Here is a 121,896-nt window from a genome sequence, read left to right on the forward strand (position 1 = left end):
CCCACAAGGAGCATCATCTCCATGAGCACAGGGACCTTGTCTGTCTTGTCACAGCTGCATCCCTTGTGTCTGGAACAATGTCGGGCACACGGATGTAGAGTTGGATGTATGTTGACTGGGGGTTTGCTTTGGGCAGTAGGAGAGAAATTGATTGATTAAGGATTTGATTAATGTGTTCAACACTATCTAAATATCTGGAGCAGCGGCTAGAGCACCTGGGATCCCTAAGTACCTGGAGCAGGTGTGTACAGGAGTACCTTGACTCCCCAGGGTCCCTAAGTACCTGGAACAGGTGGGTGCAGCAGTATCTGCACTCCCCAGGGTCCCTAAGTACCTGGAGCAGGTGTGTGCAGCAGTACCTGGACTCCCCGGGGTCCCTAAGTACCTGGAGCAGGTGTGTGCAGCAGTACCTGGACTCCCCGGGGTCCCTAAGTACCTGGAGCAGGTGTGTGCAGCAGTACCTGGACTCCCCGGGGTCCCTAAGTACCTGGAGCAGGTGTGTGCAGCAGTACCTGCACTCCCCGGGGTCCCTAAGTACCTGGAACAGGTGTGTGCAGCAGTACCTGGAGCCCCTAAGCACCTGGAGCAGGGGTTGTGTGAGAAATTTTGTGGCCCAAGACGCTTCCAGATTAGTAGGAGGAACGAGTAATTTGCAGTAGTCAAATAACAGCCACTAGCGTGTGGGGTGTCAAACAGCTGGGCACACACTAATGGGGACTGCAGCCATGCTCCTTGGAGTGGGGCACAGGTGGCACCTTGGTCAGCAGCCTCATCTGTCACCTCGGGAGCACAGCCCTGCTCTGGCTCCGTACCCTGGCCCTTTGCACGTGGCCTGCAGAGCCCACTCCTGGGCTTTCTCGGCGGCCCTCGGCAGCAGCTCCCTGTCACTCCCTGCTCTGGGACCCGGCTTTGGGCAGCTGCTGCTGCAGTGGACGTCCCAGCCCTGCCCACACTCAGGCCCAGGCTGTGTGTGGCCATGGCTGGCCAGAGCCCAGGCTGGCTACATCACCGGTCAAGCGCCCTGCAAGGCCTGTCCTGCCCGCGGAGCCATCCGATGGGTGGGAGGCGGCCGTGGAGAGGAGGGGGCACCTGCACTGCGCTTTCACTTTAGTTACAAACACTCTTGATGCTTCTTCGGCTTGTCTCTACCTCACTCTCACCAGTATGACCCTCATGAGAGGACACCAGGGAACGGGCTCCAAGGACGTCTGTCTGACTGTCGTGCTCAAAGGAAGCTTTGAACAACAAATGGAAACCCCCTGCCAGGCCAAGTCCAATGAGTAGCTTGTTAAAATCTATTTAGGTTAACGACTATTTTTTTTAAAGCTACTGCATAAGGAAAAAAATGGGACTTGTATCATGAGGAAGACTTGCTGCAGAGAGAGGGAGGTCAGCTGGCCTTCGCTCCCCAGTCCCATGGCTTCGCCGGCCACTCGCCCCGGCAGGACAGAGCCGTGCTCAGGGCTGAGGGGTCAAACAGGAAGTGGGCACCTCAACGGCAAAGTCAACTCTCCCTGCCACCGCCTGGGTCCCCCCCAGCCCGCAGGGCCATGTGGGAGGGACAGAAGTGCGAGACGAGGACTAGTGTCGCGGGTGTGAGAAACACTCCACTCCCGAGAGGGGCTTCCCTGGCTGCCGCTGTGCCCAGACTTTCCCTCTCTCTTGACCCCACTGTGAGGCCTTGGGGGCTCCACCAGCTGAACTGCCCTCCAGGAGAGCCTGTCTCTCGGCAGGAGGAGTCACGGCTCCGGGCTCAGGTGGCCCCTTCTCCCTGGCGGCGCCACGCTTACACAGCTGTGTGCGTGGCTCAGGGTCACCGCGCCTCTCTTCCCTGTTCCGTAGATACGGAATCATCAGCAAGGCTGCAAACGGACGACGAGGACTGAATGGCGAGTTGTGCCAGGCAGGGGCGGAGCCCAGCAACTGCTGGCTGCCCTGCGACTGCGGCCGGTCGCCGCTGCCCGGCCCTCTGAGCCCAGGCAGCGATGCCGCCCTCCGGCCCGCAGCGTTGCTGTGAGGACGGCCGAGAGGACAGGCCAGTGCAGGCTACCACGCAGGCGGTTCTGGGAGCCCACCACCTTGCTGAGGAGGGAGGACACTTGTAAAATTCCCTGACTCCAAGACAGACAGGATTTAGGTCTTCTGAGAGTCAACCTGCTAACGCACAGGTGCACCCAGACGGAGGAGCTTTGCCTGCAGATTGCAGATGTTCGGGGAATGGCTATTCTCGATCTAGAGAGATGGAGGGGTCATGGGTCACTCTCCTCCTTTAAGTCTCCGACCCGGAAGTGTAAACGATCATGTCATATCAAGACATTGTGGCACCATTCAAAGCCCAAGCCCTCCTGCAGGGGCTGGCAGGACCACGCCTCACCCTAGAAATCAGGCATGGGCAGCTCACTCTGTGGCCTGAGAGCTACAAGAGCTGAACTTGGGCTGGAAGAGGGGACCGAGTCCTGCTCACATGTGGTCTTACTGCTAACACATTTGGGTCAACTCTATGGATAACAAAAGACTTCATAGACACAACCTGGGACGGGCCTTAGAGACCCGTGAGTCACCTCCCTGCTTTTCCTGATGTAGAAATAGGCCCAAAGGAAATAATAATAATCACCACCATCACCACCACCATCATCACCACCTTCATCACCATCATTGTCACTATCATCGTCACCGTTGCTGATGCGCATTACTGTTTGCCAGGCACAGTTCTAAGCGCCTTTGGGTTAATTCAGTCAGTCCTCACGGAGGTGGCCCTCCCGGGGAGACGTGGTTATTATCCCAAGTTGACTCGTGGGGAAATGGAGGTCACATGTGTACCCAGGTCACACAGCCAGTAGGTGATGCAGCTGAGATGAGGACTCAGTTCGTCCGGCTTCAGGGTCTGTGAGCCACGACCTCACAATGACAGGGCACTGGAGGATGGGAGCAGACACTTCCTGACCCGTTTGGGGACGAGCCTTCTGCGGCCCACACTGGGCCGAGGACACCAGGCGCCTGCGCTGGCGGGGCAGGGGCGGGGTGGGCTGCATCTCCCGACTGCTTGTTTACCAGCGAGGGAAGGACTTCAGCAAGTCAGAGACGCGGGCTTTTCAGTTCAGTTCGGTTCAGTCCGGCTCTGCTGCCCGGTGCCCAGGGCTTCTGTCTTCCTGTCAGAGGGCAGCTTGCTTACGCCCCGAAACGGCGTGGAAAGCAGGGGGCCACGGCAGGTCGGCCGTGGATGTCACCCCTTGGTAGTCCTCCAGACTTGGACTGTTAAATCCAGTTTTCTCCAAATTTCTGCAGCCTGAACACCGAATGCCGTATTTCACCCTTTGTGGTTAAAACACACCACATAACACACGTGTGCACACACACACCCTTTTGTGCAAAAGGCCATAGAACAACATTAAATAACTTTTAAAAATTAAAAGCACCCGTAATCCCACCACCAAGTAACTCTTTTGGGATTTGAGTATTTATTGCCCTACATAGCCTAGGGTCTTATATCCAAAACTCTAATCCAGTGCCCTCCTTTTCCTAATGAAGAGACTGGCTGAAAGGGTCCCGCGGTGGGACTTCACAAGCAGGAGGAGAGCTGATGCCCTTGAGGGGCTTCCCTGGGCGCCTTCTACCTGCTCCTCAAGCTCACCAGGCATCGGCCAGTCTCGTGGGGAATTTTGTTCACAGGCAAATCATTATTTATTCAGTCTCCAACTGAGAATTTTGGTCACTTCTTAAAGGCTGTCTTTTGAGCAGAAGTTAAACTTTTATCAATGAATTAAGTTCATTAGGAAACTCATAAACAAGCTAATCATTAAAAATAGGCAGAAATCTCCTTAACCTATAGTTTTTACCAAAAACCAATGGCAAATAGCAAATTTAACAGTAAAGCATTCACCATATTCCCACTGAGCCAAGAACATGACAACAGCTACTGACGCTACCACTACCTTTCATTCAGGAGGTCCCAGCCCAGTCAAATATAACAAGAAAAAGTAAGCATTATAAAGATTAAAAAGCATAAAAAGATTAAAATTCCATCAAGTGTTGGTGATATGGTTGGCTATCTAGAAAATTCAAAAGAATCAGTTAAAAACTCGTTAGAAAATCAGATTTCAGCCAAAAAAGTTTTGAAACACTGGCAATAACCAATTTTAAAAGTGTACATAAAAAAAAGATAAAGTGATTAAGTGACCAACATAGACACTCGGACACTCTCTTGTTCTCCTTGGCTAACGTGTTTGTCTTGAGTGCTGAGCTGGATGCCTTCCTTGAGTGGCACCGGGCTTAGTGCCTGTGCCTTTTGAGACCAGGATGTCTGTTGTGTCACTTCCCTCTGTAGCTCCCTGGCTCTCTCTCTCCCTCCTGCACCAGCTCCCTCCACACAAGGAACCCAGCAGAGCCCCTCATTCATGGAAAGTGGACGGAGAGGAAATGCTGAAACCCAGCCAGACACACTTAGGAGCACAGCAGGGTGAATGCCAGTGACTCCTGGCAACTCCAGACACCCTGAGGTGAAATTCATGTTGTCAGCAACAGCAGGGACGCTCTCCCTGCCACAGCGAGGCTGAGGAACAAGACCCAGGATTTGTGCCCAGAAGCTGACTTTCATATGACTGTTCGTAAGCAAGAGGAGGGGGATGAGGCTCGATCTTCCATTACCTGCTGTTGCTGTTCTCAAAATTCCCCGTCAGGAAACCCTGTGCAGAATTAGGTGAGAACCACCTGGGGAAGAAATGATTTCCAAGACACCTGTTCCAGCTCTTATTGCTGGAAACAAACCACAGCAAAACTTAGTTGAGTGTAACAATCCTTTCATTGTGCTTGTGGAGTCTGTGGGTCAGGCATTGAAACACACATAAGGAAACAGCCTCTTCTGTCCCACCACGGCTGGGACGCCAGCTGGGAAGCCTCAGAGGCCAGGGGTGACTTGCTGATGTCTTGACTCACATGTTTGGTGGCTGGGACCCCAGCTGGGCAGTTGGCTGGAACCCACACCTGGGGTCTCTCCACTTGGTTTCTCTGCGAGTCCTAGTCTGGGCTTCCTCACAGCATGGCTACCAGGTTCCAAGAGTGTCCTTAGTGTTCTAAGAGAACCAGGTGACAGCTGAATCATTTTATCATGGTAAAAAAACAGCAACATAGATTTTACCTTCTTAACCATTTTTAAGTACAGTTCAGTAGTGTTAAGTATGTTCATATTGTTGTGAAACAGATCTGCAGAACTTTTTCATCTTCTGAATCTAAAACTCTTTACCTGTTAAACAACTTCCCATTTCTCCCTCTCCTTATCCCCTGATGAAAACCATCATTCTACTTTCTGTCTCTATGAATTTAAGTACTTTAGATACCTCATTGAGTAGAATCATACAGTATTTGTTTTTTTGTGACTGGTTTATTTCAATTAGCATAATACCCCCAAAGTGTGCCCATGTTGTAGCATACTTCCTTCTTAAGGCTGAATAATATTCTATTATATATAAACTTTTTTGTTTATCCATTCACCTGTCAATGGACATCTGGGTTGCTTCTACCTCTTGGCTATTGTGACTAGTGCTGCTATGAGCATGAATGTGTGAATATCTCTTTGAGACTCTGCTTTCAATTCTTTTGGATGTATAACCAGAAGTAGAATTGCTGCATCATATGGTAGTTTTATTTTTAATGTTTTGAAGAACCTCCCTACTATTTTCCATAGTGGTTGCACCCATTTACATTCGACCAGCAAAGCACAAGGGTTCCAATTTCTCCACATTCTCATCAACACTGGTTATTTTCTGAGGGGGAGGGGGCAGTTGGGCTATTTTTTTTTTGATCGTAGACATCCTAGTGGGTGTTTTGATTTGCATTTCTGTGATGATTAGTGATGTTGAACATCTTTTCATGTTTGTTGGCCATTTGTATATCATCTTTGGAGAAATGTCTATTCAAGCCCTTTGCCCATTTCTAAATCAGTTTATTTGACTTTTTTGTTGTTGAGTTGTAGAAACTTTTTATATATTCTTGATATTAACCCCTTTTCTGTATATGATTTGCAAATAATTTCTCGCATTCCATAGATTGCCATTGGGCACATATGCACCAAGAATTGGCTCAATGATGCCCCAGGTTCCAACATAATTGTCCTTTTCCTCATTTTTGTAGCAGTTACTTCAGCTCCTCACGGTAATCAACGTTGATTATTTCCACCAATTTGGTAACTCCCTTCTCTGTCTGTTGGTCTCTTGGCATGAAAAACTCAAAGTGAACAGGTGGCAGTCACAGATTAGAGTTCAGGGTGACCATTACTCTATCCCCCCATGGAAGCACCCCCTCCCGGCCCCTCCCCAGGAACCAGGACCTCTGCCTCAGTAGAGCCTGAGGTTGTGGGAGTGGGAAGCACAAATTAAACATGATACAGAGGGGCTGGTTTTATTTCCAACCACTTGTTTTTGGAACTGTGTATTCCAACATTGGGAGACAGAGTGCCATGTTCCACAGCACCTTATTATGACAGATGCTTCTAGACTATGTGATATAAGGTAAGGTCAACGGGTTCTGTGGTCATATGCCTATGCTATTGTTATACTTCTCTTGCCGTAACTGGGTTCAGTGGTCTGAGGGACTGTTGGATGGGATATCACACTGATAGGTAGGTAAGCATTCTAATGCCCTTCAAATATTAATAATAGTGCTGGCAGAAGTACCACAGTCAGAGAGGGGAAACATGTGTCCAGAGAATCCCTTCTCCCTCCAGGATGGAAAGAGTCTCATATCATCAGCCTGACATCATGTGGTTGGGGGAGGGGGCTTCTCAAAGAATGGTGCCACATTAAGAGCTCATCACTGGTCCCTGCTGCTGGCAGGTGCAGCATTCATCAGTGACTGTCATTGAACTGGGCTAGGTGAGAGGGATCCCTGCCAGTGAGCCCATGACAGCATCCACGCCTATCACCACAGTCGTTCCAATCACGGCCCACTGTCATCCCTGGAAAGGTGGAGTGGGCACCTGGCTGACATCCACAGGTCAAGCACCCTAGCCCCACCTGCTCAGGGCCACCCTGCAATGGACGGCTCTGCTGGACATTGCGTGAGACTCAAAGATCTGCACAGTCTGTGCCCACTCCATGGGTCAGAGCCATGACTGCTCCCCAGATTCCTTGTCTCCTATCTCCCAGCAGTAATTACTCCGTGAGGTAGATGCATAAAGTAGTTTGTCAGATAAAACACATTCTAATCAGTTGCTCCTTCGAGTCAGTTTGCTAGATAAAATATAGGACACCCAGTAAAATTTGAATTTCAGATAAACAACAAATAATTTTTTAGTATAAGTATATCCCATGCAATATTCAGGACATACTTATGCTATAAAATTATCCATTTGTTTAACTGAAAAATTGAACTGGGTGTCCTATAATTTTATTTGCTAAATCTGGCAACACTACTCTCAAGGTCCCCGATCCACCAGGTCATGGCTCTGCAGAACATGTGTCCATGTCTCAGGACACTCCTGCACACCAAGATGATCGCTCACTGCTTGCAATTCCACTAGAAGGTTGTCCCTTTACCACTGTTCTTCAAGGTCACTGCTGAATGGGGCTGTAGTGGGCAGCAGCCCATTTTTAGCCAGCACAACAGAGAGCACAGCTGTGAACTGGCCTGGGCTTTTTTTTTTCTTTTGTCAGTTGGTCATATAGAACCGCCTCTCCAACCGCGAGGCCACAAGTGTGTGCTGAGGGAGAGGTGTTGGTAACAGGTGGATGACATAGGATTCCAGGTCACCTATTCATGTAGTTTACTCAAGCTCTCTGCACTTGCTCAGCCCCAAATGTACCAAATGTCCCAAATATTTGATTAACTGTTTCTGTACTCATCTGAGCTTAATACCCAGCTCTTGAAGGTCATCTCTGGCCCCAGAGTCACTTAATGCCCCATGGCCAGGTGCTTAGTCTCTATGAGGACCGAGTTAAACACCAGAAGTAGTTATCTGGGCCAGCATACCAGTTCTTGGGACTCTGTTGCAACTCTCCTATTTGTACTTTCCACACACTCCAGGCAGCGTCCTTATCTGCCATCTCTAGAACTATCAGATCAGCGCTACATGGTCTGAGAGGTCAATGTTGCTTCTATCATAGCCTAGTTTTTCTATAGGGCGTGTTCTTGCTCTAGGCTCCACTTGAAACCGGTAATCTTCTAGTAAACCCAAAAATCGATTAGAGCAGTATTCCTAAGTACAGTATATGTTGCTGCTAAAAGTTAGAGTCCTACCAATTCTCTTTCCCAGTGGTTGGAGGTGCGACAAGTTCTCCCTTATAGTAGCCAGCATGTCCTAGAATGGCCCAGATTATTGGGCCCCTAAAACCCTCACTGATGTGGCAGGACCCTGATTATTCACAGGGATTGTCTCCCACCCTCTGCCATGTGCATGACTTTACTAAGGCATCCAAGGTACCTGCCATGCCCCTAGGCCCAAGTGACGTAAAGTCATCAGTATACAGATCAGCCTGACGTTCTGTGAAATATCAATGTGATCAAGATCCCCAGAGACTATAATATGCCAGAGAGAAGAATTGATACAGCAAGGCAGCGCGTGAACCTGTACTGCTGCCATTCTCATGTGACAGCTGGCTCCTTTGCAATGAGGGTTGGGAAGAATGCATTCACCGGATTATTGTATACCAAGCGCTAGAGGCTATGTTGATCTATTCCGAGACGCTATCTCTTGTATGATAGTTGCAATTGGGTTACTACTTGGTTAATTTTATTGACGTCCACCATAACCCAGCATGATCCATCTGGTTTTATAGGAACCGGATAGGTGAGTTGGATGGAGCTTACCAATCCTGCATCTTTGATGGTCATACCAATCTGTAGAATTCCTCCTGGGATGCAGTATGGCTCCTGATTTCCTGTCTTGGCAGGGGATCTTCCACCTGACCCTTCCTACCACAATGGGTCTTATTACATAGGGCAGAGAACCAATTTGTGAATTGGTTATAAGTTTAGATGCTTCTCAGCTTAGGATGGGGTTATATCCCAATAAACCCATTGTTAGTTGAAAATATCATAAGTTGAAATGTATTTAATACACCTAACCTACTGAGCATCATAGCTTAGCCTAGCCTACCTTAAGTGTGCTCAAAACATTTACATTAGCCTACAGTTGGGCAAAATCATCTGGAAGCATGGCACACTGTAGAGCAGCATCCCCAACATTTTTGGCATCAGGGACTGGTTTCATGGAAGACAATTTTTCCATGGACCAGGATGGGGGGGGGATGGTTTTGGGATGATTCAAGCACATTACATGTATTGTACAGTCAAAACCTCTCTGCTAATGATAATCTGTATCTGCAGCTGCTCCCAGCACTAGCATCACCACCTCAGCTCCACCTCAGATCATTGGGCATTAGATTCTCATGTGGAGCCACAACCTGGATCCCTCACATGCACAGTTCACAGTAGGCTTCACGTTCCTATGAGAATCTAACGTAGCTGCTGATCTGACAGGAGACGGAGCTCAGGCGATGATATGAGCGATGGGGAGCGGCTGTAAATACAGATGAAGCTTCACACACTTGCCCGCTGCTCACCTCCTGTTGTGCGGCCGAGTTCCTAACAGGCCATGGATTGGTACCGGTTGGTGGCCCAGGGGTTGGGGACCACAAGTACAAAGTATTGACTGTTTACCCTGGTGACTGCATGGCTGACTGGGAGCCGTGGGCTCACCCCTGCTGCCCAGCATCATGAGAGAGTATCACAGCACATATCACCAACCCAGGAAAAGATCAAAATGCAAAACTTGAAGCATGGTTTGCACTGAACACATATCACTTTAGCACCATTCTAAAGCTGAAAAATTGTAAGTTGAACTATTGGCAGTGGGGGACCATCAGTATATCTATTAGTTTCCAAGTATATCCATCCCAATAGTATAACCAGGACCAGGAAAACAAGCCTATGGCTGGTAACAGATCCAGTGAGATGGACTTGGGCCAGAACCCCAATCACTACATGGCTCCCACGGACCACCACTCTGGAGGATCTGCTTGTGTTTCCAATCCCTTGGTATCAGCGTTGGTGAGAACCTATGTCCAACAGTGAAAAACCTGGACATTCCCTTTTTCCAGTGCATAGTTACACTGGGAAATAGCCACTGGTCCAATGAAGGCAGGACTGTATGAAAGTTATCAGATAATCTTGCAGATCTTTGCTTGATCCTTCCTCAAGGGCACCCAGCCTTGCCTTCCTTCAACAGGCTCTGAGCCCGTAACTGATTCAGATCTGGAAACCAGGTAAGGGGTTGCCATTTCCTACTGCAGCGACTGACGTCAGCCTCCTGCTCACCAGTTCTGTGTTTTTATTCATCTATTTTTAAATTACATGTACAAGCTGAGCAACACCTGTGTGGCTTCCATCACTCTTGTCCCTCAGAAGACCCTGGGTTGCAGTGCCCTGCCTTGCTGCTTACTATATTGGTGACATCTTCCTCGCCTCTGACAGGGAAGGGCTGCCTGCTGGTCTCTGCCACATACTCCTCATCAGTGCTAGAAAGCCCACCTCCCCGGCAGCACCTCTCACTGTCAGCTTCGACTTGCAGAGGACAACCGCCACTGAGCTTCTCAAAGATGCCGAAGCCCCTCTCCCTTTTGCATCAGTGAAGGCGGTGTCCTCTGGGCCCTTCTGAGGAGCGTGGGCAGGGGACAGGGTCTCTGGTCACACACAGTAAGCCCATTTTCATATACCCACTACCCTGAGCTCTCAGACCTTTTCCTCAGTACTGCGCCAGTGTAGTTCTGGCATCTCTGTTTAGTTTACTGTAGGTCATCATCAGGGCCAGCTCCAAGGGACTTTCTCATAACATTGGCTCCTGGGTCACAGGCCTTTATGTCCTTAAAGTCTCTCCTACCCAGCCTTATATTCCCACCACACCTCCAGCTCAACGGCCTCGGGCCCCCTCCCCATGTCAATTCTCCAAGCGCCTGCTGGCACATGCAGTGCAGTTCTGCCGTCCCCTGTGTGTGCCAGCTATTTCCTGCAGAGCAGGGTCTCTAGTCTTTCAGACTATGCTGGCACCTGATCCTGGTAGTGAGTGCTGAGGATGACACGTGTCATCTGGTGGGATGCCTGCCGCGAATGGAGTCTTTGCAGCATCTCCTGAGTATAGAAGGCTGCGGCTTTCTAACTAGGTGGAAGGGGCTGCTTCTTCAGGGAGGATTCAGAGAAATATGTTCCAACTGCCTCAGGTTTGTCCATCTGAATTTTTCTATTCCAGGTTTCCACTTCAATCCCCTCAGGGCCCCGCCTTTCACGCAGGAGACCCAGGGAGGCTGTGCATGGAGTCTCTCCTGCAGCTCCGCCACCCCAGCCGTCACATCCTGGTCCTGATTTTCAGAACAATCTGCCCTGCAGTTGCAGGAGATAAGGGTCTCCTTAAGCACTTCCCTAGAGGTTCTCTGGCTCCCACAGCCTGCAGTGGCCAACCTGAGTCTCCCACTCATTTTTTTCAAGGCTTCCCAAGCAGATAACAAAAACTGTCTGATTCCACAATCCCTGTAATTCTCATTGCCCCCATGCATTCCGGTGCCAAGGCTACCACTTAATCAACACTTTACCTGAACCTTGTGACAACCAGCCACAGATGGGAGGCCTAGTAATTGTTTTATTGCTGCAAACCAGAACTATCTCCTCCCCATTTACAACCAGTAATGGAAGTCTTATTGCCATTAGTTCTAAAATCCCATCCTGAGACTCTCTTTTCTAGGGCCATGCTTGGTGCCATCTGTCTTAGCCTTAGGATTTGTTTGGGAAGGTGATCCAAGGAAGGAGTGGTGAGTGATGGGGAGGGTAAAGACAGGGAAGGGAGAGAGCCAATACGAGGACACATTATCATGTTGGCCACTCTACAGGAGACTGGTTTCTCCACCCACTAGATGGTCTGAGAAACCTTATCATGCATCCCAAGAATACCCATCTAAGGGAAGACTCTAGCCTGGGGCTTCCCCCACTGATGTGAACTTGCTTGCACGTGTGTGAGTGTTCGGCATCCTTGTGCTGAAAATGTTGGGAAGGTCCTAGTGTGTGGTGTGGCACAGTGCAAGTGCAAGCTGAGCTGCTGGCTGGAATGGGAGTGGCGAGCCAAGAGGACTTGCAGGCATACCCAAGGGGAGCTGATATGGACGCTGTCCTTGTTCCCAAGCTTCTTTCGGTCTAGTTACCAGGATAATTGTGTACACATACATTGCTCTACTGTGCCCAGAAAACAGCCCAACCCGCACCAGGATAGTCAGGGGTCATGAACTCACATGTCCTCAGGGTACACGAATGGAGCAGTGTGCAGAGTGAATGCAGTGTACGGGCTGGGGGCCTGGGGGGCTCTGGGCAGCTCAAGCCTCATCTAAATGAGGCAGCTGCTTCTCAGTTCCAGGCTACTGTTGCCACATGGAATACGGGGCTAGTACTGATGACTTGGGATTTTTAAAGAGAAGCTGGAAATGGAAGTTTTTCTGTAAAATCTGTTGATTTTTAAAAAATTGTCTGAGCCAATAGAATGTGTCTCTGCGCTAGCATATAAACACCATGGGAGCAGGGGCTTTGTCCTGTTTAGTGCTGCATCCCAGAAGCTTCTAGGGATACTCCGGAACCATTTGTCAAATTGAAATTGAGCAGATACGCCCTTTGCTACAGTTGGAGCTACTTTTCTCTAAAACTTACCTTTGCCCTTAGTAAATATCTCTCTGTCTCTGTCTGTGTTACTCTCTCTCCCTGTCTCTGAACCTCATTTTCACATTTCAAAACCTAGAGTTTAATCTGGTAACCCTGGTAAGCAACCCCTTGGAAAACTCTCTGGGAATTCCACTGGCTTGCTTTTCAATTCCAGGAAAAAAATAAAACAAACAAACCTGCCCCTGAATGTAATTTCTACTCTTCCCTTTCTCACATGTGGTCTTGTATTTCAACAGTAAACTCACCCGGTAGGAGGTGTGCTTAAATTTCTGTTTTGCACAACACATGAGGGTGTGAAAAGACGCCCTTCAGAGTCCTTGTCAGGTCTTCAGGGACTCTAGAACCTGTGATGAGTGGCTTGTGTTCTGCTGCTTGCAGATTGGGCTTCACAGAGGTGCCCGTCCAGGGAAACAGCACACCTGTACGTGAGCAGAGGCCAGCAAGAGGGTCTGCTTCCCTTTCCAGCGCCTTCTTAAGGTACCATTGTACATTGCCTATTGGTTGGTTAGACTTTGATGAAACAATGCTAGAGGAAAGAAAGTGAGAGCAAGGACTGGTCTGTTCAATACTCAAACAAAACATGTCCTCAGACTAGGAGGCAAAGGCAAGGTTGTCAGAGGGTGGTACCTTCCTCCCTGCCAAACAGCAGCACGGAGCCCGCTCCCAGGTTGGCTGCCCTCAATGTCCCCACCCCACAGTGGTCCTGGTAGAGCACTGTGTGCAGCACATTTGTGTGCACGACTGTATATACAGGTGCATTTAATTTTTAAGATCTAATACCATTTCCTTCGGCAGAGAGAGATGATAAGGGACCAGTAATAAATACTTTTTCCTTTTTAAAAAGTCCAGGAGACCTAAATGAGATTCCAGGACAGCTCAAAAAGTAGGAATCCCAGAGGAAGGGAAAATTGCTTCATTTCAATAAAAATGATCCCCAAAGGCTAATTGCCATCACTATGATTTTGGAAATTCTGCAAAATCCTGACCTATTATTGCCCTTCTATAGGAATTTGCTGTTTTTCTCTTTGGCTTAGGTTTGTTTTTTTTAAGTACATCCTTTTATGGAAAACCATGTTGTAAATAAATATTAGCTTACTTAGGAAGCCATGCACAGCATATGATAAGAGAAAAAAAACATATCACAGAACAATATTATCCCAAATTCATTTTAAAAAGGTGTACATTTTAAAAGTAGGAGAAGATAGACATTAAATGTTAAGCATGGATATCTCTAGGTGTGATTAAGGAGAGTTTTTATTATCTTTGGCATTTTTTTTGTACTTTCCAAAAATTCCTCCATTTATCTTTTTTTGGTTAATAGATTTTATTTTATTTTATTTTATTTTATTTTATTTTTTGAGACAGAGTCTCGCTTTGTTACCCAGGCTAGAGTGAGTGCCGTGGCGTCAGCCTAGCTCACAGCAACCTCAAACTCCTGGGCTTAAGCGATCCTACTGCCTCAGCCTCCCGAGTAGCTGGGACTACAGGCATGTGCCACCATGCCCGGCTAATTTTTTCTATATATATTTTTAGGTGTCCAGATAATTTATTTCTATTTTTAGTAGAGACGGGGTCTCGCTCAGGCTGGTCTCGAACTCCTGACCTCGAGCGATCCACCCGCCTCGGCCTCCCAGAGGGCTAGGATTACAGGCGTGAGCCACCGCGCCCGGCCGGTTAATAGATTTTAAAATACTATTTTTATAAGTTAAAAGAATTATTGAAGACACCTCTCAGTCCCTTCAGGAATCCTTATGGAAATTGTCATTAAGGATGTATTTGAGGGCTAGTGACAGAATGGCTCTTTTTCCCACCTAGGAAGAAGCCAGCCATTGAATTGTGGCTCTTTCTCTGTGTTCTGCCATTTGTGCATGTTGCAGCCTCAGGGTCTCAAGAAGGCTGCATGTCTCCAGGCATCACATCCACATTCCATCAAGAAAGAAGGGAGGAAGTAACAGCCTCAGCCATGACTATTTGCCCTTTTTTCTTAGAAGAATAAAAGCTTTTATGGAAGCTGCACACTCAACAGATTTCTGCTGAAATATCGATGGCCAGAACTGGGTCCCACGGCCACTCCTAGGCCAGTCACTGGCCAAGGGGCATGCAATGATCATGACCAGCTCTGCACAGTAACCTGTCATCTGCCAGAGCTGAAGTCGAAGCTGGGGAGGGCATGAGTAGGCAATGGATGATATTTGACCAAAAAAAAGATTGCCAGAAATGTCCCCTTTGCATTATAGATTATTTAACCCCCCATCTCCCATCTGCCCCCTTCCCGACCACAAGCTCCAGGAGCAGCAGCCGGGTCTTATTAGCAGGTGGGCAGCTGATGCTTTGGGAAGGAGGGTGAGGATGGACATGGCGCTGCTGGCAGGCTGAAAGGCCAGGCGTCGTTTCAGACAAGAGGTGGGTTTTCAGGAGGGAGAGCCCTTGAGTGTCCTGCAAAAACACTTAGGAGGGAGGGAGTGGGGCCGAGAGGATTCGCCTCTCTCTGGTTTTATTAGTTCTTCTTATAGATTTCTTTGTCACTGTGACGTAACGTCCTTCACTTACATGTATTCTCTTTGCGGCTGATCTACGTTTTAGAGGTTTTGCCATGGGGGCGTTGAACCAGTTTGGATCTAAACTTTAGCTTTTGGGGGATTTGATTTTGTCATCCTTGTGCTCTCAGCTTCCTCAGTCGAGCTGTGCCAATGTCGGATCTGCTCCTGCTGCATCCTGCCATCTGTAGACTCTCTCGCTCAGACGGTGCTTCTGCAGTTATCTTCCTTCCCAGCTTCTCACGAAGGCCATTTGAAGGCTGCTTTCCTAGCACGTTTGTTCTTTCCCACCTCTTCTGCAGGGGGCTGGGCTGGCTGGCCCCCTTGGCACGGCCCACAGCATCCAGACCAGACTCAGGGACATCTGCCCGCGAGGCGCACGGATGGAGGCTGGGCACACGTCTCAGTGGGGAGATGAAGTCTTGGCTAACGCACAAGCCTCGTCATTCATGTGATATTTTGTTTTTCCCACAAGATTAAAAGCTTCCTGAGTCAAACACCCTTCCTTATGTGCCGTGTATCCTCCCAGCACCTGATAATGTGGCCTTGCATGGAGCAGCGGTTCCATAAACATTTATTAGTGTCCTCGTCATTCATCACTAGAGCAGTGTTAATGCTGATGACGATCCGAGTCTGATTGCCTATGACACCAAAACAACAGCAGAAACGTGAAAAGTGTGGGGGAAAAGATGCACCATGATCTCTGTTTGCCCTCACGGATCTCTGATTTTCTTTTCCTGCACTGCTGAATACTTTGGCACCATGTATGTGGACAACACACAAGGTGTATGACAGCAGACAGAAGAAGAAAGAACAGGAAACAGCCTGAAGGAATGAGCAGGAATCACTCCTTTAACTCTGTTTACCAGGTGCCCCCAGAGTGCCAGGCTTGTGCCTGACACTGCACAGATATGGCCGCTCCTCCCAGGACACCCCTGAAATGGGAGTAGAATTACCCCCATTTTATTGCTGAGACACTCAAGTACAAAGTGGTTGGATGACTGATCTGAGGTCACAGAGCTGGTACTTGGCAGGTGTGGGCCTTGTGCCTCTTCTAATCTGTCTCTTAGGGCAGCAGTCCCCAACCTTTTTGATACCAGGGACTGATTTCATAGAAGACAATTTTTCCATGGACTAGGGGTGGTGGGTCGGGATGATTCAAGAGCGTTACGTTTATTGTGCAGTCAAACCTCTGTGCTAACGATAATCTGTATTTGCAGCTGCTCCCCAGCGCTAGCATCACTGCCTCAGCTCCACCTCAGGTCATCAGGCACCAGATTCTCCTAAGGAGCGCAGCCTAGATCCCTCGCACGCGCAGTTTACAGCAGGGTTCACGCTCCTGTGAGAATCTAATGTCACCAAGGCCCTTGATCTGACGGGAGGTGGCGCTCAGGTGGTGATGCCAGCCATGGGGGGTAGCTGAAGCTTTGCTGGCTCGCCCACCACTCACCTCCTGCTGTGTGGCCTGGTTCCTAACAGGTCATGGACTGGCACCAGTCCAAGGCCCAGGGGTTGGGGAAGTAGCCTTAGGGGACACAACGTAGGCCCGTGCTCTCTGTAGCCTGAAAGCGAATGACTGGGGGCTGCCTGTGGCCTGTTACCACTGTTTGCGTTTCTGCCTGCTGTCACTGCTTTGTAGGTTGACTCCAAACCCTTCAGTCCTCCCCCACTGATTCATGCTGTGAGAAAAACCAACTTTCACCTAGGAGACTAGTGTCTTAGTCCATTCTAGCTGCTATAACAAAATATCAAAAACTGGGTGGCTTGCTCACAGTGCTGGGTGCCGGGAAGTCCAAGACCGAGGTGCCAGCACATTTGGTGGTATCTGGAGGGCCTGTTTCCTGATTCCTACTTTGTGCCTCCCCCTGGTGTCCTCTCATGGCAGCAGGGGCAAATGGGCTCCCTGGGGCCTCTTTTATAAGGACACTAATCCTGTTCATGGGAGCTCCACCCTCACGGCCTAATCACCTCCTGAAAGCCTAACCTCCTAATATCGTCACCTTGGGGGTTAGGATTTCAACACATGGATTTTGAGAGGACACAAACATTCAGTCCATGGCAACTAACTTGGCTCCAACATGTGGTCTTGGGGCCAACTTGGAGCATACTACTGTCTCCTGGGAGCACTCAGCCCATGGCTGGCTTTGCCCTCTGGCTTCTGAGGTGACAGCTAGTTAGAGCTCTACAATCACTGTGGGACTCTAAGCTTGGCTGCCAAGGAGTTTTCAAAAGTTGCAGTGAATTTGCCATGCAGGAAGCTCCTCCGTTCCCAAGCCTGGGCATGGCTCTTCCCACACTTGCTCTCTCCCTGCTGTTGCAGCAATCCCTGGCCAGGCAGTTACATAAGTAGTCCCCCTTGCCGACTGTCACCAAGGCCATCTGAAAAATCAAGACATACGCAAACCAGCAGGGGCCTGCCAGGAGTGCAGCACCCCTGGGGCTCATTGCCCCTGCTCTGGAGCCTGGTTTGAGCCCTCTCGTTACCACCAGATTGGATTTTTCCAAAGCAGGAAATACAATAATAATGTGCATTTGCTGCTAATTTAAAACCAGTTAAGATGCAGGGGAGGTAGCATGAACAGGCTGGAGATGACATTACCCCTGAAAACTGTCTGCCCCTCTGGTTCCTGATGTCCCCTGAGTTCAGTACCACCCACTTGCTCCTGTATCCACGTTCCACCTCTTCCACCAACTGGCCACACACCGCAAGCGAGTCTTTGGCCTCTCTGGGCCTCTGCATCCTCATCTGCAAAATGAAGGGAGACCATCTGCAGGGGCCCCTCCCTTCTGAAACAATCAGTCTGTTCTCCTGTGGGCGGCCCGAAGCGCTTCCTCCCTCCCCTGTGTCTATCGGATCCTGGCCAGACCCCGGCACGAAGTGGGTTCCCACACCTGATGGGTGGATGGGCTGGGGATATTTCCTCACAGCTCTTAGGATCACACTGTTTCTTGGAGCCAGAAGTGAGTATGTGACCCCTGGATTCATCCTGCCAGGTATAGGGTGGCTACAAGGGTTCCCATACCAGGTCCCAGAATTCTAACTCGGTCCTTTACAGGGTCCTTTGCCCACATCATCCCATGTGCAGCATCCCCATGAAAGGAGCAAAAGCAGCCTGAGTATTCCCAATCTGCAGGTGAGGGAAGCTGGGCTGAGAGAAGTGACATGACTTAGATCGTGGCGGCTGTGTCCTCTACCCAACCCACTGTAAAGGAGGGGAACGAGGCCTGCAGAGGGGTCCTCGCTCTGCGCTGCCCTGCCCACAGATGCCAGGACTCACCATGCCAGGCTAGCATGCAAACTCTGCTCCAGTGAACTCTGCTGGGAGGTGGCAGAGCTGCTTTCCAACCCTTGCGCCTGACTGCAAGTCCCGTCCCCTTTCCGCTCTCCAGCTGGTCCGTGTGTTCTGTCTCACACGCTCCACGCTGACCGGGCAGGCTAGAGAGAGCCACAGTGGGGAGGACCGCTGGGTCCCTTCCTGACCGACAGCTGGTAAGGCCAGTGAGCTGTATTGAAGAGCAAGCTCGGGGTTTGGAAGGAACCGATCTGCGAGACTTCAAGAGAGGGGGTGGGCCTGGGTCTTGGCTTCTCCCTCTGGCAGGTAGGGTAATAGATACTTCAGACTTTTAAAAGAAGGGAACGAGTTTATGTAAAATGCCCAGCACAAGGTTGGTCAAAAAACAGTCATCATCCTCTCTGTGCTCCGTGTGACCTTCAGGATAGAGGCCAGTGCCTGTCCCACTGGCATCCTTCTGCCAGCCCGCCAAGAAAAGATATGGTAGTAGCATGTGGGGAGAACAGCGAGACAGCCCCTCTCAGTCCACTGGTAAACAGACAGTCACCCTGTGCTTGGGGCTGGGGGTGGAGCTGGCGGGGAGAGGTCTGAGAGGTGGGAGGAAATGTTCATAGCTTATAGAACCACATTTTCAAAGACACGTTATAGAGAAGGTGGGGGGCTAGGGGACAGTCTAGGTGCTACTGCCATTTTTCAGCTTGGAACTTGTTGCCTTCCACAGCTTTGGATATTTGAAGGTCTGTGATTATAGGTTCTCTCCTCCTGTCCCAAGAGGGCAGAAAGCCCAGCCACGGGGCTGGGTTCTCTTAGCCACACGATGCTCCTCGGCATTCCAGTTTCATAATCATTTTTAACTATGATTTTGAAACTGAAGTTAATAGTCAAGACTCAAAAGATATACAATTAATCCAATATGGTGAAACAAAGTAACTTCTAGAAAAGGAAGAAGTGAAGAGTGAGAAACAGAAAGATGACCAGGAGAAGAAGAGTATTTTTAAACAGCTTAACAGGAGGGGTTAAAGTTGAGGTTTTTGGGGAGCAGCCGGTAGACAGAAAAAAACTTGGCTAACAAATAATTTGAATGAAAATTACTTAGTAAAGAGATCGGAAAGAATATGGTGTCAAAATAATAATGAACCATTTTAGACAAAAACTATTTCCTGGAGTGGATTGCCTCTCATTGGTATTCTATCAAACGCTGTTTGGTAATTCCAGGGCAGCTGGTGGAGGTCTGGTGGAAAATCACAAAAAGAAGGGATGGAGACTAAAGGAGAAAATTCTCTGATTCTGAAAGAAATATAGTCGGATTTGTATGCTTGAAATGCCCCAAAACGAGTGCTTCTGAGAAGTGAAAGCACTGACAGAAATGAGTTGAGCAATTGGACATAATGGAGTATCTTAGAGTAAGAAGAGGATGGTTGGAAGGAATAAAAAGAAAAAATCAAACGGAGTTCTGAGAGAGAAGAAAGGCAATCCGCAGGGTGGAACTGAGCAGGCAGCTTTTGTCTGCAGTGTAAGCAATGAATCGTGGCTTGAGTGAGCTGATTCCTGGTCTACATTGCACTACGTTTGGCCTGAACAATAATTGCTGTCTGGTTTTTTAAACTCACAAAAATCAAAGTATTGTGTTGCTTTTCCGCCTCTCTGAGGCTCCAGGTTATGAAAAGGATGAATCATATGTAAGAATATAGCTTTGATGAAAAAGCCCCTAATCACAGAATGACATGATCATTTTAACAAGACCCATGATGTTTGTCTGACGGAGAAGGGACTATTTTTGGACTTCACATAGCAGAAATATATCACAAGAACATTTACAGGTATTTGGGGTGCAGGTCCACTTTGAGCATCTGAAAGTTCAATTCTGGATGCAGTCTGGTTTTGTTCTTGTATTAACAGTTGGTTTCATAAGGAATAATTTTTGTGTTCTTTTTTTAATTTTTAAAAAGTAGCAGTAACAGCTAAAGCTTAAATAGTGCTTCCTATGGGCCAGGCACTGTTTGAAGCCCTTGATGTACATTGACTTCTAGAAACTTTACAGCAGCCCTGTGAGGTAGGTACCATATGATTCCATTTTGCAGATGGGGAGACAGGTTCGGGAAGGTTAAGTGACTTGCCCAAGGTCAGATAGCCAGAGAGGAGCAGAGCCTGGACTCTATATACCAAGCTCCCACATACCCACCCCCATTTTGCCAATTGTTTATATTTTTCCTATTTGCTTCTAGTTCTCTTATAACATATGAAGGAAAGAAAACACTACACAGAAAGTTGCCATGCCTGTTACATTCCCGTTCCCTGTTCCAGCCCCCGTCTCCTGCATGTGAGGTGTACCTTCTAGTTCCTTCTTCAAATACTCTTACATATATGTCTTGTATCTGTGGACAATATAAAGTGTTATTTTTCATGTTTCAACATTTACATAAGTGGTATTATACTCTCAATCCTTTGTGCAACTTGCTCTTTCTCCGTTTCCACCGGGATGACTGCAGGCTCCATCTGTGTTGACACGTATCCCTCTCTCTGCACCGTCCAGGGCTGTAGCTGTCGGCCACAGCTGGCTCCTGGGCACTTGAAATGTGGCTAATTCGAATTGAGATGCGCTGTAGGTGTCTAACACACACTGGATTTCAAAGCCAGTATGAAAAACAGGAAAATACCTAACAGTTAATAATTTTTAATATTGATTACATGTTGAAATTATGATATTTTGGATACAGTGGGCTAAATAAAACACATTATTAAAATTAACTTCACCTGTTTCTAATTTCTTTAATGTAGCTACTAGAAAACTGAAAGGCCATGTGTGGGTCCGATGTGTGGCTCACATTATATTCCCACTGGAGGGCCCTGAGGTAGCTCATTCCTCTTAACTGCTGTCAGTCTGGGTTTTGTTAATTGGTGAAGGAGGGAGCCCTAAATCTGAAAAATAAGAAGAATTAATATTTACTAAGCACAGATACTTACTAAGTGCTTTACATGTAATAACCATTCAGTCCTCCTGTGAGGTTGCATGGCCACACAGAATGCGTTTAAGCACTTGGCTGAAGTCATGCTACTTCGGAGAGCCTGAGCTGGGTTTGAAGTCAGGCAAGCTGGCTCCTAAGCCTGACTTTGGAACCACTAAGTGGACTAGACAGGGCCCTATGGGAAATAGTGTAAATCTACCTAAGAAAGCAATGACCATGTAGCTTAACTTGGTGAAGTCTCTAACAATACATTCTCCTTACATATCAGTGGAGTGTCTGCATTTTTTTACTTTTAACACTGTGGTTATAAACAGACACACATTTGTTGTGGGAATTTCAGCTTTAATGAAACCAGCACAAGCAGTATTTTTCTGACATCCGCTTGCAACGTTGAAGTTGGTGAAGTCAGCTTTACTCTTTACCGCTAATTATATTAGCTATTTTTAGGGCACACTGTCAATGCCCCACACTCGTTAATGCTTCCTGCATTTCAATTTGTTTTCTTTAGCCATATCTATTTATACCTAAAGTGGTTTTTCTAAGAGATGTCCTCATTATTCCGCCAATGATAAAGTTGGGGATTGCAATTAAGTTATAAAACACACTGGGAGGGAAAAGATTACGTGTGATTGCCATGGGGATATTATTGATAAATACTGGATTGCTTTTCAAATTCTGAATAAAAACCCACTTTAACATCTTGAATCATAAAGTTACAGAACTGGTAGGGACCTGAGGTCTCCTTAGTGTTGGTTAAAACCATCGGCTTGGTGTCAGGCAAAATGTGTGACCCTGGGGCCAGTATCTTAACTGTTGTAGGCCTCAGTGTCCTCATCTATAAGATGGGAATCCTAACACCCACTTTCTAGAGTTCTTTGTGGATTAAATGAGGTAGCGACTGTAACTCTGTTCTTTGTCTCTACTTTTATTCCATGGTAGTGTGGTAATCACTACAATTATTACTATAATAGCATCATTCTTTCCCCAGATGACTCTCTTCAAGCATCTCTGGCCCTGTTCCAACGGCTCTTGTCCTCCATTCTACCAGGACTCTTGAACTCTTCCTTTAGGTGGAGAGGTCCATGGTTCGAAGGAAGACAAGGCTGCAGTCCCCTCCCTCCCTTTGCTCTCCATCTGGGGACTCTGGGCAGTTCTTGCTGAAGAGAGCTGTGCTGAGGCCCATCACTACAGCACACCTCCAACATTCACCTCCCTCTAACACCCTACTCCCCAAGGATCTGCCTCTCCCAATGTGCCTGAAAATATCAGCATTGAGGCTTTCCTTTGGATCACCTTGCCCTAAGTGCTCCTGTTCATCTTGCTACCTGAACGTGGACTTTCTTCTCTGTACTGCCCTTAGTGGTGGACTAAGGAAGAATAGGCTCTGCCAATTGGCAGTTTTCCTAGCTCGTGTCTTCTACCCACTAGGGAGGCTTAGGACAGGTGTCCCCACTGCCAGAAATTTATTACACACCCCCACATCATACTTGTTTTGAGAAGCATAAGCACAAACCCATAAGAAGTCTCCCTCTTTTGGCCTAGGATCCTAGGGAGTCACCATGAAATGTGACTTTTCAGGGTCAGCCATGTATGTGAAGTTAGAAGACAGTTTAGGCTCTGCCATGACCCTGAATTAAATCAGATTTTAGAGGTGAGGAAACTGGGACCTAGCGGCTTAAGGAACTAGCCCAAAGGTATGGTGAGTACCTGATGTCGGCCTTCTTCTAGGATATGATATTCGTACTCCTGGCACGAATCCCCTCTGCATTGTATTGAAAGTGAGAACAGCTTCCCCACCAACCATGGACACACACATTAAGCCCAGCACCTGCCATCCAGCAGGTGCATACTAAATGTTCGTTGAGCGGAATTATTAACTCCTCCCTCTGCAGCCACCTGGAACTTGGAGGGACAGCAATTTCTTTGCCTCGGCGTCCTTAGGGCTTAGCACGGTCTCACACTATGGGCTCGCTGCCTCTCCTCCTGGAAGCTGTGCGGCGTAGGCGCCTTCGTCGCCGGGTCCTCAGCCCCCAGAGAGCCCGGGCCCACGCACACAGGTGCGCGGAAACGCTGTCTACTCTCCCCGCAGTTCCACTTGGTTGTTGGCGAGACTTCGGCGGTCTGAGCCAACACTCCTGTTAGTTGCTTTGGAGCCCTCTGCGTCATGTGAATAGGAATAACAAGACATTTTTGAAATAAATCCTTATTTCTTACTATTTAATAATTTAGCTATCTTGACTCACAACCAAATCCAGGCCACCCCAAACCTACCCACAGCCCGTTACCTAGCAACAGTCTTCCCCGCCCCCGCGTCTTTGCCCCGCCCCATGACCCGTGCGCTCGCTCAGAGCCTTCATCCAGGCCCCACCCCTCGCGGGACGCGCGATGGTGACGTATGGAGTCCGCGACGCTTTCGGCCGGCCAACCCCTGGGGTCCGCTTGACCTGACTCGCTGACGGAGCCCGGGCGCCATGGCCTCCGCCGGGGTTGCTGCCGGGCGACAGGCCGAAGATGCTTTACCGCCGTCGTCCGAGCCGCCGCTGCCTGACACCAAGCCGCTGCCGCCTCCTCAGCCGCCGCCGCCGGTCGCTGCGCCTCAACCGCAGCAGTCGCCGGCGCCGCGGCCTCAGTCACCAGCCCGCGTGAGGGAGGAAGAGAATTACTCCTTTTTACCTTTGGTTCACAACATCATCAAATGGTAAGAGCCTAGGAGAGGACCAGTCAGTCACCACACTCCCTCTCGCTTCTCGTCTTACCAGTTTCAGAGCTGCCAGAGGCCCGGGCGCTCTGAGGCACGCCCCCATTTCACAGATGGGGAAACTGAGACCCCAGAGCGGGAAGAGGCCTCTCAAACCCGCAGAGACAATCAGTGAGTTCAGCGAGCTCTTTGAGCCCCGAGTGTTGCGATATTCGTTAAAATGAAGCCATCCTAGAGACTAAATACACAAGACTCTGTTGTCCAACTGCTGAAGTGTGCATCCCAGCGCTCCTGAGCAAATTAAATTTCTCTGAGCCTCAGTTTCTCACCAAAAAGACATGATCTGGAATAACCCATGATTAAAAAGATTTAGAGATAGGGTGATAATGGGAAACATTAGAGGAAACGAAGACACAGAAGTTGCCCCAGATGACTAGATACCCATGTGCTAACTTTGTTCTAAAATAGTATTAAAGGAAGTGGTTGTCATCCATTTGGCCAGCATTCAGGTTAGCCTGAGTTTTCAAACAGACCCTGTAAAGGGAAAAAAACAAAACCAAAACCCAAGCAGGAGTCTCCCTGATCCCTGAGTTTGCCTTAATTATTTTCATTGTTATGTTACTTCAATATATATTCACATGATACTAGGTGTAAACTCCTAGATTGTAATTCTTATTCAACTATTGAAAACCAAAACAAAGTAAATTAAAAGAAAATTACCATTCCAGTATGACTCTTTGATGTTTTGTTGAAATGAAATTGTTACAACTGAAAGTCTTGGCTATTGGTGGCCCAGCTTTTGAGTTTAGGCAAACTAGATTCACTGGCTGTGGGATGACCTGATTCTCTTCTGCCACTTTTCTCTTCAAATGACGGCAAAGCCTTCGTTCTTACGTTACACCCTGACTTCATTTGTCTGGCTTCACTTGTAGTGAAAATACTGTTTGTAGGGTACTAAGGCAGACTGTTCTGGGTTCGTTAGCCTGTGATAATGATCACAAACAGAAATGCAAATGCAGACCCTGCAATCCCAGGTCAGTGCTGGATTATGAAGGTGTTATCCAGATTAACACCAGTGTACTGGTTTTAAGAAAAATATGGAAAAATGAAAACACAAAACATATACATTCACAAAGACAACTCTTGGACCTCTGAGAGTATATTCTTGAGCCCCAGTAGAGCAGTTGGGTTGGGCCGGCCTTAAAGATGGGGCAGTAAGTTATACTAGTGAGAACAGGCTTTGAAGTCAGTCCTGGGTTCAAATTTGTGTTCTGAAACTTGCTTGCTTTATAATCTTGATAAATACTTAACCTTTCCAGGCCATAATCTTCTTATCTCTAATATGTCAATAATGGATCTCAAAAGGTAGTTCAAGTTATAATTCCATAATGTACTGTCTGGGTGACCTTAGCAAGTAACTTAGCTTCTCTGAGCCCCTTTTTCTCTTATGAAATACAAATAATAACACTCAAGTCATAGGATTGTTGGGAGGTGTACTCAAGAGCATACCTATGAAAGATGGCGAGTTGATCACATGTGCTTGTCTGTTCCCTCTGAAAGGACTCTAAAGGGTTTTTTTTAAAAAAAATCAAGACCAAAAAGAATAGGACAGAAGGTGATTGCCACAAAGTGGATGGCCAAGGGCTAACTCACCTGCCAGCTCCAAAGTAGCTGGCATTGACCATGGCCTCTCCTCAAATCTCAGGAGCTGGCAGTTCTAGGACCCTCTGAAAACAGGGGTGAAGGGGGACTAAGAACAAGAGGATTACTTAGAAGTCTCGTTGAGAAGCAATCCTATCCCACCTTCCATTCCTCCACTCCCCAAGCAGCCAGGTGACCAGACTTCCATCTTGGCAGACGATTAAAGGGTTACTCTTTCCCAAGATTTATTCTTAGGAAGGAATCAGCCAGAGAGTTTCTGGACCAGGAGATACCAGGCACATTACAGAGGTAGATAAGGGCAGCCATTGCTGAAAACAGGGATTAAGAGAAAGTTCACAAACTGAATAGTGAGACCGCACCCTACCTAGCCTTCTTCCCCCACCTGGCTTCTAGACTGGGCAACCAAAGAGAATGGAGGCACCTTGTCTGCAGTGTCTGACCAGTCAAGAGAAAAGACTTTGGAAAGAAAAGACTTTTTTTCCTCAGGAAAGAGCCTAGTAAATTCATTCTAAGAAAGTGAAAAAGCTCATACACAGAGCTTCCACTAAGCCTTTTAGTGTTTTACTCTTAAAATGGTAAAACTTAGCCAAGGCTACTAAACATGTGAAGAAAACCCCTAATAAGAAAGACAGGACAAGACAGAAAAGCAGAAAAAGCCACTTGAAGGAAATAGTATGTGCAGAGGGATGGAGTGATGTTGTAACCATGAAAAAAAGCTAGGATCCCATCTGAAAACCTTGAGTATAGGTATGTCTTTGAGTTTATAGGCTATTGAGGGAAGGAGCCATAGATTGTGATAAGGGCAGAGGAGCAAGGGAGAGAGACCTCATGAAGCCTGGAGGAGTCAGAAGCCTTGTTAAGTATGGAGCCGACAATGAGCTTTAATTAGGAAAGAGAGGAGGAAGGGTGGTATCGGAAGAACGTAGGTAAGGACGTGGAGCCAAGAAATAGTGTCAGCTCATGAGGGTCAGCTCTCAGCTTGGTGGTGCTGAGCATAAATCCAAGGTATGAAGGGGGAGACAGGAAGGGAGAGCTGGCGAGGAGGGAAGAGCCTGGGTACAGAGGGTAGCGCGTCCCCTTGGGGAGCAGGACTTTGTCTTCTGAGGGATGGGGAGCTAGTTAAACTTACAGGCTGGGGAGCCCAGTAGGACACCATCCTGGCAGGCCTGGCAGGAGGAGGAGATGGGCTGGGACCATGTGCAGTTGCCCAGAGTGGCTCTCCCATGCCCTAGATCTCTTCCTCTCCTGTAACTTCCCCTCCGTGGTCCTTGTGCTGTTTATTTACTCTTTGCCCAAGGGATGAATAAGGAAGTAAAACCTGAAGTAGTGAATTTAGCCTTTCTTGTTTTCATAAAGAATTCAGAGTGTTACCTCATTAGGATTTTTAAAAAATTATTTAATAAAAGTAGCCACTGCAAATTCAGATGTACAGAAAAGTATAAAATGAAAAAAGGGTTCTTTCTCCCGAGTCCGCTCACCAGTGGTAACCGCTGTTGATACTTTCTTCAGTTTCTTTCCAGGAATGATATACGCATGTCTTTTCAAAAATTTATACAAATTGAGATCATGCTCTACTTTGCATTTTTCACTGATTAGTCTATTTGGGGCACTTTCTATACTGCACATAAAGATCTATCTCATTAAGGCAGCTGCAGAGAATTGCATCTTGTGGATGTACCATAATTTATGTAACCAGTTTTCTGTTACTGGGCTTTTGGGTATTTTTCTAATTTTTGCTATTACCAGCAGTGCAGGGGTAAGCATCCTTGTATTTGAGTAAGTTTATTATGAGGTAAACTCGTAGCAGTGTAATTGCTGGAGCAGAGGGTCCATATATCTTTTATTTTGGTAGCTATTGCTAAATTTAGACCTCTAGATCTTTTTAGCTAACTCCTCCAAAATTAAGTCCTATAGACTGGACTGTTTAAATTAACCTAAAAAATCTATTAACTAAAATGGCCCATAAATCTACCACCTAGAGAGTATTAAAAAAAAGTTAAAGTTGTAGGTGGATTCCAAGAGTACCCATAGATATGAAGTGGAAAGTGAGCCTCCCCCACCACTCCTCTCAGCTCCCTCCCTTGTCCCAAAACTGCATAGTATTCTACCTTATGAATGTGCATCATTTATCTAAACAGTTCCCTGCTCAAGGACACTCACTGTTTCTGGCATTTCGCTGTTGTAATCACTGCTGCAAGGAGCATCTTTGTCAGTGCTATCTTGGTGAACTCTTGGGAGTCTCTGACAGATACATTTCTAGCAGTGGGATATGCGAATTTAAAATTTTGATCACTATTAGCAAATTCAGAAAGAATGCACCAGTTTATAATTCCACCAACAGTGTGTGTGTGTGTGTCTTTTCCCCATATCCCTACAATCACCATTAAACTTTTAACTTTGACTAGTCTGATAGGTCAGAAACGATATATTGATCTGTGTCTTTTATTACATTAGGTAAAGCATCTTTTCATATGCAACTTTATATATCATTTGTATTTTTTCCCTATAAAATGTCCATTTTTCTGTTGGGTCATTCTTTTTATGAGCTCTTTATTCAATGAGGAAATAATATCTTTGTATGTCAAATGTATTATAAATATTTCCCCCAAATTGTTGCTTTTCTTTTGTCATTGTTCATGGTCATGATGTTTTTTTTCATTCAGAATCATACAATTTCATATAGTCAGATTTTGTTAAGTTTTTCCTTTATGGCTTCTGAGTTTTGGTCCTACTTAGAAAGGCCTTCCCACTCAAAAATTATAGATATTGTTCCCTTTTTCCTAGGATTTTCATGGTTCCATTTTTTTACTTTTAATTATTTGATGCTTCTGGAATTTACTTTGGTGAAAGGATAAGGGGGCCCAGCTTTTACCCCCAGTTAGCCACGTCTTCCCACTGCCATGTATTGAATGTTCATTATATGCCCTGCTTGAGTTGCTGCCTTTTTCACAGTGAATTCCTGTATGTTTGCTGATCTACTTCTGGATTTTTCTATTCTCCAGTGCTAAACTGTTTTAGTTCTTAAATCTTCATAGTAAATTTCATTATCTTTTAAGGTTAGTCTTCTTACTTTTTCTTGTCAGTATTTCTCTGTAGTGCCTTTACCTTTCCCCTCCAGTTTTCCGGTAGCCTGCGGGAGATCATGATGGTTTTAATGGAACATTTTCTGTTTCTTTGCTTCCAAGCCTGGTGATAGCACTCATCAGCCAGGTCTTCTAGCCTTGCTTTTGAATCTTACAGTCACGTCTTAATTAGCCTCTTTGCCTTTATACTTTCCTCTCTCTGATTCATCCTGTGCATGTTACCAGGTTAATTTTTCTCTGCCCCCTCTTCTTCCCAAATTGAGCCCAAACATTTAGCCATCCATTCAAGGATCTCTGCAGACCGTCTTCAAATTCCCGGCCTGGCCCACCTAACACAAAGCCCAGAGAGGGACCTTCTGTTGCAAGTGCCTTTGGATGGGTGGAGTCCTCCAGGCTGGCAGGCCTTCCAGTTCTCTGCCAGGAGTGCCCACGGAAATGCCGCACAGAGAGCTCTGTGAGCCAGAACCTCCCCCTGTAGCCCTAGGGCCCTGCCTGCTTCTGGAGTGCTCCACCTAGGACAGCCCTGCTTAGAGTGGGAGCCCATAGCGCTTTCTTCTCTCCTAGTGCCTTTCCCGTAGTTGAATGAACAATTACCACTACATATTATGTTATTTTTAAAGGATGAGGAAAGGGAAAAGAAAAGTCTCATTTTTATGCCTATAAGAAATATAAACCCCAACTCTTTGAGACCTTTTGGTATATGTAGAAGCTACATTATAAAAGTACATACATAGTAACGGAGGAATGAAATGAGGTCTGCTAGACCAGGAAAAGCTATAATTTTTTTTCCTTCAAATTAAGCAAATCTAATCTGAGTCTGTAACTAAGTGTCCCAGCGTAGGCATTCCGAATTGCAGTGGTTACTGCCCTGCCTGATGGTTTTGGCTCACCTAGTAAGAGTATTCTGTCAATATGGGTACTTTAAAACTTTTTAAATTAAATGTTTCAATGCTTTAGATGCCCTGAGTCGCTAGGTAGGTAGAGGGGAGCCATCCTTGCCACCGCAGAGGGAGCTGAGTGATGAGCACACTATGCTGTCCTGTGCCCTTTGAGCTTGGCCAGGCTGCTTCAAAAAGTCAGCTTGTTGAGGCAGGTCAACAAGACCTCTTTCATGGGAACAGGGTGTTATAGGCCGGCTACTTCCCACACGAGTGTCTATTTTAATCTGCCCAGTCCTCCACGCCAGCTGAGGCCTGTTCCTTGGTTATGCAGGACACAGCCCACAAAGAGCCCACGCTGGCTCTCCGGGGCTGGTCTGCAGGCGTTACTGCAGCCCTCTGCCCTCCACTTTCTTCCCCCCAAGCCACATCCCAGGGAAAAGGATGGTGCCCACAGATGGGGTATATTGTAGACTACATGGAGGAGGCGTTCCAGGCCTGCTCAACAGCCCCTTTGCTCCTCTGCCTCTTTCTTTCCTTTTGTTCAGTATAACTTACCAAGCACCTGCTGAGCCCCGAGAAGGCAAGCCCTGAAGGCAGGCCTCTTCTTGGGTCAACAGCTCCTCAGCGAGCCTGAGAAATTTACACAGGGAGCGTTTATACATATGTACCTGGGAAGGCCAGAGGTGCTTTGGTGGCACTGACAGGGGCCTGGCAGGTGTTGTCTGGGGGTTGGGGCCATCTGGGATACTTAAGCAGCATAGTGACCTGCCCGGACTTGGGTTTCTAAAGGCAGGTGGGGCAGCGGGTTTAGGAGAGGAGGACAGGACAGGAAGACAGCGCAGTGGGAGCTGGTGGTGGGTGGCCTGGAGGGGTCTAGAGGAGGTGGAGTTGGCAGGATCGGTGGCTGGGAGGACGTGAGGCATACAGGAGTGAGTCTTAGAGGGTGGCCGTCTAGCACGCCAGAGGCAGGCAGTGAGTCCACTCTGGACGTTTTCCTTCTCCCCACATTCCAGGGAGAAACTGCTTGGTAACTGTTGGAAGGAGGGAGCTAAAATTGAGGTAGGAGGACTGGCTGGGGAAATGTTCTCAGCATCCAGAGGTGGGAGTGGATGAACGTGTTCTGGGGCATTTTGTAGAGCCATGTCTTTTCAAACTCCCGTTAGCAGCAGAACCTTTTGTCATTCCTCCCTAAAAAGAATGTTTTTCATATGTAACCCCGTGAGCAGATGGAAGCAAGGGTGTGAGGTTCAAAGCCTCCCTTCCAAAAGCCCTTCAGGTCATGGCAGAACTGGAACAGAGAAGTGCATATAGCTGATAGATAAGCAATAGCCAGTGTTGTCCATGGTCACGTAGAATGTACGTCAGTACAGGTTTTTTGGAGGGCATTTTGGTAATATCTGTCAAAAATGTAAATATACATAACCTTTGACCCAGAATTTCTACTTCTAGGGAATTATCTTACCAGAATACTTGCACAAGTACATAAAGATGTAGGTACAAAATGTTCATTGTCATTTTAATAAATTGTAAACATTCCAAATACCCATGAACAGCCAAAAAATGTAGCTGTACAATTATATATGTATTAACATGGAAAGAGATCCAAGGTGCATTGTTGAGTGAAAAAAGCAAAAATCAGAACCATGTGTGGTCACATTTCTGTTAAGGAACAAAAGTGTGTTTGTATGTTCTTGTATATTTCGAAGCAGTCTGAAACAGTATACACCACATATTAACAGAGGTTATCTCTGGGACACAGGATTAAAGGGACTTTCCTTTTGTAAGCCTTGGGTGTCCTGTCATTTTTGAATATTTTCCCTCGAACACCTATTACTGTCATTTAAAAAAAAATACGGTGAGATGAAAGCCACTGGAGTTAGCGCAGCGAGAGGAGAGACCTCGGGCAGAGGAGAGGGCTGGGAAGTGCTGGTCCCAGGGTGAGTCAGCTAGAACCGAGTGGGGTGTGCGGCAAGCGGGGGTAGAAGTTTTGAGGAGGAAGAAATGGGAAACCAAGTCAGATGCCACGGAGAGGTCAAAAGAAGTGACTGTCAGGGTTGGGAGCAGGTCGGTGTCAGTGCATCCAGGGGATTCCTTTGCTTCCTAGTCACCAGGGCTCATGCTGCGCAGTTGCTGGCCAGTTTGCATCTATACTAGAGTACCCACACTTAAAAAACAAAGACAACTGGGGCATGATTCTCAGACCCACCCACCTAAACCCTGTGCAGTTTGCCTGTGAGTCTGATGACACAGATACAGATGTCTGTTGTCCAAGGGAAGGGTGCTCTGAGGATCATCCCTCCAGTAGTGTTTTTGTCCAAAAGCAGAGTAGGTGGGCCCAAAGTGCCCTGATCTTGCCTTGTTTGTATGATTTTCACCCTTCTTAACCTAGTTGCCTTTTTTCCTTCCTTCTAAAATTGGCTGATGACTAACATTGAACACAAAGCCAGGCCCATTTAGAGCTTTCTGCCTTTATGCACTCAACATTTGGGCCTGTCGCTTTTCTTTTGCCTTGAATATTTCACAGTCATCCTGGCTTCGCAGGTGCCCATTTGGTTCAAATAGTGTGTTCTGAATAGCGTCTTTTCCTCACGCCAGGAGTTCAGCGCTATTTACCTCCACCAACTAGGACAGTTGAGGAGCTTCCAGGGGGCCTCCCCGTGGGCTGCGTGGCCCCCTTTCAGCTCAGCTCCCCTCCAGGCAGTTTTTCATAGGACTCCTTTTTCACTATCTGAAGACCATCTCCTTTCCAGAAAGTTCACCAGGCAACCCTTGAGATTTGGGGGTTTTTAGAAATAAACATTTTAAACATGGCCCACTTTTTACTGTCAGAATTAAATTTTCTTTGGGGCCAGGTTATATTTGCTTCAAGAACTAGATTATCTTAACATCCTTCCAAATTTCTATTATATGTATTTTTTGCTTTTACCATGTCCTTTCAGACTCACGTGATATGAATCAGTTTTCTTAAAACTATGTTTTAATTTCAAAACTTCCTTGGGACTTGAGTTCTTAACAGTGTGTTGACATGCATGCCATCCAAGTATGATTTCAGAAGTCCAGATGGTATCTGTCCACATTTGTGGATCAGAGCTGAGACTGAAAAGAATTAAAATAAGAGATGTTCCCTGTTTGCTTCCCTCCAGAAGATTGTCAGTTCTCATGAATACCAATTACTCCTCCCTGGAAACTGAGAAAAGGTATGCCATTAATTGTCTCTCTGAGTGGAGAGCATCAAATGACAACAAGTGTTTGCCTGGCTGTTGGTTCCCTGGAATAAACAGCTCTCCGATCCTGCCTCTGAGTTTAGAGTTGTTGATAAATAGTGAGCAGGCCCTGCTGGCCGTCTGACTAGGTGTGAGACGTAACCACCCGATGGATCACCAGGAAAGATGGGTATTCTGTCTGCGTAAGCAGAGAAGTGATGAATAATAAACATGAATTAGCACCATCTGGGTTGAAATTTCCCACCAGGGATGAACATTTATTAAAAAAATAAATGATCATTGACGGTTTTTTCCTCTTACGCCTCAGTGGCTTATTCCTAGAACAGCTTGCCAAATTGGCTTTTAGTGTTTAGTCTCAACTGCTTGTTTTCAAAAGCTCATCGACTTACTAAATTTTTAAAAATGTGTAGGAGCAACTGGCGAGCTGTTTCTTTGATCTTAGGTGAGAGTTTTTGTTCTTGTTTTGTTTTTAATTTGGTCGTGACAAGGGACCATGGATCTCTGCACAGCTAATAATAGCTGTGAATTGAAGTGAATGATCTGCCTTGAAAATGAGCTTGACTCGAAGGCAAGGAGTTTACACGAGTATGGTAGGAGAGAGCCTATACCTGTTGAAAAATTTCCAATAGTTTGTAACTAATTTAAAATTTGTGAATAGCTCTGTGGAAATTAGTATTTATGTTAACAGGTTCAAGTAAGCATTAAAACACCAGCTAAAATTATCTCTTGCTAATTTTAAAAGTCTCCTGTTTGGCCTGGAAATGGCTCAAATTAGACAAAATGTAGTGTTTCAATAAGTTTTGTTTGGTATTTGGCACCTGATGTTGGTGTTCGTTCATTCATTTATCCAGCACACATTTATGAACGTAGTTGCCAAGCACTCATTCTTTCAACAAATATTTCTTGAGTGCCTGCAGTGTCCCATGCACTGGGCCAGGGATGGGGGACATCTAGAGTGACAGTTGACTAGACTGAAGAGCAGAGAGTTGAAGTGTCTGATCCTGTGAGTGTGCCAGGCACTCGAGTGCTTTGCCTGGTTTACCGATGCCTAAGAAAGAACCCGTCCCTGCCCTCTAGAGATGCACAGCCTAGTCAGGGGACAGACATATAAAACAAAGCATTCTAAAAGATACTATGGGAGTGACAGCTGGCTCTGAGGGGTACAAAGCAGGAAAGCAAGGTGTGGATCCCAGCCGTGAATGCTAACAACTGCCTTGTGCCCCTTGCAGCATGGACAAGGACAGCCCGGACGTCCACCAGGACCTGAATGCCCTCAAAACCAAGTTCCAGGAGATGCGAAAGCTCATCAGCACCATGCCTGGCATCCACCTGAGCCCTGAGCAGCAGCAGCAGCAGCTGCACAGCCTGCGGGAGCAAGTCAGGACCAAGAACGAACTTCTGCAAAAGTACAAGAGTCTCTGCATGTTTGAAATCCCAAAAGAGTAGAGTGAGGCCGACTTCCAGGAATACCTGAGAAAGAAGGGGGAAGGCAAAGGTCTCCCCACACCAGCACTTCCTTGGGATGTGGTTCCTTGGGACCCCAGCTCTGAACCTCAGACCCAACGGGCTGCTGCTGCCGCTGCTGCTGCCGTGTCAGCATTGACTGCAGGGAGCCAGCGCAGCGCAGCAGGCTCCACGGGGGCTTCCTTGTATATATACAGATGTCTAGATGCATGATAACTTAAGTGCCTGCTGGTGGAAGTCAGAATGTTCCTGGAGGCTGGGAGGGGGTGGAAGACTCTGCCCTGCCTCTGGGGAGGGGCCATGTGCTGTGTGTGCCCCCCCACCAGCAGATCTGAAGAGCACAGTGGGAAAGGAGGCAGCTGGCTTTTGCTTCCTTCCCTCCCTCTTCTCCACCCCCCATACGATCAGAGTGTACCAGGTACATATTGTTCCTGTTAACTGCAGTTTCATGAAACATTTGCATAGAATTCACTGGATCAATTAGGCTTGCACGCATATGGCGTGGATTTAACGTGATAAAAGAAGGCTGTGAGAGAATGAACATTGTTTTGAAAGGTTAGAGGGTGGCTTTTTTTCCTGAAACAGTTTGGTTCCTGTTATGTTTGAGCTAGTGAATCGAACTATACCAATGGGGGTGTCAGCCCGGAGCCCTGCCAGGCAGCGCCTGCCTCCAGATTTCCTGCCTCCTGCAGGTTCTCCTTACTTCAGCTCCTGCTCCTTTCAGCTCCTGTCACCTTTGATTAGTGCCTGAGAATGGCCAAACCACTTCACATCTGCAGTGCTTCCTGGGGTTGGTGAGGTGCTGTCCTTTCTATGCAGGCTTAGATAGGTTTTCCGGTGAACGGATCTTCCTTCTTCTGGCATTTCAGATTCACATTGCCCTGGTTGAAAAAAGTATTTCCCCCTCTGGCCTTCTCACTCAAGAGTCAGCAACATTTACTGCACTGCAAAGGGTTCATGATGCACTTTTTGTTCAGAGAAAGGCAGCTCTAAGTGATAGCTCAGATGGTCCCTCAGCCAGGGTAAAGTAGGCTTGGAAGTTATACAGCTAAGTTCTAGCTCTTAAATGTTTACAAACCTTCCTCGTTCCTCCCCAGCTCCCCTGATTTCTTCCAGATGGGACATTTTATTTGTGTGCTCTCCCTTTGTCAGATTGAGGTAAGAGCAGTTCTTTCCCTTGCCTCTTAAGGATGGGGTGAGAAGTAACTGAATATTGTTTGGCTCTAGAAACAAGCACATAACCTGTGCTGACCAGTTCAGAGGCTTAGCAGCTGCCTGCCGGCTGACCTCGTCGGCAGGAATATTGGTCGGAGATGTTTTTAGCAGAGTTCCAGTGGTGGCGACCTGAAAGCGGCTGGCATATTAGGACTGGGGGATGTGTGAGAAGATCAAATTTCAGTGGCTTTGGACAGAAAGGCAGACTCTGAATTTAAGTGGTCGGTCACCTTTTAGACCAGTTCTACCTTGGGCTTATTACTTAACTGAATCAGTTATTTTGAAATTTCAGAGTAGTGTGTGGGCCAGTTTTAAGGCTCTGACCAAATACCATGAAATGCAAAGCACATGAAAACACCAGACCACCGGGGTCTTTCTGCGATGCGAGGCTGAAATGGAGAAAGGCTCTTCACAGAGGCAGAGGGAGACAGGACCTTCCCTGTATTCCAGTGTTTTGAATTGTGACATTTTTCAAATGTATAATTAAAAGAACTTATGCTTTGCTCTCTGGACCTCATGGTTTTCGTACTAAGAAATTCATAGTAGGTTGGCTTTTGGATAGTCGAGAGGAAAATGTTCTCACTCTGCTCACAGAACTAAACCTCTGCTCCTTACCTTCCTCCACCCCAGCACACACACCAGCTACACCAGCATCAAAGCAGAATGACTCCTCTCCCGGGAACGGCATCTGTCCCCAAGGGTAGTTTCTCTGGTGGTGATCCTGTGCCTGCCTGTGGTCAGCCCTCTGGGCTGTCTGCTGTCGTGGGGGTGTGTCCCCTTTGGTGAGTTGAGGAGGTTCAGCCCTGTAGGGAGCGGCACTCACTGAGTGGGGTTGAATTCCCTCCCCAGGACAATGTTGAATGTCCCTCACAGGGCTGAGCACCCTTTTAAAGCTTCCAATTGTTTGGATTATTGGGTGGCAGGCACTTGTGCTGAGTACTTTTCAAACATCACACTTAATCCCCACAGCAACCCCATGCAGAGAGCGTTCTCTGTATTCCTCCATGAAGAATTTGGGGCTTGGCAGGTATTACCTGCCGAAGTTTGCAATTACTAGTGGCGGATAAAGGTAGGTCCCACTGAGAGGGAGACAGCAAGGTGGAGAGGGTGCTGGAGCCCACTTGGAGCACCGCCTGAAGTGGGGGTGGGAGGCTGTGGGGTTTTTAACTGTCTCCAGACAGTGGATGTGGCAACTCTGGAGGGGGTGGCACCAGCCAGCTCCCACAGGGGCCTTTCAGCCTTGGTTTCCTTAATTGTGAAAGCAGGCCCTGAGAGACAACCTTTTGTCGCCTGGGCCCACACTGAGTCTAGTGACAAAATGGCCAGGGACGGTTCCAGTGGCCCTTATGCTGATGGAGAAGTAAGAATGTTCTTTCAGAAAATGAGGCCCTTTGTGACTTGGCCTAAAGAAAACTAAGCAGGTAGATGGCTAGAAAGATTTCAGCTCTAGGGAAGACCCTGAGACCCTTTATATTTGTCCTGGTTTTCCAGGGAACCATTCCCCGAATAGACAGACTTGGTCTGCGTCTGTAGCTGCAGATTGCCAGGGTTGTTTTCCAGTTCTGGGGAAGGTGAGTTCTAATTCCACAGAAGCAGAAACCCAGTCTCCTCCCTTGTCCCTGCCCTTCCCCCTCCAGCCATTTCTAAACGCAAAGAAAAACCAGTTTTCCATTTTAAATTATTTTATTTTACATTAAAAAACCAACAATAATAACTATAAAGACCTCTCTCACACACAGTATAAACACCTGGATAAGATTTTGTTCATGTCCATGTTGACACCGGAACTACTATTAAAGTGCAAGTTTTATGTTTTGTTTCCCTTTGTGCAATTTCACTCACACGCATGTAAACAAGTCACTTGGCTATGATTTGACCCGCACCCCCCTTAGTTTCCGGAGGGCAAGGGCTGTGCCAGCTATCATGGCAACCGGAATCACAGATGAGATAGATAATGCCCCGTCGTCCTGACCCTCAAGCCAGGCAGGACGGTTTCTTGATGCCCAGCAGTGGCTGAGCAACTTCACACCTCCCCCTCCCCTCTCTCCTTCTTAGGTCTTTGTGCCAAACAAGCCCACCCTTTGCTGGGCCCTTGCCCCCAAGGCGTGGGGGTGGCGGGCGCCAACGGGAGGATGGGGAGGAGTCCCAGTCTTAGCCAGTTCTCTTTCCTTCCAGAGCAGATGACTGTCCCTTCTCCGTTGTGTGGCGCCTCCCCGGGTCGCTGAGAGGGAAGACACCAGTCCGTGCGCGCTCACGGCCCAGGGCGCACGGGGCTGGCCGGGCCGTCGGATTTGACTTTTAAACAAAAAAGGCCTTCCTTAGGTTGTGTGGCCGGCGCGGCGGGGGCTCCTAGCTGATGACGCAGCGCTCCTTGTCCTTGGCCTGGCTGCCGCCGTTGGCCTTCTCGCGGATGTACATGAGGTCGCTGTGCACGCTGGGCCTGCGCGCGAAGGGCGCCACTATGCCAAAGGCGTCGCCCAGGTCGCCGCCGCCCCAGCCGCTGCCAGCCCGCAGCAGCTTCTTGTTCCGCAGCGCCTTCTTGTGCAGCACGTCGCAGTACTGCACCGAGACCTTGCGGTGCAGGTCCGGGCTCATCTCGCTCGGCAGCTTGGCCATGGCGAAGAGCGCGCGGAACATCTGGTCCAGGCTGCTGTTCTTCTTGGCCGAGATCTCGAAGTAGGCGCAGCGCTGGGGGTCGTCGCCCACCAGCTGCTCGATCTCGCGCTGCTCCACCTCGCGGTAGAAGTCCCGGTCACCCTTGTTGCCGCAGATGACCAGGGGCACGTCCACGTTCTCCTTGGTTTTGTTCTTGAGGCAAGACTTGGTGTCGAGGATCTGCTGCTTGAGCCTCTGCACCTCCTCGAAGGAGTCGCGGTTGTCCAGGCTGAACACCAGGATGAAGACGTCTCCTGCAGGGACACAGAGCAAACACAGGGAGGCGGTGAGGGCGGCCGCCGGGCGGGCACGTCGGGCTGACCGACTCTGGGGACGCGGCACCCGGGCTGCAGCCGCCGCGGGGCGCGCGGGCCTGTCCCAGCGCGAAGCGCAAACCTCAGCCCGCGGCGGCGGCACCGGCGCGGGACTGGGGGTTCCCGCCGCCCTCCCCGCGGCCCCGGCCCGGCCCCCAGCTCACCCGTGAGGATGGAGAGGCGCCGCATGGCGGGGAACGGGTGGTTGCCGGACGTGTCGAGGATGTCCAGCTGGTAGACCTCGCCGCGGATGGAGTAGAACTTGCGGTGGAAGTCCTCGATGGTGGGCGTGTAGGCGTCCTCGAAGCGGCCCGTGAGGAAGCGCGACACGATGGCCGTCTTGCCCACCTTGGACGAACCGAGGATGACCATGCGGTAGCAGTTCTTGGCCGGGATACTCAGCTCCGAGTCGCTCGGGCACATCTTCTTGATCATCGCAGCCAGTTTCATTGGGCAGAGGGGCCGCGGGGCGGACGCGGGACCGAGAGAAGCGCGGAGGCGGCCGGGGGGCGCGGGAGTGGCGCGCGGGTGAGCGGCGCGAGGGCTGAGCTCGGCCTCTGCTGCGCTGCGCTGGGACCGGGATCCGGCTCGGGACGCGCTGGCTCTGCCCGCCCCGCCGCCGCCCTTATATGCGGCCTGCGCGGCCGCCCCGCCCCGCGCCCTCCCTGCCCGGCCGCGTCACGCCCCGCGGCGCCCGCCCCTCGCCCCGCCCTCCGGCCGCTCTCGCCCTCGGCGCCGAGAGGAAACTGAGGCCAGGGCCAGGGGAAGACTGGGATGGCGCGGACCCTGCCTTTCCCTGCACCCGGCCCAGCGGCCTTAGGGTTCTGGTCTGGGCTGTGCGTCTGGCCTTCTGTGACTTCGGGCACGGACCCCCCCCATTCCCGCAACACACGCGCACGTACCCTTCACTCACTTTCTTTGGTTCTCCGTTTGCCCGAGAGTAACACTGGTAATCCGTAACCGCAGCAGCGTTTGCCGGTGCTTGCGCGGACCGTGTCTCTGTCAGCGCTCAGAACAGGCCCCGGCCCGGCCCCTACCCGCTCACGCCCCGGGCCGGCGCTGGTCCCCGGGGTGGGGGGGCGGCCGCCCGGCTGCCCGGGTTCCGGGCCCAGCGCGGAGGCGGGCGCCGCCCGCTCCGGCCGCCAGAGGGCAGCAGAGGGCCCCGCCGGCGCGGCGCGCAGAGATGGAGGCGAGAGGCTGGAGGTGGGTCCGGCGGGGTCGGAGGGACAGAGCGCGGGCCTGGGGCGCCCAGCAGGAGCGATCCCCACCCCCGCGCTCTGAAGCTCCTTTCTCCCACCCAGCCGTGTCTCTCTGTGGCCTGGTGGGCTCTGCAGTCAGGGGCCGCCCCATCCTTTTTCCTGTCCCCGGCCCCTAAAGGCCCAGAGACTGGCCCCCTTCCGTCGGGCCCAGGCCAGGGTCCCCTCCTCCCTGCCCCACAGCAGCCTGGGCCTTTACAGTCCCGGGTCCAGCATTCTCACTGTGTAGTCGAGGGACCGGCGCTCGAAGCCGGAGTGAGCCCACCAAGGCCCCGGGCGCATAGACAGCTTCTTCCTTTCCGGCCTGTTTCCTCTCTGGAGGGCGGTGGTTCTGGTTTTGTGCCTGTGCATGAGAATGTGCAAACCCTTTAGGAGCCCGATAATAACAACAGCGACAGCAAATGACCCGTGAGGCCTGGCGGGTGCTCGGCAGTGACCAGGCCGGTCAGTAACCAGGCGTGGGCTGATGCTGCCCAACGCAGTGGGCCGTCTGGTGCCAACTCGCCGCAGCCCGGAGCCCAGGATGCAGCGTTGCTCCTGGCTGCGGCAGGAGAGGTTGTGCTCGGGCTCTCACTTTGGCATGTCTGGTTTTAGGAGGAACCCGGAGAGCCGGTAGCTGGTGCCACCGCCCAGGTTGCGGTGCTGTGGGTAGTGCCGTGGGTGCCAGCGCCCGCCTGTCCAGCTGTTTGCGGAGGGCTTGTGGGATCTCGTTCGCCTGAGAGGGGCTCTCAAAGGGCATCCCCCCCACCCCTTCCCTGGTGCCCCCGCGTTCCAGCCCAATCTCGGGCTGCAGAGCAGTGCCAGGGCCCCCTGCAAGCACAGAATGCTCCCTGCATGCCAGATTCTGTTCCAAGTGACGCTGCCCTTCCTCCAGGCAACGCTGAGGGGTGGGAACTATTACTCTCTCCATTTTACAGAAGAAGAAACTGAGGCAGAGGGAAGTGACTTGCCTGGGGTCTCGGAGCTTGTTTCTCCTGGGCGGGGGCTTGAACCCCACCCCCTGGCTCTTACCCACCTACTCTCCTCCCTCCTCTGCCTGTGGTCCCCACCCCCAAAGGCGCTTGCTAGAGTCCCTGCTTCTCTCCCAGGCCTCATGTTTAGTGTCAGATATTTCAAGCACACATGTCACATACTGAACACCCAAGGGCTCACTAGCCAGATCTAAGCCACGTCAGTGCCCCCAGGCCTGGCTCTGATCCCTGGTGTAATGTATGCCGGAGCCATCGGACAGGCCAGCTGGGGCTGGGGCCCCACTGTTCTTGGTTCCTGCCCCACTGATGTTCCCTCCCCTCCCTCTCCCCCTCCCTCCCCACCTGAGGCAAGCTGTGAGAAGCAACTGAGCCCTTGCCCCTACACGGGGCTGCTGTGTACGGTGGTGCAGGACGGTGGCTGCAGAAAGGGGCCAGTGGAGGATACAAGGGGGCGCAGGTCAAGGCAGGGGCCTGCAACACCCACAGACTGGGTGCCGCCTTCCTCCGCCCCCACAAAGGCCCAGTGTGGGCAGCCGGGCTCTGACTCAGGATGGCTCATGGCCGGGGCTAGAGTGAAGGTGGACCCCACGGAGCCGTTCCCTCCAGGCCTCTGGTCCCGGGAGGGTCAGCCTGGTACCAAGTAGAGGGCCAGAGGGTGCCAGGGTCAAGGCCCGAGCCCAGCTCTCCCCATGTGCAGCCCTGCTTCCCGCCACTCCCGCCTCCCGGGCCCGGCAGCCAGCACGGCGTGTCCGTGTTGTCCAGGTTTATGATGGTGACGTGCTGTTGTGCAGCAGGTGATTCTGTTTCCTGTGTGTTTCAGGTTGAGGCAACAAACAGCATCTATGGAGCTACGAGCCTGACGACAAATACTACTTACCCGCAGTGCAGCAATTTTCCTGCGCAGAATGGAACGGGATGTTTAAAATTTTTGACCAAATGTTGGGGGTGGCGCGGGGGGTGGACAGCTGGCCCCCAGGCAGGAAATGCTGGCCACACAGGCAGGTCTGGAAGCAAAGAGCATGTAGAAGGCTCTTGAAAGTCGAGTCTGAGGAGAGTGCTGGGCAGCCCCCTCAGGGCTCTGCCTTGGTGGAGTCCTGAGTCGGAGCCACACGGGGCGGGAGCAGACAATTCCTGGGACAGGTGCTCGGAGTACCCGCGGGCCCAGGTGCCACCGTGGCAGCCCGAGCCCATCCCTGCCAGCTCCTTGCACAGAAGAGGACCTTGAGGCTCGTTTCTGTCCTGTGTGACCTTGGTCCGTGGTCTCCTCCTGAAGAGGAAAGGGGCTAGACCAGAGCTGGCTTTTCCTTCCCCCTGACAGCTCCTTTGTCACGCTGAGATCCTAACTGTCCGGTAACTGCCTCATCAGTGATGAACTCTGTCTCGGTCACAGCAGACCCTTCCAGAAGCCTGCTCAGCCCAAAGCTCCCATGCATGGGTCAGGATGCACGGTCAGGCTGAGCCAGCAGCATGTCCTAAAAGGCTGTGTGTGCAGAGGGGCTGGTGGAGGAAGTGAGCTCCCCATCCCCAGGGGTATGCAAGCAGAGAGGAGAGATTGAAGCATTGGATAAGGTCAGATTAGATGCCTCACATGGCCCTTCAAGGCCTGAGACAGATTCTGAATCCCAGAAACCAAAGAGAAAGCCTTGAGGCGCTCCATGGGCAACGAGGAGGGCACCGTTGCTGCATACACGAGGCACACCTGGCTGTGATGGCTGTTTTACACACGAGGGGCTGAGGCTCCAAAAGCTGTGTGCACCACAGTCTACTGACTAGAACCCAGGGAAAGGCTGCCCCGTGTCCTTGGAGGGCTTGGCCCTGCAGGGGAAGGCTGGCACCAGGAGGGGAGGCTGGCCCTGTCTGCAGGGCTCTGTGCTCAGTTTGGCAGCAGGCCCGGGGGGAGGAGGAGTTGGGTGCTGGGCCTGGGTCCTCTCACCCTGTCTAGGAAGCCCTCCTGGGTGGGTCACCCAGCCTCTCTGCTACCAAACAAGAGATGACACCAACCTACATGGTAGTGACGAGACAGCAGTCCATCTGGCCCAGCCCCACCCCATCCCTTTCCCCTCAAGTACTGCCAGTCAAGTTGCGGGAGGCAAGTGAGCCCCTCACTGCCCCTCCGTCTAACCCCAGCCACAGCACTTTCCCGCAGCCGGGCACATGTCAGCTTTCAGGTGTCCCTAAGAGGCTGGAAAGAGGTGGAACATCAGGCACAGGCCAGGCAGCAGGGAGGCACATGGGGGCTTTCCTGACAACCCTCAGGTCACTCCACAAAAGTGACTCCATCTCCAAAGCCAGCTCATCTGGGCTGGACCTGGTGGCGGGTAGTTCAGAGCAACACGAGTCGTGGCCCAGCATCCTGCAAACACATTAGTGCCCGGGGGCCCAACCCCTTCACCTGCCCCCTAAGGGTGCCCATGGCTGACACCCCTTGGTCCTTCAGAGCTGCTGCTTTGGGGCACCCCGAGCTTGTGCTCACCCCAGGCCGTTTGCACGCACCATCCCCCATGCCTGTGGACTCTTCCTTCAGTTTGCTCCCTCTTGCATTTGGGTCTTGGCTCAAATATCACCTCCTCAGAGGGCCCCCCCCCCCCCGCCCCGACCACGGTGGCTAAAGCAGATGGCACTTCCACTATCATGTCTCTTTCAAAACTTTTGGTGTGATGTTTTTCACTGATCATTTTCTGGTTAATACTATTCAAACTGCTGAGTTTCTTCTTAATGTTGAGGGGGGGATATTAGTTTGAATCAGATAATAATACTGGTTTTTTAAGTTAGAAATGGTCAAATACAGTATTGGCAGTTTTATATGGTTCAACCTGATACAGCTTAGCGATCAATAGCAGAGTGCAAAATGGCAAGTTTACAGCTCTAGGGAGGTTCACACGTGCACACCTGCTGGGCAGCGCCACAGCCAAGTGCGGGCATTGCCAGCTCCCAGGGCTCCGTCGGGCCCCCAGCCGGCCACCCCCCAACTAGGCTGCCCCCCCAGCACAGAGGAGCGCTGCCTTTGCGTCGGGTTCTGCTCCCGACAGTCCGTGAAGTCCGTCCGCGTGCTGCACACAGCACATGCGTGGACAAGCCACAATTTACACGTCCACTGTCCTGTGGGCGGACGCCGGGGCTGTGTGCCCTGCGCTCCTGAGCTCTCGCAGCTGGGGAGACCCAGGGTGGGAACGCACCACTTAGCCCCAGTGAAATGAGATCCTGGGCCCGGGGTCTTCGTAAATGTCCAGTCAGGCCCATGGCCTCGGAGCACTGGGTGTCAGCGGAGGGCCAGCCCTCGGACGCTGTCCTGTGCAGCCCCTGAGCTTGACCGAGCAGCCCAGGAGCCAGACGAGGGCAGTGACTGGCCTGAGGTCACAGACGGATGGTGGGGGGGCTGGAACAGGCACAGGCCCCTCCCTATGGAACCCCAAACCCACAGCACCTTTAGGGGGCCCCTTGCTGGCCTTCAGGGCCAACGGAGAGACCCTGAGGGGGGTGCTGGCCAAGAATGAAGGGCTGAGGGCCTCTGGTACCACTAGGACGGTCATCCCAAGGCCCACAAGCTTAGGAGTCCCCGACCTGCCCCAGGCAGGGTCCAGGAGTCCTGGGGGGGAGCTGGGGCCCAGCCGCCAGCAGCAGAGCTGGGGTCAGCACGGGACATGGCAGCACGGTGCCACGAGGAGCAGAGGGGCTCTGCTCTGCCCACCTCTGGAGCCCCAGCGGCAACCCCTGACCCCGCACTCCTGGTCACCGCCTGGCACCTGCTCCACCTCCTCCAGATGGACCCATGGCCCACCTGTCACCCCCTCCGACGGCAGCTCCTATGGACACGTTGGGTGCCCACTGCATGTCCAGACACTGGGGGTAGCATGAGACCGTTTGTCCAGCAACTCTTAGGGAACGACAGTGTCACTGCCCAACGTAGCCTGGGCTGGCCAAGGACAACATGACAACACATCTCCACCCTCATGTTGGCCAACACTGGGCTGGATCTCCCACGGGAAGAGGCGGCAGAGGGGTGTCCTGGGAGTGAGAGGGTCAGGGCAGACGACACAGGACACCAAGCCCCCTGCAGGGGAAGCGGTGGCCCCAGCCAGGGGAGTCACTGATGCCTTCTGAGTAAGTCCCTGTGGACAGTGGAGCCCACCCCTCAGCACTGTGAGGTTTCAGCACGAGTCAGGGCCGGGCCTGCCTGACACAGCCCTTGGGGACAGCCCCTCCCCTGCCCTGCTTTTCCCCAGGGACAGAAAGATGCCTGGAGGGGATGCTGGGGTCAGGGTGCCTTTATTGGGGAGTGGGGACATAGTGGGACAGCAGGACAGGGGGTGGGGCTCAGTGGCCACAGAGGGGCATGTCCAGGGCCCCCAAGGCAGCAGATTTCAAGGCACTGGAGCAGCCCGTCCCGGGCAGGAACCCCAAGCAGCAGCCGGACCTTGTTCTGCCCCACGCAGGGCCTGGTCCCCGGTCAGCTTCTCCTGCAGGGCCTGTAGGCTTTCCGCCGGTAGATCTCGGTGGTGAAGGGCCTGCAGGGCGGGCAGAGGCTTTGGTCAGCCGGGCCTGGCGCAGGCGCCTCCCCTGCCGGAGCACAGAGCCCCCAGGGTGAGGGTGTCCGGGTGGGGCAGGTCCCTTCATCCCCAGAGCCGCTGAGGTGGGACCGACTTGGAGCCCTCGGAGAGCGGGAGGGGGGCGGGGAGGGGCCAGGCGGGGGCTGGGTCTCACAGGCCCCACGTGTGTCCACTCCAGGCTTCTGCCGCCTCTGACTGTGACCCTGGCATGGCCTGGCCGACAGTGGCCCGGCTGAGCCCCCCTGGCCACAGGGAGAGGTTCTAAGGGGAGAGGCAGCCACACCCCCGCCCGTGACAGCCCCTACTTACTCCTCGTACAGGACAGCGACCACATAGGTGAGGGCCACTACCGCAGTCAGCAGCAGGCCCGTGGGGCTGGCGTGCCTGGGGAGACAGGTGCGGGTCAGGGGCCCCCATGGGGTCAGGGGCCTTTCGGGGCCACTGCCCACCCACCCGGCCCCTCCAGCCAATGCGGGGGCCACATGAGCCAATGGAGCCGAGCTGGGCAGTGCTCCTTCCTGATCCCAGCGTCCTAGCGAGGACTGGGTCCCCATGTCCAGGTCCTGATCCATTTACCATCTCATCTTCTGCCTGTCCTGCCTGGCTGGGTCCCCCAGGGTGGGGCCTGCTCGCTTTTTCCTGGTCTCCAGCCCCAGCCCAGAGCTCAGGACACAGCCGGAGTGAAAGAGGGAAGGAAGGAATAACTGGCCTCTTGGAATAGGCCCAGTGGCTGAGCCTGTTCTTTTCTGCACAGAAGGATGTTTGGGGGCAGAAGTTCTTTCCCTGCCCCCAGGGACGATGTTCCTAGGAGGGAAGACTGTTTCCACACCTCAGCCTGCGTTCCTGGCTTGCGAAGCCTGGGCACAGGGCATAGGGCGCAGGGCCTCCTGGAGCCCTTGGCAGCCCTGGCAGCGTGCGGCAGGCCCGAGGCTGGACAGAGCATCTGCCGTGGGCTGTCCGCCGGTGACCAGCTTCTGACCCTGCTGTGCCAATGAGCACCAGCAGCTTGTTAGTGACGGCACTAAGGAGCCCGGGTGCGTCTGCCCCAGGTTTCCAGAAATAGCTGCTGTCAAGCTGTCCGCGATCTATTTCTATAGTTACCTCTGATCCACAGGGGCTGGACTGCTACGTCTACATCAGCGGGGGAGGGGGGCAGGGGCAGGGGGGGAGCCGGCGTGCGGGCACTGAGGGTGCACAGGCAGGCCCGGGGCATGTGGGCCCCCTCAGCTGCCCCTTCCCCAGCCAGACCCACGCAGGAGCCCCAGGCAGTGGGGGGACCAAGGGAGGGGGTCTCAAGGACACCTGGGAACCCTGCGGGGCCCCTCGGCCCTGCCTACTCCCCTCCACCCCCAGGGCCTCACACTGGCCACTCTGGGAGCCCCAGGAGGAGGCAGGACAGACAGGGGGACAGCAAAGGCCCAAGCTCCAGCCCCTGGCCTGCTGTCCAGCAGCAACTTTGCTGTGGGTGCCAAGGGGGGCAGGACCCCCACACAATGCAAAGCAGGAGGCCCACCTGCCTCTCACAGCCCGGCTGTCACCTCTGCCGCGCAGGCCTGCCTGGGTGCTTGGGCTCTGGGAAGGCCCATCCCTGGGGCCCTGGCAGGTGGGAGCCGGATGGGCTGTGGGACGCCCGGGAGGGGCCCTGCTGGGTCAGCGTCTAGCCAGCTAACGGCCGCCTCTAATGAGCGCTCAGACCAGGGTGCCATCCCCCGCACACCACATGGCTGAGGCCTCCAGAGGGGGCTTGATGGTGTCACATGTTCCCAGCAGCCGCGGCCTGGTAGCCCTGAGCCCAGGGCAACTCTCACTCTTGGGCGCCAGGCACTGCTGGGGACACAGAGGGGACCCATTTGTGGTCTCTGCCCTGGGCGAGATGGGAACCACTGAGGATGGGAGACCAGAGGGGCTTCCTGGAGGAAGGGACATCTCAAGTTGGGTTTGGAAGGGCAAGGGTTGGACGTGGGAGGGCTCCAGGCAGAGGGAGGGCCCCGTGTGCTGGCCGCAGGAGGACCTGGCTGGAGGGATTTCAGTTTGGTTTGGTCCCGGGTGGGGCTGCTCCGTGGGCGGGTGAGTCTGGGACCCACGGTCTGCCCCACACGCACCAGGCTGGGGGGCCAGGCTGGAAGGCAGCAGGAGGCACGGGTCGCAGGCTGGGCTCGCAGGGCTGGGGGCTGCCTGGCCGGGATGTGGGGTGGGGCAGGGAGGGTCCCAGCCAGACCCCTAAGTCCCTTCTAGCTTGTCCCTCAAACCCAGCTGCTCTGGTCCCAGGGCTGCTGTGAGTGATCCCAGCAGCCAGGGGCGGGCGGGGAGGGGCGTGTATCTTGCTCCCGACATTCCACCACCTGAGCGTCACTCCTCTTTGGGGTCCTGCAAGCCTTCTGGTCTGGGGGGCACCTGCAACGTTCTAGGCAAGTGGTTTCCAAGCGTTAAGTAAAAGTGGCAGAACACTTTCTACCAAAAACCTACGGAAGGAGGTGGCTAAACTAGAACTGCCATCGTGGGGGACACGGTGTGACGCCCAGGGCAGCTCCCCTGCGCTGTTGTTCTCCTTCACCCTGGGGGCACATCCCCCACAGCCAGCCGAAGCCGACTGGAGTCCCAGGCCCACTCCCTCACAGCACTGGGGGCCCCTGGGGTGGGGGTGCAGCATCGGCAACACGGGCCTGCTGCTCATAACAGCTCCCCAACGGGCCGGAGGCCACCAGGGCCGGGGGGGTTCCCTCAGCTGGGGCTCACTCTGGGCCCCCCCACCCCCCAGAGCAGCCAGCAGATTGCTGGGGGCTCTCCCAGCCTTGATGCTCCAGCACAGGGGTCGGCCAAGAGTGCTTTTTTTTTTTTTTTTTTTTCCTGGGCTTAAGCGATCCTCCTGCCTCAGCCTCCCAAGCAGCTGGGACTACAGGCATGCGCCACCATGCCCAGCTAATTTTTTCTATATATATTTTTAGCTGTCCATATAATTTCTTTCTATTTTTAGTAGAGATGGGGTCTCGCTCTTGCTCAGGCTGGTCTCGAACTCCTGAGCTCAAACAATCCGCCCGCCTCGGCCTCCCAGAGTGCTAGGATTACAGGCGTGAGCCACCTCGCCCGGCCCCAAGAGTGCTTTTTACATTTTTAAATGGTTAAAAGAAGAAAATTCAAAAGAATATTATTCAACACGTGGAAATGATCTGAACCTCAGATTTCAGTGCTCATAAGTGGAGCTGCCCTGGTGCACGGGCGGGCGCATCTGCCGTCCTGTGGCTGTGGCTGCTTTCCAGCTACACGGGCAGCGCGGGCGGCTGTGACCTGCCCACGGGCCGGGCCTAGACTCCCTGGCCCTTTAAGAGCACGCCTGCCAGCCCCTGTTCTGGGATGCCGTTTCTGTCAACACGGATAAACCCCTGAGCAGTGGAAGCCCGATGCCCTTGGCCTCCATGAACGCCATGTTCCTCCTGTCCCCCTGCCCCGGGGCCCAGCCCTGGTCCCCCGGGCGGCAGCCAGCAGGGTGACGGCGCGGCCGGTGCTCACACGATGGCCCAGCCCAGGTAGTTGGCTGTGCTTCCCCAGTACATGGGGTTGTCCAGGATGTTGAAGGGGAACGTGGTCACTCTTGCCTCCTTGAGGATCCCGAAGTAATCACCTGTGGACAAGGCAGGGCAGGACAGGAGAGTCACTCAGCCACTGGTCCTCCCTGGCCACACCACTGCTGAGGGAGCCCCCAGGATGGGCCCTGCGCCCCGTGAGGCTCCGGGACGGCGGGGCAGGCTCACCAGCCTCCAGTCAGAGGGCACCCAACAGGCACGCAGATGCCTTGGGGAGTGTGGGTCCCACCCCCTGCTACCACCTGCTCCTGTCCCCTCGTGCTCTCTGGGCTCCAGCCACACTGGCCTTCCTCCACTTCCTGCCTCTGCACCTTTGCACACACCGTTCCCTCCCTTGCAGTGCCTTTCCCTGCTCTCTGTACAGAGAGCTCCTCTCCTCCTTGGGCGTTTCTCCGTCTGCTCATGCTGTGTCCTTAGGAGACCCTTCCCGACCCCCAGCAAATGCAGCCTGCCTGCCTGTCACTCTCCCTGCCCCCTCCCCCTGCTCCTTGCCCCAGTGAGCTCCTCTCCCTCTGGGGCACTGGGCCTCCCCCTGGGGACAGCTGGTGGCTTGGGGCTGCCCGCCACGTGCCTCCCGTCACTCTGGGAGGTCACTCCTGGTATCACTGATTTCCCACCCGGCAGCCCGGAGGAGTTGGACACGGTGGAGAGAGTCTGGCCATCGGACAACTGATTCCAGACAGGCCACTGTCCCTCCACCTGCCCCACGGTCACAAGCCCCTGAAGGGTTGCTCTGAATAGCAAAGGGGTCAGGGATACACAGTGTCTGGCACAGGCCCACACGCGGAGGCTGTCACCACGGGCATGGTGTGACTGTTCAATAAAGGATGCTACCGCACCCTTCCCGGGTGTCCTCTCCCCAGAAACCCCTCATCCGTCCCTCTCTGGGAGGACAATGGAGCTTCATCAGAGGCGGAAAGTAGGGCAGCCACCCGGCAACAGGAAGAACACGCAGGGGGGCTGCGTCACTGTCTGGGACAAAGGGGGCAGGGGCCTACAAGCCACCCAGGGCCCCAGGAGACTCTTTCTTCCCCGGAAGCAGGAAATGGGGCGCAGGGCCTGGGGCGGGTGGCACAGAAACCTGATTTGGGCTGACTCACAGCGAGATGTGGCCCCATTGCCCTATATCTAACATGCTTCCAGGCCAGGTGTGCGGGGGGCCCTGAGGCTGCAGTCCCTGGCCCTGGTGGGCTCTCCCCACTCTGCCTGCAGCCCTGAGTCAGCCCCACAGAGCCCTGCCCGCTGGGGGCCTCCTCCCCATGGCACCCTTCCCTGCCCTGCCGCCCTCTCCGCTCAGGTGCAGCTCCCTGAGCCACACCTCTGGTTCCAGCCCCATCAGGCCAGCCTCGTCACGGCTGGGACTCTCCATGGCTCCCACCTCCTCCCCGGGAACAAAGCCTCAGGCCCGTGCATGGCTTCCGGCCCTGCTGCAGCCTCTGTCCAGCCTCGGCCTCATGGCTCCTGTGCTCCAGGCCTTTGCCTCCTTCCCACCTGCCCACCCCCGTCCCAACTGGCAGATCCAGCCACTCCTGACGGCCCCCTTCCCGGACCAGCTCCCGCACACGCACAAAGCACTGAACCACCTGCAGGTACCCCTGTGGCTGTGGGCACAGCATGGCCCCAGCAAGGCCTGGCCACAGGGTGCTCCAAGAATGCTCAATCCATAAGTGCCCCTTTCTCCCTCAGGGGACCGCCACTCACCACCTCGCCTGTCCGTGCAAACAGGGCCCAAGGGCCTTCTGCGAGGGGGACCCAGGCACGGGAGGCCCTGTGACAGCCTTCAGCCCCTCGGGGCCAGGGCCAGGGGGCAGAAGCTCAGTGCCCTGGAGTTAGAGGAGCTGCCAGGGCCCAGCCTCCTGTTCCAACGTTGGACAAGCGAGGCCTGAAGGAGGGAAGAAGCCCCGACAGAGCCCAGGGCTGGGGGTGGAGCCAGGAGACAGCCCCCAGCGCTCCCCACTGGACGGCGCGGATGGCAGAGCAGCAGCCCCGGCCCTGCTCCTCCCCTGGAGCCCAGGGTCCTGCTCAGGTCACCCCAGCCCTTGGTGTCTTACCTAGGAAGGTTCCAGTGAACCCCAGAGCGAAGAAGCTGGACAGCACAAACATGCTGCCCAACCCCAGGAGTGCGAGGCCCAGGCCGTAGGCCGCGGGGTGATCCAGGCCCTCCGCTAGGGGCTGGTGCAGCATGGCCTGCGTGAAGCTGCGGGCAGAGGAAGGGAGAGACAGACTGTCACTGCGCGGGAGGCCACCAGGGCACCAGACGGTGGCCCTGGGCTGCAGCTCAGTGCCTCGGGGCCAGGCAGGTACAGGAGTGAGTGAAGCAGCTGCAGGTGGGGCCCAGGGCCACCTGGGCAGCACTGTCCTGCCCTTGCTGCCACCAGGGAGGTGACAGGAATGGGGAGAGGCCCAAACCTGCCAGATTTTGTGATTTTTTTCAAGAGAAGCCAGATGTCCCGACTTGCATGCCAGGCCCCGGTGAGCTCTGAGCTGCACCTCGGCTTCCACGGCCCCTGCAGGCCTGGCCACATGCTGGGCACTGACTTGAGTTTTAAGGCACTTCAGAGGCCCCTTTTTGTCCTCCTGCACGCCCCATTAGGCTCCCTTGGGGCCAAGCCATTGATCAAAAGAGGGGCAACTATGGTAGCACAATCGTGGGTTTGGGGGCTCAGGCTCTCTTGTTGGCTCCCAAAGCCTAGAAGGCCTGGTGCCGGTAGGACACAGGGACTGGCAAGTGGTAACGGGTCTGGGCGGCAGACGAGGGCACACCCAGACGAGAGGAAGTGTGTGGGGGGAGGGCACGCACGTACCAAACATGCATTTCCCACCCCCACAACCACAGCGCTCAGGAGACATGAGAGCTGCTCCCTCCTGCAGGGCAACTATTAATATTACACTCATTCTGTAGCAGGCACCTCCCAGCAAGGGCAGCTCACCACCCACCCACCCACCTGGCCACCTACCCATCCATCCTTCTACCCATCAATCTATCCTCTATCCCCACAGAACCACCCACCCAGCCAGCCTGCCGCTCATGTATCCATCACAAACTCTCTTTGTTTGCCAGGCTCTTTCAAACAGATCAAATTCACCATCTTCACTCGCTCACTCCACTGGTAAATTCAGATTGTTGTAAAACTACCCTCATGTTGAGCTAAAGACATGTAGACATATCCTCCTGCCTCCCTAGAACTCTTTTTCACAACGAGACCCTCAGCTCCTGGGGACAGAGCTGCTCTCCCTCCCCAGCACCTGGCCTGCCGGACGCAGGGCGGCTGTCTCGGGCATGTTCATCACCAGACAGAAAGCAGCAGCTGCTCCCGCCACCTCCTCCCGGCCCCAGAGTGGAGGAGGGGGTCGGAGAGGAAGGTGGGGGAAGGGCCTGTGGACAAACAGCCCCCAGGCCGTGGGCAGGGGCCTGCATGGTGACCTGTCAAACAGCAGCACATGTGTGTCAGGGCAAACCCAGCCTCCGGTCACGCTGCCCACACCCCCAGCGCTCCACCCCCCACTGCCCTCCCTTGCTTCTCGTGCCCAGGCTCAGGGTCACCTGCAGCTCCAGGCCAAGCCGCTTGGCCTGGCTCAGGGTCTCGGGCTGCCATGGAGCCAGGTGGCGTCATGCACACCCAGCGCTGTGCCTCTGGGCGGCCCTGTGACCCTCTACCCTGCAGACCCTACCGCGAGGCCAGTGAGCTCTGGCACGGAGCCTCAGCACCCCCACTTTGTCTGCAGGTCGAGGGGAGGGGACAGTGCAGCCCACCTACAGGTACCTGGCTCCTTGGCTACCACTGGGCTGGGGAGCAGGCAGCAGAAAGCGTGTGTCGGTGGACAGGAGGAGGAAGAGGCTCTGCAGGCCTTCAGGCCGGGCCACAGCACAGGGCGGGGAATGGCGGGAAGGAGCCCGCAGAGCAGAGGCCTGGGCAGCCCGGAGGAGTGTGGAACGGACTCTGTGTGCCGTGAGAAAGCGCAAAGGGGGACTGGTCAGGCCACTGGAATAGTCGTAACAGTGGGTGGGCACTGGGGCCAGGGCCGGCCTGAGCAGGCTGGAGGGTGGCGCTGCCACTATGGCCCCTCCTGCCCCAGGGGCAGAGATGGAGGCCAGGGCCCACTGCCGGGCCTCCGGTTGAGGTTCTGAACAGCCGTCTCGAAGGTGCCTCTGCCGGAGTCCGCCTGCATCGCTCAAGCAGGCAGCAGATGAAAGGAAACCGAACCCTCGCTCCCCCGTGGCCGAGCCTGAAGCCCAGCGCGCTGGGGCCCAGCTTCCCGGGGCACGGCTTAGTGGGAAAGCGATCCGGTTGGAAGCAGATTCCTGATGGGGGCAGATCTGGGGCCAGGGATGGGGCCGAAGAGGCCCCGGCTGGGGCTGTTTGGCTGCCCCAGACCTGCCGCAGCTCCAGACTGTCCCCCCACCCATGGCTCAGCCTGAGCTGGCCCATCTTTTCCAATCCTTTCTCTGCGACGTGGCCCGCCGGCCTCTCTGGGTCACCCGCTCCAAGCACAGAGACAGCGGGCTGGCTCCTCCCCGATGGGCCGCGTCCCTCAGCCCCGCAGTACACCCTGTGACCCCAGGTTTACTGGAATCGCTCAGAACAATTAGGCGGTCGGCGATGTCCTGGCCCCTCCATTAAGCCAGGAAGGCACGGTCCCTTGCACAGGGAACATGAGCGGAGGGACAAGCAGCTCTGGGCGAGCTCCCTGACAGAGCGAGCAGCGGAGGCCATCTCCCTGGACACGCTCTGCGCTGGCGGGGGAGGGGGGACTCGTTCATTTGCCTCCGGTTCTTTAAGGTTTGGATTGAGCTTCGGGCACCAGTGTGACTTGACTGTGTGCGCTCTGCCCTGAATCCTGGAAACCCCGGGTGGCGGTGGGGAGGGGCACCGCTGTCCACACTGTCCCTGCCCCGCCCCCAGCCGGGGGTCCTGGGCACACACAGCCATGGCCGCAGCCCCCCACAGGCCTGCCCAACCAGCAGCACTGCCTGACTCCGTCATCCCAGGGCATCTCCACGACCCTGTCCTCGCCTGGTGCAGCCTGAAATGTCACTTACGCACACTCTCCTTGCCTCGAGCCTCCACTCACTGCTCTTTACGTTTCAACTCAGACTAAGCAGTTCTCTCAGGAAATTAGTCGTCTGATGGGCTTATATTTTTCTAATACATATTAAAATAAACCAGTAACTACTAAAACAACAAAAATAGTTCGTCTGTGTAACTCCCCCCAGATCATCAAGGGACTTGAATTTAGGGCCACGATGCCTCACTAATTCTGTGCATTGGAATAACATGTCACCTTTTCACAGTGTTTCCAAAACCCATTGACAGCTGAGAGAGTCTGTCTCCTTTTATGAACAAGGAAACCGATGGGTGGGAGGCAGGACGGGGCAGGAGCCCGGGCCAGTGTCTTCTCCTGCTTCCCAGGACCTGGGGACAGCAGCAAAGGACGAGGTGCAGCACTCTCTGCTGTGGCCCTCAGGACCTGGATCTCTGGCTGACACCCTCCGTCCCTGACTTGGGGGGCCGGGGCAGGGAGGATGCCTCTCTCGCCTTGCCAGCTGCAGAGCCCTGGCCACCGGCCTGGCAGGGGAAAACGTGCTCCACCAGGCCCGGCCCCCTCTGGCTCACCCCTGCTGAAATGCAGCCCTCCCTGCCCCCTTCCCCAGACCCACGGCTGGGCCCCTTTTGCCCCCTGAAGCCCAGCCCTGATTCCCTTCCTGGTTCTCCAGCTGCGCCTGCACTGAGGACTCAGGCCTCTGCTCCCCAAGGTCCCAATGTGTCCCTGCCACGGCTCCCTGGGCCACACAGGGGAGGGCAGGACCCCAGGCATCAGAGTGAACCCTCACTCTTACCTCTGACCCATTGCCAAATCTTGGGTCCTAAGTGCACAGCCCCCTCCCTGCCTGCTGTGCAGCTGCTCCTTCCTCCTGCCCGCCTCTGCCCAAAGCACCCGCCACCCCGCATGCTTTGAATCCCACCTCTAACCCCTGCTTCCCTCCCTTCCCTCCAATATGGCCCGGCCCAGGGCGAGTGCAGGGTGCCCTCCCCCGAGGGCTGGCACAGATGGAATTCAGGTCCCAATCGGCTGACCCCGAGTCAATTAGATCGGGGATGGCCCTGAGTGGGCCTTTCAAAGAGGGTCTGCAGGCCAGAGAGACTGGAGCTGCAGAGGCCTCTCCTGCTACGGGGATGGCCACAGGGAGTGAGGGCAGCCCCAGGACGGGGGCCTGTGGGAACCGCATCTAGCCAGCAAGCTGCCAGCGAGCGTGGAGGAAGACCACACACCTCCCGACCCTGCAGACCCAGCAGCACCCTGACTTCAGCCTGGGGAAGCCCTGAGCAGAGACCCCACCCCATTGACCTAAAATTGCCACATAGTAAGTTAATGTGGTTTTAAGCTGCTAAATTAGTGGGAATTTGTTATGAAGCAGTAAAAAACTAACACGCTTTCCTTCCCAGGCCACAGAAATCTGATCTGCTCTGTAAAAATCCAGACCTGTTCTGCAAAACTAAAGGAGTCACTTTTTTCTGGCTACGCTGACCTGCAAGTGCCCAAACTCCCATAGCTCCGATTGTCCCCTCTGCCCTCTTCCTCTCCCTACTTTGTGCAGCCACTTGACCACCAGGCTGTCCCACCTGCATCCCTGAGCAGTTCCAGCTGAGCACTGGGATGTGGCAGTGACCAGGACACATAGCCCCAGGGACAGATGGCCACATGTGGGCTGACATCCTCCAGGGCTGGCTGTTTCAGAGCCCCTGGGCAGCTTTTGAACACACTGACTTGGGGCAGGGTGGGGGCAGCGCGGGGACAGGGTTCTCGGGTGAGGCCGGTGTGGCACAGGGTTGCCTGCCCACAGCAACCGGGGCACGGAACAGTGAGGAGGTGCACTCCCACTACCCGCCCCCAGCCCGCGGGGAGAACCTCCGTGTCCAGGACGGTGCCTGATTGGGGGTCAGCACACTGGAGCACACCAGAGCTTCTGAACCCCACAGTCACCTGAGGGTCGGGCTCAGTGTTCCCAGAGGGAGCCCTGGGACCACCTGTCCAACAAGACCCTAGCGATTCTGCTGTGCACTGGAATACAGCCCCAGCAAGTGACTGTGAGCAGCACTGGAGCCTCCCTGATGCCCTGACAACCTCAGCTACGTCCCCTCCCCCGGCTGCTGTCGGGAGGGACGAAAGGCTGCAGCCCCGTCCTGCGGAGCCCACCGGGCCCTCCCTGGGGGCCCACGCTGCACCCCTCCCCGCTCATTAGAGGGCAGCAGCTCCGGCTGAGCCTGGCCTCGCTGTGGGGAAGGGGTTTGGACAGATGCCCCCGAGCCCCTCAGCCTCCCTCCCCGTCCTCGCTGCACGGCCAGAGCAGACAGCTCCGTGCTAACTGCCCACTCGGGGCCGGACATAGCGCCATTCGCCTCTGTAAGGAGCCGGCTCATCTTGCCCGGGGCCTCTCGGGCCACCCCCGGGTGCACAGCTGGTACAGACCAGCTGACCGTGGCCTACTCTGGCGCCCCGTGGGAGATGCCAGCGGCTGCCGGGTCCTGGCCTCACACCTGCCAGGCCAGCTGCTAAATGCTCTCGTGGACACCCCTGGCCATCACCTGGACTTGGTTCAAACTTGTGCACGTGTTTTCTGCCCACCACCCCGACTTCTGCTGGGCACAGAGAGACTTGTGAACACAGTCCCCAGCCCCCCGGAGCTGTGGTCTTACAGGGAGGTAAGAACAACACAGGCAAATTCCCAGGGAAAGAAGGCAGACTAGTATCTAGCAGGGGCTGGGGGCAGGGACAGTGGTGGCTGCATCGTGGGTTCAGGGTAACAAAGAAGTGCTGGAACTAGACAGGAGTGGTGGCTGCACAACCCTGGGAATGTACTAAATGTCACTGAATTGTAAACCTTAAAATGGTTAAAATGGCTCATTTTTTGTTATGTGTAATTTTACCACACAACATTGGAGTGATGTCTGGGAAGGGTGGGGGCGGAGGCTGCAGCAGGAGCTGGTCCTGGGGGTCCTCTCACCGTCCCCTCCCCAAAGCCCATCTGCCCCCATTGTCCCCAGCCCAGGCTCACAGTGGCCGCGAGGACGGGATGGGACAGGGCTGAGGAGGGGAGGCGGGGGGGACACATGTGCACAGGGGCACAACGGCTGCCTTTTCATCCAAAGGGTAGGGAGAGAAAGCCAGTCCTGTGGCTGCCCAGGGGCATCCCTTCTCTCCTCCCCAAAGTCGCCTGGGGTGTCCAGACCCACAAGAGGGAAGTCACGGACCTGCCGGCCAGGCAGACGCCAGGTCAGGCCGACACAACGTGGAAAGGTCTGGGGAGCAGGCACAGTCAGGAGCCACCGTCTGTGAGAGGCTGGACACAAATCACTTCCTCCCAGGAGGCCTCCCAAGAGCCCAGCACCCGCTGGGGTGTGGGAGCCTGTCCCCCTGTCTCTGCCACATGCACAGCACCTGGCCAGGGCCTGGAGGAGGAAGGGGGCCCTGCTGGGGACCAGGCACCTGGGGCGGGCCCTCTACTCTCTGCCTCCCGCTGGCATCCGTGCAGGAGAGGGAGCAGAGCCAGGCCCGGCAGTCCCGTCCTCACCACTGCTGCTGCCCACCCCCGCCAACGGGCAGCCATGGGGCCCTGCTCACTCAGGGTCCACCCCTGGCCGCCTCCACGCCCGCTCTCCCTCAGGTCTGCTCCCCAGCCCTCTCACTGGCTCGACTCCCGCTCAGCCCTCCCCAGCAAGGCCCCCAGCCCCACCCCGGACTCCCTCTGGGCTCTGGTGCCCCTGTGAGGTCTGTCCCACTTCCCCAGCAGGGACAGGTCTGCTCGGCCCTGGGGCCTGCACGTGCCACACACCTGGAGAAGCAGTGAGTGAGGACGGGGCGCTCCACCCTCTCCTGATCCACAACGGCTCCTGCTTCCCTCCCACGTCCCTCCGGAGCGTGAGTGGGGCAGGGACTGCTGCTGTGGTGATTGTCCAGGCCCAGGCGAGACCCAGCCTGGCCGCCCGTGCTGGTGGCCGATGTGTGGCACTGACTGTCATCTCTGGGCAGTCGCCTGGTGGGCCTGGCCGGCAGGGTCCCAGCACTCTGGAGGGTGGGGGCGATGGAATGGCTGAGCTCAACCCCCAGCCCGTCCTCACCCTTGCCCTCCTGCGGGGGAGTGTGGGTGCCTGGGGTCTGGGGGGCACAGGCTCCCTGTCACCTGCTGGCCCAGCCTAGGGCCCATCCCAGGTAAGGAGGGACACTCTGCAGTGGCCCAACAGGAGGCAGGGGTGGGAATGAGGGCCACTTCCCTCCCCACAGAAGTCCCACCCACATGAGACCAGCCTGGGTGGCCCTGGGATCATAACTGCCACGTTCCTCTGGCCCAGATGGAGCGAGTCTCTTCTCCCCAAGCTGTGGCGCATACCCCCCCCCCCTTGCCAGGGCTCCGGGAGCTGTGGAGCTCAGGCAAAGCGTTGCTTCTTGCCAGGCCCCCCTCTCTGCATCTGCACTGGGGACTCTTCCCTGCCCGGCGGGCCGGGTAGCTGGGTGGCTCGCAGGCCACGCAGGCCCTGAGGCTCCAAGGTGGTGCCGAGTGCCAAGCCCCAGACTCCCTTGTGGGAAGTCTTCATAGCATTCATCCCAGGACCCTGAGACCCCCATCCAGGCCTGGAGACAACAGGCAGCCCCTTGAAAGGCCGAGAGGCAGAGGCCAGGAGCTGGGATGGGGCGGGGAAGGCCGACTGTCTCCTCACTGCCCGCTCTGAGCTCACTGGGACTCGTCTGCCAGCAGGGAGGCCGGGCTGGGTGGCCTCTGGGAGCAGAATTCCCTGTGCACCCCGCCCTGCGTCAGCTGGGGAGCGCGGCCCAGGCTTACCAGTGCGAGCGGAGGAGGTTCAGGAGCAGGATGGAGCCGCCCAGGGCGTAGCAGGCCAGGTGTGGGGAGTGGAAGGCCCTGCTCAGCTTGCGGGTTCTGTGTTCCCATCTCGCAACCTGCACGGCGGGCGGAGAACAGAGCGAGGCGTGAGCTGTGTGCGGGGGAGAGTCTGGGCAGGGGCGTGGGGGGCAAGCCTCCCTCTGTGTCCCCCAGCTCTGAGGCCCCCATTCCAAGGAAGGAGAGTGACACGGGAGCAGCTGCCGCGCGCAGCCCAGGCACGGTCACGCCTTGGAGCAGTTCCGAGGGATTTCCATGCTCCCTTAGTTCAGTCTGGTGAAGGCCCTTCTGGAAGCAACCCTTCAACCAAACACAGCCACGAGCCCACCAAGAGGCAGAAAGAGACATCTGGCCACCGAGACTCGTTCCTGAGCTGACATATGGGGTCTGACTTCAGCCCTGCCTCGGAGCTGCAGGGTCCCGGGAGGCCACAGCAGGCGGTGAGAGGCAGGGCTGCCAGCAGACGCTCCGGCACGGGAAAGGCGTGCAGAAGCGTACAGAGCATGCCACTGCACACGCGTGGGCCGCTCCTGCTCCCACTGGGGCTCGCAAGGTGTCCACCCAAGGCGCACCACGAAGAAAGGGAGACCCCTCACCCTCACACGGAACTCTGCCCGAGCATTCATTCTCCCGCAGCACAGACTCCCCCACGTGTAACTTTAGCCACAGAATCCTTTTAGTTTTTCAAACTAATGACATCAGGAATCTCAACATTCAACAGCTAATGGTGGAGAGAAGGACACTCGTCCCGGCTCTGCTGTCCGCACCATCCAAGCTGCTGCATGAATCATCCAAGGAAGGAGGGAGAGGGAGGGAGGGGCAGGGAGGGTGCAAAAAGGCAAACACACAGTCTGGGAGTCACCTGCGGGGCCCCGAGGGTGAACACCCACACGTGTGTGCATGCGTGCACACAGGGGCACTTCCAGGAGGCCACGGGGCGGTGGAGCCACAGGTCTCTGTCACAGCCCCAGCAATGACTGCCCTGCCCGCTTGCCTTCCCTAATGGACCTTCCTTTCCCGGCAGAGACATTAGCAATGATTTCCCCCAAGGACACCAACCCCTGCCAGCCCAGCCCTGTGCCCGGATCTCCTTGGCAGGGGCGGTTGGCAGGGGGAGCCTACAGGAAGGAGAGGCTGGGAGGTGGCTCCTTGCCCCCAGCTGTTGGCACCCCTGACCCCGTCTTGCAGAAGCTGTGCAGGCCCCTTGTCCCGGTCCAGACAGGGGGCCTCTGTGGACCCCGTGGGAAGCACAGAAGTCCTGTCTCAAGAGGAAGGAGGAATAAACCAGGAGGGGAGGGGAGGGGGAGGTGCTGGGAATGGGGGGTGCCCAATGCCCAGGGGCCTGCAGGGGCCACCTCGGGGCCCAGGGCCATGCACGTCACACTCCTCAGGGCCACTTTGTGGTTTATTTTTTTAACTTTTGAGATAAAACTCAAAGTGATTATTTTTGTGGTGCAACCATGGCCACGATCTAAGTCCAGAACGTTTCCATCACCCCAAAATAAAGCCCAGCCCCATTAGCAGTCACCCCCATTTCCACCTCTCCTCAGTCCTAGGAACATTAGTCCACTTTCTGTCTCCGTGGATTTGCTTATTCAGGACATTTCACAGAAACAGGGTCATACAACATACGGTGTTCCGTGTCTGGCTCCGTCAGGATTCCTCCACGCCACCGCACACACGTGTGCTTCATTCCCTGTTACGGCGGAACGTCACTCCGTATGTAAAGACACTGCATGTCCTCTATGCAGTCAGCGGTTGATGGACACGGGTTTTTCTACCTTTTGGCTAGTATGAACAGTGCCGCTATGAACAACCTTGCACGAGGTTTCTGCGGACACGTGTTTTCATTTCTCTTGGGTACATACCTAGGAGTGGAATTGCTGTGTCATATGGTAAATCTATTTTTGATTTATTGAAGAACTGCCAAAGTGTCTTCCAGAGCGTATGGGCCACTTCGCATCCCCAAGAGCAACGCACGAGGGTTCCGGCTTCTGCACATCCTCCCCAGCGCGCGTTCTTCTCCGTTGGGTAAAGTTACAGCCATTCCAGCGGGTGTGAAGTGGTATCTCGTCGAGGCCGTGGTTTGCATTTCCCTAATGACAGATGCTGTCGTGCCTCTCTCCACGCACTCACTGGCCCTGTGTGGGCCTCTCTGGACAAATATGATTACCTATGCAAGTCCTTTGGCCCTTTTTAAATTTGGGTCTATTGCCTTTATGTTGTTGAGTTGTGTACATTCTTTCTTCATATATTCTGACACTAGATGTTTGCCGGATATGACTTACACATATTTTCTCCTATTCTTTATTGTTTTTTTACTTTCTTGATAACGTCCTTTGATGCACAAAAACTTTATATTTTTCTGGGCCACTTCGTTTTGCCTTTTAACATTTAACCCAACTCAACCAACCTTCTTCCAGTGCCTACTGGTGTGTGAGGCATTGTGCCAAGGGCTAGAGGCCCCACAAGTGAGTGAGCCGCCAGGCCTGCCCCCAGGGAGCTCAGGGTCGGCCAGGATAACCTGTGGAGGTGACTCTGTGCGCCTGTCCCTGCAGTGCGCAGATAGCCGGCAGCCTTGCACTAAATCTGCAGGGTGTCCTGGGCAGTCTGCCGTCAGTACAGGTCGGGGGGCCCACAAAGGGCTCCTTCTGGAGGCCCCTGGGAGACACGGTCACCCTCCACAGCAGCCAGACCGCGGGGTCAAGCGAGGCCCCTCAGTGACTGCCTGCCCACCAGGAAAGACCAGCAAGTGGCCCGAGGTGCCCCAGGCCAGTGGAAACAGCCTGGCATCAAACTTGAACCCCAGACTTGGTTTGGGGGGTGGACGTGAACGTTCAGGCAGAGTCTGTGGAGGGAGCTCCGGGGCCAGAGCGGGGTCAGTGATTGTCCATGAACCCCAGGGACAACCTCTGGACACCAAGATACTAACAATGAAGATGAAAATAACCATCAATTCGGCATTTTGCAATTTCAAAGTGCTTTGACTCGAGCTCACTTAATCCTCAGAACAAGCCTAGAGAGTGGGCAACACTAACTGCACTTACAAATGAGGACCTGAGGCCCTCAGAAGTGACTTGCAGGTCACGTGGCAGAATGAGCCCCCCCGCCACCATGGGCCCCCAGCCTAGGGCTCTAGGAGGCCCTGCTCACCACCCACCTGCTCACCACCCACATAAATAGCCTCTTTGGTTTCCAAAGGAGCTACCCTTGGCAGGCCTCGGCCACTGCATGTGACTGTGAGACCCGGCTCTAGAGCCTGTTGACTTTTTTCTCCAAGTCGATGGGATGACACTTTCAGAAGGACATTGAAGTCTGTTAGAAATGATGTGAGGTGTCATGGCCCCATACTGTGATCCTCCCGGTAGGCCCATGTCACAGCGATGGCCCTGGACGCAGAGTCAGAGCCCAGGGCCCCGACCGCCTCTGCCCACTTTACCCTCCACACCCTGGGAAGCCAGTTTCTCTCCTGAGACCAGTTTCCCAGCGGTAGGATGAGGAGCTGAGGCTGGTAATGCCAGAGCTGCCGGCGTGGCAGCAGCGCCACTCGGCAACACCAAGGCCTGTTGTCACAGTGTGCTGGGCACGGGCAGCCGGCACAAAGCAGCATGCGCTGCGTGGTTCCATCCATCCCAGTTGTAGGAAGGCCTAGGACAGGAAAACCAACCTGTGACGACGGAAATTGGAGCAGAGGTTGCCTGGAGCTGGGGGCCGTGGGGTGGGGGAGTCACTAGGCAGGGCACGAGGGGACTCTCGGGGGATGGAGATGTTCTGTCTGGTCCGGGCAGCGGTTATACAGGTGTATGTCTAGACCAAACTGTGCACTTCAAATGTGTGCACTTTCCTGTACGGACAACTTGCCTCGATGAAGCTGAGTTTAAAAAATTAAATCTGGAAACAGATGGGAGCAGCTGCCAATGTCATGGACCCCGGCAGACCCGCTGGTCCCCTGAGCAGGTGTCGTTCCCCTACGTAATGAGGCCTCCCAGACGTGTCTGAGGACACACAACTGTGAAGGGCCAGGCCCCAGCCAGGCCCACACTCCTTCCACCGTCCCGTCTGCACGGTGGCAGCCAGGCCCCAGCCAGGCCCACACTCCTTCCACCGTCCCGGGTGCACGGTCGCAGCGCACTGCTGGGCACCAGGAGGGAAGCCCACTCCTAGCCACGAGCCCGTGGCACAGGGAAGCCCACACAAGCACTCCAGTCCTGGGCTCTGAGGCTGGGCCCCCTCTGCCGGCCCGAGGTGTTCTGGGGACAAAGGGACATCCTCCCTTGAGGGCCCTGTCAAGACCACTCTGACCCCCTCGGCCCCCACACGGCCCCCAGCAGAGCCGGCCACACCTGCCCCTTGGCCTGGGAAGGGTGGGTGACAGACGCACTTGCAGAGCAACGCAGTGAAAACAGCAGGCCGTGGAGCCTGAGAGCAGCCGCACAGGAAAGAAAGCGAGGAAACAGCAAACACCAGAATAACTACACTCGGCCTCCACTCTGGCTGCCTTTTTCCCACTCAGTTATTATTTCCAAGCAATCGGTGAATCAGCAGCCAGTGGGACGCCCAGTGACTTCCCTCCCTGCCTGACAGCGTGGGACGCCGCCGTGGCTGCAGGCCAGCCTTCCAGAGCTGCAGGTGAACTGCCCCTGGCTTTTGCTCGTCTTCTAGATTTCCAGAATCCCAAAGCGGGATTCACTGGCCCTTCACCCACCCCCATGCCCAAATCCCCTCTCCCTGGAGTTGCCAGACAAATACAGCGCCCCCCCCCCACCACTAATGTGAAATGTCAGATAAATAGCAAATCATTTTTTAACGTAAGTTGTCCCAAATGAGATTTTTTTCTTTTTTTAAGAGGCAAGGTCTCCCTGTGTTGCCCAGGCTGGTCTCAAACTCCTGGGCTCAAGTGATCCTCCCGTCTCAGCTTTCTGAGTAGCTGGGCCTACAGGTGTGAGCCACCAAGCCCAGCTGGGACCTCTCTGAATACTAAAAGAATCATTTGTTGATCACCTGAAGTTCAGCTGTAACTGGGGCCCCAGCCTGGCCTCTCTCACCTCGACCGGGGTCACCAGCTCAGCTCCGGCACAGGCAGGCCTCTCCCCACAAATGTTGGGTCATTTTCTTTTCTATTTTTTTTGCTGATCCCTCCCATGGGCTGTACCCTAGGGCAGAAGACACAGGACACAGGCCGGTGGAGCGAGAAGAATACAGGGATGGGTAGAGATCCAGGGACACCAATCCAGCCTGGCTGCCACCAGCTGGCCGCACGTCGTGGGTGCATCACTCAACTGCCCCCACCCCAACCAAGTCAGATGCAGAATACGAAACATAAGCTAACACCCCCCTCACCCACCCCCAGTGCAGAGTGAGGATCAGAGCAGGCGATGGCTCTACCTGCAAGGCAGGTATATGAGAAGGCCCGTCCGCCCTCGGCCCCACAGCTGTGAGCAGGGACTGCATCTGATTTACTTCCGGGTCCCAGGAGGACCGGACCCCGCATGCTAGCCAGGACCCATGCTTCTTCCTGGCACTCTCCAGGGCTCTGTTCTTGGTGTCCCTGGGGACTGTACCCTTGGACTCAGACAGAGGTCACAATTGGTAGCCCAAGATGTGTTTTGTCCAAACTCAAAGCATTTAAAAAATATTTGATCCAAAATTAAACACTCAACAGTTTTTCACATAGAAACCCAGGCCTCCAGTTTGTGTTGATCAGCCTCAACAACGAGTGGCCTGCGGCCCTGCAAGGCCACCACCAGCCGGCTGTGCAGTGAGGGCCGAGAAGCAGGACCCCGCCCCGGGACTATGCCCTTTCCTAGGGATGTCCTATTCGCCTCTCAAATTTCCTACGCATCCCTGAGGTGAGGGCCACTGATTGTTTAAACAGTGGCCACTTGAAGTGAGATCCAGGCTCCTCCTTATTCATTAAAGGACTAACTTGAGCACCCACCACGGTGCCCGCAGGACAGTGCTGCTCAGAGCTTCGGGTCTTGGGTACAGACACCAGCTCCTCTGCTTGCTACCTTGGACAGGTTATTTCCCTCTCTCTGCCTCAGTTTCCTGATCTGTCAAACAGAAGTAATAATATACTACCTAACAGAGCTGCAGTGGGGATTAAAGGAATCCCTGCAAGCGAGATGCCTGCAGCACGGGTCTGCAGGGGGGCGACATTCAGACAGCGGTGCTGTGGTTTGTTTTTCTTTGGTGTGGACAAATGGATGGGAGTTGAGAGGCACGAGGAAGGCCGCTGTTGGCCTGACAGGCCACTGCAAAGCTGATGAAGAAAGCCTGTTGCGAAGCAGTGTCCCTGGGGAGAGGACAGACAGACAGACCTGTGGCACACCGGGCTCGCTCGTGCCTCCGGAAGCTCCTCCTCTCTGCTCTGCGTCCGTCCGTGGCTCAGTCTGCCTAGAGCCCAGATGCAATCACAGGGTCGCAGGGTCCCATCTGAATTCCTCAGCCAGGAGTCATATCCCTGCCAGCCAGCCTGGGGCACTCACCCTGGGTACCTGGGCCGGGGGGCTCTGTGAACACCCCAAAACTGCAGCAAAGGGCTAAGTGCTTTGTGTTTGTAAATTTTGCTGGGCAGGAGCCAGTGTTGCCATGACCTTTTCAAAGGGCCCACAGGAGCCGCTGATGGAGCCCCGTCCCTTTTGTTCAGAGGACACAGGCCACTGGCCAGCAGATGGACTGGGGCGCTCCAGGTTTCCTTCCGCCTCCCTGCCTCTGCCCCGAGCTCCTGCAGCTGGCCCAGCCCCTCCGCCTGCCCGGCTCTCCCATCCCGCCCAGGGGAGGTCCTGTATGGCCCGGCCGCAGTCAGGGCCCTCTCACTCCTTTGACCCCGGCCACACACTCCCCCGGTGAGCTGTGACCGCGGCCTAGCAGTTCACAAGACACCGCCTCTGTCTGCACTCGTGGCTAATCCAGCACGGGGCCGCCGCTCCAAGAGGAGCTCAGCAAACGCTGGCCGCGCGCGTGGTGAGCGATGACCCAGCACCCAGAGCTCCAGGGCCTCCTCTGACCCCTCTCCCGCAGCGTCCACCCACCCTGCAGGGAGGCGAGGTGGGGCCTGCCCAAACGGTCTGTACCGGGGAACAGGGGCTCTGGTGGGGGGCTGGAGAGAGGGGAGCCATCGAGGGCTGGGGGGACATGGGGCTTCACCATGAGGGGAGGGGCCCTCAGGCCCCCGGGGTACAGCACAGCTACAAGGGCGCAGCCCTTCCCTCTCGTGCAGGATGACGTGCGAGTGATGCAGGGTTGGAGCCGGCGAGGTCCCCAGGGCAGCCTGCCAGTGCTTGGCTCCTGTCTTGCCCTCGTCCCAACCTGGTGCCCCCAGAACCACAGGCTCTTACAGGGGTGGGGACTCGAAGGCTGCCGAGCCCAGCCCGCCCCCAGCCCTTCCCGGCAGCAGGAGGCAGGATCTGGATCCCCTGGGCCTGTCGGAGCTGCGGGGACAGCTGAGGCTGCCAAGGCCACACGCTGCTGAAGCGCAGTGTTTGTCTGCTTCTCCAGATACCTCCAGGGGCCCCCCCAGACCTAGATGGCCCAGGCCCAGCAGCGTGAGGGCGGCTCATCTGGGGCGTGGTTCCTTCCCACTGTGAGATCAAGGTCAATGTGATACTGTCAAACACATTGTGTACACACAGCCAAGTGCTGTCCAAGAGGCACACATCTGGCAGGGCCTGGCCCCCTCTCCCTTCTCGCCCATGTGTGGTGGTCATGGGAGCTCAGTGAGCCCAGTGCAGGGACCCTGGACCAGCATGCGAGCCCGTGCGTGCCCAGGCCAGCTCTCCCAGGCACGCCATGCCCTCATCCTCCCCCACCTCCCGTGCGTACACGCCAGCACAGCCAGCCCCATGACCTCGCTCATTCCTGCCCTTCCCCCACCGGGCTCCACCCTGCCCTGCCAGGTGCCCACAGCCCCAGCTCCTCAAAGAGCCCTGCCCCAGTGTGGCCAGGGTGCCCTCTCCCACAGCACAGGCTCAACTGCCCTCTCCCATGATGCAGCCTGCCCGTGCCTCCGACGGCCATTGGGCATGACCTGCTCACCCCCACCAGCTTGTACAGTGAATTGATCAATGTCCAAGGTACATCCAAGATTTCCCCTGCAGTGAGGCACACTGCACCGCAGCAAGTGGCACGACCTGGCTTCCCACCTGAGGGGCCGCGGTGCTCACATGCAGCACTCCAGCCTCGCTACTCTGCTCCCCTCCCCAGTGGCTGCACAGAGCAGAAGAAAGGGCAGCAGAGCGTCAGGAACGGCCCCAGCACAGTTAAGAATGTGGGCTCTACGTCCAAATTCTGGCTGCAGTACTACCTGTGACACCCTCTAAAGATGGAACCCACCCCAGTGTCCATCTGCGGGGGACAAGCTGGCTGAGTGAATGACTTGGCAGAGAAAGGAACAAGGATAATTTCTACCTATCGCTGTGCGGTAAGCTCCAGGATACGCTGTTATGAGAAAAGGCAGGTGCAGGAGAATGTGCGCCCAGCCTGTTGTGTAAAACAATGAGAGGCTGGGGGACACGCACACACAGCGCTTGCTTACATTTCCAAAAAGAAACAATGGATAAACCAAAAGCCAATCAAAATTACTCTCTATAGGTGAGGGAGGGGACAGATGCCAGACATTTCTGAATGTTCTTTGTTTTATAAGGTTGACTATGTTTTGCATCATTAAGAGTAAGAACAAAGGAATTGCTAAAAATCCAGAACCTAAGTAAAGGAAACTAACTGTATATCAAGTTGTTGGTAAAAACACAGGTAAGAGTTTTTTCAAGTGATTCTAAAACACCATATTTTGATTAATCCTCCCTCCTACAACATAGTCTAAGGACAAAAAGAACCAGAAAGACATTGTAAACTGCATCCAGTAAAACTATTGTTAGTAATAAAATAGTTAACAATATAGATATTGTTATTTTGACTATATTTATATTAATTATGTTAACATATTTAGGAGCTAGGCTTCCCATATAAGAGAAAAGAGATATAAAAATGAAACTAAAAGGTTAGGCAAAAACTTTTGGAATGGAAATATCAGTACGCATTCATGATTTCTTTCTTTTTCTAAAAAGTCCATTTTTCCTAGTTCTGTCCAGTTAAAGAGGCCGAGAACAATGACCACCCCTCAGTTGCAATGCACAGCCCCAGCATTCACATTGTGGTCTGTAAATACCATTTGCCAACAAAAGTAACCAGAGTGCCTTGGTTAAAGGGCTGATTCCAGTCTAGCACAGGAAACATATAAAATGTTGAGCTTGAGAATGAAAGCTGTTAAAGACTAAGTGGAAATGTCAACATAATACTAAGGAAAACTGAAAGTCTCCAACTGGCTGGAAAGGGGCATGCTGAGCAACAAAAGTAGCTACAGTGAGATGAAATATGTCAATGTATGCACACACACTCATGCCTCCACACGCAAACCATGAGTCTCTTTGGAGGTTGCTAGGACACTGCCACATGATTCTGAAAATCAGTTTTAAAAAGGGCAAAAATTAAGCATTTATCTTGCCCTTCCTAAATAGACTATATTTCAGGGTGATCATTGATGAGGAAAAGTTCTTCTTTATAGGAGAATCACAGCTAATAAATGTAGGAGGAATGAGAGAATTAAAATACATCATTTCTCAACTTCTAGTGAAATAAGGGACCCAGGCAACACCCACCGGGGACTGAGAGACCATCAGGGAAAGGTCATGAACTTGACAATGGAGGGGCCAGGCTGAACTCACCAAATCCACTGGTTAATCTCAGTATCACTAAAAGTGGGGTTTCCTGGTATGATGCAACAGGAAATATGAGGGTGAACAATAGAAAACTGCCATTTCTGTAGGGCAAAGAGTCAAATATAGGCAATTTCATATATTTCAGCCAAGCACACAGCACATTCTGTCATGTATTCATGCCAAAAAAAAGTCAAACTTCTATCTCTAACTTTAGTTTACAGGAAACAAATGGAAACAGAGGGACATATCTTAAAATATCACAAGGATATAGTCACTGAAATCCAGAAAATTCTACTTAACAAATGACTCAGTTTCTTCAATAACTAAATGAAATAGGAGGAAGGGAGTAAAGAGACTTAAAAATCACGTCAGCCAAATGCAATGTGTATGTAACAGAGGGAACAGCCCGAAAAGGGGCAAAATGTATTACAAGCTGTCTCTTTAAAACTGAAAACCGTCCCTTTAAAAGCTCTGTATTTCTGCTTATAGATAGGAAAATGGTACTTTAAGATGCAAGTCTGCCTTTTCCTCATTTGCCAGCAAGTTAATAAACCTCCCTTTCCTCTCCTCAAACCACTGTCCTCACTCTTCTGATGCAGCCTCGGGGACAAGTGCCGAACTTTCGGTAACAGGTAGACCTTATTTGAATACTGATACAAACACACCAATTATAAGAAGGTATTTTGGGGACAATTGGAAAACTGAACATGGGCTGAGTATTAAATGATATTAAGACATTATTGTTATTCTTTCCACTTCCAGCCAATATGGATGGAGTTTACACTCTGTGATATTGTGAAATATATATTTAGTCTTCGACCTGTTTCCTGACAACAACTCTTAAAATTGTTGGAATCTCCGAAGTGATGTCTTTTTGTGTGTTAATGACTGGCTGGTGGCTGGCAGCCCCTAGGCAGCTTCAGGATGGGGGCTGGTCACCAGGAAGACCAAGGCACGATTGGTGGGTGGGGACTTGCAGCCCTACACCCTAGGTTAAATTGATCACCAATGACTAATGATTTAATCAATCCTGCCTACATAATGAAGCCTCCATAAAAACCCAAAGGACAGGGTTCTAGTAGCTTCTGGATAGCAGAACATGTAGAGGTTGCTGGAGGGCGGTGCACCCTGGGTGGTCTTGGAAGCTCTGCAGGGCTTCCCCATACCTCGCCCTATGCATCTGTTCATCTGTATCCTTTGTAATAGCCTTGATAATAAAGTGGTAAACATATTCCCTGAGTTCTGTGAGCCTCTCTACCAAATTAAACAAATCCAAAGAGGGGGTCACGGGAACCCCAATTTGAAGCTGGTTGGTCAGAAATTCTAGAGGCCCAGAACTTGAGAGGGATGGGAAGCGGGGGCTGTCTTACAGGACTGAGCCCTCAACCCATGGGATCTGATACTACCTCCAGGTAGACAGTGTCAGAATTGCAGGACTGATTGCTTACTTGGTGGTGGGGAGAAGCCTCCCCCTACACACACACATTTGGTCACAGAAGTCTTCTGTGTTGATTGTTGTTGTTGCGCGAGAGAATAGAAAAAGCACTTGGAGTTTGTGTGTGAGGTTTTTTTCTACATTCACCCTCTCACCTGAATCAACCAAAAAACAGACAGATATATACAAAACAATGGCTTTCAAGACACGGTACCTAAAGGAATGAAGGACATGATTTTACCCTAACTATATCAATAATCATGTTAACTGCTAATGACCCAAACACCCAGTTAACAGAGAGAGATTGTTAGGTTAAATAAAAAAGTCAGAGCTAAGAAGAAATATACTTACAAAACACAAATAGGTTAAAAGTAAAAGGATGTCAGAAGACACAACCATGCTAACACTAAAGAAAGCAGGTGTGGTAATATTAATATAAGAAAAAGTAGATTTCAGAGAAAAAATTATTACCAGCGATAAATAAAATTTTTTTCATAATGACAAAAGGATCAATTAACCAAAAGGACATAATAATCTAAAAAAATTCGTGTACTCAATACCAGAACTCTAAAGTGTAATAAGTAAAAACTGATAAAACTGTAAGAAGTAGAAAAAACTTCAATTATAGTCATAGATATCAATATCCTTCTCTCAATAATTGAAAGAACAAGTAGAAAAACAGAGGGATACAGAAGATTTGAATATTATCAACCAATTTGGCATATTGACATTTATAAAATACTTTCCCAACAACAGCAGAAAACACATTAGTTTCAAGTGCACACACAACATTTACCAACAGAGACCATATTCTGGGCCATGAAACAAATTATAATAAATTCAAAAGAATCCAAATTATACAAAATATGCTCTCTGACCACAATGGAATTAATTAGAAATATTAATAACAGAGAGATCTCTGAATAAAATCCCCAAATAATAAGAAACTAAGCAACACATTTCTAAATAACCAACTCATGGGAAAAAGAAGAAATCAAAGGAAAATTAAAAGGATTTTGAATTGAATGGAAATGAAAACATATCAAAATTGGTGGGATACTGCTAAAGTAGTCCTTAGGGGAGATTTATAGCACTGAACATTTATATTAAAAAAAGAAGAAAGGTCTCAAATCAATGGTCTCAGCTTCCACCTTAAGAAACTAGATAAAGAAAAGCAAATGAAACCCAAGTAAGCAGAAGAAAAGAAAATTTGGAGTGAAAATCAATGAAATAGAAAAACAATAGAGAAAAAAAATCAATGAGACCAAGAACTGGTTCTTTAATAAGATGAATAAAATTGATAAACCTTTATCCAGACTGATCAAGAAAAAAAGAGAAAAGACACAAATTCTCAATATCAAGAATGAAAGAGATGATATCACTATGGAGCCTGCAGATGTTAAAAGATTTATAAGAGAATATTATAAATAACTTTATGCCAATTTGGTGAATTCTACCAAATATTTAAAGAAGAAATAATACCGATTATGTACAAACTCTTCTAAAAAATTGAAAAGGAGGGAATACTTCCCAACTCATTCAATGAGGCCAGCACTACTTGATAACAAAATCAAAGACATTACAAGCAAAGAAAACTATACACAAATAGCCCCTATGAACATAGATGTAAAAAGTCTGGACAAAATTTTAGCAAATTAGCAAATGGTATCCAACAATACCATTAAAAGAAGTCCAGCATAGTGGCTCATGTCTGTAATCCTAGCACTGTGGGAGGCCGAGGCAGGAGGATTGCTTGAAGCCAGGAGTTCAAGACCAGCCTGGGCAACATAACAAGATCCCATTCTCTACAAAAAGTAAAAAAACATTAGTGGGGCGTGGTGGTACGCACCTGTAGTCCCAGCTACTCAGGAGGCTGAGGCAGGAGGATCACTTGAGCCCAAGAATTTGAGGCTGCAGTGAGTTATGATGATGCCACTGCACTCTAGCCTGGGCAACAGAGTGAGACCTTATCTCAAAAAAAAAGTTAAAAGGATACCTACATCACAACCAAGGGTTTTATCTCTGGAATGGAAGCTTAGTTTAACATTTAAATAACAGCCTATGTAATTCACCATATAAACAAGTGAATTAAGAAAAATATTATGATAATCATAATAGACATAAAAGAACATTTGACAAAATCCAATGTACACTTCTGATAAAAATTCTTAGTACACTAAGAATACAAGAAAACTTCCTCATCTTAACAAAGAGCACCTGTGAGAAACCTGCAGCATCATATTTAAGGGTCCAAGAGTGTATGTGTACATTCTAAGATCAGGGAAAAGATGTCCAATCACACCTGCACTCTACATTGTGCTGAAGGTTCTGCCTAGATCAACAGAGTAAGAAAAAGAAATAAGATTAGAAAGGAAATGTAAAGCTGGCGTTATTCACAGACGACAACGAACACCTATGTAGAAGATCAGACAGAACTACAACGTCAGCCAGACCTGCACACCGAACACTGTGAAACACTGCCGAGAGATCTAAATGGAGACGTCCACGGCATTCATTGGTACGAAGACTCAATATTAAGATGTCAGTTCTCCCCAAAATTGACCTACAGACTCAACACAATGCCAGTCAAAATCCCCACAGGCTTTTTGTTACAAATTGAAAACCTGATTCTAAAATCCACATGAAAATGCAAAGGACTTAGAATAGCCAAAACAATTTTGAAATAAAACAACAAAGTTGCAGGAACACAACTAGATTTTGAGATGTATTACAAAGCTACACTAATGCAGACAGCGTTGTACTGGCGTAAAGACAAATAGATCAATAGAACTGAACAGAGAGTTCAGAAATAAATCCATATATATAGGGTCAATTGATTTGTGACAAAGTACAAAGGCAATTCAGTGGAGAAAGGACAGTCTTTTCAACAAATGGTATTGGAACAATTGGATATCATATGCAAAAAAAAGTGGACTTCAATCCATAACTCAGATCAAATATAAAAAATTAATTTACAATGGATTATAAGTATAAATATAAAACCTAAATCTATTTACAAACATATAAATCTAAGTATAAAACCTTCTAAAACTTTTAGAAGAAAACATACTAGAGAATCTTTGTGATCTTGGATTATGCAATGATTTCTTAGGAACAAGATGAAAATCATGATTCATAAAAGAAAAATTAATAAATTGAACATCATCATACTTAAGGGTCTAAGACAATGCTTCCCCTCAAAGATCAGTGACAAGGTGTCCACTTTCACACTTGTACTCAACACTGTGCTCAATGTTCTACCCATTAATAGTCCAATAGAGTGACAAAAAGAAATAAGATTTTAGAGAGGAAAAAATTTTTAAAACTTCTTCTCTTCAAAAGATATTATTGATGGAATGAAAGGATCAGCCACAGAATCTGCAAAGCATGCATTTCATAAGGAACTTGTATCCAAAATATATAAAGAAGTCTCAAAACTTGATAATAAGATAATAAAAACCTCCATTTTTTTAATGGGTAGAAAAACCCACAGCTTACATCATACTTAATGGTGAAATATTGGATGCTTTCCCCCTAAGCTCAGGAACAAGACAAGAAAGGATGTTCATTCTTGCCACTGCTATTCAACTTTGCACTGGAGGTTCTAGCCAAGGCAATTAGGCAAGAAAATGAAATAAAGGCATCCAGGTTGGAAAGAAAGATGTAAAACTAACTCTATCCACAGAAAACATAATCTTGTATATAAAAATCCAAAGAAATCCACTAAAAAAACTATTAGAACTAGGCTGGGCGCGGTGGCTCACGCCTGTAATCCTAGCACTCTGGGAGGCCCAGGCGGGTGGATCGCTCGAGATCAGGAGTTCGAGACCAGCCTGAGCAAGAGCGAGACCCCATCTCTACTAAAAATAGAAAGAAATTATCTGGACAACTAAAAATATATGTAGAAAAAATTAGCCAGGCATGGTGGCGCATGCCTGTAGTCCCAGCTACTTGGGAGGCTGAGGCAGTAGAATCGCTTAAGCCCAGGAGTTTGAGGTTGCTGTGAGCTAGGCTGACGCCACGGCACTCACTCTAGCCTGGGCAACAAAGCGAGACTCTGTCTCAAAAAAAAAAAAAAAAAAAACTATTAGAACTAATATGAGCAAGGTTGCAAAATATAAGATCAATATACAAAAAACAATTATATTTCTATACACTTGGAATAAACAATCTTAAAGTGGAAATCAAGAAAACAATTCTATGTACAATAGCATGAAAAACAGTAAAATACTTAGCAAAAAATACAACAAAAGTGCAAAACTTACTCTGATAATTCTAAAACACTGTTTGAAAAAATAAAAGATCTAAATAAATAAACAGACATCCCATGTTCATTGATCACAGACCTGTTAAGATAGCAATACCTGGGGGAGGGGAGGGGAAAAAAAAGATATCAATACCCCCCAAACTGATCTACAGACCCAGTACAACCACAATCATAATCTCAGCTGGCTTCTTTGTAGAAATCGACAAGCTTACCTAGCATTTATTTAGAAATTCAAGTATCCTAAAATAGCCAAAACAATCTTTTAAAAATACAAGTTGGAAGATTCACACTTCCTGATTTCACTCACTACAAAGCAAAAGTAATCAAGCCAGTATGGTACTGTCAAGAGGCTAGACATACAGACCCATGGAATAGCATAGAGAGCCCAGACCCTCATATACATGCCAACTGATTCTCAACAAGGTGACCAAAACAAATGAATAGGGAAAGAATAGCCTTTCCAACAAATAGTGCTGGGACAGCTGGATATCCACATGCAGAAGAATGAAGTTAGATCCTTACCTCACATCATATATAAAAAATAACCCAATATGGATCAAAGATCTAAATGTAAGAGCTAAAACTATAAAACTCTTAGAAGAAAGCATGAGTGTAAATCTTCATCACCTTGGATTTGGCAATGATTTCTCAAATATGATGCCAAAGCACAAGCAACAAAAGAAAATAAATCAATAATTTGGCTTCATCAAAAATTTAAACTTTTGTGCTTCAAAAGGACCCTATCATGAAAATACAAAGACAACCCACAGAATGGGAGAACATATTTATAAATTATGTGTCTGATAAGGGACTTGTGTCTAGAACACAGAAAGGACTCTTATAACTCAATGATAAAAAGACAAATATACACTCACCAGAATGGCTAAAAGCAACTAGACCGACCATACCATGGAGAGAAGCAGAGCCACTGGAACTGTCTCTCCCTTCTGTTCAGAATGCAGAATGGTGCGATCACTTCTGAAAGCAGTTTGGCAGTTTCTGAAAGTGTTAAACACCCATCTATCAAATGACCCCACCATTCCACTCCTAGAATTTACCCAAGAGAGACTAAAGTAGTTGTCCACGCAAAGACTTGAACATGGATATTTATGGCAGCTTTATTTGTAATAGTCAAAAACTGGAAACAACCCAAATGTCCATCAACTGGTGAAAGAGTAAACAAACTACAGTGTATCCATAAAATGGAATACTACTAAGCAATTAAAAGGAAATACTGACACATGCAACAATATCACTCACAAAATAACTATGCAGAGTGAAAGAAGCTGGATGGAAAATATACATACTACATGATTTCATTTACATAAAATTTCTGTCAATGCAAACTAATGCCTAGGGACAGAAAGCAGACCAGAGGCAGCCTGGGCTGGGGAGGAGCAAGATGGGGAGAAGGAGGGATCACGACAGGAGTGACAGGCACGTTCACGATCTTAACTGACAGGATGGCTTCCTGGTTTTGACAAACACTCACATTACCACTCATTCTATGCTTCACATAGGTGTGGTTTGTTGTAAGTCAGCTATTTAAAAATGAAATTGTTAATTTTGCTGAATATGGTAATGTATTATGGTCATTTTTTAAAGTCCTCATGTACTAGAGATACATGTTATATTTCATATGTATATGAAATATTTACAGATGAAATAATATGGTGTCTGCATTTGCTTTAAAACACTCCAGCAAAGGGGGAGGAGGTGGTGCAGAAGACAGATGAGACAAGAGTGACATGTAAGATAATTCTTGAAACTGGAAAATGGGGACAGCAGTGGAGGGATCATTACACTGTTCTAATTTTGTGTATGTTGGACATTTTTCATCATAAAAAGTTAAAAACAATCCTGGCTGCACTGTTCACTAGCTGTGTGGGCTTACGCAGGGCCCCAGCTTCCCTAAGGAGGAAGGTCCTCGTGGATGAGCAGGGTGGGGGCCCGTCTTCCCTTGGGTTCTGCAGGGGTCTCGGTCCAGGGTCTGGCTGAGTAACTAGAGTGGCTCCCCATGACACCACCCCTCTAGGACACGATCTCCTTATCCGAGGCATGAGGGCTCTGATGGAATGACCATGACAACCACAGCCCATGTGACATCGCTGTGTGCCAGGTGCTGGGTTAGGGCCTCCACACAACCCGCCATTCAATCTGCACGGCAGCCCCGCCAGGGACATAGGATCATGTGCCTGTTTTAGAGGAGGCCTCACCCAAGGACTCACTGTGAGTAAATGGATTCAAACTCTGGGTCTGGCCCCACCTCCGCCCCCTGAGTGGGTGTGGCCTGCAACATTCCCAGGCCCCAGAGAATGGGGGCTCTGCATCTGCCTAGTCTTGTCCGCCAGCCCTCTGGAGCCAAGAGGCTGAGCAAGGACACCAAGCCCAAACCTGATCTCACCATCCCATCTCCCCTTACTTGGACCCAGAGCTTCTGACCTTGGCATCACCCAACAAACTCAGGCCAAGTTCAAAGGCCTCCTCTGCCCACCCCAGCTCACCCGGGACAGCCAGCACTTCTGGTCCAAAGCACATCTGGGCAGCTTCCCGACCTTGCCTCCCAGGGGCACTTGTCACCTCTGTCCAGAACTCAGCACCCTCTGCAAAGAACAGACCGGTAAGGGCGAGTTCATGGAACTGTCCCCACCACGGCTGGCTCCTGCGGGTTTGGGCAGAGAGAGAACGGCACAGAGCCTTCCCGGCCCAGCAGGAAAGTCAATGGTGCTCACTTCCTGCCACCCTCCCTCACAAGGGCCTGTCACACCTGGGGGCCCATCTGCCAGGTAAGGCTCGATGCTGCATGCTCCCTGTGACAGCTAGGAGGGCACATCGGTTCTGTGGGACCCGGTGTGGCTAGGAGCAGGAACCAAGCTGGCTGACAGTGCCAGCCTTGCCCTGGGTGGCTGTTGCTCATGGTGCTGTCTGGTCTGGCCTGGCCTGAGTGGCAGACACAGGGCCCACACCCCAAACCCTCGGGAAACCCACCCCAGCCAGCACGAGAACCTGGCCCTTTGAGGTCAGGGAGTGCGAGGTCCAGCTCTGCAGATGCCTTTGCAGGCCCGGCCAGCATGGAGCGGATGGGGTGTCTGCCACGTGCTCCACTGACGGGCCCGGAGGGGAGATTTAGGCTGGACAATGGCTCCTTTCCCTGTATCCATGCAAAGTCTCTGAGCCCCTGCTCACACAGGTGGCCCTGTCCTGAATGCCAAGCTGGTGCAGCCTGGAAAGGAAGGGGCGGGTGTCTTCAGAGACCACGGTCTTTGACGAGAGCCCCACGGTCACCTGCCTGGCTGCCAGGACGAGGTCCACACCTGTTCCTGGGCCTGGCTCCCTCACCTGTCCCTTGCTCCTGAGACCACCCCCCTCAAGATGGCAGATCCTGTCCCTGCAGGTCCCCGGGGCCCACCCTCTGAGGGGTGGCCACAGCCAGAGGGAGAAGCCAGCTCCCCACATAGGCTGCGGCTCCAGCCAACACGCTGCCCTCACCCGAACCCTGCCGACTCAGGACTCGGCATAGCCCCAGCCCAGCAGCCTCACTACGGGCCACTCATCTGTCCATGTGTCACGCTGTCCCTGTGGTTACCTCTTCCATCCCTGATGTTTGTCTTTGGAGGGAACTCAGGTACAGAAATAAGACAGGGTAGGAGAAAGCAAAGGAAACTCTTTGGCCCTGGAGGCTCTGCCCTGTGGCTTGGTGAGTAGACGAGACTTCTGACGTGTCCCCCAGGCAACCCAGCCCGGGGCCAGGTGGGGAGACAGATCAGACCCCCTGGTTCAGACCCTCACTCTGCTTCCTAGCAGTGTGACCTTGGACAAATCACCTGTTCTCCCCGAGCCTTAATTTCCTTGGGAGATTTGAGATGTGGACAGTGCATGCTGCAGGGCCCGGCATGGGGTATAAGACAGGCGTCCTTCCTGCTGCCCTTCTAGGTGGCTCAGGGAATGTCTATTGACTTGGAAGATGGTCACAGAGCTGAGTTCGGTGGGACCTCGTGCTCCGGGAGGATCAGGACAGGAGGCACAGGGAGCAGTTGGGTGGCAAAGCCCTCAGGAAGGGCAGAGCCTGGCTGTTAACTTGGGACCCGTGGTGAGGCCTGTCCTCACTTCTGACCTGGTCACCTCTCTCTGCAATAGCGGGCCAGTCCGGAGCCTCGGTCCCAGGGCTCGGAGACCCTCTGGCCCCATGACGGCAGGAGGGTGCTGACGAGCTGGGTTCCAGAGCCCCCGGACGAGGAAGCAGGGAAGTCACTCGGTCAGTACCCGCCATGGCCTGGGGAGCTGCTCAGTCCTCACTTAAGCAAATCAAATATATATTTAAAAATTAACTTAATAAACACACTGAAGGGGAAGGGACAGGTAATTGCTTTATCAATTCTCAGATTCATTTAAATATGTGGGCTTTCCTACTGCATTTATAATGTTTGAGTTAGGCATAGCTTTTTTTAGATTTTATTTTTTTAATAAAACAAGGCCACCTGTACAAAGCATCTGGAAAAACAGCCGAGGAGTGACTCTTCAACTGTTAACCAAATATAGTGCAAACCACGGTCTGCCTTCTTGGTCAATATTTACATGGACTTCAGCCTGCCTGGGAAAGGAAATTTGAAAATATTTGGTGAGCGTGGAGTGGTTGTCCGGCTACGCAGGCCCCAGCAGCAGCTGGGTTCAGGGTTCCCAGCCGGCCTTTTAGGGGCATCCCGGGCGGGGCGGGTCACCGGGAGAGATAGTATTGCCATCGTCACCACCACCATGCTACTGGCACCTGCTGTCAGCCAGCTTTTGTTTTGTTTTGCTTTTTTAAAAAGATAAGTATATTTTAGAAGGCAGGACTTTTAAAAAAATGTTTAGGTCAGATTTATTGAGGTAAAATTCACATACAGTAAAAATTACTCTTTTTAACATACAGGTCTATGAGTTTTGACAAACTCATACCATCACCAAATCCAGAAAGGTCCCCGTGCAGCCCCCCACCCCTGACAGCCCTGACGCCCTGGCACGTGCTGTCGCATGTTGTTTTGCCATCCCTAGTGTCAGAGAAATGGGATCGTGCAGGCGGCGGCCTCCTTCACCTGGCATGCACGACGCCTCTGCCAAGCACCCAGGTGTGCATGTGTATCCGCAGCTTATCCCTATTCGTAGCCACAGGGGATGCCCCAGCTGAGGGACAGGTGATTTTGCTGTTGTAAACAGGTTTTATAGGACTGCTGGGCTGCCAGCTAAGCGCATGTCCAGCTGTCTTCCCACGCAGCCAGGGGCCCTGGGCTGGTTCACAGGGTCACTGAGCAGAGGAGCCACTGCCCTCGTTCTGGGGCACAGGGACCCAGGCAGCCTTACGGCTAAGAGGTGGCAGGGCACCTGGCCTGCAGAACTCCACGGCCTGTGCCCACCCATGCCCGCTCTCTGCCGGAGCCCGTGCCCCGCTCACACACCACTGCCCGAGCCCCTCAGGAGGGTGGGCAGGAGGGGTCCTGGTGGCTGCCACCACGTGGTCGCCACACGCCCCACAGGGAGGCCCGGGGGCAGGAGGGGCCCCGCATGAGTGCAGAGGCAAGGAAAGAGGAACAAAGGCTGGGGCCTGAGGAGACAAGACCCCTTCGTGGAAGACAGAATCTCAGCTGAGCCCAGAAAGCAGCACACACAGGGGAGGGGCTAGGGGGACAGTGGATGGCCAGGGCCGTGGGCAGGGGACGGGCATGGGGCCTGCAGGATGGCTCACTGGAGGGGAGGAGAGCAGCAGAGGCCCCATCCCAGCCCCACACCTCCCTCCTCAGACAGAGGACAATGGCGGGGGGGTGTTGCTCTAAGGGGACTCTGGTCTGCACCAGCTCTGCCCAGAGCACCAGGCACAGGCACCCACCTCGGGCTGAGCACAGTGCGCTGAGGGAGGGCGGCTGGCCCGTGGCGGGGGCCTGGCATTGTGTCCCAGGAGGGGCCAGGGAGCTGAGCCCAGGAAGAGCTAGGGGGTGAGGAGCACTGGCCGGGCCTCGACTGTCAGACCCCAAGAGCAACGTCTACTGGTGCCTGGTGAGTGTGGTCCCTTCACCTGAGGGGGGTGCAGGACGCCAGGCCCCAGTCTGCTCCCACCCTCCCCTGCAGCCCCTCTCCAACAGGCTCCCTGGCGGCCCAGCACGGCCCACTCTTCCAGGGCAGGCACGTGGAGACTCCTCCCCGCCCCACCCCGTCCTGCAGTGACCCCACCGGCCTCAGAGGGCGCCTGGCACACTGTACACATGTCACTGGGGAGCAAACGGATCTCCTCGAGTGCTCTCGTCTGAGCACCTCAAGGCATACAACAGGCACTGAGTAAAAGTTCACTGATGACAAATAGGCAACGGGTAGGGAGTGTAGCCACTGCCTGTATTTACTAACCCTTCCCTCTTTCCGTGCGCACCCACTGTGGCCTCCCCAGACACCTGGGTTGGCTGAGGGCTCGGCTAGGTTAGGGGACGGACCCACCGCAGGGGTTCTTGGGCTGCAGGTGTAGCTGCGAGTTCATTCCCACCCACAGGAGTGCCCTGACCTCAGCCGACCTGTGCTTAGTCCCGCTGCTGTGTGGAGCAGGCTCCAGACACCAGGGGGGGCGTCACAGACAGCCCCAACCTCCCAGGACCCTGCCAGGAAGATGTCCTTCCCACCTCCACCGGCACAGTGGTGTCTCAGAGTCACCTCCAGTCAGCTGAGGCACCTGACCTGGAGCCCCGGCTCTTTCCGCCCCAGTTCCCCGAGTCTCCACAGCCCAGGCTGCCCAGCGTCCGGGGAGGAGGGGGCAGCCCAGACCCCTCTGCAGCGCGCCAGGACCAGGGCTCACTGCTGCTGAGGGACCTGAAGCGCCTGTCCCCACAGCCCGGCTCCCAGGAGAGAAGGCGTGTGAGAGGCCCCGGGACCACCCACCACAGCAGGGGGCATGCACAGCACGGACACCGTGGGACTTCAGCCCCTGGAGCCTGGTCCCCTGGCCCCACTCCGGTAAGCCAGAGGCCACTCACTGAACTTGAAACGTCTGCCCAGACCTGGGGCTGCTGCAGTGGCCAGCCAGTTTCTCAAGGCTTCTAGAGATAAATATTGCAATGTCCATTTTCCATGCAAGGATTCTGAGCTTCAGAGAGATAAAGCAACCTGCCCAAGGGCACACAGCTCCCTAGAGACAGGGCACGGACTGTGGCCCGTGAGCCCCCTGCCCAGAGAGGACCGGGCTGCCAGCCCCAGCTCCAGTGCCAACCAGATAGGCCACAGCCACAAGGGCTCAACACCCAGGCACCCGCCTGCCCGGCGCTGCCTCTGAGAAGGTCCTTCAGGGCCAGTGAAACCCCCTGAATATCGGTGCCTGAGCGAGAACGGCACAGCTAATCTTGTTATTCTTTAAGGCAAGCACTATGCTGAGCAAAGTCATTTGCCTAATTGAGCTCCCTCAGAGTTAATCCAGAAACGGGGACCCAGGCGGTCTCTAGGGACTGGTTTGGGACACGTGTCTGCTCAGGTAACCCCAGAGGAGCATGCTCCGCGCCCTCGGCTCACCACGGCCTCCTGGGATTACCTCCTGCCACCTCCAACGACCCACCGCTAATGCTTTCCGCTCTCCCGGCGCCGCGGGGCTGCAAGAGAGAGGCCTATCTCTCGGGCCATCGGAGAGCGAGCTGAACCACAGCATGGACACAAACAGATCAAGAGCAGGGTCTCTGTGTTTTGGTGGCATCGTCTTTCATGGGGGAAAGACAGGGGAGTGGTTTGAACCTTCCAGTAATGACAGTGACCACAGTCCTGGCATTTATATCATCTCCCGGGCTTCAGGGGCTTTCTCACATCCACAGTCTACCCGATCCCCACCTGGGCTCTTCGGGGTAGCTGGGATCATGAGAGTGACCCTCAGCTCCCGGATGAGCAAACACAGGCTGAGGCCGGCCTGCAGGGCCTGAGGCCTCCCCGTCCCCTGCACCGTGTGTTGGGGGGGCGGTCACAAGGCCCAGAGGCCACCAGGGGCCACCCCATGGATGGCAGGTGGTGGGACTCCCGGGTCTTCAGTACCCAAGGCTGGCAGGGTCTGCGGACACAGTCTGTTGCTCTCCAGCTGCCCTCCGCAGCGGCTGCTTCCCTGCACCTCCAAACCAGTCACTCACACCTGGTGTGCTGCCCAGACCAGCTGCCACGGCAGCCCCGAGGGCCTCTTAGAATGACACAGGCTCAGGCCCAGACTGCTTGGTTGGAACTTGCATTTTACCCACAGCCCCGGGACTGCCGAGAGGTCACGCGCTGTTCTACAGCATTCTGAGGGCCCCGAGCCCATTTGATTACCACCGTTTCTGCTGCCAGAGACAACCTGGAAGTGGGCAGCTGCTCCACACTTACCCTCCTTCGTTTGTTTTCCTCAGGGGCCCCTTTGGTGGCCCTTCTGTGGCCGGGGCCCAGCTGCAGGGACTTTCATTAAGGCAGGAAATGCCTTCAAGGCCAATTCATGTGACAAAGGGCAAAATCCAGCTCATGGCTTTTCTGAGCTTGACCGTGCACAGGATTCAGTAGACGATTTTCGGCTACTCAGAGCAGCTCCAAGCTTTGCCACCATGTAGGGGAGAGAACGCCAAGACAGAGCTCTGGTTTTGAGGCATCTGGGGGAACAGCGGACAGGGCGGTCGTGGCTGGGAGGGGTGGTGGCACTGGGCTGGGCAACAGGAGAGCGGGCACCTGTGTGCAGAGCACTTCCTGTGGATTGGCTCACAGAATCCTCTCGACCACCCACGAGGAAGGAACTTTATTTTATATACAATGAAACAGGCCCCAGGGCTGCTCCCACGGGCCCCCTGGAGCAGCCACAGCATGAGCCACCAGGCAGGGTCTGCTGTCCCATGTCCTGGGTCTCAGCCTCCTCTCCTCCCCTAGGCTCAGGCTCCTGGGGCCCCTCCCAGGGGCCGGGCACATCCAGTGACTCATTCATTCATTCCATTCCAGAACAAACCCTGCTCTTGCCTGCTTCCAAACTTCTGCTCAGAATGTTCTCTTCTGTGATAATGAAGTTGTGCTGAGGTAGGAAACGTCTAGTTTTAGAGACGCTATGATGAAGTGCTACAGGGACAGGTCACGGTGTCTGTGACGCCAGGAGCAGGGTGTTCTGGAATCCAGGTGCTGATGCCTGGAGGTTCGTTCTCTACTTTCCTGTACATCTGAAGTCTGTTGATTAAAAAAAAGTCCTCTTCTGCCTCAGAAACCAGTTTGCTTGCTCGCTTGTTTCCTCCTGCTAAGATCTCCCTCCTCTCCTGGGCCAACCTCCTTCCACCTTCTGTCCCCTCTCCAGTCCCCTGGGCCACGCTACCAGGGCCTCGGTCACCGCGCATGTCCTCTGAGCCTGCACCCATCTCATTGCCTCCAGCAGCCTGCGGACCCTCGGAGGAGGGCTGCACCCCTCCACACCTGTCTGCACCTCCCTGGGGCTCTGCACAGACACGCTGGCTAAATCCAGTGCCACTTCTGCATTTGCAGCAGCCCAGGCAAGAGGACAGTGTCACCTGAGGCCAGCGAAGCCATCACTCACAGGGGAAGAAAGGAGATGGCGGCATCTGTGGAGAAGGGCACGTGCCAGCCGCAGCGTAGGCATGAGCCTACTGGACGCCACACCCCCGTGCCCCGGCTCGGCCAGCCCGCACCCTTCTCAGTCCCCGCGGTGGCCAGGCGGCCCTTAACCCACCAGGCAGAAATGGCCCCAGGAGCAGCGGGGCTTTCCCACCACATTCTCAAAAGCAGGCGTCAAACTGGTGCTAGCCTCTCGTGGCGAGGCCAAGGGGTCATGGGCATGACCAGAGTTAAGCAACCCTCATTGCTTCTGGCATTTGCTAAGTCTGCTCAGGCCGGGGGGAGAGAATAGATGAGGGGATGGCATGGGCAGGGCTACGAAGAGTGGCCTCACACACCCACGGCCCAGCCCCCAGGCCTCTGCTCCCACGTGCCAGCCCAGGGGCCTCACTGCTCATGCTGGGGCCAGCCTGGGCTGTGGCCGAGGAGAGGCCAGCACAGGGTGGGTCTTCGGTGGCACAACGGGGCTGGAAATTTGGAGGCAAGCCACGAAATCCCAATTAGTTCCTGCTGGTTGCTGAGCTTAGATGCCAGCGCAGGCTGCCTCATTGCCCTCACAGCTGCAGCAAAAGCAAAGCTGGGACTGTTCCGTTTCCTGCAGGCTGACCCAGGCCCCTGCCCACCAGGCTTGGCCTTCCTCTCCTTTCAAAGGACAGAGAGAGGTGGCCGTGGCTGGGCCTCCGCATGGGCCAGTGACTGCAGGACGGAGCTGGCCGTCAGCTGGAGGGGCTCAGGGCCCCCGCCCTCCCAAGGAGACGCGCTGTCTGCCGCTCTCCGGGCGCCAAGTGTGCCCCCCAGCCGTGGCGGCTCGTCCTCAGGGGCACCCAATGTTCCCTATTAGCAGCTCTGCTGTTCATGCAGGATAATTAATTCAATTGGAAATAATTGAGCAGGCCAGGAGCTCCGAGATGCTCTCACACCTCCGCTCTGCTGAGGCAGCGGGGAGTATCTGCAAACCACTCCAGCCCCAGGCCTCCCAACCTGAGCCCCCGACGCCTCCAGGCACAGATCTGCTCTTTGGGCAGCTACGGAGCAGCCACAGAGGCCAGGCCTGGCTCTGCCCTCAGGGGGCTTCCTGTCTGTGTGGCACAGACTGCAGGTGACGATGCCAGAGACATGCTGCCACAAAACGGGGTGCTGGGAGAAAGCACAACTTGGGGTGGGCCAGGGGTCAGGGAGGGGGACCCTCACGCTGAGGCCGAAGGGGTAAGAAGGAGACACCATCAGGACGCAGGAAGAAGGGCCTTCTAGGTGGAGAAACATCGAGAGCAGAAGCCCCAGTGCAGCCGGCCTCTCTCCACGTGGCTGCCCCAGCCCAGCCTCTAACCGGAAAGCCTCATTCCCCCTCGTCCTGTCGGGGGGCACACCCACAGCGGGCAGGACCCCCGGGACCCTCCAGTGCCTGGGCTTCAGCACAGGGGGAACCGAGAGCAGGTTCGCCTCAGACTTTGCATGGAAGGGTGAGGTGTCTCCACACGGCAGAAGCCCCGTGCCCTGGGGAGGGGCACGGGAAATCTCAATCACCCTGCGGTCCACAACTGAATACTGGGGAAAATGGTTCCAAACAACGTGGCAAAGGGCAATGGGATGTGGGGGACAAAGAAGCCAGAACGAAGGAGTTGAGGAAAAAAAGGAAATCTGAAACGGCAGAGAGCGGCATCAAGCGCCTCACCAAAGCAACCCTACGGCACCGGCTCTGCCTGGCGGGCAGCAGCAGCCATCCCATACACACACGGCCACCGGGATGCCACGAGGCCCGTCTCCCCTCAGGGGAGGGAGCAACGCCCCTCGGCCCCCAGGGGTGACGTCACCCTTTGAGGTAGCTGTCGTCAGGGCCCGCGGTCCACAGACCAGGAGACAGGAGCTCAGGGTTGGCCGAGCCACACACAGCCCAGCCACAGTCCGGCCTGGCTCTGGCTGAGGACAGAGCCTCGTGTGCCCAGTGCAGGGTAGGACGGGCAGGACGGGCTGGGCCGCACTGCCCCTGAGGGCTAAGCGTCCAAGGGGAACGGACGCTGTGTGCATGAGTGGTGGCAGAGATCGGGGCCTGGGCCCCAGTGGGCTCCAGTGGGCCCCAGTGGGCCGGGGCAGCAGGGAGGGGATTACAGAGGCTCTGAGCAGACTGGAGATCATCTCACCCTGGCCCTCGGGGGACCAGAAACTCCTCTGGGGGTTAGAACGCCGAGTTGGTGGCCAAATTCATACCAACGAGCATGAGGGCTTCATGGTGGAGACAGGCCTTGAAGGACGGGAGGCAGGACCTGCCACATGGGTCATCAGCTCGCCCACACTCGCTGGGGTGTGTCCAGAAGGCACAATGCCAGGCCACAGCTCTGCAGCAGGTCACTGACCAGGCTGGGAGGCATACCCTCTACAGTGACTAGTGGCCATGGCATTTTTAAAAACAATCCTTTATTTTGAAATACTTTTAGATTTCCAGAAGAGTTTTAAAGACAGCACAAGGCAGCCCTCTATGCCCTACCCAGCGCCCGAGGCTAATACCTCCCACAACTACAGGCCATTTGTCCCACCTACGGTAGTGACAATCTGTCCATCCTGTGGGCAAAAGCAGGGCTTCTCTGCTGGCTCTGAGGGTTCCTCAGCTTTCCAGCCCAGCAGACGGGAGGTGTGCCCCCGCCAGGGCTGCGTGACCCTGCCGTGTCACACCGCGGCTGTGCTTGCCCATCTGAGCCGGCCGACGCGGGTGGGGCAGTGTGAGCGCAGGCAGAGGAGCCACCCTGCGCACAGCGGGGGGAGCACGGAAAGACGGCCTGCTGACGGGGACGATCCTGCTTCGCAGAGTAGTGTGACTGTCCCTGAAAACAGTGTCTGACACCCCAGGGAACAGCGTGCTGGGCAGGGGGACTCCCTCTCCTCGCTGGTACAGCCTGGGTTCAAAATACCATGTTCTGTGCTAATTGTTCCCCCACAGAACGATTCTCGTGACCCTCTGAGGACAGGGACTTTCATGGTTGTTACCGAAAGGGAGGGACAAAACAGAACAGCACGGTCTCTGCCTGTTCCAGGGGCCACTGCTGCTCGGTCTCTCTGGGGATGATCTCGTACAGCGTTTCCATACTACTGATCAAGACAGGTTTTAACCAGGGGCCCCTCTGGCTTTGCAGATGCATGGCTGGGGACAGGGGTCACGTGCACAAGCCACACCAGGACAGTCTGCTTCAGGACATGGGGTCTTAGCCCACCACAAACACAGGCCCCTCCCTGCAACTCTGCCACCGTCACACCCACAGCAGTGCCAGGTCCAGACGTGCAGCGGAGCCTCACTTAACATCAGCAACGGGTTGTTGGAAACTGACTTTAAGAGAGACAACATATAACGAAACCAATTTACCATAGGTTAATTGCCATAAACAAGAGTTAAGTTCCCAAGGCATATTTTTGGTCACAAAAACATCATCATCACACTTCTAAATAAAGACCTGAAACACTTCTAATATTAAATATTGAAATACATGTGAGCTATACGTACATTTAAGACAGATTAATAAAAAAAAAAAAAGCAAGATTGGCCAGGCACAGTGGGTCATGCCTCTAATCCCAGCACTTTGGGAGGCCAAGGTGGGAGGATCATTTGCTTGGGGCAAAGAGTTTCAGACCAGCCTGGGCAACAGAGCAAGACCCCATCTCTACAAAAAAATTTTTAAAAATTAGCCAGACATGGTGGCATGCCTGTCATCCCAGCTACTTGGGAAGTTGAGGCAGGAGGATCACTTGAACCCAGGAGTTTGAGGCTACAGTGAGCTATGATGGCACCACTGCACTCCAGCCTGGGTGACAGAATAAGACTCTGTCTCTTAAAAAAAAAAGATCATTATTTACCCAATTTTTGGTGGATCAGTGAATGACAGCAGTCACCTTGGTGGTGGGTTAAATCAAGGAGTGAATGTTGGCAAAGTGAAAATTATAAGGAGCATCTCCTCCCACCACGAAGTTCCAACACAAGAATGTGGCAGGTTCACTGAGCACTCTTGGACCACGTTGTTTATGGTCCTGAATTTGTATGATTACCGTAGAATTGACAGATTTTTAGTGGACAATAATTTACATTCATTCATCCATTGGTCATTCCAGTTCAGGGTCCCCGGTGGCCAGAGCGTATCCCTGTAGCTCAGGGCACCAGGCGGGAACCAGTGCTGGTCAGGATGCCGTGCTGTCGCAGGGCGGCTCACACGCTCACACACAGATGGGGACCATGTAGACACACCGATTCATGGTACGTGCACTTATTTGGGATGTGGGAGGAAACCCACGCAGACATGGGGAGAGCGTGTAAGCATGCTCAGACAGTGGCCTGGCCAGGAATCAATCTTTTTCTCATCGATGTTCTAATGAAACGACGTGTTTCAAGGACCTGCTATAGACCTGCGTGTATGTGCCCACGTGCAGACGTGCAGTATAGATGGTTTAATTCAGCACCGTTTATAGTAGCAAAGGTTGGAAGCAAACGAACAGCCATCAGTGGGAGAACGGGTACGTCGGTCACAGGACCCACAAGGTGGGGCACTGCAGCTATGAAAAAGAACTGAGATCCACGGACACCACGGCAAGCAATCTCCAAAACCCACCGAGAGCCAAGGGTGTTCTATTCAAGGGTTAATTAGAACAGGCGCTAGCACTTCAGGAAATGCCAGTACCCAGCAGTTACTGTTACTGTTACAACCGTTTATGAAGGAAAAGACGGAGCACGGCATGCAGAAGATGCTCCCACACGTGTAGGGACAAGAGGGAGATGTCTCCATGCACAGAACAACCCAGGAAGGGACCCCAAGAAACTGGGAGGGGACGCAGGGGAAAGAGGGTCAGGAGAGACAGGTTCATTCTGTGCCTTTTGATATCGTTGGAACTTTTATCACACACATGTATTACCTATTTAAAAATTTAAAAGTTTAAACATAACAACTGTACAGACAACTAAAAACAACAAACTACCTCTGTCCCCGGGGCAGGGGCAGAGGGCTGCAAGGTGGCAAGCCAGCCCGAGTGGACCGTCCCCCTCCAAACCCAGCAGGTTTGCAGAGGTCTCGGCACACTCATCCCAGACAAGGCACGGATGAAAACCAAGCTGTGTGGAACAGTCAGTCCTGCCTAGGGCTGCCGGCTTTACTTCCGTACAGTTCCAACACCTCTGATCACGTGGACCCCCCACACAGCAGATAAGACACAGCAACGCAGGAGGGGGCCGGGACGGGGTGCCAGACACCATGAGGGCTCAGGGAAGGGCCAGAAATACGGAACAAGCACGGAGCCCTGGAAAAGTGCAGCACCCAGGGCCCCCACGCAGGGGCCCGAGGGCAGCAGGGCCCAGCAGCCCCTGAGCGGTACTCTGCGCAGTAACTATGAGCTGTTGGCCGGTGACCCCTCTACATGTAGTCTGACCACTACATGGCTAGACTGAGGGGGGCAGGGGACCTATGTGAGGTTGAGAACATTATGAACAGGAAAAGAACAGAAAGAAATAATTTTGGGCATTTACAGTTTCACCAAAAACTGGAAAAATCTCTGATGCAAAACAGATTCCTCCCAGAGGGTCCTAGATAAATGGGTATCTCACCTGCCCATTTGAGATTCTCACTGCTAACAGTGAGGGCCTTGCCCCAAACAGCCACCACCGTCCCTCCCGCTCCGTCCCTGTGCTCTGCCCCAGGGGGCCTGCCCACACGGCCTCCCTCCACTCGGCAGCCGGGAGCATCCCGCGCCCAGCGGCTGAGGGGTCTGGGGGCCACGGCGACCTGCAGGCAGCACAACTGCGGCCACGGTGGCCCTGCCCGGGGACGCCCCCTCCCTCACAGAGGTGTGCTGGATCCCTGATTAACAAGGTGGTCAAGGTCATGCTGTCATTTTCCTTTGCTTTCTTTTTTTTTAAATTATCCTGCTGCTGTTTTGACATGGAGGCCCAAGGTCTAAAATTAGGCCACTGGATCTCACACCTGATGCGCCAGGGCCAGGGGTGTCTCAGTTCTGACAGCGGAGAAGGTGTTAAATCCACGCTCAGGGAACAGCGTCTTCTGAACACGCTGCTCCCTGGGCCCCAGCCCCGGGCTAGGAGCCTGGCGAGAGGCCCCCGTGGGCCCACTCTCACCGGTGGAGCCCCAGCCCCTCACTCACCCCCCAGGAACCCCAACTGCAACCTTTTCTTCATGGAAACCAGCACAGCTCTCCATTTAGGTGTGAAGGCCCCTGGCAGGCACAGGATTAGAAAGGCTTTGTCGTCCCCACACACGGTGTCCTCAGGGACCCATATATGGCCAGGAAGGAGATAGTGTCACTGCCTCTCCCTCCCTGTGGGCCGGGCCGCAGTCAGACGCAGGGCCCAAGAACGAGGTGTCTGGGCCCGGCAGCCCTCAGATGCACGCGCTGTCCCCAGAAGGGAGCTGAGGCCCCTCCCTCCAAGCCCAGGCCTGGGCGGACGTTCTGTTTTCTCCCCTGTAACTCTCCCTGTTTCCCGGGGAGGCCTTGAGCACCCAGTGAGAAATGGGGAGGGCACAGGCGACCACACTCACAGTCATCCAGGTCTCCTGGTGGTGCCACCGGCACCTTTGTCCAAATGACCCCTCAAATGAAACTGTGCCCGGCCCCTCACACTGGAGTCCTCCTAACTCTGCACCTTTTAAGGCCACAGAAGCCGCCAGGCCCATGAAGGGCCCATGTCCACCTGATCACCAGCACCAGCCCGCCCCAGCGCACCCTGCCCTGCTCCCCTCCCATGTGCGGCCTCCTCCCAGCAGGGCCACTTCCAGGGACCGTCCTCAGCTCCCGGCCCCCAGCCCCCCTGGCAGCTACTCCAAGTCAAGTGAGGCCCCGTGGTTCCTTCTGCACATCTGCTTGGGAAGCTGAGTAAAATCAAGGAACTTTTATGGGTAACTCTCCTCCGTCCCTCTCTATTTCCTTTGCGGTCTTGAGAGCCGCCGTGTCACAGCCCCAGCAGGTAATGCTCTGCATCTGGGGGTGCCGCTCACATTCCCTCCTGCCAGCCGGGGTGGGGAAGCCAGACAGTGGGGAGGTCTCCCTGGGGGGACACAGGTCCTGCAACCTGGCCTGCGAGCAGGAGTGGCTGGGGAGAGTGGGAGAGGCAGGCAGAGGACCCCACAGCCCACAGCAACTGGTGCCTTCACCTCCTCCCTGCTCTGCTCTCGCCTGTTTCTCTGGCAAACACACCTTGCCCACAGAAGGTGTTTCGCTTTCAGCATAAAGCAGACACGTTAGAGACCTGGCCCCCTCCCCTCTGCTGCCAGCTACGGCGGGAGGTCGGCCTCGTCCTTTGGGAAACACAAAGGGGGAAAGACGTCTATGCCTCAGGTGTCCGAGGACCTCCTCCCACATCCCACTCCAGAGTGCGCGAAGCTCAGAGGGCGCAGAGCTCCTGTGGGCCCAGAAGCACAAATGCGGCCCTCAGAGCTTGGAGCTGGGCCAGCAGTGCAGGAGGGTGCTGGGCCCGCCGGGGGCAGCTGGACTCCCCGCTCAGGCCACATCGAGCCAGCCAATGTGAGCCATGAGCTGCGAGGGCCGAGCCAAGGGAGCTCTTTCCCTGCAGGGTCTCGTCAGCAACAACCATGGCGATGTCTGAAGGTTTGTAAAAGGTCCCCACAGCTCGGAAGGGAAAGGGGCCGGGGGCATATATCTACTCACTTGCTCATTCAAGAGTGTGCACGGCCTCAATGCCCTCTGGCGACGGGGCACCAGTGTGGCCACACACATTTTTGCGAGAGTACGAATGGACACGCTCTAAACCCCGCCCAGGGACCAGCTCACTAAATTCTCACAGCCACCTATGAGCGGGGACTCTCAGCATGCCCATTTCACAGAGCAGGAAACTGAGACACTGCGGTGAAGTGCTTGCTGGTAAGCGGTGGAGCTTACACGGCACTGCGCCCCCCACCCGCCCTGAAGAAGAAAGGTGAGGCAGAGGGACAAGGAAGAGTGAGGGGGGTGTGGGCGCTGCAGGGGACAGAGCAGGGCACGCTTTCTCCTGCTGCCAGAGCTCTCCGCAAGCCCACCACCCTGCTCCAGAGCAGCAGCCCTGGCGAAGCAGCCAGGCTCCCACCTGTCACAGGTGTGCAACCTTGGACAAGTGCCCTCCCCCTGGATACAGTTTCCTCCTCCAAAAGGTGAGGAGGAACTTTCCAGAACTGCCCTCTTCCAGGCCTGCATCACATAAGAGGGCAGAGGCGCTCAGTGCGTGCCTGGCGGAGTCTGACCCTCCCCCTCCCCGGGGCCCACGTGAGGCCTGGGCTCTGCCCGGAGTGCCCAGGCTTCTCCAAAGGCTGGTTCCGTCACAGCAGCCCTGACGCCGGCCCATCCACACAGACTACTGATGCCCGTCACGGGTCCAGGGCTCCGGCCAGCCCCTGCGCTGCCCCAGTCGCCACTGAAACAAACGACCGTGCTACATGGCCAAAGGCAGTGTGCTTTGCCACCTCCTGTCCCCTGATAGTGCCATCTGGCGGACGGTGGAGAGTGACTCACCAGAGGCCAGGAAGGGGCTCTTGCAGCTCCCACTCCGCCTGGGGGTAGCGGGCAGGCTGGAATGCGCCCCTGCTGTCACAGAAGACGTGACTTTAAGGAGACATTTCCCAAGGGCTTCAAGTGCTAGGCACCAGGACTCCGGAGGACGGCACGGCTCCCCCGGAGAGGAGAGCCACGTGCCACGTGAGGCAGCCGGCATCGGCGCCACACACGAAGATAAGGAAAATGACCAGGGGGTTCGAGGCAGGTCAGGGGGCTCCCCCAGACCGTCAGCTCCTGAGAACACGGCCAGGTCCCGCTCAGTTGGCATCTCTAGCACTTAAGAGCAGGAGTGGCCCTGTGAGGTTGCTGCTGTCAGGAGTCCCACTGCCCAGGCGCCCAGCAAGCCAGACACACAGCACTGGGCCGTTCTGGGCCCGCGCCTTCCCTCCAGTGGATGCCCTGGGCCTCTGGACACGCACATGGGGCTACTGGAAGCCCCCTGCCCCCCTCAGAGAGGCCAATGAGCCACTGGAAGCAGTGGGAGTTGCGGAGGTAGTTAAAACGGCCTGCGTTTGCTGGAAGACTCCTGGAGTGGGAGCTTTGCCACTAATGGGGGAATCAGATGTGACTGTGGGCGCTGTGGCTCCCGCAGTGGAAGCCAAGAGAGAGTTGCCAAAAAGAGTCAGAGAAGCGCTGGGTCTGGGCCGATTCCCAAGGGCCCAGACGGAGACATAATTTCCTCTGATGCCTTGATCTCCCTCCCTTGCCAAGCTGCTTCTAGGGCCCCTCCTCACCCCAGCCGCTTCGCGAAGATTCAGCCCCGGCTTGGGGGGCTGCTTGGTGTCCCCTCCTCCCCTCCTTCAACCCTTGGCCTCCCCCAGAGCCTCTGCACTCAGCAACACCCCTGCCCTGGCCTCTCAGTCCTCCCAGCCTGGCCAATCCTTGCCACCAGCACCCTCAGCATGACCCCCACTTGGGAACACCCCCTCATCACTTTAGCAGGGACCTGTGTGCAGCCCACCCCTCTGGCTGCCCTGCGCTGGGCTCCGTGGCCTTTCTCTCTTGGTCCCTCGCTTCATTATGAGAAGATGTGACACTCTTACAAACTACACACAGTGGACAGATGGAAACATGGAAAGAAAGATGCTGGTGCACCAGGAAGTCATGGAGGAGAGCCAGGGGCTTGCTCAAAAGCCCCTCAGCCTCGGGAGGCCCCCAGCTTGCTCTGTGACCAGGGCAGTAACAGGGACGCCCCAGCAGGTCACAGCAGACTGGGTCAGCGGGCTCCAGAGTAAGCTTCCTGGTTGTCTCTTAAACCCAATAGCGCCCCGAACGGTGTTTCCCTGGGCAAATGCCCAGGGGGATTTGCTGAATGGGTAAGGAATGTAGCAGACCCCAGGGGGCTGCAACGGGTTGGCCCCAAGCTGGCATGGCAGAGCAGACAGTGACACTGCAGGGCTGGGGACAGCAAGCCGCTCTCCGAATTCTGGGCAGAGGAGGTGTCCAGGACTGGCAGGTGTTCCCGAGAGGCCTGGGTAGCTGGGATGAGAGTCTTCGAGGAAAGCAGTGGCTCCTGGGGCCCATGGGATACCAAGCTGAGCTGCAAGCTGGCCCTGCCCCTCCCAAGGTTTGCTGAAGGGGAAATAGCATCTCTGCAGACGGCCAGGGAGGCCAGGGACCAGCCAGGGCAGCCGCTGGCAGCGGGGCAAAAACAATGCCTGGAAGGCTGGGCCAGGCACCAGAGCGGCTGGCCTCCCGCTGCAGGACTGCGAGGGGATGGGGGCGGGGGGAGGCGGGCTGGAGCCGAGGAAGCGCAGCGGAATGCGCTGGGGCCCAGCCCAGCAATGGGCTTATACTGACCTCCGACCCTTCCCAGGCCTTGGGTCCTTCATGAGCAGCATAATGAGACCTCTTTTGGCTGCCACCCTTGCAAGAGACAGCCCCTGCTACCCCAACAGGAAGCCCCACTCCTGAGAGCAGCTGGAAACCGTTCTGAGCGGGGATGATTGGAAAGGTGTGCATCGGCTAGTTCCTCACTGTTTCCAAAATGCATCCCAAACTCGCTCATCTCTCTGCGTCCTGACTATGGCTGTAGAGACATCTTCATAAAACCCAGATCAGATCTTATCTCTGCCTACTTCACCCTTCGCAGCCTCAGTAAGGCAGATGTTACTCTCCTCATTTTTACAGACAAGGAAACCAAGTCCCAGGCCTTGCATGCCCACCCAGGCTCTGGAGCCAGCTAGTGTGCAGGTGAGGCTGCCCCCAGCCCTTCCTCCGTCGCCCACTCCACACTGAAGGACTTCGGGGAAAGGGGCCCTGGGTCCGAGGGGAGACTGAGCTAGGACTTCCCATGCAGCCCCTGCCTACGAAGTCCCGAAGACAGAAGGGAGGCTCAGAGAGGCTAAGTGACCTGCCCGAGGCAGGAAGAACCAAAAGCCAGATGGGCTAAGGCCGTGCCTACCCCTCAGTGGCCCACAGGCACGGGAGCCTGCTGGGAGGGCCAGCTGGAGCCTGAGTGCGTGTGGGGAGGGACAGAGGTGCTCTCAGCCGGGGCAGTCCAGTGCTGGGCTCCCTGAGACCGGCCTATGAGTCCTCAGAGGTACCCAAGGCCGGGGGGCCGGGAGGAAGGGCTGTCCTGGAGGGGAGGGCAGGATCCAAGGAGGCATGGGGGTGCTGGGGGAATCTGGACTGGGGTGGGCACTCGTGGCTGTCGGCTGAGTCTTGGCCAGGACTCCCAGGAAACCCTGGGCACAGAGTGGAGCCAGAGAACAGGGTGGCACCAGAAATGTGGGTACAGAACAGGCCCACCAGACAGCCCCACCTCCTGCAGTTTATAAATGGGGAAACCGAGGCTCAGGACAGTGGAATGGCCCTAGACCAATCAGTGGTGTGACTGGGCCTAGACCACACCGCCTGGCTCCCTGTCTAGTGCTCTCCTCCTGAGCCGGGGGGTGGGGGTGTTGGGACGTCAGAGGTGGCCAGAGCCTCGAGGGCCTGCCAGCCACGCTGCCCCACCTGGAGTCTCCACCAGGCCTGCCAGACCTGCCTCTTAACCAATCACAGCAAAGCCACAGCCTGACCTGGCCATGAAGTTCCCAGGTGACTGTGGCTGGGTGTGTTTCTTGACTGGCCTCACAGTTGCAGGCAGGTCTCTGGTGAAGGCAGACAAGGGGGCCTCTGGGCAGACAGGCTGTGGCAGGGAAAGTGCGCCTGAGGCGGGAGAGACACCCAGCTGGGTTCCTGCAGGACTAGCTGCATGTCTGGGGCACGTGGGAGGCTGCCCCACCCTCGCCACTCGGCTGGGGCCAGGACCGGGGCTGGCCGTTGGCACACACAATCTCATTTCATCACCAGACAGATGCCACGCTGGAGGCTGTCTGAGGAGGACAGGGAGGTGCTCAGTGGGCAGGTGACCCGCCCAGAGCCACGCTGAGAAGTGGCAGAGGCTGACTGGGGCCCTCAGCCCAGCTCTCTTCACCACACTGGGCCCTGGGGGGGTTCAGAGAAAGACGTGGGAGGCGGGGGCAGAAGCCTATGGGGTGAGGCAATTGGAGTGGCACCTTTTAACCAAGTGGGCCCTTGAGGCAAAGCCCCACCCAGCCACAGCACAGCACAGCAAGCAGCCGGGGGCTCTCCCACGCCCAGCAAGCCCACCCGCCCATCTACACCGGCTGCCCAGAGTCCAGGCTGCAGGGGCAGCTGTGTCCAGCCTCCCTTCCTGCCACTCCTCCCCCGCCCCACTCCACTCTACCTCATGTACACACAGCCCTGAGCTGCCCGCCTGTGCTTCCCACTCCCGGAACTGCCCTTTAACTGACCGTCTCCTGTGCCCTGGGAGCCCCAACCCTGGACCCAGCCTGGCACATGTCTGGGACTCGGCAGACATATGCAGCATGTCCAGAAAGGCAAGGACCCCGGCCGCACCCCCTCTCCCTCTCTCCCTCCCTCCTCTGGACACCACAATCAAACCCTATTTGCCCCCAGGGTCCAGGGGCCTCACATGGTTGGCAGGACCGTGCACATCCCAGTCACCAAACATTTGCAGGGTACTGTGGGACAAGACCCAGAGGACAACAGCCACTCCCAGCTCACCCTTGTCACACTCTGACTGGGCCCAGCATGCCCCGTGCACTGCTCACGGAGCATGTCATTGGTCCTGACACAGCCCTGGTAGGTGGGACCTATGGTTAACCCTGTTTCACAACTGAGGAAACTGAGGCACAGAGCTTAGCATGGTGAGTGGCCGGCCACGACAGGAACCCAGGCGGTCAGGCCTTAAGCTGGGTGGTAAGCCCCCGTGAGGAAGCCCAGGCAGGGGTCCAAGGTCCAAATCACAGGATAGTTCCACAACAGACATCCACAGGCAGCCGCCTGGCTGAAGCAGATGGAAAGGCTAGGGGTGAGCAGCTGCCAAGCCGTCCCCTGGCTACATCTAGCCACGATCTTTCTCAACCCTGGAGACAGTCTGCCAGGCAACTACTGCTGTGCCTACTTCACAGATGAGAAGACTGAGGCCAGAAATCTTGCCCAGGTCCCCCCCACCCCGCTATGAAGGCAGGGCAGGCCCATGTGCTTGGAACCCTGCGAGATTGGGGGCTTGACTGCAAGGGCTCCCAAGGATGGCGACCGGGACGATCTCCATGGAGCTTGAGGACACAGAGGCACCATTTCCACGTGGCTGCCTCACGCGGCCTTCCCACGTGTGCCCCACCCACAGGAAGTCTCACATGCAGTCATAATATTGACACGGGCAGAGCACACACCAGCCAGGAAGCTGGGGTGTCGAGAAGTCGGGGCAGGGCGTGCAGGCACCCCTGGCTCCAGCAGGGAGGGCCTCAGGCCAGCCCCGCAGCAGGTGCTCAGAGGGCCGCTTCCTGCCAGCAGAGCCCGGCATTCTGGCCCCTCTGAGCCCGGCCCTGCTGCCACTGAGGCTATTTTTCCGTTCTTCCAAGAGGACGCAGCTGTGTGCCAGGCGGGGGCCGGGGCGGGGGGAGCACAAGGGCAGGCACCCAGCCGCCAAGCCCAGCCTGTGCTACCCACAGGGTGACCCGGGAAAGTCTGGCCACCTCTCTGGCCCTCGGCTGCTGCTTCTGTAAAATCTGGGGTTGACCCCCGAGGAGCCTGGCAAATGGGATCCGCTCAGTTCTGCACGTGTTGTATCCCAGGCCTCGACGTGCCAGCTCTGGGGACGACGGAGTACCCTGGCAACAGCAGGCAGCACCGCAGTGGTGATGATCATAACGCCGTGACCGTGACAGTCACCGCCAGGGCCAAGGACCCTCTGTGAGAGCCGCTGTCCCTAACCAGGGGCTGCTCTCTCTGCCCCTTCACAACAGGCTGCAACCCTTGAGTGCCCTCCAAGGCTGGTGGGGAAGACAGGAGCGCCCCTGCACCCACCAGTCCTGCCAGGGCACTGTCCACCGCCCGGGTGGCCTCTCTGACCATCGGCCTCCTCGCCTGCGGCCACGCCCAAGATCCCCACCTACCTGACAAGGACTCTGCACAGGACAGCCTCTAACAGTCACCCCTTTTCCACCGTCTTCCGGTTGCAAGGGAAGGAAGCCTCTAGTGGCAGCGAGTGCCTTTGACCTTGCCTTGGACACCTTGTAACCAGGACAGCCCGGCCGAGGCTCCAAGGGCTGTCTCAGAGAGCGGCAGGAGAGAACTGGAGGGTGGGCACAGGCAGGAGGTCCTGCAGACGGGTGGGCACAGGCAGGAGGCCCTGCAGACGGGTGGGCACAGGCAGGAGGCCCTGCAGACGGGTGGGCACAGGCAGGAGGCCCTGCAGACGGGTGGGCAGACTCGGAGCCCCCGGCCACCTGGAGGGGCCGCACGTACAGCCAGGTGCCTGCCTGCAGCCAGTCAGGAGCTCCTCCACCTCTCGAGGTGGGTCAGGTGGGGTTGCACAAGGCTCCCCAGCCTCAGGGCACATGCCTACCCCAGCAGGCCCCCCCAGAGGCAGCAGGACCCTCATCACGGACCTTGCTCTGGGCCGCCGAGGCACCTCCCAGGACGCTGCAGAGCCTCCAGGCCAGGGGGGCAGCGGGGCTCAGACAGATACCCCTCCCAGACTGTGGGGGCTTCTGGGCAGACTGCTGGCCTACACGGGTGTGACTGGTGCTGGCCAGCTGGGGGCAGGTGGAGGGCCTGGGGGCCATACCAGGCCTCCAACCCCTCAGCCCTCTAACAGCCGCACCTGCAGGGTCTCCCCTCAGTCCCAGCACACAGGGAGGCGCCAGCGCTCAGCTCCACTCCCCAGGAGCTCTCCACCTACAGATGAAGGCAGAAGGCCCAGGGCTCTGCAGGGAGCCTTCAGGAGGAAGGGGCGTTTGGGCCCAAGACAGGGAGGCCAGAAAGGTGATGCAAACCTCATGAGCCAAGACAATCATCAGTTGCATTCAGTCACGCACCCCTGTGCTGTGCTGAGCCACCACTCTCGTCGTTACCCATCTGGTGCATGACCATGCTGCCGCCATGGAGGCGGGCAGATGGGGACAGTGGGTGAGGGACGGATGTGCACTGAGGGCTCCTCGCCCTGGAGCCAGCTGGCCACCTTCCACACCAAGCTCCTTACCTAACCCTGACCAAGGCACGCTGTTCTCATATTGGACAGGAGAAACCAAATGCCTTTTCCAAGAATGTACCTGGCAGGTTTGAGGCCACACGGGCACCTGGGTTCTGGCCCCTCCCGGCCAGGGGGCAGCAGGCTGACTGTCTGGCCAGGGCCTGGGTACTGTCACTGTCCTCTCCACACAGCCCTCCTGGGCCAGCGCAGTCACTCGCCCACCCTACCCGGGAGCAGGGCATTCCTGCCACCTCCCACGTCCCCAGAGGAGGGAATTCTCAGCATTCAGGCTGCACAGGGCTTGACGGGTCCTCACACAGGGGGCTGGGACCTAGGCAAGGTCCCCCAAGGCCTGGCTGGCATGCGCTCCTCTTGACTGAGGTGGTTTTGAGAGCAATCCTCACTGGCCCCGGGTGGATGGGCGGGCAGGGCGGGGGAAAGAAAAGGAGTAGGGGCTGCAGATGCCACCAGCAGGACATGGCATCGAAGACCAAGTCCTTGGGCAGCAGAGATGGCACTGGCCCCGTGGCTGTACTGACTTCTTACTGGGCACAGGAGAGTGGGGCCACCTACCCAGGGCTCTTCCCACTCAGTCCCCTGGCATCTGCCCACACTCTGCCCCAGGGGTGGGCACGGAGCTGGAGTGGGGAGGCTTCAAGCTGCTCCTCCGTGGCCCCCCATGGAATCGCCATCCCTGAATCCAGCAGTTTCCAAGCCTTCTCCCCCACCTTCCTTGGACAGACAGGGGATCCAAAATGTCTAGAACTAGAAAGGGTCTTGAGAGATAATTTAGCTCAATTCTCTTTTTTTAAGCCCAGGAAACTACAAGCTAGAGAGGTTAACAAAACTTGCCAGGCCGGGTGTGGTGGCTCACGCCTGTAATCCTAGCCCTCTGGGAGGCCGAGGCGGGTGGATCGCTCCAGGTCAGGAGTTCGAGACCAGCCTGAGCGAGACCCCGTCTCTACTAAAAATAGAAATAAATTATCTGGCCAACTAAAAATATATATAGAAAAAATTAGCCGGGCATGGTGGCGCATGCCTGTAGTCCCAGCTACTTGGGAGGCTGAGGCAGTAGGATCGCTTAAGCCCAGGAGTTTGAGGTTGCTGTGAGCTAGGCTGACGCCACAGCACTCACTCTAGCCCGGGCAACAAAGTGAGACTCTGTCTCAAAAAAAAAAAAAAAAAAAAAAAGAGCTCTTCTGGATGCTTCTACAGCCAGGCAGCTCCCGCAGAGCCAAAACCCTTTTGCACCCATTCCCTCCCTGAAGGGCTCACTGCCACTTCTGAGCAAAACAGGGCAGAGGCTGCTTCTCCAGACCTAAGGCAACTGGTCCCCTACCTCCCACTTTACAGAAGTAAAGTGACTTGTCCTGGGAACAGCCAAGTGGTCCCTACACACTCCCAGCAGAGTCAGGGGTAACCCCACCTAGCTCCACGGCTCCCCAGGGCCACCTAAGGGCTCACCCTCCAGGAAGGAGGGTACCCTTCATTGATCCTTCCAACGCTGGGCTAGGCCCTGGGCATCCGAAGGTGCCTCAGACCCTGCCCCAGGCTTCCAAGAGCTCTCAGTCTAGGGAGGTGGCGAAACATACACTTACAATTCACGGCACACAGGCTCAGGAAGGCAGGAGGACAGCTCAGCCATGTCTGCAAGGCTCAGGGAAGCCTGGCCAAAGGAGGACCCAGGCAGCCAGGCAGGGCCCAGGCGAGGGGGGTCTCAGCTAGGCAGAGGAAACAGAATGTGCAAAAGCACCAAGGCACAGGAGAAGCCCACATGTGCGGGATGACGGAGGGGCAAGTGCCCAGAGCTCTAGGAGACAAGTCACAGGAAACACATTCCATGGCAGGGGGTTCCAGGTCATGAGTGAACCCCTCAAACCATGCCACCAAAACTGAAGGCAAGAGGCCGGCTCTACAGAAAGCTCAGAGTAGGGGGCCTGATCTGCTGGCAATACCTAAGAAGGGGTAGAGCAATAAAGTTGGTCCCCTACCCTCCCACCCTCCCAGTGTACAAGGATCCCAAGATCACCCACATGAACCACGCAGCCAGGAGCCCCACCCACCGCCCTTCAGTGATACTGATTCCACACACGCTAATGGCGTTTGATAGCCTCCTAACGCTGTAAAAGCCAGAACCAAACATAAATCATCGAGGGAAGAGGTACGTGGAGCCCACCCTCCCGCACTCCCCTGCATGGGCTTGCTAAGAGAACGCTGAAACCGCATCCTCCGCAGTCAGGGGCCTGCGGGGAGGGAGCTGGTGGGACTGCTGGGACAAACCCCACTCAAGGGACTCCCCCTCCTCTGTTTTGTTCCCATCTGTGTCACGCCCGGCCACCCTGCACAGGCTGTAAGCTGACCCAGGCTGAGAGACCTCGTCCTACACTTTATCGCCACGTTGCTCGGACACTGTGATTCTAAAGTCAGCCCTGGGCAATGGTGCGAGGCTCCCCACCAGGCCAGGGCCGGCGGCCCGCAAAGCCAGGCTGCTGCCCAGCACAGCCGCCATTCAGGGGCTAAAACCCCAAGTCCACAGACTGGCTCAGAAAAGACCCCACACTCCTGTGTCCATGTTCCCCTAGAACATCTTGCACTGGAGCCAATGGAGAGGACGGCGTGACCACAGATCACAAGACAGACAACAAGCTGACTGTCCCCAGCAGTGGAGTGGAGGCCAGACATGCAGCTAGTTCTGCAGGAACCCAGCTGTGAGCACAGCTCGGGCAGGAGCCAGGGACAGCTGGAGCTGGGAGTGCCCCAGTATCTTAGGTGACAGTGGTCTGAAGGGACAAGAGCCCTGTGCTCCCAGAGCCAAGGTCCCAGTCAGCCTGGGGAGCCAGCTGGCTCTGCCCAGAGAAAAACCCTTCTGTGCCACAGGCTGCACCAGTAAGCCCAGCCCAGCCCAGCCCAGCATTCCCGCAAATGCAAGGGGGGGCCCTGGCAGAAGAGGATGTTGTCTAGTCCAGAAACACGGGCTCAGAGCCCACTGGGTACGTGGCCATGCCCTGGGAGCCAGATTTCTAAGTCAGATGGGAGCAGGGGTCTCAGACAGCCTGGTTCATGCCTCCGTCCTAACTCCCCATCCGTCAGAGTGAGACACACACACTCACACTCTGTCTCTCTCTCTCTCTCTCTCTCTCTCTCACTCACACACACACACACACCAGCAGCAGATCTAGCAGGCAACTGGACTGAGGTGAGTGAGCATCAGGGGCCCTCCCTCGTACACCCCAGGCCCACTGTCCCCCTTCTCTCTATACACATCCCCCTTTCTGTGGCCTTCTGCCCACTCCTAGAAAGCTGGCCTGCGCTAAGTCCCCTTGGCCTGTCATCGCCTCCTCCACGCCCTGACCCCTCTCCCCCCACCCATTACCTGGCTATGTTCATTCTCTCCTGCAACTCCTCTCGAGCTGTGAGCTTTATTATTAATCAAATGCTGATTTTCCTGTTTCACGGCTAATGTCCAATCTGACCTTACTAACCCAGTTCCAGGGGCTGAGGGTAACGTCCCCATACAGGGCCACCCCAGAGCCAGGACTCGGAAGAGCAAGGAGACCCCAGTGTTTCAGAGCTGGGACCGACCTCAGCTCCTTGTCCTCACTTTGCCGGTGGGGAGAGCAAGGCCCAGACAGGGTGCGAGTGACAAGGGAAGGGCAGGCCTGGTTGATCCCGGCAGCACCTGCCAGGTCCGTCTTCCCAGCACCTAGTAGGTCCATCGGGGCGGTGGCAGCAAGTGCACACTAACAGGGTAGGCGGTGCAGCAGCCACAGGTGGGACAAGGAGGTGACCAGGACAGTACAGGGGTGGTGGTAGCTGTGCAGAGGAGCACTCACACTCCATCCTCCCCACTGTCACCTCCTCCTCCCTCCTGTCACCTCCTCCCTCTCTGTCACCTCCTCTCTGTCACCTCCTCCTCTCTCCCTGTCACCTCTTCCTCCCTCTTGTCACCTCCTCCTCCCTCCTGTCACCTCCTCCTCTCTCCTGTCACTGCTCCTCCTTCCTGTCACCTCCTCCCTCCTTATCACCTTCTCCTCCCTCCTGTCACCTCCTCCTCTCTCAGTCACCTCCTTCTCCCTCCTGTCACTGCCTCCTCCCTCCCTATCACCTCCTCCTCCCTCCCTGTCACCCCCTCCCCCTCCTGGGAGCCAGGAGCAGCACACCTCACTCTGCCCACAGCACCACCTACTACCCAACCACCCTGGGCTCCCTCCAAAGCCACTGCCACCAGCCAAGGGGCTCTGGGTACCAGTGGGTCAAACACCCCCTGCTGTGGCAAGCCCAGGCCCAGGGCAGAGAGCGGACTTCCAACTCCCAGAGAGGAAAGGCCACCTCCTCCCCAACTAACTCTCCGGACAAGGGTGACCAACCGTCCTGGTCTGCCCAGGACTGAGGTGGCTTCTGGGGATGCAGGACTCTGAGGCTAACGGACAGGCCAGTGTCCTGACACAGACACAGGGTGTCCTCAGCAGGGCCAGGGTGGGGGTTGTGGTCTGGCTGGGCAACGAGGGCTGGGACGCCCATCAGCAGCTGACCCATCAGACACCTTCCCCCACGGGCACACGTGCAGGAGCTGCCCGGGCACCAATGGCAACCCCACGCTCAGAGCCCGAGAGGTCTCAGGCGGGAGCACTGTGGGAGGGGCTCGGAGGGGAGGGGCTACCACAGACCCTGAGGATGCGCAGAGGGTCTCCCAGAGCAAAGGCCTGGGCCTGAGGGCAGGGCACCAGGGGACAGCAGGAAGCAGCTGGCTGCGCTGGGCTTAGAAGGGGCAAAGATAACTGGGAAGCTCCCTCCCAAGGCTGGAGGACCCTGGCTTGTCCCGGTCACACCTGCTGTGCTAGCAGGATTCCCGACAGCACCCTTTACTCTCACAGGGTCCCAGCGAGGCTGGTAAATCAGGCACAGGGCAGTCTCCCTAGAAATCCTTCTAGGTCACCGTGGTGCCCAGACACACTGGTGTGTCTCCAGCAGCTTTGACATTTGTTACAAGCAATTGGTCTTCGATAAGAGTTAAGAAAAAAACACACGTACACTTTGCTTTTGTAAACAACAGCAGAGCTCAAGTCTCTGCTCTGACGCCACCGCATGGGAGAGGCATGGGAGAGCCGGCACAGGGAGCTCCGGGAGCCGGGGTGCCAGGAATCTCGGAGTCTGCTACAAATGACACTGAGTTTTACTTCCCTGCCATTCCTTTTCCTTTCACAAAGTCAGGTGCACATATGCACATGTCGCAAATGGGGCTGAGCCTAGACCACTGATGCCACAGCAGAAAACTGGTCAAGAGCCGAGTCAGGGCCGGGCGCGGTGGCTCACGCCTGTAATCCTAGCACTCTGGGAGGCCGAGGCCGGTGGATCGCTCGAGGTCAAGAGTTTGAGACCAGCCTGAGCAAGAGCGAGACCCCGTCTCTACTAAAAATAGAAAGACGTTATATGGACATCTAAAAATATATATAGAAAAAAATTAGCTGGGCATGGTGGCTCATGCCTGTAGTCCCAGCTACTCAGGAGGCTGAGGCAGAAGGATCGCTTGAGCCCAGGAGTTTGAGGTTGCTGTGAGCTAGGCTGACGCCACGGCACTCTGGCCAGGGTGACAGAGTGAGACTCTGTCTCAAAAAAAAAAAAAAAAAGAGCTGAGTCAGCCTTCGTGCAGCCCGTGAACGCGGCCTGGACGCCCGTCTCCGCCAGGCATGGTGCTGGCCCAGGCACTGGCGGGTGTCCAGGCGGCGCCTGCTACCCAGAGCACTTCAACTCCTTAGGGACGCTCCGTCTAAGGGGACAGCAAGGGCCAAACAGTGGCTGTACCCTTCAGGGGACACGGGACACACGCAGTGGCCACTCAGACCACCTGGGCAACTGTGCCCCTTGGGGACATCTGGCAATGTCTGGAGGCGGGTCAGACCACCTGGGCCTGGGGTACTACTGACACCTAGTGGGCAGGCCAGGGATGTTCTGGGCATCGTGTAGTGCACAGGATGGCCCCAGGTGTCCGCAGCCCCGACCCAGAGAGGGCCGGGTGAGGAGGGGCTGATGAGGCGACAGGGAGCCCTGGACTAGAGGCCAGATCACCCAGAGAAGGGCCAGGCCTGGGGACGACCAAGGGTGTGAGTGAGAGGATGCCTGCCAGGAGGGCCTCCAGGGCCAGGCAAAGAGGGCCCACCCCCTCCCGGAGGACGAGGGGCCTCTGAGCGCAGCCAGAGTGTAGCAGCCCCGGGGGTGGCTGCGGAGGGGCAGCAGGGAGTCTGGCTGTAGGCGGCTGTGGCTGACGAGGGGGGTCTGAAGCCAGGTGGGGTCTGCAAGAGGAGAGGCAGGGCGGGGGAGAGGAGGGACTCAAGGCTGCAAGGCTGGCCCTGGACCTCTTCCCTGGCCCCTAGAGAGGCGGCCTCCTTCAGGGAGATGGGGAAGGAACAGCATCAGTGGGGCCTTGGCCCAGGACCCCCGGGCGGGGCCGCAGTGCCTGGACCCACACTCCCGGAGCTCTGGGGACTCCAGGCCACAGACCCCTGTCGGTCCCTCTGTAGCACCTTGGTCTTCGCACCCTGAGCCTTATCACAGTTTTCATTACAAATGTGTCTGTGCTCCACGGGGACGGAGACCGTTCAACGGCTTTCCGAGGACACACACGAGGCCGGCGCACGGCGGGTTCTCGGTGACTACCGGCTTAGCAGATGGACAACAGGCAGAGAAAAGGAATTCACAAGAGCAGCAGGAAGAGGGCCGGAAAAGCAGCATGGCGCGCAGGGAGGCCACTTTCAGGAAGAGCAAGTGTTGGCCCCGTGAAACTCCCCCAGAGACCCAATAAGAGAAGGCCAGAAAGCCTCCCCAGGGCTGAGCAAGGAAGAGCAGGCCGAGGCCTCGGGAACAAGGGTTCTAACGGAGAGGATGCAGGAGCCTAGAAGGGGACAGGAGACAGAGGGATGGTCCTCCCTCGGTTGCCCCGTCTCAGCCGATGGCCACACCCTCCCGGGGGTCACTCAGCCCCCCCATGCACTGGCCATGCCGCTCTCGGCTCTTCCTGACCACTCCTCTCGAGCAAGCCACCACCTTGGGCCTCGACTGCTGTGCCAACCTCCCAGCCCCGCCCCTGCTTCCTCTCCTCTGTTCGCAGCACAGCGACCTTGAAAACCTGACTCAGATCCAGATGGTGCTCAGAGTCCATCAAAGGCCCCCCACAGCCCGCACAGCCTGTACCACCAGCCCCAGCCCCCTCTCCATCTGGCAATCTCCAGCCTGTGGCTGTTCCTTGAAATCGCAGAGGATACTCCCACCCCAGGACTTTTGCACTGGCTTTTCCTCTGACTAGAATGCTCTTCCCAGATACCTGAGGGCCCCGCCCACGTGAGAGTCAGGTTTCTGGTCAAAGGTTGCCCATCAGAGAGTCCTTCCCTGACCACCCTTGCTGTCTGCCCCCCACCTCCTGATCACTTGGTGCTACATGTGTTCGCTTACTGCCCCTCCTGGAGTGCCACTGTGTGAGGGCCAGGGCCGTGCGCCCCAGCCCCAGGACGGTGGCAGCGCACAGTAGGCCCCCAAAAAATACTTGAAGAATGAATGAATGGACGGCTTCAAGCCCCAGAGGAGACATTAGCAGAATCTGCTGTGAAGATGCATTGAAATACCGCAGGGACTGCACTCAGCACCACACCTGGGCATAGTAAGTGCCGCCAGATACAGTCGGCCCCTCCTGTTGCAGGCTCTACGTCTGCCATTCAACCAACTGTGGATCGAAAATATTCAGGGGAAAATAATGAAAAATAACACAAATAAGAAAAAATACAGCATAACAACTATTGACATAGGATTTGCATTGTTTTGAGTATTATAAGTGATCTAGAAATGATTTAAAGTATGCAGGAGGGTGTGTGTAGGTTACGTGCAATTCCTACACCATTTTATATCAGGGACTCAAGCATTCTCAGATTTTGGTATCTTTAGGGGCCCTGGGACCAATGTCCCATGGATACCGAGGGACAAGTGCATTGGCAATTGTTAAAATGTAACAAATGTTCTTCAAGGGCTTCCACGGTGCAGCCTCAGTTTGGGCTTCCTGTGCCCCCGCATCCCAGAGCCGGGCTCAGGACCCCCGGCTCCTCTCACCCCCACACGCCGGCCCCGGCCAGCAGCCCACTGAGCTACGACGAGTTTCTGTAACTTTTCTCCTTCTGAAATGACTTTGAAGAGTTTGCTCTCTCCCCTGCTAATGACCACAAACTGTTCCAGTGAATAATTTTTTCAAAATGAGACAAATGAAAAACTTATGACTGCCCGGGCGCGGTGGCTCATGCCGGTAATTCTAGCACTCTGGGAGGCTGAGGCGGGTGGATTGCTCTGGGTCAGGAGTTCGAGACCCCATCTCTACTAAAAATAGAAAGAAATTATCTGGACAACTAAAAATATATATAGAAAAAACTAGCCGGGCATGGTGGTGCTTGCCTGTAGTCCCAGCTACTCAGGAGGCTGAGGCAGGAGGATTGCTTGAGCCCAGGAGTTTGAGGTTGCTGTGAGCTAGGCTGACGCCACGGCACTCTAGCCTGGGCAACAAAGTGAGACTCTGTCTCAAAAAAAAAAAAAAAAAACTTATGACCAAGAAAAAAAAAATTTTTACAACAAACACACAGACACAAACTGCCTATCTCCCAAATCTTACTGCATCTCAACCACTGTTTGGGAAGTCTCTATGGGCCATGGCCAGGCTTTAAAATGAACTGCACAGAAACACACTGTTGGAAAGGCCAGTGGGAAATGACCCAAGGGTGCCTGTGCATAAATAAAATGTCCCCAGGACCCCAGTGCTGGGAGACCCTCGGGCACTTGAACAACTGCCGGCCAGGCCAGGCCTGCAGGGAGCAGAGGACAGGATCTGGCCAGCTGTGGGGGCCCCGTGGAGAGCCTGTGGACAGTAGAGGGCACAGCACACCCAGCACCCCCAGGGTCAACACCGTGAGCTCTTCCAGCAGGAATCTGCAGCCTTTTGAATACCCTGTACTCACTCCTGTGACCGCTTTAATAAACTACTGCAAACTCAGTGGCTTAGAACAACAGAAATGTATTCTCTCACACAGTTCTGGTGAACAGGAGCCCAAAGGCAGTTATCACTGGCCCAAAACAAGGCATGGGCAGGGCCGCACCCCCCACAGGCCCTGGGGAGACTGTTCCTTGCCCCTTCCAGCCTCTGGCGGCTGCTGGCCTGCCTTGGCTTGTGGCCGCGTCACTCCAGCCTCTGCCTCCGTGTTGTCAAATCCCCCCTGCCTCCCCTTCGTGTAGGGATGCGTGTGACGGCATTCGGGGCCCTCCTGGACCATCCAGGCCCTTCCCAGCCGAGCTCCTTGGCTCCATCACGCCTGCGAAGGCCCTTCTGCGTGTGTACCGTACACGGGAACCTTCACAGGGGCCAGGGACCAGGAGGTGGGCATCTTCAGGTCCACTCTTCAGCCTCCCACACACCACACCCTCTTTCCCCTTCGCTGTCTCACACATCTCATACCTCCGGCATGCAGGTGTGTGCAGAGACGCAGCGGGAGGGGGGATGCACAGGCCGGGAGCTGAGGAGCCCTCCAGGAGAGCGCGAGGAAAGCCCTGGATGCTGCCCTGGCTGGGGAGGCCGTGTCAGGGGCTCAGGGCCAGCTCGAGCCATCGTGGCTGAGAGCACAGGTGCTTCCCAGCCGGCCGCACACCTGGTGGCCAGGCCTTCTGTGGGGGGAGTGTCAGGAGGCCTGTGTTTGGACACAGGCCCTCCCTGCAGCCCCCTCCTCTGTAGGCCACTGCTGCCTCCATCCTCGGGGCAGGCCAGGACAGCAGGGACGGCACATTCTTTGGCATGTGGCCTCTTTGAGATGAGCGGGCCCACTCCCACCCAGCATCTCTCTCCCCAGATGGAGAAGAGACCCGAGTCATAAACCAGATGAAAAACATGTCCTGTTCTGCCCTGGGACCAAGGGCTCACCTTAAATGAAAACAGGCTGGAACTGTGTGTTGCTGATGCTGATCTTGGCCTTATTCTGCAGATTAGCCTCAAGGGTGATCACGGGGCATCTGGGGCTCTGCATCAGCACGCCCAGTGCCGGCAGCCTGCAGCCCCCCCAGAGAGGGCAGAGTGGCCAGAACCCCAGGAGCGCCACCTCACAGTGCGGCGGTGTACCTCAGACCAAGGCCGCAGCGGGCGCCGACAGCCTCCCACACCTTCCCCAAAGGGCCCAGAGCCCAATTCCCACGCATCCCCCCCTCCCCCCAAGCAGAGGCCACCAAGTGTCCCCTTGCATCCATCAATGAGCTGGTGCCACTCTGGTTTCTCTTGTTTTCAATTCCTGTTGGCTTGTTCCTGCTACCAGCACAGGTCAGGGGTGGGAAAAATAATAATGTTTATGGCACACAGTTGGGGGGATTCACGAGCAAATGGCTTGACTGTGTGATGTGGCAGAGAGGGAAGAGAGCCCTCATTCATGGGCAACGGGGGGCGGCTTTCCACTGCAGGCTCCCGTGACCAGCCCGCGTCCTGGACCATCCTGACATCAGCCCCGGGCAGCCCAGGGACGGGACAGAGGAGTCTAGCACTTCACGCCAGCCAGCGGCAGATGCGGGAGGAAAGAACAGAGTTGCCTGTCTGTCCCGCCCGCAGTGGCAGCGACTCCCCACACTCGGGACTCAGCGGCAGTGGGATTCCCCCCGCAGGACGGATTCTCGTGCGAAGGCACTTACCACGTTCCAGTAGAGCGGATTGAAAGCGATGGCAAGGATGGCAGCCACAAAGCTGGAATCCGAGGGGTCCACGTAGCCCAGCAGCCAGGTCATAACGCAGAGGTCTGCCTGCGGGCACAGTGCCAGTGTCAGCAGGAGGCCCACCCAGAGCCAGCCAGGACCTCAAGTCCCCAGAACTTGGACACAAAGTTACCCTCTTGGGAACACACCGGGAGGCTCAGGAACACACAGGTCCAGCAAAGGTTACTGTAGTGTAGTCTCATAAAACGGAAGATAAAAAGCAGAAACCTAATCAGCTGTGTCATGCCCTGTCGGGAGGGTGGCGGGTGGCAGCCACAGAAGTAAATGTGTATGGACGCTGGCCAAGGATAACAGAGCCTCTGAAGATGGGCACCCAGCACCCCCAAAGGAAGGGACACCAAACCTGGGTGTGACTGGGCCCTCCAGGACGGGGGTTCCCAAAAGCCCCAGAGAACATACGTGAAGAGATGTTCAGCCCCAGTAATGAGGCCAAAGCAAACTAAAACTATGGTACGGTGCCTCTCCTCACCTGAGCCTGCCTCGGGACGAGCCTGAGCCCAAGGGTGCACGCCCACCCCCCGGCCACGCCACCCACTCCCGACAGCTGACAAGAGAACGATCAGGAGCAATGAGAGACCACCTCGGCGGCCAGAACCGAAGACTGGAGAAAGCCAGCGTGGCCGTGCCTGCAGCAGCCCAGCCACAGACGCTGAAAGGACATCCAGCAACTCGTCTCCTTGGCAAACACAGAACCTCCAAGCGAAAAGAACAAGCTGCAGGACTCACAGCCTACACACAAATTTTTCGAGAATAACGCAAAACAATGTAGTACTTAACATTCTTTCTGTGTGTGCACTTTTAAAAAAGACTGGAACGCAATACACTACATTCATGACACTTGCTGCCTCTAGACCAGGGTTTCTCGACCTGGGCACTGCTGACATTTGGGGCCAGATCACTGGGTGGAGGCTCAGGGCTGCCTTGGATGTTTTGGGACCTTCCAGCAGCATCCCGGCCTCCTCCACCCGTGTGACAACCAAAGATGTCTCCAGACACTCCCAAATGTCCCCTGGGAGCAAAATTCCCTGTAGTGAGATCCTCTGCTCTAAAGGCAGAGAGGACGGAACAAGAAGACACTTTCAAAATTGATTTCTTTCTTTAAAAAAGAAGAGGCACCCCTGACGAATTCGGGTGGTATTTACTGAGTCCTTGTATTCTGCTCTAAACTTTTCTTTATTTTCCATTTCAGAAAGTTTTTTTTAAAAATCGTTTATAAAATGCACTGAAAAATATGGTGTCCCCCCACATGCAATTCAAAATAAAAATAATACTAAATTGTACAATAAACGTAAAGTCCCTCGGAGCTGTGATCTTTCCCCTAAGGCCGACTTTGACAGTGTGTTTTTTTGTTTCGTTTGGGGATATAATAAATTCTTTCAAACAGTGCTTCTGTCTCCCACTTTTGGGGAAGGGGGTGGGGAGGAAAGAGCTCCAGATCTGTCTGAGGGTCACTCAGCCCAGCCGGTCATATCTTCTGTTGACAATAACCCTTACTGAGCACCTCCTGCATGCGAGGCCCTGTCCGCTGACAGCCTGGCGGGGGAGGGAGGGAAAGTTGTGAGCAGCAGACCATAGCCAGCTGGAAGTCCTCACTCATACCTCCCCCTCTTCCCCCCATTCCACTCCTCCTCAACCCCCAGCCAAAACTTTGCCAAGCCCCAGCCCCGCCCCGTCTCATTCCAATCGTCCAGTCAGCCAATTGTCCCTACCTGTCATTCCCCCTTGTATATAACCACTTAACCCCCTCCCTCCCCCAGAGCATAGCAAAGGACCTCATGGCCTCCTGCCTTTGGACTTCCCCCCAGAACCCTCTCCATGGAACCTTACCTGCCTGCTGCCCTGCACCCCAGGACTCAACCACATGGCTCCCCCAGCCCAGCACTCAAAGTCAGGGGGAGTCACACCTGCTTTGGAGGGCAGACCTTCCACAGCCTGTTGGTTGCTCACCTGTCTCCCTTTCTGTTCTGTCCCAATCACGCACATAGACCCTTTCACTTTGGCTTCTGCACATGTCTGAAATACCCTCTCTCCCTCTGCACCCCACTAGCAAACTCCTACTCATCCCTCAAAACCCAGCTAGAACACCTCCTCTACCGCTCCCAACAGCAACCTCTCCTGTGTCCTTACTGCATGCCCACAGCAATTACCTGTTTATCCGTTCCTGTCTCATGACAGGTCCTTCAGGCTAGGGACCATTTTTTAGTTGATCATTTTGTCTCCAATACCCAGCCCCACTGCCTGGCACAAAAAGTAAATGTTGGCTGAGTGAACAGTGGCCCTCATTTCATCACGAGTAAAACTCCAGGACTAAAGGTTGTCTCTCAGGCACTCTCCACTGAGATACCCCATGCTCCTGGGACTCTGGTCTCCTCCAATCTAGCTTTGGAAAGGGGCAGGAAATTGCCAAAGCGGCCCTGTAGGGATTCTGCAAGCAGGCAGGCAACCACGCAGCCGGCAATGACCAACAGATCCCTCTGGACACAGGGGCATGGCCTCTTGCAAGGCCACAGGGCCCAGATTCACCAGCTGCCCAGACGCTGTGCTTCACAAATATTTATTTTCATAGCACCTTTTAGGTGGAGAAATCAAGCAATGTTCTACAAGCATTGGCAGGTGGTGGGATGGGATGGCCAATCTGGGAGAGGGCAGGGCTTCCCAAGGTTCCTAGGAACCACAGGGACTGAAGCTGTTTAAGGCAGAGGTCAGTCTCAGGGGCCCTGTCAGTGTGAAGGCCCCGATTAAGACCTGTCTGTCCCTGGGTGTGCAGCTGGGTGGAAGGTGTGTCAGGGACTAGAAGGAGTCCATCATCCCCTCCCCTGCGACACCACACTCCTCACCCAGCAACTCCAGACACCGGGAAGCCCCATCAGCTGGCCTCCCCACAGCTCCCACAAAAGGACGACTGGGGCCTGGACATCCTCCTATGAGACCCGGACCTGCCCCCCTGAATTATCACAGACACAGGAGCTCACAGCCAGCAAGCCGTGACCATGTGCTGACTTTTAAAATGACAATTCCCACGGGAATTTATAAGACAACTCTACACAAGGATTTTATTATTGGCCAGAACGCCCTTCCAAGGTGAGTTCTGTAGGAGGCCGCCATTCTTCTAGGCCAGGATCCCCTATTCCCATGTTCTCCTGCCCTTCCCCGGAGGCCGTTGAAGGCTTCAGCCACCCAAAGGGGAGTGGCCTGGGAAGCAAGGTGGGAGCCCTGCTGGGAAGGGGCAGGAGACCATTTTGAGGGGGAGGGCAACGTCCCCGCCCCACTGGAGTCTGGGTACTCGGGCCGGCGCGGCAGGCCTCAGATTCTCCAACTTATACCTAAGGTCGGTGCAGGGGGTGCATTTCACACACGTCCAAAGGGCAGAAAGATCTGCAGAGGGAACTCTCCCCTACTTCCCCACGGCCCTGGGGGAAACACTGCCCAGTGCAATCTTTAAGAGACTGTAAAGAATTCAACTCAACTGCCATTCACAAAATGCTAAGCATCCACTAAGGAGGGCCTTGCTCCAGGGGGTCTAAGACAAACAAAATGACCAGCCTGAGGGCTTCACTACTGCGAGTTGCCAAGATCAGTGAGCACACACCTTATCTCTTGCAATCCTCTCAGCCACCCTAAAAGAAAAGTCCTATTGTTAGCCTACTTTGCAGATAAGAGCAAAGTTTCCAGACCCCAGTCAGAGAGGAGCAGAGCCTGCCTTAGGCAGCCCAGCCCTCCAGGACTTTGACACAAAGCCCCGTGGCAAGTAGAAAACCTGGGACCCCGCCCCAGCAGACAGATAAAATCAGTGCTTCTGGGTCCTGAACACTCCCAAGGAGACCAGCAACGTGAACAAGAGATAAGCCCTTTCACCTTTTGTGGGAGCCAAGGTGAAGGAGAGAAACTGAGGCACTGAAAGATTAACCAACTGACACTAGCTGAACCTGGCAGGAACTGACATCCACCTGGATCTCCCAGTTAGGGCTGAACTGGTCAAAACTAGAACTTGGCCCCATCATCCCTCCTCCACCCAGGTCCCAGTGCCCTCGGGTCAGCCTGTCTTGGGGAGGGCAGTATCCGGGCGGGCAGTCTCCATCAGGTAACCCTGCATCTCCTTGAGGAGGATTTGTGTTGCCTGGAGAGGCGCCTGCTTAGCAGGAAAGAATGACGAACATTCAGCGTGGATTGCCAGGCAGCAGAGGGGAGCCCTCCCGGCTCCCTGCTCCCCTCCTGAGAGACATGAAGGCCCCTTCCTGAGTGCTGTCACTTTCTAAAACCCACTCAGAAGGGCGGACCTCCCTACTGAAATTGGACCAGCAGAAAAGAAACAGATCCAAGTTAGATGTGAGCAGACAGCTCCTGAGGCCTCACACCTGGCTCTGCCTCCCAGTGTCAGATCACCTTGATCGCGGGCTGCCTTGACTAAAGGGAGGTCCCCCACTCCCCCAGCCCCAACCTCATTCAAGCAGCAGAAGTCGGCTTTCTGCTGCCTGGTAATTCTAGGAATGGAATCCCCCTCCAAGGTGACGGGCTGCCGAGGCCTCAGAATTTGACTAAAGGAGAGGAGCTACCCACCACAACCAGGAGGAAATGTCCACTGACCACCAGGAACAACCTGGGTCACACGGGTCGCCGGTGAATGGACTCAGCTACTGGCACCCCAAAGAGTCAGTAAGGAAGAGGCTCATAGCAACTTCACTTCACTGAAGGATGAGGGGACTCCTGGGAGCCACGTTCTGTTGTCAGGGAATGAACTGCAGCGGGTCAACAGGACCCAGCGTGTGTGTCACATTGTGACACCTGAACAAACAGCAGGTCTGGAGAGGCAAAGTCACATCGATCGCAAGCCACATATCACACACATCAAAGAGCAGAAGGAACAGGGCCTGGAGGGTGCTGGCCAGAGAGGGGACAGGGTCCTCAATCAGGACCCACCACCACTACAAAATGTGCCTTGGAATCACAGCCCCCTGCCTCTCCCAGAGCTGCACTCACGCCCCGGCATCATCAGCTGAGTGTGGCCAACATTCATTTTGGGCCAACTTGGCTCTAACTATTAAAGCCTTGTGCCTGGAACACACACACACATGAACAAATGTGCCAGATTTTCCTCTGAGAATTTCATTCTCTGGTAGGAGTGGGGGAAGATGTTTCACATTAAAGCAGCCTCCCCACCCCATTTTTTCTACACTGAGGGCCACCTGGCTTGGAAGGACCCTGGGTTTTTTTGGCAGCTGGGCTGGGGCAGAGCTTCACCACCCCGGGAGTGACCACGGCAAGCCTCCCATGACCAATCCAAGCCCAGGTTTCCCTGCAGTGGGATGGGGGTAACGAGACCGACCACCCAGTGTCATCTTCCAGACAAAGGCGAGGCCAGGTGTAAAAGTGCAGGGTGCACGGGGTGTTCTGGCACTGAGGTTGCCTGTCCCTTTACTCTGCTTGCTTAACATCAACTAATAAAGACCCAGGTTGCCTCTCTCACTTTCTGGAGGGGCCCTCCAGGGAAGACACGCATCCCAAAAAAAGAGCCAGAGAGGAGACACCAACCCTAATGCTGGAATTAGAGGCCAAGCAAGCCCTGGACAGCAGAGACCATCTCAGAATGGCACAGGATGACAGTGATCTCTAATACAACTGATGATGGCAGACGATTCCTGGAAGGAAACATTGCTTTGAAGTGTTCCTAAATCCCACAGCAAAATGAAATGGCCAGCAGCTACTTGAGTTCCCCATTCAAATCCATAACTCCTTTCAGGAAGGTGAAGACACTCATTCATTCATTCTTCAGTCAGCAGGTGTGTCCTGGGCCACACGCAGGAAGCTGGGATGGCTTGTGTGCTCCCTCATTGGTCGGTGTGGGGCCCATGGTGGGACCCGGTTTCCTCCACCAGGGGTTACCCCTCTCGTTCCCCTGCTTGCTCCTGAGCATCACACCCCTTTTCTGTCCTTTCACCTTAGGGTCCAGGACAGAGCCTGCTAGGTTGATGCTGCTTATCTGAATGCGCAGCATGTAGCAGACAGAAATGACAGTAAGCTGGCTGACCTTCGCCCTGGCATGGGCAGAGTGGGCATGGAACAAGTGTTAAAAGAACAAAAAGCACACAAAGTATGTTTTTCAACAGCCACAGATTTAAAACCAGAATCAATAACAGAAAGATATCCATTAAAGAATATGTACATAGGTCAAGCAGAAAGGCTCAAGAGATACTAAAAAACATTTTGAACTGAATGAAAATGAGAATACAACACATCAAAAATTGTGGGATTCTGGCAAGGCAGAGCTAAGGGGAAAATAGCTTCTACCAGTGACGAAGAAAAGTCTCAAATCAGTAATATAAGCTTTGCCCTCAGAAAGAGGAGTAAATTAAACCCAAAGCAGGTAAGAGGAAAAAATAAAAGATAAGAGCAAAAATCAAATTGAAAAAAAAAAAAAATCACACCTAAAGCTGGTTCTCTGGGGAGGGGGGGAGGTTTTTTCAATGAAATTGATAAACCTCTAGCCACACTGACCAAGAAAAAGAGAGAAGATACAATTACCAATTCCAGAAATAAAAGAGGGACCTCCCTACTGACCTCACAAACATTAAAATTATAAGGGGACACTGTGAACAAGCTACGCCCACAAATCCGATAACTTAGATGAAACGGACCATCCTTGTAAGACACGAACTACCACAATCCATTCAAGGAGAAATAGTTCTATATCTATTAAAGGAACCTTCCAGAAAAAGAATGCTCCAGACTCTGATGGTTTCACTGCCTGAATTCTACCAAGCATTTAGGGAAAAAGAATACCAATTCCACACAATCTCTTCCAGAATACAGAAGAGGAGGGAGAGAACACTTCCCAACTCACTTTATGAGGCCAGCATTATCTTAACACTAAAACTAGACAAAGACAATACAAGAAAAGAAAACTGAAAACTGATATTCCTCATAAATATAGCCATAAAAATCCAAATCCAGAAATATATACAAAGGAGAATACATCAGGACCAAGTGGGGGTCACCCCAGGAATTCAGAGCTGGTTCAACATTCAAAACACCAATGCAATTCACCCTACTAACAGCCAAAGGAGGAAAAACCACATCATCCTCTCAACAGACGCAGAGGAAAAAGGAGTTTGCATCTTGCCCAAGGTTACCACGAGCCTCAGCCCTGGTCAGTCTTGACTGAGTCAAAAATTAACGGAAGACAAAACTGAGGTCCTTGAAAACATCACAAAACAAGTTATCTCATATGATGGCCTGGTGTTTATTTTAACTGAGGTGATAAAATGGAAAGATTTCGAAAAACAATTTTGTGGCCGGGCGTGGTGGCTCACGCCTGTAATCCTAGCACTCTGGGAGGCCGAGGCGGGAGGATCACTCAAGATCAGGAGTTCGAGACCAGCCTGAGCAAGAGTGAGACCCCGTCTCTACCAAAAACAGAAAGAAATTATCTGGACAACTAAAAATATATATAGAAAAAATTAGCCGGGCATGGTGGCGCATGCCTGTAGTCCCAGCTACTCGGGAGGCTGAGGCAGGAGGATCACTTGAGCCCAGGAGTCTGAGGTTGCTGTGAGCTAGGCTGACACCACGGCACTCTAGCCCAGGCAACAGAGCGAGACTCTGTCTCAAAAATAAAAAATAAAAAAAATAAAAAATAAACAATTTTGCATAGCAGGCAAACATCCTTCCCTGAAAGGCAGTAAAAATACCCCACACCTGCCATCGGGGTGTCACCTCCAGTGGTTTACTGCCCACATCGCACGCGGGGACTGCGCAACCAGGGAGTCCTGCCCCCTTACCTGGTCTCTCAGCTTCCTGAACACAAGGGCTTTGCTGCTTACAGGCACCCTCAGGTGAGCTGCACTTGACAATTAATAATTCATCTCTCCATCCTCAACTCATCCTGGTCTTTGCCACAGCCCCGTTACTACCCCTACTCTACACACCAAGAAACTGAAACACACTTCTTGACACTTACAACGAGTTAGTGACTTCACTGCCCATCTGCTCACCTGAGCAGGTGAGTCCCTGTGGAAAAGGGACCTGATACCTGGGCTTGAAAGGGGCCCACATGGACTGTCCCCTTGCTCTGGGGACCTCAATGTGCTCTGCCAGCCTGGGTGCTCCAAGAAGCCAGCAACCCTAGGCCCCACCGGAGCCACCTTCTGAATCCTGGAGGTGCCCCTGCTTGTGGACAGCAAGTTGCAGGCCCTGTGCCCGTCCACCTGCCAGCCAGCTTGCTTCAAGCAGCTGCCTGGTTGAGAAGTGAGGCTCTGGAATCCCATGGCAGGAAAGGCACAGACAGGCAAGAAGGGCCTTGGGCAACGAGGCTACAGTAGGCACACTCCTCATCCCAGTGGGTCATGTTTTTAAATTAAAAACAAAACCAAGATTCCATACCAGCTGAAGCAGGCCCGGAAGAGAGCCGGTTGAGGGCATGGCAGCCAGCAGTGGCACATGTTCAGTACTATGTGGCAGCTACTAGCCACAGGTGGCTACCAAGGGCTTAGAGTGTCACAGGATGAAATGATAGTTCTGAGGCATGTTTTGATGACAATAAAATACATTGTTAAAATTATTTTTTATGTTCCTTTTCTATTTTCCATTTCTTTTTACTAAGTTAATGTAGCCAATAGAAAAGTTTAAATTACATATGTGACACATGATGTTTCTGTTGGACGACACAGGGCTAGCATCCTGAGATCCTGCAACTAAGATGCCCACGGGGTGAAGAAAAATCTTGAAACTTTCTTGGGCCAGGGACTGACATATTTTAAAACCAGAAACTTTGACAGAGGAGGGAGGAGAGCTCTCACGTAAGACCAACACATAATACTGAATGTTGTTGATTTTTTTTGTTCCTTTTTTTTTTTTTTTTTTTTTTGTTTAAGAAAAATTCTTTAGCAACAGGAAGCTTAACTGTACCAACAAGGGCAGCAGTAGAAAAACAGAATGTTAGTCAACAAGGGTCACCCTGACCTGGCCCTAGCTCCAGCTCTCTCCAGCTGCATAGCCCCATCAAGTTCTGGAGGGAAAGGAGAAAGAGCAGGAAAGCCCTGCCCACATGCCCTCAGTCTTCCCTGCCCACTGGCTGAGCCTCTCTTGCTTCCGGGGCTGAAACACAGGCCTTGCTTTGACTGCCTTCGGGCAGGCCCCCTAACTGGGTCTGGGAGGGTGGGGGATCACTACCCCTTGCATTCTGTCCTGTGGCTCCAAGCTCCTCCACCTGAGTTAAGGGTGACCTACCCTTCCACAGGGAATCTCTCCTCCAGGAAGCATGTGCCCCCTAAGCCCGGCCTGGCATTCCAAGTGCCCTTTCCACCTGTGATTCGCTGTGGTGGAAAACATGATCCACAGTCCTGCCACTGACCATGTGGGTCCAAGGATGCTCCAGTGGCCTTTGCCTGTATGTCCTCCAGGGGCAGCCCTGGGGCTGGTGGTGACCTACTCTCTTGATCTGGGTAGTTACCAGATCAGGTTCGCATGGTGAAAATGCAGGAGCCGTACACACAAGACCCATCACTCCTGAGTAGATACTGTACCTCAATGAAAAGTTTACTAAGAATAGTCTTCCTGTCTTCTGCTGCACACCCATCCAGGTCAACTGCCCTACACTCCCTCGGGGCAGCTGCCAGCCTTCTCCTCTTGTCCCCAAGGCCTGTGCACTGGGGAATCTTGCCCCACTGGTTCATCACTCTCAGGTCCCAGGTCACCTCCCTCAGAGTGGGGAAACACCTTATTTTGAGATTTCAATCCCGCCTGTCCACCAGTTACTGTCTAAAACAATGACAGGCGTTATCTCCTTCAGAGAACTTTCTATGTTTCCAGGCCTATTGTCTCCCTTACCAGATGAAAGCTCAGGGAGAGGACACCCTTAACTGTCCTGACACCAGGACTATATCAGTGAATGAATAAATGCAACCGTGAGTAAGGAATGAAGGGAATGGATGAAACGGATCTATCTTCCTGGCTCCGTGAAAAGCAGGTGATAAAAAGGTGGACCAAGAATCTAAGCAGGATCTTGGATACAGGGGAGAGTGCAGGAAAGAGGAATAATCCATGGGAAGTGAGGGCCTCCGGAGAAGCCGGAAAGGCAAACCATGGCCTAGGACTTTGCAGAGGGGGAGCCTCAGCGGGCCACGGGCCCACCCCACCAGCTGACCCACGCAGGGTCCAGCCACGCTCCAGAGCGGCCTCCCGCCCGCTGGGGGATGGACGGGAGCAGGGGCCCGAGGGTTCCCACACGTGCACACGCTCTCCACCCACACGACACACTCCCAACACGTGTGCGCGGCCTCCTCCCCCTCGCACACGCTCGGTCACACTCACACTCCCGGACACACACTCTCAGCAATTCTGACCACACCATCCCAGAGACTCACATGTGAGACCCCAGACACACACAGTCTCAGAGCCTCACACACTCTCACAGGCGCACGCTGGCGCACAACGGCAAGCCGAGGCTTACACACGGGCCGACGCAGCCACCCCGCCCCTCACCACGCCCCGCCCCCGTTGCCTGGTAACGGGTGGCCCCGCCCACCCGTCGTTGGAGGCGGTGCCGGCCCGCACACCCCGCCCGCCTTCCGGCTCCCTCTCCGGGTTTCCGCAGCTGCCTGGCGGGAGCAGTACCTGCCTGAAGTCAATATTGCCGAGGCCTCCGCAGCACTCGGGCCCCGCCGCCGAGCTGCTCATAGGCTCCGCCCCGCGGGCCCCAGATCCTTTCACCCGGGGGGCCGCCTCAGGAGGGACCACGCGGGGCCCTCGTGCAGCCACGCGCCCCCGGAACCCGCCCCATAGCGCCGGGGAAGCGCTGCCGGCCGGGGCGCTTTCCCGGGACCCCAACTTCTCCCGGCCTTCTGGGAAATGTAGTTCCCCGTCCCTGAGAAGCGCTTCTTTTCTGGGGCTCGCGACGGCGTCTGGAGGAGCCGAGAACTACAAGTCCCAGTACCGTTGGCGGCAGAGCCCGCCGGTTCCAAGGTGGTCACGCGTCAGTGTCCCCTTGGGTCCGGCCTCCCGCCCTGTCCTTTTGGTCCCCGGCCCCTGCACCCGACCTTCTAACTGACCTGGCGTCCCTGTCCTTGGCTGGTGGCGGTGGGGCTAGAGGCCGGCGGCCGCGGGTCTAGGTATAAGTAGCTTCCCTCGCAGCCCCCTGCGGACTTGGACTTTGGCCCCGGCCACACATACCCGGGGTCCCCCGCCCCCTTCTGAATTTCGCTTTCGCCTGGAGGCGGTGCCGGCGGGGCACAGCCCGCAGCCTCCCGCCCCCGCCGCCCCCAGGATGTTTCGCTCCGCCAGGGACCTTTCCTCTCACTGGTTCCTTCATTCATTCTCTCATTCACTCGCGAATACTTGCTGAACACGTCTGTGTGCTGAGGGGTCTGCAGGGAGCAACACAAAGTCCCTGCCCTCACTGCCTCCTAACGGAGACAAAAGACAAGACGCGAATAAAGGATTTTAATTTGGATAAGTACTATAATGGAAAAAACTGGGCATTAGGTCAGATGGTAGCGGGAATACTGCCTTAGATGTTCAGGGGAGGTACCAGACGTGCCAAGTGTGGAAGCAGGACAGACTCGGAAGGAAGAGGAATGGCATGTGCAAAGACCAGGAGACAGGAAGCCACAGACGTGCTTCAGGAATTGAGAAAAGACTAGTGAGCTATGGAGTAGTGATGGAGAAGCAAGTGGGAGGGAAGGATTTAGATAACTGGGTCCCAAGAAAACCCTTTTGTAGCCAGGTGTTACATAATACGGGGAATTAGACACAAAGGGTCTACGATGTCCTCTGTCACTCAGCCCTCTGAGGGCCCAGGGAAGACTTCTGCAACATCAGCTGCTTACTGATTGGGGTGGCCCACTTCTCTCTACCTTGGCCTGCAGCACCTACCAGTATTGAGCAGTTACTGGGCAGCAACTGTTTGCTCAGTGACTGCTTTACAGATAGTCCCAGTCTTCACAACATCCGTAGAATGGGATGGGCAGACCAAGGAGACAGGCAGGAGGCTGGCTTTGGAGCATTCACTAGCTCTGTGACTCAGCGCGTTTTCCTCAAAAGTAAAAGGGAAATACATGCCAGTAAAACTCATTACCCCGGAACTGACCCACGGGAAGTGACCAACAGGGCTGGGTAGACAGGCTTAAGGGCTGGTTCTCTGACTAGCTCAGAGTGTCTAGTCAGAGCCTGCTGGAGTCAGAACCATTTC

General features: G+C 54.1%; 3 protein-coding genes across 17 annotated transcripts; 1 reads left to right on the plus strand and 2 right to left on the minus strand.

Moving 5' to 3' along the window:
• Positions 1-23,811: 23,811 nt before the first annotated feature.
• MED9 (mediator complex subunit 9) lies at positions 23,812-36,215 on the plus strand. Of its 4 annotated transcripts, XM_045526853.1 has the most exons (4): positions 23,878-24,181; positions 34,261-34,437; positions 35,593-35,653; positions 36,003-36,215. In XM_045526853.1, the coding sequence occupies exons 1-4, from the start codon at positions 23,955-23,957 to the stop codon at positions 36,060-36,062; spliced, it is 525 nt and encodes a 174-aa protein (XP_045382809.1). In that variant the 5' UTR covers positions 23,878-23,954; the 3' UTR covers positions 36,063-36,215. The 4 variants fall into 4 exon arrangements, 3 of the variants coding, with proteins under 3 accessions (XP_045382810.1, XP_045382809.1, XP_045382811.1); XR_006729005.1 differs by lacking the exon at positions 36,003-36,215 and having other exon boundaries at positions 34,261-35,050; XM_045526855.1 differs by lacking the exon at positions 35,593-35,653.
• A 1,159-nt stretch (positions 36,216-37,374) lies between these two features.
• On the minus strand, positions 37,375-39,284 carry RASD1 (ras related dexamethasone induced 1). Of its 2 annotated transcripts, none has more exons than XM_045526850.1 (2): positions 38,844-39,284; positions 37,375-38,619 (listed from the first exon to the last, which is right to left on the minus strand). In XM_045526850.1, exons 1-2 carry the CDS (start codon positions 39,127-39,129, stop codon positions 38,060-38,062), a joined length of 846 nt encoding a protein of 281 aa, XP_045382806.1. In that variant the 5' UTR covers positions 39,130-39,284; the 3' UTR covers positions 37,375-38,059. The 2 variants fall into 2 exon arrangements, with proteins under 2 accessions (XP_045382806.1, XP_045382807.1); XM_045526851.1 differs by having other exon boundaries at positions 38,463-38,545.
• Positions 39,285-45,156: 5,872 nt separating this feature from the next.
• On the minus strand, positions 45,157-121,676 carry PEMT (phosphatidylethanolamine N-methyltransferase). 11 transcript variants are annotated; one of them, XM_045526861.1, is made up of 7 exons: positions 121,581-121,676; positions 109,635-109,742; positions 58,873-58,988; positions 51,086-51,231; positions 48,963-49,072; positions 45,763-45,837; positions 45,157-45,411 (listed from the first exon to the last, which is right to left on the minus strand). In XM_045526861.1, the coding sequence occupies exons 2-7, from the start codon at positions 109,725-109,727 to the stop codon at positions 45,268-45,270; spliced, it is 684 nt and encodes a 227-aa protein (XP_045382817.1). In that variant the 5' UTR covers positions 109,728-109,742; positions 121,581-121,676; the 3' UTR covers positions 45,157-45,267. The 11 variants fall into 11 exon arrangements, with proteins under 11 accessions (XP_045382817.1, XP_045382819.1, XP_045382815.1 ...); XM_045526863.1 differs by lacking the exon at positions 121,581-121,676 and adding an exon at positions 120,758-120,872 and having other exon boundaries at positions 109,635-109,738; XM_045526859.1 differs by lacking the exon at positions 121,581-121,676 and adding an exon at positions 120,758-120,871.
• Positions 121,677-121,896: the final 220 nt, after the last annotated feature.

Source organism: Lemur catta, chromosome 15, assembly GCF_020740605.2.
Source record: "Lemur catta isolate mLemCat1 chromosome 15, mLemCat1.pri, whole genome shotgun sequence".
NCBI lineage: Eukaryota > Metazoa > Chordata > Mammalia > Primates > Lemuridae > Lemur > Lemur catta.

Coding starts and splice junctions, on each gene's coding strand:
- MED9 (XM_045526853.1), top strand. CDS start 23,955: ATGGCCTCCGCCGGGGTTGCTGCCGGGCGACAGGCCGAAGATGCTTTA. Junction 24,182..34,260: donor GTTCACAACATCATCAAATG/GTAAGAGCCTAG, acceptor TGCCCCTTGCAG/CATGGACAAGGACAGCCCGG. Junction 35,654..36,002: donor TCTCCCTTTGTCAGATTGAG/GTAAGAGCAGTT, acceptor TTGAAATTTCAG/AGTAGTGTGTGGGCCAGTTT.
- RASD1 (XM_045526850.1), bottom strand. CDS start 39,129: ATGAAACTGGCTGCGATGATCAAGAAGATGTGCCCGAGCGACTCGGAG. Junction 38,620..38,843: donor GCGCCTCTCCATCCTCACGG/GTGAGCTGGGGG, acceptor GTGTCCCTGCAG/GAGACGTCTTCATCCTGGTG.
- PEMT (XM_045526856.1), bottom strand. CDS start 110,376: ATGTCCTTTCAGCGTCTGTGGCTGGGCTGCTGCAGGCACGGCCACGCT. Junction 58,989..109,634: donor ATCCGCTCTACTGGAACGTG/GTAAGTGCCTTC, acceptor CCCGCCGTGCAG/GTTGCGAGATGGGAACACAG. Junction 49,073..51,085: donor GTTCACTGGAACCTTCCTAG/GTAAGACACCAA, acceptor CCTTGTCCACAG/GTGATTACTTCGGGATCCTC.